This window comes from Pleurodeles waltl, chromosome 11 (genome assembly GCF_031143425.1).
Source record: "Pleurodeles waltl isolate 20211129_DDA chromosome 11, aPleWal1.hap1.20221129, whole genome shotgun sequence".
NCBI lineage: Eukaryota > Metazoa > Chordata > Amphibia > Caudata > Salamandridae > Pleurodeles > Pleurodeles waltl.
The window spans coordinates 139,749,882-139,894,060 of NC_090450.1; the positions used below are offsets into that span (position 1 = coordinate 139,749,882).

Below are 144,179 nucleotides of genomic sequence, written 5' to 3' on the forward strand. Positions count from 1 at the left end.
ATGCTGTATGCACAATTTCTGGTATACTCAAAGCGTCTTGGCTTCAAGGAGTGTATTCTGCACAAGTGGCTGAATTAGTGGCTCTTACTAGAGCATGCCATGTTTCTGCACAGCTCAAAGTTACCATTTATACTGATAGCTAATATGGATTTGGAATAGTCCAATACTTGTGGCCAGCTATGGTCACAGAGAGGTTTCCTGGCCTCTTCTGGTTCTCCAGTTAGGGATGGTGAAAGAATCCATGACTTGTTACAAGCTATACAAATGCCTGAAAAGATTGCTGTGGTGAAATGTAGTGCACATCTGAAATCACAAGATTTTGTGTCAATGGGAAATGGATATGTGGATCAAGTCGCAAGGCTTTGCGCATTGAACTGTATATTGTTCAAAGACAAATGGGAATTGTTACCGGAGGAAGAAAATTGTACCAGTTATGCTTTACATGTAACCGACACTTGGGAAGAACTAAAAGCGCTTCAAGAGAATGTTGACAGGGAAGAAAAGAAAAATTGGTTAAAATTAAAATGTGTTCAACTTGAGGATGTCGTATGGGTGTCCAGAGAGGGACAAGTGGTCTTACCAAACAGTTTGTTGACTCAACTGGCTAAATATTATTATGGTCAAGCACATGTTGGAAGAGATGCCATGATTCGCACGTTCAAGCATTTCTGGTTAAATCCAAAATTTAGACAGGTTGCTGAAGCAGTTTGCCATTGTGGCATCATCTGTCAGTAGATGAATGTGGGTAAAGGGACTGTGGTCAATATGAGCCATATTGGAAGAGTGGGAGGTCCATTTAGCAGAATTCAGATGGATTTTATTGAGATGCCTGTGGAGGATTGAGATATGTGCTGGTGATTGTTTGTATCTTTAGTCATTAGATTGAAGCTTACCCTACACGAATAAATGACAGCCTCACAGTAGCAAAGTTACTACTTAGAGGACTGATACCTAGTTTTGGTTTTCTGGTCTCTTTAGAGTCAGATAGTGGAAGTCACTTCAGCAATGAAGTAATTAAATTGCTATGTTCAGCTTTAAACATTGAGCAGAAGTTGCATTGTAGCTACTGCCCTGGAAGACTCAGGACTTGTTGAGCAGATGAATGGTACCTTGAAGTCAAGGATGGCGAAAATGTGTATGTCCATGAATCTGAAATGGCCAGACACACTGCTGTTAGTTCTGATGAGTATGAGAAACACACCCAACAGGAAAACTGGACTGCCGCCACATGAAATCCTCAGGGGAAGAGCAATGAGATTACCAGTGGTTCCTGCAAATGCTCTTGTGAACATAACAGATGATATGGTATTGGACTAATGCAAAGATCTGGCTGATGTTGATCACTCTTTCTCTCATCAGGTGGAAGCCACCACAATGCAACCATCTCAAGATCAAAGCCACAACCTGAGAGTGGGAGATTGGGTTGTGATAAGAAAACACGTGAGGAAGATTTGCTTGGAGCATCGATGGAAAGGCCCTCACCAAGTAGTACTAGTTACTACTACATCTGTGAAGTGCGCTGGAGTTCCAAATTAGATCCACGCAAGCCATACTCAGAAAGTACCCTATCCTTTGCACAATGAAGAAGAGTTCATTGTTCTTCTTGAACTGTAAATTTACGATTTTCTGACCAATTGCAACATGGGAAGTTCGTTAGGAGATTTTAACTTAGCCCGACTGCACAGAGAAGCGCGCCTTTCCTATTTTGATTTTCCTGTAGAGGTTCGGATTGAGGAGCTGACCAGTTTCAGATGACTTTATTTTCTAACTTTAACTCTATAGCTTAATGGCTAATGGTGAATGCTGCCCCTTGGAGATTGTTCCTAAAGGGCTCAGATTGCTTAGAGTCCCCTGTGTCTGAACACTTCCCCTTTCACTGTCCTTTTGCTGAAGATGACCAGATGGATGTCCAACTGACGAAGAGAGTCACAGCTTGCCGATCCATATTGAGGAGCGGTATAACAAAATGCTATTGTCTTGGTTGGAGATTTTATTCTTTGTTTCTATGTACCAACCACTATTTTGTTAGAGCCATAGTGAGATGTTTTCCAAATTAACTTTTGAATAAAATTGTTTGTAAGTCCAAACATGGTATTCTAATCAGAAGGTTAGTTAGGGAGATACAGAAAATGCTAACAAATTATTGCTCAAAATAGTTGATGTTGTTCATTTGCTGCATCTAGATGTATGCCATTTCTATTGCGCAGTTATTCTTGTAATTGATTTGTACTGTGATTCTTGAATGCCTAATAGTTAATGCTCTTGCTACATTGAGATTCTTTAGAAGATTCAGTCAACCAGTGTGGTTTATGTATGTTTACCATTTGGTTATGATACTAATTTACGTGATATTAGCATGTTAATCTAGGGAAATAAACATTGAAATTTACTGAAAGGTATGGTTATCATGACCCAGTGGGTCATGGTGTATGAAGATTATTGAGTTCCGCGATATATTTGTTGATGTTTATTGATTATGATATTATATTTGCATTGAATAAGGACTTATGGTAGAATCACTCTAAGCGTAGTCAGAAGGTCAACTGAAGTCTCTAATGCATCCCCTTATAAATTAAACAATAAATAATAAAATAAAGACTTATGCGCTAACAGTGGAAATGTTGTGATGTTATCTGGACTCAAAGGGTTTGTGATGTCACTTCTGCTACCTCTGGCATTTTTGTAAATCAACAACAATCTGAGGGAGCCCAGGGTGTCAACATGGATAAAATGACGAAAACTGGTAATTATAAGAAATTGAAGTAATCATGAAAGTGAAATGAAGAGAGAGGATGTTGGTTTGGGGGTGGTTCAGAAGGTCTCCCTTCATAAAATAAAAATTAAGCACAATGAGGTTCAATACACACTACGGACAGAGGTGCAACTGGACAACAGTGTGTGACTGTTGGTTTTCACACTTTGGCCATCAACTGTATGTCATCTAGCACATCTACAGGACAACTAAAGAGCACCCATTTCTGTTATTTACAGGGTAGGTAGCGAATCTTGCACGTTGCACTTCACAGGTGGCTGCAAAGCCACAGGCGAATCATTGGGTTTTATATCACATTTCAAAATTGCATTGTAATTTAAAAAAACATTCTTTTGTCTACATTGAGATTTTGCTTTGAAAATTAATCTGCAGGTTTTAAACGCCATGCTCATTTGTCTCATGCTGGGCTAGGACAAAAGAAGGAATGTTAAAACACTCGAGGAATGAAGTTTAGTAAGTTGAGACAAAGCGTTGCACGTAATGTGCCAAAACCTAGTGCTCATGGCAACAGCAAAACAGGAACAAGCCTTGCCAAGGCCAGAGAGCTAAAAGATGTGACGTGTAAACTAGGGTTCAAGTGCGAGCAGCAGAGCTCTCGGTGAAGCAGCCTGTGCAGCCCCTTCAGCACAGTACCGGCAATGGCAACCGAGGTGATGTGGAAGCTCGGGGACCTCCACGACTCCATCTCGCTCTCCAGGTCTGAGCGGCAGGTGAGGAGAGCCTCTGGGCTGAAGCAGTGGCAGCTGGAGAGGTGCCTGCACCTGCGCTCGGAACTGACCGACGGAATGGAAAAGCAAAAGGAATCCCTTCTGAAGGCTGTGTGGGCTGGCGACGTGGACCAAGTCAACGCCATGTTTAATACCGGCGTCCCCGTCAATTGTCAGTAAGTGTACATCGACCTATGACGTACCGGTTGTCAGACCTTACGTCACCAGGAAGCTTAAGCGTCACAGGTTCATTTATCATTGAAAACATACAAGGGCAGAGGAACTTTATGATTTGCCTACAGCAATGGAATGCCTTCGCTTAAAAAGAGTTGGTTTGCACACAACGATTCAGGGCACAGGGGTCGATCAGAAAGAAACCTGCCACAATATTTACTTTTCTGACACCTGTATGTAAGATATCGCTGAAAGAGATAAGGGCTTGTCACCCTATACCTTTCAATACAATGGCGTCTTTTGTCTTCCTATGAGCACTTCTTATAGACCGCAAGAGACCAGAAAGGCACTTGACACCGCTCCAAGTACCGGTAGCGCTTGTAAACATGGCTTAATCCAAGCAAAGGAATCTTTGAACTGTTAGCAGGTGTGAAGGTATTCTTTTGTGGTAAATTGGCAGCTTGGATTACTAAAAGCCGATGCAAACAGTGCAATACAATGTAGCAAATATTACACACTTCACGGTAAATATCAGGTTCGGAATGCTAACGAGAAAAAATCTAATTTCAAATTCTATGTTCAAAAAGCATGACAGGTCCGTTAAAAACGCCCCGTTTTTTTGGGTTAAGCTACGCGAAGGAACGTGTATATTTTCGCCCATGTTTTCGCAGAAGCTATGGGATAACTTCATTCCACATCCAGTGGCGGCTGGTGAGTGAAAGCAGTGGTGGGGCACAAATGCAAGGCGGAATTGCACCTTGTGAGTGAGCCTCACTACCCACGTATTTCCATTCACCTACTCATCTACTGCCTTTGGTCGCCTACCCATTCACTTATCCACATTGTCATCCACTGCCATTCACACAACTCATATACACAGACACCCACATTTTCTCAGCCACTCAGTCAAGCCCTGCAAACACTTATTCAAACAAACACACATTGCCTCACCCATCCAGTATCCAGCAGTTTCAGTGATAAAAGGTACACGTTTATTTGAGCTGCAGATTACATGTTTAATATGACATAACACGTCATTAGTCTGCAGAAGAAATAAAACAATAACTAGCCATGGTATATTACTGGAACCATTACTGCCTTTGAGAGACAAAATCACCTACAGAGGCAGTGAAAGGAGAGGAGAGCTGAGAGAACAGATTCTTTTCTTATTGTCTGTAAAAAAGATAGAGTTCCAACTTACTTGTGTGCAGGGTTATCTTTGGCATATTTATGACTTGAGGTCTTCATTTCACACTCCTGTCTCCCAGAGAGCCCTGGATGGAGTTATCTATTGTATTTATTCAATTTTTCTGCCACAGACTGCTTGTAATGCAGGAAAAGGGGATTTTCTTTGCAATGCCACATTCTTTTAATAAAATGTGACCTCTGGTAAGTAGACCCTTCTGATCACACCCCACCATTTGAGTAAAAAGGAAAGGGTGGATAATAATATCGGAGTGACATGAAGTTTTCAGAAACCCGGGCTGAAAAAAAAACGCTCCAGGCTGTTTACTATCATGGCTTCTGGTGGAGGAGGAGATAAGTCAGGGACGTCACTGCGTTCTGAGAAAACGTAAGGGCTTTGAGCCCTGTCAGCCCTACTGTGCAGCTTTCAGCCACATACTGACGCAGGCGCAGTGGGTCTTTTCAAAGTGCACAACTTTCACTCGGAAAATGTGCAGAAAATGTTTTACTTCCAACATGTAATTAAATATATGCTTCACTAGAGAGGCCAGAAAAGGCTATGGGTGCAGTCCCTTAGCCCTTGAACACCAGCCGCCCCTCTCCACGTCTGATTTGCAGCTTTTAAAAATGTTTAAATATTTCGTACTTTACCTAAAATGCAGTGGCGTAACGAAATTTTAGGGGGCAGTGCCAGATTACCAAATAGAAAAAGTAGGCACCGGCCTATGGGCCACACTCCTTTTAGGGGCCCAAGACAAAGCATCAAAATAACACTCTATAGAGAAAATACTGTATTAATGTAATGTTCCCATTAACAATTTAAACTACATAAACCATAGACATCAGATTCACCTTACAGTTTGTCTCTTAAAGCTCATCTTCTGTCAGCTATCAGTTTGCAATAAAAAATTGGTGCAAACTACATAGGTGTAATGTTTAGTTTTGTGTAATAAAATTGGTTTATTAAAATTGTTGGGTGGTAAAATTAAAAACGAATTAGGAGATAATTTGCGAGGGGCACCCAACATTTTGACTGCCTAGGGGGCCTCCTCAGGGTTTAATCTGGCATTGCGAGGGGGCCCCACTACAAAGTACATGGCAGAGCCCAACCCCATCTGACTAAGTCAGGAGCTCTCAGTCCAGGATCCTGAGCTGAAGGGGCACCATGGAGCTCACCCGACCGCACCAACCTCGTGGGCTGTGGGGGCCTGTGACACCACTGCTAAAATGGATGTAGCAGATTGTAGTTTGGTGTCTTGTTGCTACGCACTACAATTATTGTTATCTGCTCTCGAGGCGGTGACTGTAGAGAGAGGTTAGTGCTGTGTTGGTGCTGGACGTTATTAGCTTCTCCCTTAGAAGTTGTCCCCGAGGACACTGATTGAAAAGATGGGTTTGCAGTGTGTTTGTGCCGAGCAGTTATACAAGGACAGATGTGTGTTAATGCAGTTTGGTGTAGTTCTGGATTTACGGTGGGATAAAGAAGAGTTTAAAAAAAAATGGAATGGAGGAACTAGTTACTTGGCAAGGCTTTTCATTTATTTTTTGTTTGCCTTTTTGTTTACATATTCCATAGTTTTGTAAATAGATGTTAAAAATGAAACATTGCTCACTTACCAATCTCAGATCTATTGGCTTTGTCATTGCATACTTTGTGTGGTAACAGGTCTGAGATATATTGGTGGTAGCAGAGGTTAAATAGTTTCCAGAACAAACACCATGACCAAACAGTTCCTCACAACATGATTTTCCCTGGATTCAAGGAAGATGAGTTTTCTCCTGGCTAAACTTTGTCCCAGCTGCCACTAAGATGAGCTCTACAATCGATTTTAAGTAAAAACATAAAGTTGTATAGCTTGTCATTGTTAGAAATCTAACAGTGACTAGCTATAGGGACTAACTACGGTCTTTAGTTGGCAGTCAGGTTAACCCTGTCCAAGCAAGGACTCTCTCTCTAGTCAGGGTAAGTAACACACAATCCAAATTATCCTGTGTCCCCCCTCTGGTAGCTTGGCACTGAGCAGTCAGGCTTAACTGAGAAGGCAGTGTGTAAAGTATTTGTGGCATAAATCATACAATAACAGTATAAACACCATAAAAATACAGAATATTTATCTGGTTAAAATAAGGTCAAAACGATCAAGATTTGCAATAGGTACATGTTGAAATAGGAATTTCAAGAGTTGTAAAATAGTCTTTAGATAAGAAATAAACAGCTAATGCTTGGTTTGTCAAAGTACCTGGTGTGCGTAAAGAATTACACGCATGGAGGTCGCAGAGGAGGAGGTTGTGTGGAAAAAGAGAGGGTGTGCATCGGATTTTCCAGTGCCCACAGACGATGCGTCATTTCTTTTTCCACAACACAGGACTTGCGTCATTTATTCAACATGCGGTCCGGGTTCCTCACTGCGGTGCAGGGATCTTCGTTGCACCCAGCGACAATGCATGGAAATCCTGGGCGTGCAGGGTGAAGTCAGAGGCTTGTGTCGTCCCAGTAGCGCGTTGCGTTGGATTTTCAGTTGCACAGCAGGTGTGGCGTCGATTATCCTTCTGAGAGTCGTGCTGCGTCGTTCCAGCTCGGCGGTGCATCGATCCAGTGGGCTGTCCAGCGAATTTCCGGTTGCAAAGCAGGTGCTGCGTCGATCTTCACTCGGGAAGTCGGGCTGCGTTGGTCCAGTTCGGCTGTGCGTAGATTTTCTCATCGCGGTGCAGGCTGTCTGTCAAATTTTCGGCGTATAAGAATTTCTTTGCAGAAGGTGAAGTCTTTTTGGCCCTGAGACTTCAGCAACAGGAGGCAGCTCTATCCAAGCCCTTGGAGAGCACTTCTCAGCTGAGCCAGAGGCCAGCTTGCATGGCAACAGCAAGGCAGCAGTCCTTTACAGCAAAGCAGTCCTTGACTCCTTTGGGCAGCCAGGCAGCTTCTCATGGCAGGTTGCATGTTCTGGTTCAGAGTTTCTTTCCCAGGACGTATCTTGCCAAGAAGTGTCTGAGTTGGTAGGGTCAGAGACCCGGATTAAATACCCAAATGTTTGAAGTGGGAGAGACTTCAAAGAGTGGCTTAGAAGTGCACAAGGTCCCCTTTCAGTTCCATCCTGTCTACCAGGGTCCCAGTAATGGGTTTGGCAGTCCATAGTGTGTTGGGGCTGGCCACTGTCCTTTCAAATGTGTCAGGCCCTCCACCCTGCCAGCCTAGGAAGACCCATTCAGTATGCAGATGTGTGCAAGTGTGACTGAGAATCCTGTGTTTGGGGCTGTCTCAATGAAATGCTCTCAACTAACCTAGATAGATGTGGATTGTAAGGCACAGAAGGATTTAAGTGCAGAGAAATGCTCACTTTCTAAAAGTGGCATTTCTACAATAGTAATATTGAATCCAACTTCGCCAGACAGCAGGATTTTATATTACCATGCTGTCCATACTAAATATGACCCTGTTACCCCTTTTGGATCAGAATCTACCACTCAAACAGTATATGAGGGTAGCCCTAATGTTAGCCTATGAAAGGAGCAGGCCTCACAGCAGTGTACAACGAATATAGGAGTTTTACACTATCAAGACATATAAACTACACATGTATATGTCCTGACTTTTACCCTTCATAGCACCCTGCCCTATGGGTTACAGAGGGCCTACCTCAGGGGTGACTTATATGTAGAAAAAGGGTAGTTTAAGGCTTGGCAAGTACTTTTAAATGCCAAGTTGAAGTGGCAGTGAAACTGCACACACAGGCCTTGCAGTGGCAGGCCTGAGGAATGGTTAAGGGGCTACTTATGTGGGTGGCACAACCAGTCCTGCAGGCCCACTAGTAGCATTTGATCTACAGGCCCTGGGCATATGTAGTGCACTTTATTGGGTACTTACAAGTAAATTAAATAAACCAATTGGGTATGAGCCAATGTCACCATGTTTTAAGGTGAGAGCATATGCACTTTAGCACTGATTTGCAGTGGTAAAGTGTGCAGAGTCCTAAATCCAGCAAAAACAGTGTCAAAACAAGTGGAGGGGGCTTGAAAAAAGTTAGGGATGACCACTCTAAGGCTGTCAGGTCTAACAGTCATGTGGCTACTTGCTGGAAGGTGTATCCATTAATAGAGGCATCTGGTGAAAATAATACATCCTGAAGCCCATGAGTAAAGCCATAGCTTGTTTGTTTCTGTGTTGCAACTGCCCAGAGCATGCTGTTTGTCCAGTATTTGAACAAAATATTGAGATGTAAATATCGGGAGACAAAAATATCAGAAAGAAAATATTATGATACAAAAATATTGTGATGCAAAAATATTGTTGGCAAGAACATCTTTTTTTTTAGGTGAGTAATACATTTTTTAAACATCCTGTTGTTTTTCATATTGTTTTCAATAATATAGTTGTACGAAATATAGTTTTAATTATGTTGTGTTTTAGTTCATATATTAATTTTTATTTTTTTAATTTTATTTATTTATTAATTATTGCAAGTACACAACAAAGAACAACAATAAAGGCCCACCAGTTGCAAATACATGTTGTACTGGAGTGCATCCCTCCCCTGACATGATGTAAACTCCATTCAGCAAAACCCAACTTCAGCCTCGTAAGCAACATGATTCTATACAGTCCACATCAGCAGAGTCCATCAGCCTACTCGGCTTTACAGTCCCGACAAGAAGTCCAGGAGAGAGGCCTTTCAGCGAGGATCATGAGGCCAAAACTAACAACAGGAAGAAAACTACAAAAAGAGTAAGGCAGGCAAAGTACGCACACAGCAGCGCCCAACCGCTAGCAGCTAAGCACTCGATGAGAGAGAAACATCCAGAATGCGAGCCAACATACATCACTTGTCCTCCCATTCGACGTCGCCAGGTAAGCACGCAAAGGAGCCCAAATGTCCTTCGGCCGAGAGCCCTCAGGTGAACGCTCCCAGAAGATCATCAGCTGATCTTGGCAAAAGGCAGCGTCCCGTAACCATTCAGATCCACGAGGAGCGCGTCCCCTGCCCCAGCACATAGCAACTCTGCGCTTAGCCAGCAAAAGAAGCAGACCTATGAGCCTTCTGTGAGCCCTGCCAATCTCATTCACACACCCAAGCAGCGCAACTTTGGGAGAAACAGGTATCTCTGATCCCGTCACCTCAGCTATTATGCGCAGGACTTCCACCCAGAAAGCATGAACCTCAGCACATTCCCAGGCAAGATGCAAGAAACCAGTGTCCGGGGCACGACATCGCTCATAGCGCGCATCCGCTCGCAGACCCATAGAGCAGAGCCCACTAGGCGTATAATGTAAGCGGTGCAAGAACTTGAAGTGCAGTAGCCGCAGCCTATAGTTCGGGGACAACACTCTCATATGCGCACAACAACTCCGCCACGTCTCTTCTGTGATGGGCTCTCCCACATCCGCCTCCCAACGAGCCCTGGAGGACTCTCCAAGTGCACCCCGCTGCTCCTGCATACAGTTATACAATTTGGTAACCAGTTTGCGTGGCGACTGCGCACAACACAACACCTCCAATACACAGCACTCCAGCGGAACCTCCGGAAGACCAGGGAACCGAGCTCGAAGCATGGCACAAACCCGCAACGCATACATCCGCAGCAACGCAGTGACCCGTTCCCCGCTAAGCGCCTCACCAGGAGACAGTAAACGGCCATCCGCAAACCAATCGCCCAGCTCAGTTAAGTTAGCATCCCAAAGGAATTCCCGTATACCCCCATCACGGAACATCTGGGCGTCAGCAACAGCCAAAACAGGCAACGAGGGGGCAAAAGGAGTGCCCGCTCTCGAACTCCGCGTCAATGCCTTCCACGCCCCGGCGGTACATGTCACTGTATCTACGCTCTGAGAGTGAGGTCGAGACGGATGGCCAAGCACGCGCACCAAGCCGTCCGGCCAGACCGCATCACTTTCAGGCGCAAAATGCGGTAAGTACCGAATTGGGCGTAGCCAGTAATATGCAAAGTGCGCTTGCGTGCAGTTATAATAAAGCCCCAAGTCAGGGGCAGCAAGCCCACCCAGCTCAAAAGGCAGTGTCAGCCACTCCAGGAAATACGGGGCTGGCAGCCCGCCCAGACCAAATGGAGTATAACAGAGCAGAGATGCCGCAAAAAGCTCCTCGCGAGCGGAAGCGAGAGGTTTACAAACAGGTACAAAAATTTTGGGAGAACCGTCATCTTCACAATAGCAATGCGTCCAATCAGCGAGAGCGGCAAAGCGCGCCAAGCCTCGACTTTCTCCTCCAGTCATGTAATTGCTGCACCATAATTGGCCAGCCAGACAGTTTTGACGTCACAGCTCAACTGAATTCCCAGATAACGAACCGGGCCCTCCGCCCATGCTATAGGGTACTGGGAGGAGAACTTCGCCACACCTGGAGACAATGGCAACATCACAGACTTGGACCAATTAATCTTGATACCAGAGAAGGTTCCAAAGTGCACAATCTCATCCAACAGTGTATCTAAGTGCCGGCTCGGACCCGAACATAAAGTGCAATGTCATCCGCATACATAGATACCAAAATGGGTCGTTGTCGATACTGCAGATCCTTGTTGTTGTGTTTCTGCCGCAACCCCGCCGCGAGAGGCTCCATGGCCACCCCAAAAAGCAGGGCAACGGGCACCCCTGACGCGTCCCACGGGCAACCGGGAAAGAAGGCAACACACTCCCATTTAAACGCAGCCTAGCTGTGGGCTGAGTATACAATAATCTAATCAGCTTTACAAATTGTGCACTCAGACCCACTCAGCCCAGGAGCGCAAACATATACTCCCAGGCTAAAGAGTCGAAAGCCTTGGTGGCATCTAAAAACACCGCTGTGGCATTAGCATCGGCCTCCATCGAACCCGCAACTGCAAAAAACGTGCGTAAGTTGTGGCACGTAGATCTCCCAGGCACAAAACCCGACTGGTCTGGTAGCACCAACCGAGGAAGCAACGGCTGCAAAACGCGCCGCAATCCTCTTAGCCAGAATTTTATTGTCAACGTTAATCATAGAGAGCGGCGGTACGAATCGCAGCTGGCCGGATCCTTCCCGGGTTTGAGGATCGTGACTATCAAGGCCTCCCGGAGCGAGGCCGGGAGAGTCCCAGTTTTCAGAGATTCTGCATACACCTCCAAAAGGTGGGGGGCAAGAATATCCGCATATTCCTTATAAAACACGACGGTCAAGCCGCCCATGCCAGGAGACTTATCACCTGGCAGGCCGCGAATCGCCGCAGTCACCTCCTCTACAGAGAAGGGAACATCCAACTACGAGCGGTGAGCGTCATCAAACCACACCAGTGCGATGTCAGAAAAATAAGCCTGCGCCGCTGCCACGTCCAGTCCGACCGGATCAGCGTATAGCTGTTCGAAGTATTGAGTAAAGACCTGCATGACACCACTTGTCCCAGTCACAGGCACATCCCCAGCACCCTCAATCTCGGTGACGTAGTTGCTAGCCCATGGCCTGCGCAGCATATTCGTGAGCGTACGCCAAGCCCGCTCCCCCTCACCATAGCGGCGTGCCCGTGCATTTTTGCCCAAGAAACAAACGTCTCCTCATACAAAGACACCACACCCCGCAGCTCTGCGAGAACCTCACCCGACCAGCTCTCCACTAAACACCGTTCCAGCTCCAAAATCCTCCCCTCCAGATCTGCCAGTTCCCGACGTAGGGTCCTCAACATCCCTTGCTGTTTCGAGAGATATACCCCCCGAATAACCACCTTGAATGCCTCCCATAAAGTGCTCGCCGCCCCCACAGAGCCTTTGTTTTCAGCAAAAAAGGAGACAATGGCCTCGCCCATCTCAGCCCAAAAGGCCACATCCCGCAACACCCCACAGGGTAGCCTCCACAAAAACGTGCGCCCCAGCTCGCAGGGCACCTCCAACACCAATCGAACCGGCGAGTGGTCAGACAGTGTATGAGGCAAGTGATCCACAGAGCTCGTCCAACCCTCCACATCTCTAGTACCCAACCAACGGTCAATTCGGGACCAGCTGCTGTGGGTATAGTTAACACACGTACCCTCTCTGGCAGCACCATGCTTCTGCCAGCACCATGCCTCTGCCTCCACAAATCCACCAACGCGCCCCCCCCTGCATCACTGCTGCCAGTGCCTTCGCCGCTGCACCATGCTGCACCCTGGTCGCACTCTCACGGTCCATCCTCGAATACAGGACCACATTAAAGTCACCACCCCATAGAACTGCACCAGTTCCCAACGACTCCACCATACGCCACAGCTCTCGAAAGAACTCCGGGTCATCTACGTTTGGGCCATAAACAGCAACCAGCCAGCAGGCTCTGTCCAACAGTGTGCCACTCATCATAACATACCTGCCACTCGGGTCAACGATCACCCTGCGCGTACGCCACTGTAACCCTTTGCGCAACAAAATCACCACGCCGCGGGCATGACTCGAGTAGACCGAGCAGTGACATTCACCAACCCAGCCAGCCTTCAGCCTGCCCAGCGTTGACGCCACCAGGTGAGTTTCCTGCAGCATACAAATATCTATTTCGTGGCGTTTAACATACGCCACAACAAGTCGCGCCTTCCGCCTATCGTTTAGCCCGCGTACGTTCCAAGTCATACAACGCACTGTTGTCATACTATTCGGTCCCATCCCGCCCACATCAAACATACCGTGCGCCACAGTGTAGCCCAGCTCCACCTGCCAGAAACCTGCAAGAAGACAGAAAGAATAGCATAGAAAACAGCTAATATACAACACAACTGAACCCACCCCTCCCACCTCCCATGCCGACCCCCCAATTGGGCCATAGCAGAGACCCCCCTCCCCAACCCAAAAACCACCCCTTGAAAACACAAATACAGCAATCAGGACTCATCCAATGGGCGATAGCTGGCCTACTGGCTCACCACCCAGTGAACTGGGGGAGAGGGGCACAAGGGCCGAACAATAGATTGAACATCAGAGCGATTCCAAGTACAAAAGCAGACCACCACAGCCTGGCGGCCCCAGCGAGCCACACCAACTCCAGCGGCTCAGTCCCTAGTAATTATCGCTCAGAGCTGCTCTCTCCGATCCAGAGCCGCCGGGCCCGCAGCCGCCAGCCGCCTAGGCAGTCGTATAGCAAACTTGGCGGCCTGTTTAGGGTCAGTGAAGTACAGTACCTTTCCTTCATGGCGCACCCTCAGCCTGGCAGGGTACAACAGAGAAAAATCTTACACCCGCCTGGTTCAACAAGCGCTTGGTCAGTAGAAAGGCACGACGAGCCGCCTGCACGCCCGGGGTATAATCAGGAAAAAAGCTGAGTTCAGAGTTCTTATATATCACCGGCTTCCTCTCCCTCGCCAGGCGTAGAACAGTGTCTCTATCTCGATAGTTCAACAAACGCGCTACAATGGGTCGCGGAGGAGTGCCCGGCGGGGGCCGAGGTCCCAAAGATCTATGGGCCCTCTCAACCACCAGTAAGCAGGAAAGCTCACCTGCAAACAGGTCAGACAGCATACTCTCCACAAAGTCCTCCATGCGCCCCATGTGTGTGGCCTCCGGCAGTCCAATAATGCGAATATTGTTACGTCGCGACTGTGCTTCTAGATCCTCATTTTTATTCCGGATGACCTCCGGAATATGTTCCATTTGTGCTAGCTTGTCTCTATCCCCCTGGCGGGCATCCTCCATCTCCGACGTCCGCGTCTCCAGTGCCTCAAATCGGGAATCATGGTCGTCCACCCGGGCTTTAATTCGGTCTAACTGCTCGATCACATGATCCAGCTTCGCATCAATGCCCGCCAGGCTACTCTTAAGCTCTAGGAACATTGACCTCACAGACGCATCTGAGCTCCCCTCCTCCGCCCCATCACAGCTGGATTCCAAGGCTGGGGCTCCACCTCTCTTCGTCCCTCCGTCAAAGGTAAGCTTAGCCTGGTGTTGCTCTGCGTTACCCATGGTCTCCATGCAATCTGCAACCAACACCCGCACCGTAGAAACGAGGCGTGGCGCAGCCAGATCCAGAAGCCTCCCACCAGCAGGACCTCTGCACTACCTCTCGAACACCAGCCAGCCTATCGTGGAGCACGGCACCTGTCGGACGATGAAACACTCCACAAGACAGTCCTCCCAGACCGCAGCACAGAGTCCCTCACTCCAAGCACCAGGCTCACGCCCAGCCGATGCCAGACCCGCCTCACCTCTTCTGAGGCTGTCCACCTCCTTCCTCAGCCCGGTCTCTCTCCTCCGCGATCGGGCCCGGCGCCCTTAGCCGGCCCGCTCCACATCGGTAGGTCGCCCCAACCAAGCAGGTAAGCCGCCTGCGTCTCGCTCCTAGAGGCGTGAACCAGCACAGGTCACCTCCTCCAGCCAGTCTCCAGCGCAGGGCCAAATACACCCGGCCCACCAGAGTGCGGGCCTAGCCCCCCCATGGAGGCAGCTCACCGTGAGCACGCCAGCCCGCGGGGCACAATGTCGCCGTTATGTGCGCTCAGGGGGCGCAGCAGGGGCAGCGGTCCGACCTGACCGTCGACAGCCCCAGCTGCCGGAGGGAGGAATCCCCCCAGGCAGATCCACGTGCCCCAAGAAGCAGCCGGGAGCACCTCGCGGCAGGGCGCACCAGCGCCAGAAGCACGCACGCCCTCTCAGGCCTTACTGCCCTCGGAAGCGGCCCGCCGAAGGATCTAATGTGGCGCTGGCGGCCCCGGGAGCCCACGCACCAACCCCGCCGCAGTAGAAGGGTCGCCCATCCGGAGAATTAATCGGCGAAACGGCCCCGGCCCGGCAGAGCCTCACACGGTGACGGCCATCTTGCCCGCCGGCCAGGCCACGCCCCGTTCATGTATTAATTTTATGTGGTACTATTGTTTGTACAAAAGTTAGTAATTTATAGTGTCAGATTGTTGTGTTTGTAGGGGATACGGTGGGAAGGTAATTAAGTAATAATTAATGAACAATTAATTGATTATTCAATTGAGTAATTAGGGAAACTGTGTAATACTTATATATTTTGATTATATTTTAGGTTCAGCTTGCTAGGCTTTTAGAGTTTTAGGATGGGGAGTTAATTAAGTAATAAACAACTAGTTATTAATTGATAATTAATTATTTAATTGTTAATAATTACATAAATTGCTTAATTGTTATATATAGTTTTTATGTTAATTAAATTTGTTTAATTGAGTTTATTTTTTGTAAATGAATAGAGTTATTTGTATATGTAATAATGTATTTGAAGTGAAGTACTTTTCCTACTGTTGCTTATACTGGAGAGGGAATAGTAAATTTAACCCCTTGAAAGTCCAACACTTGCCATACTGTTGCGCTGTTTGGAATGGAAATTGTAAATTTAACTTCTCCAATTCCAAATCATTCCCTAAGTTTGTGCTGGCTGGAGTAGGAATAGTAAATATAACCCCTCCAAAGTCCAACACTTTCCCTAATGTTGTGATGTTTGGAGTGGGTATAGTAAGTTTAATCCCGCCAAAGTCCTACACTTTACCTATTGTTGCATAAACCGGAGTGGTACTAGTATATCTAATATTCCAAGTCTCAAATATGTTTCCTAATACTGGTTAATTATAATTTGTTTATTTTTTACATTCTATAATAATTATTTTTTTGTAATTTTATAATAATTTGGTAAATGTGTGTTTTTCCTTTTTAATATTTTATCTATTTGCTAATGTATTTAATATTTTGTTATTGTGATGGTTGAATATATTTACCTAAGAAGTGTGACCTGGAACACTTGCCAATCTGATAAGATGCAAATGTTTCCACATCTCCCACCACCCCCTACTTGCATCCTCTTGTGAGATCTTTTCTTCAGAGTAACAACTAATTCCTAAGGTTACCGGTTCTCAGTGGCCCATCCTCCATCTCTGCTACTTACTGGCTCGTCGCTCAGAGTTGGGTGGTTGGCCCGCCATCCTACCAATTCAGCAGATGCTTTGAGTTCTGTCATCTGCGCCTGCCTGGTGGAGATATCACTGCCTTCAAACCAGCTGTCGGTGCTGAAGTTGCTTTGAAGGCAGAAGAGTTTGGCAAGAGGGTGCCATGTTTTTTGGGCCTCAATCTGCAAAATGTGGGGTTTTTAAACACAAAAAAGCAAAGATCCTGACCTGCAGGGAGTTTTTCCATGATTGCTGATGTCATTGATTAGTATTCCTGCTCGAGACTGCCATGCCTCATATGGTAGTCCCTGGAGGGTAAATATAGTGACAGTCGCCCAGCCCTTAATAGCCTAGAGTGACCATATCTGGTGGTCCTGAGGCAGAAAGGGCACCAGGTCTCTTACAGTGCCAGCTTTGGCTTGCCAGTAGAAATCCTGAGATTCTCCAGCTCTAACTGAGGTAGGAGCTACAAGTTTGGCGGCAAAGTAGAATCATCAGACGATGGTGGTTACACGCTCCGTCAAGCTAGAAATTATCCACTTAGTCTCACTCCCCATTCTACCAGACAAAGAATCTGAACACAGGTGTTGTTTTCTTTGTCAGTGAGTGTACAATGCTGTTATAAGGTTAGCTTTTAGTTCCATGGTTACTATGGTTACCTTAAAGGCACATTCATGGAGCTCTAACTCACTGCCCTCCTGATTTGCTTTCCAGAGCTAGCTAAGGGACACGGTTAATGTGAATTAAAGAATATGAGATGTTGGTGGGAGCAAGCCAGAAAGAAAATTGACCAATCTGTAAATAATAGGTGTTACTGTAACCTGATGTAATACTACTCAATTTACAGACCTTAGAAGGATGGAATGGTAAATCAGCCTTGCCAGATGCAGATTACCTCATATCTCTAAAGTGATCATCACTGAGACATCCACCTGGCACTGAGGTATAATTTAACTTAAGAAGTGTGATGTAACACATTTCCTATATCCTTCTTACTATCAAGGAAGTTTCTGAAAGTTAATTTTCAAAAAACATTTTAACACCATTACTCCTTTAAATTCACAATATGAATGATCGAAACAGCAATGGCGTAGCTTTTGGTTAGATCTTTGGGTTTTTTTCTGAGAATTTGCATACCGACTGGGATTTCAAAGCATATGCAAAGAGGTTTCGTTGATCTGAATAACACAAAAGTATTTCGGAATGAACTAACCCCCTTCCCTGCTTCTCTCTCCCTAGGACCCTCTCTCTCAGTCTCTCGCCCTCACTCTTTCAAGCCCTTCTACAGTTTTATACAGTTCTTTGACAAAAAAACAGGGCGTCCATGGTGGGTTTCCTAAACTCGCTCTCATGCACTTCTAAATCCCTTAATATTCCCAGAACATAGTTTCTGACAATGTTTCATCATCTGTCTTTCCAACTTTAACTCAGCTACTACATTCTTAACTGTCAGATCATTCAAGTGGGAGACGAGAAGCTATTTCTCAAGGTGGCTGCGATTCCAGGTATTACATTACACGATTTATAGAAGTGACATAACTGAAAATAAGATAGTCGGTGTCATTTCTTTAAAGTTTCTGAACTGCATTGCTAAAACTGTAGCGCTATGAACGTATTACGCAGTTAAAAACGTAACTTCTGTCCGAGGAGTTTTCCTGGCGACGAAGGTGTAGCGGTTGGAAAACAACCTGCAGCGACTATTTGAACAATGCAGAACATTGCTAATGAATACCTGCCTCTTTTTCCGTTGACACGTTTTTGTTTTGTTTTCAGGTGTGTTACGTAGCAATATGCACTGTGTGTCATAGGGTGAGTGACACTAGGGGGAAAGGTCTTCTAGCCAATGAGGTTTCTTCCTGCAGGGCCATGCAGCTGCCAAGCACCTGCGTTGCTCTTATTGGCCAGTGACAATGTCCTACCACCCGCCGTTACTTGTTTTTTACTTCCTAAATCCTTCACACTTTGTTCATATATGTCTAACCCCAGTTAGTACTGTGGGTTTGATACTGGCTGCAGCTGCTCTGTGACGACTTCCTTTATTCCTTGTGTGAATTACAGATTGTATGTTAAATATGAGTGAATTTAGCAGTGCAGCCTGTGGTGCTTGGATCGCATTAGGTATCTGAGATTGGTAATGGGAGGTAGGGCGTTGTAGGGGGTTAAGTTGAAGCTGGTGGACTGTCAAATCAGAAGTCTGGTTAAGGATCTTGACTGCAGAAAAAAACATCCATAACAGCACTTGCTTAAAGCACTATCCGGGGCCCCAACTCAGGCCTTTCATGTAGTGGGCTCTGATCAGACCAGAGTGAACCAACCAGCGCTTGGGGCTGTAAATCGCTGCAGGTGGTAAGTGGATCACAGAAACCTCACATTCTAGGTGAAATTCAAAGCACTATGGTCCTATTGGGCTTCTTGTGATAGAATGGTGCCTGGCTACAGGTAAAGGGATAAATCAAGTGTCAGTGGGAGTGAAGACTCCTACAGAAGGCTCCTACAGAATCCATTGGGAAAGGTTTCAGCCTTAGGGTTCAATGAGATTCCTCTTCACTTAAACGATTCCTAAAGGAATAGCTCAGGCCAGCACGCACTACACACAAATGTGGAACCCAGAGTAGCAGGGAGGTAAAAACACTTCTGGACTCATGAGGACCCTGGTCACACCCATATATAGGTGTAGCAAAAATATTGATACCCACTCGGTCTGGGAGAGGCAACATTGAGACACTGCTGTAGCAAATGTGCCATGGACCCTAATGAAAGGAAAGAAAATGGGTGCAGCCACTGCTGTTTTGGTTTCAAAATACAGAAAGCAATATTCAGGGTCAGTGGGTCCCTCGGGCCGCTGCCCCAGGCACCGCTGCAACTGCAGCATCACTGGTAAGGAGACAGGCTGGGGACCATGTAGAGAGGGCTCAGAGCTCCCTGTGGGAACCCAAGTAGTTAGAGACCCTAGCACCCCAGGATCAAAAATAGCTTTCAAGAAATTAAAGCCAAAAGATAAAGCCCCCATTGGCTAACCTAGGGTAACACCAAAACCAAGTAACACAAAGAGCGACCTTAGTCATTAGGCATCAAGGGTAACAGTTGCACTCTACTGTGTCAGAAACGAGTGATCAGCTGCAAGCGTGAGCCTAGGGTGCTCCGCTGATTATGAACCTACAACTTCTACACAAACCTAAATGTATGACTACTTACCAGCCATTGACCACATGTCAACCATATGTTACAAACATGTAAACATCTGCAGAAGGATACCTGTCTCCACTTTGACACTCAAAGCAGGTCCAGCAGAGCAAAATGAAATAAATCTTGAAGTGTATTCTGAAGTTTACATGCCCTTAAATATTGAAAACGAGCTGTCTATATCCCTTGAAAGATAAAGGTAATCTAAACAAAATGTAATGAAACACCCTGTGGAGAAGAAAGAATTTCAGGGTGGACCGGCAAAGATTCAAATTCATAATTTCTTGAGATAGCCCTAGAAAGTTAAGGGAAACGGTATGCCCTAGAGTGTTTGTCAATCCATCTCACATTCCTATTCAGGTAAATAACTTCCGTCTTGTTCTTTATTCCCAATCTTCTCTTGTGCTGAAGGAAGTGCCATTCTCATTTTGTAAATTCGGTGACCACCACTGTGACTTTCCACCAGAGGAAGGCCCAACGAGAAGCAAAATATTGGAAACATACGAGGTGGTATAAATTGTGCCACCTCCTTCATAGTGGCTCACGTAGAAAACCTGACAGGATACTCACTGTATGTGGTCTAGTTGCTAACTTGTTGACATTTGTGCCTGCAGGTCGGTGTGCACTGAGAGCTTCGACACTTGATCAGAAAAATCAGAAGAGACTGGTCACAGTCATTTCTCTGGGTTTTAATACAGAAAATTGAACAATGAATATAGCTAAAATGACCTGTAAAGTGTGGTGCTTATTATTGCCTAAATAACAAGTTCAAACCCACACTTAGCCATCACATCCTGGTTTATGTAATCTGGTTCGATACAAATCCCTGACATCATCATGTACTGTGTAGAGCAGCCGCCTGTACCTGGTGAACTTTGGCCTGCTCTTTGCATCCAAGCTGCCTCAGAACATTTCAATATTGTAGTCACATGTTTTACAGTATGACTGTAACCTAGGGACTGAAAAGGAAAGCTTGGCAGCAGCGAAAGGACACTGAACTCTCCATTGTCAGTGAAGAACATGCTAGTATGAACTTGAAGGTTTGATCAATAGTGCCACCACAGAGCCAAGAAATTGCCAGCAATAGCCCCTTCCATTATTGATACTTTAGGTGTTCAATTATTGGGTGTTTCTCAGATTAGAGTCCATGCATGTTTCAATGCGTACTGGCACAAGTAGCAGGATCTTCCCAAGAGAAAGGTATGTGATGTATTTGATCCATTAAAGTTACAAAACCACATAAAATCGCCAAACTAATTTAGTAAAAGGTATTAAAAAGGACCTAAGCATTGTCAAAACTGGATTAACTGAACCAGACATATGTTTTCACAAATTTGAGTTAAAAGGTACCAAGAAAACACAAAGAGCTAACAGAAGTAATTGGTTGTGGTTGACCCTGACATAGGCTTAATTTCAAGTCAACTGTAGTGGACATGGGTCTAGTATGCCTAGTGGGATGTACCAATCACGTTTTACTATGTGAGTTTGTCTTTTTTCTGGAAATCAATCTCCTCTTGTATGGCAAGGCAGGATGGTTGAAATCAGACATATCAATTATGTGTTCCTGCCAAAACCTCCAGTTTTGGCAATCATATGCTCCAACTGGGAAAATGTTTATTTCTGTAGTTGCAGGGCCAGTTCACCACTGGGGTAAATTTGCTGCCTTGTCCCCCTCTGAAATTTTACCTACAGACATTCACTTTTTTTGGAGCTTGAAATCCTCACCGGGGTAAGACTATGGGGGTGATTCTAACTTCAGCGGGCGGCGGAGGCCGCCCGCCGAAGTTCCCCCACCAAAATACCGCTCCGCGGTCGAAAGACCGCTGAGGGTATTTTGGGATTTGCCCTGGGCTGGCGGGCGGCCGCCAAAAGGCCGCCCGCCAGCCCAGGGCAAATCAACCTTCCCACTAAGATGCCGGCTCAGAATTGAGCCGACGGAGTGGGAAGGTGCGACGGGTGCAGTTGCACCCGTCGCGTATTTCAGTGTCTGCTAGGCAGACACTGAAATACTTTGTGGGGCCCTCTTACGGGGGCCCCTGCCGTGCCCATGCCACTGGCATGGGCACGGCAGGGGCCCCCAGGGGCCCCGCGGCACCCCCTACCGCCATCCTGTTCCTGGCGGGCGAACCGCCAGGAACAGGATGGCGGTAGGGGTTGTCAGAATCCCCCATGGCGGCGCAGCAAGGGGATTCTAAGGGCAGCGGTAAACCGGCGGTCTGTCGGCGGTGCTCCCTGGCCCCGGCGGTCTGAGACCGCCGGGGTTAGAATGAGGGCCTATATGCTGTAGCCAGGCAGGGCTCTACTAGATTCGATATCCTCACTGCAAGATGTAGCTGAATCCCTTTCTTTCCTATGTGGTGAAATGTCTAGAGTATGGTGATCCTGGAAATCTTGCTCACCCAAGTCACACGTTTTCCTGGATGCCTCTGCACACTGTTCATCCCCTCCAGAGGTCTGAGAATGACTATGCCACATGTTTTTTGTAGGTGCTTTAAAGCCTCCCCTTGTTCCTCCTACACCTTTTGGACTTTTAGTGAGGCTCCCTGAGATCAGATTTTACAAAAAGAGAGCTCCAGCAGGATCCGATGCAGCACTCTCACAGGTTTGTGGCTGGCGGTCCTTGCAGAGTGAGCCCTTTTCAGTCTTTTTATTCCCTGAGTCTAGTAGCAGTCCAGCCAACTGACAATTGGAAAATGCTTTAAAGCAGCTGTGTACAAGAAAAGAGCAGGTCACTCCTCTGTCCTCCCTTCAAGCAGACCCAGAAAGACCTTATTTCCTCTAGTTTTTCAGCAGGTCAAGTTATGTTTGATGGGCTGGCGGTGGGAAGCCAGTTTTACAATGCACGCTTACCAATGATTGGTGACAACTTCGAACATAGTGCCAAAATAATTCCCAATGCCCAGCCTGCACACCTTTTCCAAATCTTCTGTTTTCTTTCTCACAAAGTATCCTAGAGTGCCCTGCTTTCCGGCTTTTGAGAGTGCACTATGTCCAAAGCTCCTAACATTAAACAGGGACTACCTTATTAAAATGAGAGAATTCACTACTGCAAACCTCCATTGACTCTTGCCTCAATAGGGGACAGAGACAGAATGACTGGAAACCCAAAAGCATTGCTTAAGCTAGGCTCTATTTGGTGTAAACGTGAAAATGCCAGGCCTCATTTGGTTCTTTGTGATGAACATTATGTTCCTGTTCACTTCCAGCTCCCACATTTCATCAGCAGATTTAGCTATTTTGCCTTGGGCATAGGAGGTAATTCACACTTCACCAAAAGGCTAACACCGTCAGAAGGACAAAACAGCAAAACTGAATTAACTGCTGATAAAGGTTCCAGGCAGCACAAAGTATGCACATATTTGCCACATCTGTGCTGACGGATTACCAAAAGCTGTCCATGGTGTGGGGAAGACTGTGGATGCACCAGGCACTCAGATAGTGTCAAAGTGGGGTGTTGTGTGACCAGTTGGAAGCATAAGTCGAGGCGTGTAGCAGTGGAGTCACAAAATCCTTCAGCAAGCAAAAGAGGTCAAACCTGGTCTTCTTCGTTGCATGTTTAGATGATGCCGTGAGCCTGAGGAAAGAGAGGTGATCAGTTCTATGACTCTTTCCAAGATGGTGGATTGTCTACAAAACTCTACTGGAGGGTCCTAATCCATGACAACATATGTGTCTTTCCTTTAACCTCATTCCTGTTGGGACCATATATTAAGGGGGCAATCAGGAAAAGTAGATGATCGCACATGTCTGTTCCCTATTTTTTATTGTATTCATCACGCACTTGCTCTCTATTTTTGTCCTTGAGCTTTGCTTCTGGCAGCTGTATCCCATGTGGATTTCTCTTACGGATTCTCAGGCCTGGCTCTTCTTTCTTCCTGTTGGTAAGGGGAATTTGGTACCTGGCTTATACACAGCAAAATATGTCTCCATCTTAAATCAAACATTATCCGATTGCCAGGATATTTCCAGACCACGTATAAATACATAAACACACTCAAATACGTTTGTCTTAATGACTATGAAATACACAAGTAGTCCCTACTAATAATCTATTCTAGTGGTCAGTTTCACACAGTTCCAAGCTACTGTTGTGACTTGGCGGCTTGGAGGGGAGGTGAAAACCATTTCTCCTCATATTAACAATCTAGAGCTTAGTAGATGTAGTAGTTAACGGTTTGAAGGACTATAGCCTTATAATGTGGATAATTTATAGCATCACAGTGTGGATAATTTATACCATCAGAGCTCTTGTAAATGAGGGTGTGGACCACAGAAGAAGATTTCTGTTTAGGAGGAATTGAGTATGAGGGAGTTGTGAGTAATCAAGCATCTGATGAATGTGAGATAAACAGGGACTTTTGTTTACAGAGTGAAAGAACAGAAGTAGACCTGTTATTAGCAGCATAAATGTGTGAAGGTAGAGGAGGAGAGAACATTGAGAAAGGAAGTGTACTGAACAAAGAGTAGTGTCTACATTGGTGAAGAAATGGGCAAAATAAAGGCATCATGAGTAAGAGAATAAACAATACTGGAGCTACAACGGGAAATGTTTAAATGAAATATCTATGACTCCTAGGGAGACAAGGGTTTCAAACACATTGAACAAGTGTGTAAAAAGTTGCAGAGAGATTGTCCCCGGTACTCAAGAAGATTCTGATTCTGTGGTATATGATGACCATGCCTGAAGAGATACTTACCGCTCCACCACAATCTCTTCTCCCCACATTTATTATGTCCCTGTTTAGTTTCAGAACCCCTGGTGGACTTGTCCTATTGCTTTCATCATACTTTCTTCTTTCCTAGGCCCTTCTCAGCTGTCGAAGCCTGCACCTTGCACTGCTTCTCATTACTTCACCGTGGCTTGCCTAGCCTGTGACTTGTAACACCAGTTCCTCCAAGCTCACGCTGGCTGTTTTCTTTGCTGAGCTTGGGACAAGGCTGCCAAATCTCAAGCCACACATATTCCATGAATTCGGTATATCTTTGATTTAGTCACTGCTGGTAGAACCAATCTTTCCAATCGATCTCAAACTAATTAATATCTCAGAACCAGTAAACTTACATGAGCCCATCTGTGATCATCAATATGTCCAGACTCTGGAAATGGAGTGCGCTCCTGAGGGGGTATATGTCTACGTGTGGCCCTGTGGTGGGCCTGTGTGTAGTTTATTTTACTGTCATTCTAACCTTTACCTCTTCAGGGATGGCAATATTAAATCCTCTGTTTGTTCTATGGATGCATTCTTTATGTTTTCCTTTTGGTTTGTCCTATATCTCCTGCTCTGTTGGTTTGTTCCATTGGTGTAAATTATGTCAAGTGTTGAATTCCCTTTCAGGGGAGTGCTGTTCTACTTAATCCCAGGTGCTATACCTCAAATTAAGAATAGTCTCTTTAACAGTAATGTACACTCCTCAAAAATAAGCTATTCCCAGAAGAATGAAGTGGTGGATACTTCTGTTTGCCCGTGAATGGCCGGAAACCCGCAACCTCACTAGACCTGATCTTAGTTTGAAGCTAGGAATACATTTTTATTCATTGACAAGATAAAAAGACAAATAACAGTTAGGGGTTGGTGGAATTTTTTATTCTGCCAGCAGAATTGGAGGAATTTAATAATTCCACATTACTGTTGTAACATGGAATTACTAATAAATTCTGCCGCTTCGCCCCACTGGCTGAATTAATCAACAAAAACAGACTGAAAACCCCAATTTTTCCTGTTTTTGCTCTGGATGGAATTCCAACAAATCAGAAAAAAATATGTGACCTGTGTGCTTTGATAAGTGATGCTGTGTTGTTGTGTCGGTGTGGGGGGAGGGCATTACTCTAGTAAAAGCTAGCCACACCTAGTAATATAGATAGAACATGGCAACCTCTCTGAGTGGGGTGTTTACACTCAGGGCACCAGTGTACCACCAGCACTCTGTTTCCTGCAGAGCTAATGTTCACTCCGCCCACCCCAGAAATGCCGAAATACGCTGGTAGATGACCTGGAGGTGCCTTAGGAGGTAAGGAAAACAATGGTGTCAAGAGTGTTTTTTGAGAGGGAAGATGCATCATTAGGTCGAGCACAGCAGCGTGCAGGCACAGCTTTTCCCGTAGTTTTCTATTTGGGCTTTTCACCACGCCCACCTCACACCCATCAAATTCACTCATTCGTGGGCTTGCCCTTCAAAAATCCTTTGCGGTCACTGGCAAATGCTTTACGTTTGTCCCTCCTTGGTGCGGTTTGGTTACGCCTTTGGCAGCGCCCTTGTTACATGGCTAATTGCACGATTGCCGATACGTTTCGCTGCAAGCGAACTTCTTTTTCCTTTTGGGTGACTCCTTCATGCTCATGGCAGCCGGCGGCTCACTTATGTGAAATTGTTTTACTTATTTTGGTTCCCAGACTTATTTATTGTCCCAGTCCTACCCTGGCGCCTAGTCGGCAGGATAGCTTCTTGTTCTTTTAACTATGCTTGGGATGTCGCACCTATTTCAGACAACCTCCCCTGCTGTAGCCAAAGTCCCGTGGCCCCTAGTGGCGTTAAGACGCGATGTGGCAGCCGAGGAATATAAAATAACTGTGTGTTGTCTAGAAAGTTTTTTTCACATAAATGTTGAAGATTGAATTCCTAGATGAAAGGGGAAAGTCTTGCAAGACAATCTAGGTATATACGTTTGACTGTTGTCTCCTGCGCCCTTCTAGGCGCTATGCGTGTCAAGTGTTATCAGACGGCGTTAAACTCTAAAGACCAAAGCAGATGGCGGCGTGTCATGGCAGTCACTTCCAGCTGGGCCTGATTGAAGAGTTTCGTTTAATATATTGTCTGTAGAGCGCCCTTCCTGAGGTAGAGTACTCCCCCGGAGTCACAGCACTAAGGGGTTCTGTGCTTTTTTTCCTAATGAGGTAACTAGTAGAAAGTGCCCCTAGATAGTGAATGCGACAATGTGTGTTTTAATCTATGAACACCCTTGAGTATTAAAGTATGAAACAATGTCGACCTTTGTAGAAAGAGTGAAAATAACAAAAAATATGCTTCGCGCCAAAAGGCACCCTGGGCTCAATCAACCCATCCTTAGTCCTAATGGTCCTGTATATACCTGCATTCCCTGTCTCCTTAATAACGTATACTTTCATCATTCTTTGGTGCTACAGTTTAATTTCAGGACATCAAGGCAGAAGGGCTCAGACAGCATCACAGTATATGTATGTACACAAGTTAAATGCTTGGTTCAACAAATTTTAGTATTTTGCCATTTCATTTAATTGAGCACTTTATTGCAGAAAGATCATCCCATTCCAAGTTGGTCACCACTTTCCTAGCATGTGCCCAGTCTTTGTGTTATTCTTGCTTCATCAGAAGCATATGGATAAGCTGAAACAGGCTCCTCTTCCAGCAACTTATGTGAATGAACAGAACATCCCCTTCCCCAACCTCAACACGTAATTTGGGATCACTGCACCTAGCTTCTTTCAGTCCAAACTGTTAACTATGTGTAAGTAATGGTTTTCTGCTCCTGAAGCATGCCTACATGTTTCGGGACTGTTTTGCTTTCCTTCTCTTATCTTATGACCGAGCTGACAAAACTTCTCTGGAATGCACTTCTTAGTTTAAAGAAGACATTTATTATTATTATTAATTCACCATGAGGTTCCTGAAAGACGAGATTAGTAGGTTGGAAGCACACGTTTAAAAGTAGTTGCAGCAATGAAAGCAAAATATATCAAAGTACTTCTCAGTTGCAATGTACACAGCAAATACATGTGATTATATTATAGCATAACTTCAAAGCAAAGCATAAAAGTCAAAATTGCATCACCGTAGGGCCTATCACTCCGCTTCATCTGCATCTAATGCCTGCAAGTTGATGACTCCGGTTCAAAAGCGAGAAAGAGATTTTCCACCCAAACGGGAGACAGGCAACTGACGTCCGTTCCTGCCTGAAGTCCCGGAAGATCCTCCCATGCTGCTGCCCAGGGCCATCGTTCCAAAAACGTGCCCCCTCCTCTCAGACTGGGGAAAGGAAAACAAGCCTTTGGAGACTGGCCAGATCTCCTAGACCCCTCTTCTTCCCAAGGCTGAGCAGAAAGGAAAACACCAAATGTACGATCTCTTATCAGCTAGGGTTTGGTGTGAATTCAATTTGAAAAAACACAGCTTGGTCTATCATGTGGAAAAACACAGCTTGGAAAAACACAGCTCATCTGCAATTTTTCAACTGCAATGCCTAACTCTACGTTAAAGCCAATAGGCAGCTAACCTAAATACAGAGGGGGTTATTCTAACTTTGGAGGAGGTGTTAATCCGTCCCAAAAGTGACGGAAAAGTGACGGATTTACCACCAGCCGTATTACGAGTCCATTATATCCTATGGAACTCGTAATACGGCTGGTGGTATATCCGTCACTTTACCGTCACTTTTGGGACGGATTAACACTCCTCCAAAGTTAGAATAACCCCCAGAATGTAATGTCTAATGCCATGTTAAAGCCAATAGGCAGCTGACCTACATACCAAATGTAATGTCTAATGCCATGTTAAAGCCAATAGGTAGCTAAACTGAATACAGAATGTAATGGCTAACGCCATGTTAAAGCCAACAGGCAGCTAACCTGAATACCAAATGTAATGTCTAATGCCATGTTAAAGCCAATAGGCAGCTAAACTGAATACAGAATGTAATGGCTAATGCCATGTTAAAGCCAATAGGCAGCTAAACTGAATACCAAATGTAATGTCTAATGCCATGTTAATGCCAATAGGCAGCTAAACTGAATGCAACATGTAATGTGCTACTGGTGAACATTGAGCAACTAATATGCGCAGTGGTGAAACACAAAGTCATTGATCAAACACAATTAATAGCATAACAGGGACGTAGTAGCTGAAATGAGATACCGGCATTTCCTGACACCACGAGTGCTCTGTCGCCATTATGGGCCCTGCAGTATATCTTGATGCTTCATGAGACGGAAGTACAACCGGAATCACTGGGAAACTATTGTCTCAGGGTCTGCCCCTCTTCAGTCTTCTACGCATAAGGAGAGTTCTCAGAGCTTGATGTAGAGATAGAGTTGTCTAAATGGGGATAAAGCTTATTTATAGATATGCATGTATGCAGAGACTCAGTACCAAACATGATTATCATGCTTAGTGCCTAACATTGGAACGGGAATATAGAAGTCTTACTTCCTAGTCACAAATAAAATAAATGCAACTGTAACAGCATGTGATGGCCCCCTCTGGTTTTGGTTTTCCTTTCATCCCAGCCGTGATTCTTTCTAGACATTCACTCAGGGAGTCTATAACTCTCACGGAGGCAGTGGTTAATGGCTCGCTTCTGTCAACAGTTTTACTTTTCATTTTCAATTTATGTGGCACGGAAAGTCCTGTTAGGAATTTACAATGCTAATAGCTCTAACTTGAGCAAACGCAAGACTTGCATTGCAAGGCTCAGGCTCTCATCGGCTTCTCCTGGTCCCGCTGCTATTCTGCTCGCTGGTGCTTGCCTCTACTATTAGGGGACCTGAATCTTACACCCGAGCGGGCGCGCCTCCTTCATACGGAAGAGGAGCGCTGCGCGGGAGCAAAGCAGTTACATTTTTTTTTACAATTATTTTTAAATTCGTTTTTTCCCGTGCCCCCCGCACCCTTGCCCAGCCACGTGAGCTGCTCCTGCACCCGAGAGGCAGTTTAATAAAAAGTGTTCATCATTTGGTTGATCTTTCTAGGCCCAGGGCCGGGTACAGCGTGCTGGACATGCCCAGGACAAAGAGGAAGATGAGCCGGGGAGCAGGAGCCAGAAGTGGCAGCTCAGGATGTAGCGTGTTATACAAAGCACAGAATACAACAACAGAACATGCACATAGCACATGAGCTGACCCGAGCATGACCCATAATGCATTGGCTTGTAAATTGTACTGTGTGTCTGTGTTTGCTGATTATACAGCTTGATATCATGGAAGAAGAATGTATCTTTATTTTGAAAAGATTAACTGCTTTTGGTTTGTTTGCTTCTGGCTGAACTGTTATCAGAAATAGTCACATGGTAGCTGGCAGAAGGTAGGCAGGCACTCCTTGGATCAGTGATTCGCTTTATTGTCCACAGTCTAACCAGCACCTACACATGAGTGATACGATCTAAACTTTCAGGAAAACTTGTAAACGTTTATGGCTGAGCAGTATTTTGAGAAAATAGACATCTTTCATTACATGCTGGATAATAGCTGGCCCTTGGACACAAATATTTTTGCAAACCAGTGATGTACAGATGCTTCTGTAAGAAGCGCCGGTGAGTCTAAAGGCTGACAAACAAGAACTCTTCCCTCCAATACCGCTGCTCATAATCAGCTGGGCTGCAGCATTTTAGAGCAAGATTGAAAAAGTCCTGCTGAATAAGCCCTCGCCATTTTGGAACTCTCGATTGAACAGACATGTAGAGTTTACACTGAACTTTAAAACACTAAGATTAAAATTGAGGCAAATTAGCTACCCTGTGAGAAACATTAACAATAGTTTGGGGGTCATTCTGACCCTGGCGGTAATTACCGCCATGGCGGAGGTCGGCAGTAGCACCGCCAACAGGCTGGCGGTGCACCGCTGGGCATTCTGACCGCGGCGGTTCAGCCGCGGCCAGAAACGGAAAGTCGGCGGTGTACCGCCGACTTTCCGCTGCCCGTCTGAATCCTCTATGGCGGCGGAGCGCGCTCCGCCGCCATGGGGATTCTGTCACCCCCTACCGCCATCCTGTTCATGGCGGCTCTCCCGCCATGAACAGGATGGCGGTAGGGGGTGCCGCGGGGCCCCCGTAAGAGGGCCCCAAAAAGTATTTCAGTGTCTTCCCAGCAGACACTGAAATACGCGACGGGTGCAACTGCACTCGTCGCACCTTCCCACTCCGCCGGCTCAATTCTGAGCCGGCATCCTAGTGGGAAGGTTGATTTGCCCTGGGCTGGCGGGCGGTCTTTTGGCGGCCGCCCGCCAGCACAGGGCAAATGTCAGAATCACCGCCGCGGTCTTTCGACCGCGGTGCGGTGTTCTGACGGCGGTACCTTGGCGGACGGCCTCCGCCGTCCACCAAGGTCAGAATGACCCCCTTTGTCTTTTATGTAGCACTCATACTGTACTTCTGCAGTTTCCAGGCACCAGGGACAGCACTTGTTACTATACTAAGGGCACTAAATGTACCCACATGGAAAGGACAGAAGGCAGCGTTGGCTAAGCTGTATTCCATTAAAACAGGCGTAGCCACAACTCAGCAGACTCTTGCGGAGTTTTTTTTTGTAACTCAGAGGAATTCTATGAAGTAAAACTCTGTGAGTTCTGCCCATCCATATTAACAATGTCACACCTGCTTTAGTACTTAGGCCTAGGTTTACAAAAACTTTACACTAATGCAAGTCACACAAAGTCTTATAAGATTGTTAACTTTCCAGCACAAAAAGTATTTTGTGCTGGAAAGATGTTATTCTCACAGTGGGAATAGCTCTTTGCGCAGCTTTGCAGCACTTTGCCTTAAGGAAGCATTACTTGGGCATTATCTGGGCAAGCGCCTATAGTTTTTGATGTGAATCCTTATCTATGAGGCGCTACAAAGATAGCCAGACCGGGCTTTGCGTTAAAAACTAACACTTCCTTGAAGCATATATACAGAAGGAGAAATGTTTTAATTTCTGTAATCATTCCACACATTGTATGTGGGCACGCATCCAATGTGTGGAATACCTCAGAATTTGTCTAGGCACTGCTTCAAATATAAATCCTATGCTAGACCGCGCAATCACACCTCCACACGACAGTACAAAGGTTATGGGTTGCACTAGGCTGCCTTTACAGTGGCCCAGTGCAGAGACAGTGAGCATTGGTACAGAAATACTTAAGCCGTTGGCTGTGGCTTCTGGAGGTCACGGCCTAAGGTAAGGCCAAAATTGGACATACTAAAAGCAAACATTAAACTTGCAATATAACAGAAAACTATAGAACCGGTTGTAGTAATTATTTTTCATGGATTTGACTCTTTACTACAATGCACTTTACAATTAAAATCTTTGCACTCCATTTATAAGGCCCAGATACAATTAACCCTCAATACCTCAGAAGGATTAAAGGCTGCATCAGTCCTTCCAGCGTTCAAATCTGCGACCTGGAGATCACACACTGTTCAGCAGGTTAGCCTGGCTGGCAAGATGTCAGGGGAACGGGGTGAGTCTTTGTACAACTTCATATGTAATAGACGTTTTGTGTATTAAAGTACAAAGGGTGGCAGTGCTTATCTTAAACCAGAGAACATTTTAGTGGTGTCAGATTGTCCAAATTACATCACCAGATAACTATATTTTCACTAGGCTATTATTTCAAAGTACTATGCGTCCTCTCATTTAATATGATACAAAAAAGTGTAAGCACTGTGGTCATTTTAATTGGACTGTAAATTTAATAACGAATGGAGTCTTTGAAGGACTAGTACATAATGTCACAGAATCAAGCACATTTAGCAACATCTTTGTCATTAATATATGAGTTTGGCAAGATCTTTCTTGCATCGCGTTTTTGGTCATTCCGGCAGGTTTTTTGTTGCCACGTAAATATGCTTTTATTTAGATATATTATTTTTTAGTGAACTGCATTAAGACAAATAGAACGGAAAGTTTAAGGCTGGAGTATTAAACCAAGTTACATTTTGCATTTCCCAGTTGAAAATGAATTGACAAAAAGGTGATGGCATTACCATTAATATTAAAGATTTAGCGATTACGTAGACTAAAATCCCTCCTAATCCCCAGCTCGCCACGCGTAAATCTTCATTTCTTACTATCACTCTTGCATCCACTCATTCCATTTCTGGTGTACAGATCTCTCTGTCAAATTTGCAGTTGTCCTAAGAAACATCTAAAATACCTCACTCCCGCCATTTAAAAATTATCCTCCTTTGTTTGAAACTACACCACAGCAGCTGCTTTGGGCCTACCTGAGGATGCCATCAGGAGGGTTGGTAGGTGGAAATCCAAATGCTATGAACGCAATGTGCGCCCTCATTTAGTTTAGGCTTAATCTCTGACCTCAAGTCTTCTCCTCTCTGTTCTAGTGGTCAGGTGTGGTTCTAATCACGTGTCCTGGTGTGGACACTCCTTTATGGGAAGAGCCACTCAATATTTTACTGACTGTGGTCTGGAGATAGTCCAGAGGAAGGTGGGTTTTTGCCATCATTGGGCGGGTATTGGAGGCCTCTAGCTAGGGGATTTATTTCATCACCTTGCTTAGGCATTGGACGAAGGTGCGGCCCCCCTCCGCCTGACATCATTGTCATTCACGTGGGTGGCAATGACATGGTGTGCCTAGGTAGGCGGTGTGTTAGGGAGGCTCTATTTTCCACCTTGTCTAAAGTAAGAAATCAGCTACCAACAGCAGCCTTGCTGTGGTCCCAAATTATTCTGCGGCTGGACCGGTTGGGGCCTGCCGGTACAATGCGCACTGCTGCCGCAGTGGCCAAGTGACTGTCTACACGAGTGCTGTAACTAAGCGGCTGTCTGCCGTCCTTGTATAAACCTTGAAATGCTTGAGGCTATATTTTCATACCTTAGATGTCTTCGAAGTATTTGCATGACAATTGACAATTCTCCTGTGCCCTGGAGGTGGAGGGCTTTGGGTGGATGGTTCACATGTGATACATGATTTTACAATGCAATATAATGTTTAGGGTGCATTACTGTAATACTGTAATAAAGGGCTACGCGTGGGCTTCCCACATACGTTAAGCAGCCTGGTATCTTTGTTAAAGGTGGGGTTAGTTGCCAGTTGTGCGCGTATTATATCTCACTGCCACCATTTTAAAATAATCCTCCTTTGTTTTGCTTGGCGACTTGAATCTCTGCTTTGACTCGACTCTCCATACAGCATTACTGCAGCTGCTTTTGTTGATACACATAAGTCTATCTTTGTTCATGGATAGTCCCACACACTTAAGAGGTAATTTGTAGGACACCCTCTTCTCTAACTCTATTATATTGGACTCTCCAATACTTACTTATTTGGTCTTACATCGGCTAAGGATATTTCTTCCTCATCATCTTCTGCCCTGTCCACAGCATGGTCTAAGATCAATGCTGAGGGTTTTAAGGTCTCTCTGCTGCCTCCCCCGTTCATTCCTCTGACATTAATTTGGCTTCTCGTTCTGTGCATAAATGGTTTGATGGAGGGCTTGCTTCTGTTGTTATTGTCGTTCTACCTAAAACATTCTCCAAACACAGAGCCCCCCCACCACACAGCCCCACGGTACTTGAAAGATCTCCACATTTCGAAAAGAGATTGCAAAAAGCTAGAATGCACCTGGTGCTCTTCCAATGGTAACTAAAACTACATTTGGGCTCTTAGCCTAAACAGAATGGTGCTGCATTTCCAGGAACGTACAGGGGTTGCCACATCCAGGCACCAACAGGTAGTGGAAAATCAGTCAGAAGGGGCTTGGTGATCTCAAGAAGCAGTAGCCAGGAAGTTGTTAACACAAGGTGTGAACAAAATGAAAGATGAAGAAAGGTGTCATCAAAGTTACTGAAATCACTTCAGCAAAGTTGTGTCTTCGGTTAAGGTCAGCTTGTTGATGCACCAAGGGTAGTAGGAAGAAATAATCCATCAAAGACAGCACTCACAGTTGATGTTGCTCACATTATGTTTCATGACAACCATTGTAGTTGATAACCCTCCCCTTAAAAACAGCAATTTAGATTATCTAGCAGTCCAAGCAAGCGGAATAGGCAACCCGCAGTGAGAAGACAAACAGATGTGTGTTCCTGTATTCCAGAGCTGGGCTTTTGAACTGGTAAGTTATGTACATCTCTGTATTTTAGTTCATTGCATCGTGAAGGCTATTTTTAGAAGAAAAGTACTTTGTTTTGGGTGTTTACACCATCTTTGCATAAGTCAAGATAATTAGGGCATCCCTTCTCCAGGCGGTTCTCACCAAGAAACAAGAGGATTGGGTTTGCAAAATATTTGGAATGAAAAGTCCAGTGAATGTTTTCTAACAAAAATGTAAGTCCACAGGCCCAAAAACATAAAATCATGTCTCCAGTCCCTATAGCTTCCTTGCACAGGTGATGTGATCGAACAGTTAGAGCTGGACTGTCTATGTGGAATGTGGCCAAGACTAACTTCAATATCAATGGTCCTTGGCCGTGTTGTGAATCCCAGAGTATCTAGTGACTGGGATTAACTTCAGCATTCCTCCATTCCTTTTTTCTCATTGCCATATTATAGCACAGCTTCTTTGCTGAATTTTGTTTGGACAGGTAGATTACACATAAGCTGAACTAATGTCACTGGTGAAACATGCACCCGACCATCACTGTTCTAGTTTTTCCATGTCTTTGGGGGAGACACTGGACATGCAGGTTTTTCTGTTGTTGTTCTCAAGAGCCTTCAATTCTTTGTCTTTGTCAGAGTGCAATATCTGGGAGGCAGTCATCTCAGAGTAAGGCTTCTTTCATATTTCTTGAAGTTCAACATAGAACACTATCTTTGGTGAAGGGGTGGATAACCCCACCAAGTCATAGATGTCTTCACTAGCCTTATGAGGTCAGATGTTTTAATGGACATTGCATGAAGCACTTTCACTAAGTCTAAAAAATATGCCAACTTATAAGAGCCTGTGTCTACTATAAAGGTTGGTGGAAGAGAATGCAAAGAAATACGCTGGAAGAATGAGTAACTGACCAGCTGTTTTAAGTTATAGCAACCAACAAGAACTAAAAACACATGTAACAAGAAAAAGGTTACAGAAGGCAAGGCAAATCTCAGGAAGGAGAAAAGTAGATGTAAGAAGCATTGAAAAAACTTTAGACCACACACAATAGAAAGTGTAGCAAAAGATTAGCAATTGGGTAACTGTAACAAGTGGTAGGAAGAGACACAAAAGCATAGAAGCACACGAAGTATCACTGGGACTGGAGAATTCATGGTAACCTCATTAGAATCAGAGGCAGAAAGACTGAATAGACAGCGAAGAAGAGAATAGAAACTAACAAAATGGCTGAAAAGGACAGTCTGGAAAAAGGTACGAGATCGCTAACAAATGGTTAGGAGTCCATCTCCTGTTCCTACATTGAAAGAGTTTGGCAAATACTGTGTTTACAGAATGCTTGACACCCTTCTTCCCAATATATACGGAATTCAAGTCAGCCTAATACTGATGATATAGTATTACTGCTGAAGTGTACAAAATCATCAAGGGGGTAGGAATTCTGCATGAGCATTTTCATTTAAAAATCAAGCCCTTTGTGCCATTTTTAAATTGTTTGAAAACATGTTTACCAATATTTCTCTAGTTCCAAAGCCACCAGGGAAAGTGTGTTAAAAGTTACTTTGTAAGAAATGACACATCTATTTTCAGCGCCAATAGGGACTCTCGTGGAAATATTGCAAGTTTGCAGTGAAAAGCCATGCCAGGGCGAAAACATAAGGCTGAAAACTCTAGAATTACAAAAAGGCCATTAATTGGGATCCATGCAAAATTTCACCTACATAATAAAAAATGTACACATGCCTAAAAAACAGTCACAGATATTGTTAATACCCTGTTTTCCTTCAAACTTGGAGAGTGAAGCCAGTTTTTATGCACTCCACAATTCGTAGAATTGAAATCAATGAACTGCAGGCACTGGGCTTTTGGGATTGCTTTCTGGAAAGTATAACTGTTATAAACAGACTCTAATTCTGACATACTTCCGGTCCGGTGTAGTTCAGGCCAGCAAATGCCAGACACAGGTTTAGGATCAAATTTAGTGACGGCTTCCAAAATCGACATCTAATTTGGTGTCTAGAGCATTACCAATGTCTGCACTCCCTCATTTCTTCATCAGAGGAACCCTGTAGTTCTGGATTCACCAAGGTAGGACAGATCTTCAGAGAAGTCATTTCCTACTACAGCACTGAAAGAAAAGCTGGGTGGGGTTCAAGCTCTACACATTAGTGCCCTAAAACAAAGGGGAGGTGAACATTTTGCTAAAATCATGTCCTGCCTCATTTCCCTAAAAATTTCCAACTTGTGGCCAGTAGTCAATAAATGGAGCTCGATACTCCTAGCAGATGAATTGATGAAAGATATTCCTGTACCATTGAAGCCTGGCTAAGGTGGACCACTGGTTATCCATACTTGGCCAAGTAGCGCTGCTGAAAGCGACTACTCTCCTGAGCCTCTTGTACGTGGTACAAAATTATCCATATTACATGTCATAGTCAACGTTGGCAGAATTCCCCTCAGCTCTTACTTTGTTCGTCTGGAGAAGAGGACCACAGTAAGTGTTGCAAGTCCGCATTTGATGAAAGATTAGCAATGGTGACCTTCTATCCTACTATAGTGCTTCCCACCTATTGGTCCTTAATGACTGGATTTATAGCTCGGGGACGACCTGACCTACCAGTTAGAGAGGTGGTTCATGGGCTGTTACCCCACCCTTCATTTAATACACGGAGGCAAGATACTACCATGTACCCACCCCTCTGACCTGGCAGTGCTGAAAATTTGGAATCCTCTCTTAGAGATCTCTGCTGGTAGGGCAGGCTGATGCAGGAGATGTCCCTGCGGTATGGAACCCTAATGTCCAATGTTTCGTGGCTAGAGGGTTTCCATGGTTGGGACTTCCTCGAGATCACTACATTGTGCTCTGATTGTTTCTGACACGCTGTAATTTACCAAGCTTCGAGGTGAATTTGGGCTGGTGCGCTCTCAACTTTACAGCTATTTGCAGCTGCGCCATGTCTTGAAACTGTACCTGCAAGTGTGTGACAACGTCTCAGAGTTCCGCCCCTTTGAGGCGAAACTGTCCATGGGTTTACGCCCCAACAAAGGCAGAGTATCCTTTCTTTATACGTCCTAAGTGATTAATAACCCAAGAAGGGCGACTTGATTATGATGAGCGGGCATCTGCTCTCATGAGCCCCAGAGAGGCCACTATAACTGCGAGGTTCTGCCTCATACAATTTAAAATATTTACATCACATATAATTGACTTTGCAAGGGCTATGGATAATGAACTCAACAGATGACCCGGCTTGCCTATGATGTGGAGTGGAAATGGGGGATTTTTCTCTATATTGTATGGGGTTGCGGCGTCCTTCGCCCTTATTAGAACTCAATCAAGGTAAAACCTGGAGCAGTCATGGGCCACTCGTTCTGTCTCACGCAGAAAATGGCCCTCCGGAATATTCTTGGTGATGAGGGATTCACGCGCGCCTTCAGACATTACTAAGACTGTGCTTCGTGATACAAAAAAGAGACATAGCCCGCCAGTGGCGACAGGCAACGGCTTCCACTATTGGAGGGTGGTGTTCCGAAATGGACCCATGTTGTATAAGGGAAAAACTGGTATATGACGCCCGGGTTGTCCCCAAAAGCATGAGAGGGTGAGGGGAGGCTGGCAACAGTACCAGGAGAAAACTGTATAACTTGAGTATGCTAAAGATTGTTAAGAACTGGGTAATGGGGGACATGAGGCCTGTGGACATACACGGAGCGGTATTAAGTGAATGTTTCCGATTTCTAGTTAAATGTTTTACAAAATCTCAATGAACAGATTATTTTTAACAAATGTGGCCCACTGATAATGTCAGAGTGCCGGAATGTTCTTGCTCAGTCTGATGCAAGGTTTGGCAAGTGTATGCACATCTCTGGAATTTAACAGATTAACGTGTATGCTAATACATTTCAGCACTGTCATTTTTTTTATCATTTGTTTCCTTTTTTGCACAGTGAACCAGTTATCTGTCTGCTAAACCTTTATATTTAGCTGTATGTTTACTAGTCACTCAGATGGTATAGGCATTATGGATATCACTGGGTTTATTAGAGACGATAGCTGCTGCCCCTCTCTTTCCCATTGGCACCCATGTCAATATGCTTGATGTCCCTGGTCTCGGGCCAGGCAGGCAGTGGAAACAACAGAACAAAATCAGAGCTAACAGAGACATGTTTACCTTCTGTAGACTGCAGATAAAATTGTGATACGACCTGGGGGCAAAGGGTATGTGGTACCTCTTGCACGGTAAGCTTTCTGTGAACAGAGTACTTGTTGCTTCCTTCAACCGAAATATTCCTCTGACAGCCTGATGTAGTAAGGGCCATCAGAGGAAACGCATTCCACTACCGGCCGTATTTATGGAAGTGTGTGTGATATCATTTAGTTCTGTCCATCTCTGCCATAAAATACTTGGCAGTGAGGAGCAGAAACAAAGAGAATAGCCCAATACCCTGGGAGAAAACTATCAGGGTGTTGCAGTCATTAGTTGTTTGTTTTTCAAAAACAAACTCCCAATTTGAGAGTTTATTTTAAAACCAAACAATGTTGCAACCAAAATCGATGGCGGCCATTCACCATACTTTTTGCACCTTGAAGGGAACCTCCGCCATGGTAGTAACTTTCAATATACAGAGATGACAGCTGGGACACCAGGCACCTCTAAATTTGGTGGATGGTATTCTGTCAGGATGGCAGAGGTAAAGTCCACTCAGTCTTTTATTGACACGCAGTAAGAGATACTCACTAAATATTTCAATATTCTATCGTCTGCGAACAAGCATGATGCTTTTCAAGAGTTTTTGGTGGTTTCTCCCAATAAAGGCCAGAATGGCTATTGATGGAATTTTACGTTGAAAAAGTACACTTATGAAATGGCAGTTCCACCTATACGCTCAGAAGTGCTGTATTGGCATATGTAAAGTCAGGAAAAGATTTCTGGGTTGCCGCCCTCCTAATGTAGGCGAATGCTTATACATTTGTTTGTTTGTGGGCATTTATATGCACCTTGCTCATTCAAATGTGCTCCAGTCAAAGGCAGGAGCAACTGTGTTTCCAGGGTTGGAGTAAATAAGGAGCACCTACGTACTTAAAGGGAGGGGTAGGTCAAAGGTTTCTTTGCTAAGATAATATTTGTCCTTTGTAGAAAAAGTGTTATGTATTCTAACGAACATTTGCACGCAATGGAAAATCTCCACGCATAAATGGTCCACCTTTCAGTTCTTGAGTAAATCTGCAATTGGCATAGATTTACTGAAGTAAGCATAGAATCCCTTGTAAATCCTGGAAAGATAAGGAAGTTGTCCTAAATATAGGAGTAATACTATGGGAGCAAATTTCCAACTTCTCACCTCTAGTCTTTGTGAAACGACACCCCACTTTTTTTTCTGCTTTCTCATTATTTTAAGCTGAAAACATTCACACCTTGGCCTACCGTTTGGTTTTATATAGTGTCTTTCCTGTGTATGCAATATTTCTTTGATACCAATACAGAGGTGTTTAGGAAGCCCTCTGCATTCCCAATGGGTTTCATGTTACCTGGTTTCCTATGCTTCATGTTAGTCTTCCTACTTAGTCCCCTGTCTCAATTCCCTTATTTTTTGCAGCTTGGTTGTTCCTTAGTTTTAACCTCTCTGGTTAGTGATTCTTCTAAAAAAAATATTTGGGGAAAAATGGGGAAAATGTTGCAGTTTAAACACAGCTTTTACTTTAAACTGAAATAACCATAACGTGTAAAGAATAGTAAATGATGATCTTACAACGCACTATAATATCCAGTGACATACACGTCAGCGCTCAGTGACCAATAAGCGGTTGGATGATTCGAAGGGTTAAAAAACGAATCATAAGAATTCACCTAATGATAATGTGTCAGAAAATTACATCAAAAAATCATTTTACTCTCATTTTTGGGATCCCAATCAAAGAAAAGGACCACAGGCCTTCTAGTCCAGATGACACCATGAAGAATGAATGTCATGACATTAATGACGGTCTTTTGTGCACTGTGGCCAGCTTTAATGTCACTAACTCAAATCTTGATCAACAAACATACTTGTGCGGTGCGTGATGTAAGTAACGCCAGCAACAGCTGCGAGGTATACATTTCACAACAGTATACTACTTGTTGGAAGTTAATTTTCTACTGAGAGAGGGATTTTAAGAGTAACATATTCAATATCCAGCCTTCTGAAAAGCAGAGGGATGAATCTGAAAAAGCAGTAGACTTTAGTTTGCTGAAAAAGCAGTAGCCTACCAGCGCTTAATTTGTAAAAAAAAAAACTATAATAATAAGTTTCAGGGCCCTCTTCAGGAGGCTACTGTAGCTTGAACTACCCGTTGCCCCAGCCAACACTGCTAATGACAATTCCAACACAACTCCTAACTTTCACACATCTAGAAGTGGGACAGGTAAAATGATTCCAGGGCACCATAGCTATAAGAATGGCTTGGGCAATAGCTATTACTCATTTAATAGATATTGAATTAATAAATAACTGTTTCTGTGCTCATCGCTAAATTAGACAAACACCGCCACCATGTAGCAGACTGTCATACGTGCTGGTGTTGACAATTTACTGGCGATGGCATGACCAGTCCGGCTGGATAGAGGGAGTGTGGCCTGATGATCACCCATTAAGCTGGCCACTGCAAGCATGGGCCCAAATTAAAAAGGCAATGCCTGTGTAGGGGAATAAGAGAGAGCAGCCACCTTGCTTCCCTGCCAAAGCAGCAGGTGATGCAGTGCGTGTAGGCCTTTTCAGTGAGTCTTGAGTTAGTGACATATGGACTCATATTTACCAGGCCTTTCTGCCAGCACTAGTGCAAAGCAAAGTAGTGCATAGAGGCGCAGTGCTCTACTATCCACTGACAAACGTGTTTTCCATTGTATATTTGGCCTTTCCATTCTGCAAAATCATGCATGCCAATAGACCCAATTCAGGTAGGAGACTCGCGATTTTTTAAGCCAAAAAATTGTTTCCTTCCGGCTGTCCCCTGCCTGAAATTGCCTATGATTCAACGGAACCCAATTGGGAAAATACATTATCCCAATTAAAAAAAAATCTCTCCCCTTCTTCTTCTACAATGTTGCCATGTATTCAAAATCCACTTTGTGTCGATTTGTGCCAAGGGATTTGTTTCTGGGCCAGTTCAGTGCAAATACCCATAGACGAATAGTTGATGCAAAGCCCATTCAACTAAGATAGTATGACTGAACGTTTTAGTCACAAATGAACAACTAGTGAATACACGAGCAAACGAAAGGGAGTGTCTTGATTTCACCCAAACACCAGTGCATTGCTTGAGTGCTGCAGTACACAGCACAGATCCAATGTGTCTGACCCTTTTCTGGTTGTGTACACACAATTTGCATTGGATGAGTATGGTTCTAATAGAAATCCTAGGCACATTCTCCACTTCACTGTGCCATGAGGATGTGATCACGCACAGCAGCCTAATTGAACACCACCGCAGACAATGACTCTAGGAGTAGGCCAGTATTTCCGGATATGGTACTGCACAGTTTTCTACTTTGCCCAATGTAGTGCAGCATATTTGGATGCTGCATTGTGTTATGTGAAATCTTTGTAAATTTGGAACCGTCTGTCATCCATCCCCAAGCCATTCATCAATCATGGTAACAATTACTTGCTCAGCAAAGCCAACCAGCCAACGGTGTGCATGCCAGCTGAACCCAAATGGGCACCACCATGAGTATATTGAAGTGGAGAAGTAGATTGACAGAGTGATGATGTTGCCGGTCGGCATGCTGCCGCCCACCACCTGACAATGGAAGCTAACAGTGCTTAATATGTAATACAGTGAATGTCAGTGACCAAAGCTCTGTTTTGAAACCCCCTGCCGGTGCAATTAAATGTCGGCAAGCCAAATGCCAAGGCTGCGTGGTCTTGAATCCACCTCAGGGCGCTATGCGCACTGTGACAGTAGCAGAGCTACTCAGTGGCCTGGTGCAGCCTGTCAATGACTAGACAAGAGACCGCTCAGCCATACTCTCGGTTGCAGGGGGCAGCATCACCTGCTATGGGGCTGCGAGGCAGTGGGTGTGGCACCAGCACAGGGGTTGCCCAGGACAGGAAGGGCAAGTCTGTTAGGAGGGTATGATGGCAGTGTAACAGGTCAGGGTGGGGGTCCTTTTTGGGCTGTTTGTGGGCCTGTTTAAGGTCTTCTGGGTCACTTTTTCCTGTTAGTTTCCTAGAGCTTAAAAAAAACATTCGCTGCAGCAATCTCAAATCCATGAATTCTTCCATACCTTGTAATACAGTTATACTGCATGTTTTTGCACGTTCAAAACTGTTCCAATTTGCAAACATGGACCATTGTTTAACTATATAATTCACTAATATAGGCTACTTTTATTTTGGTGCCTGGGCATATTTTCTTTCCAATCCGACCCTGACTATTAGTACTGCAAGTTGCAGTGCTTACGCTGCTGAATGCATGGTCAGACAGTTACTTATCTGGTAATGTAGCATGCATCTTCAATACTATTATGTGCACCAAAAGCTGGTGTCCACTGCTGCATCAACAGCCTTTATGTGGCCCTGGCCAGTTCAGCATGTGTAGGCCTCACAACCTGCCTCCCATGCATCGGGCCTCCGGGCAGCTTGTCATAGTTGGCCCCAACATTAACACCTGGCTCCAGGTGATCCAAGCAAGGATGTCATTTAGGGGTCACCAGTGGCTCTCTGGCTAGCCCTTGCAACACCTTGTACTGCCTTTCTGACCCCTGGGCTCAGAGGTGGCAAAATCCATGCCAGGATCACAGTGGCAGCTCATCCTTATGAACTTCGGGTTGGGCGCATTCTTTGTATCTCGTTTAATTTTTGTAATTACACTAATAATTAATAATATTTCATTATTCACTATTAATGTAATAAAAAAAATAGAGCACAGCTAGCTGGAATATGACATTCCCTGCCAGCTGAGGTAAGTAAAAAATATTTTGAATGTATATTTTAATGTGTGCTTGTGGTTGTGTGTTTACATGAGAGAGAGTGTGCGTGTGTTTGTGTAAGCATGCATGTGTGAGTAAAACTGAGAGTCAAAGACTTTTGATGTCCCTTCCGCTACCTCTGGCACTTTGGTGAATTGATGTCCATAGATCCAAGCCTTGCACACTCTTATGCAGCATCATGGAGGGCACGTCATAGAAGAAATAAAGGGGTAAAGTCGCAACCACTTCATGATGTCAGATTAACTCCCATTGAGCAAACCTAGCTTTCTTACTTGTTTTCTGTTGGCCAACACTGATGAGATCTAGATTTGACTAGAGCATTTCATTAATGTATGGTAAGTGGTCTCTCATAACCACTCACTGCACACTCTGACTGGCCATGAAAAATATCAAGCTTCATTACTATAAAACATTCTGCAACACATCTCCTCACCTAGGATTTCCACACAGGGTCCAGGCTACTGTCTTCTTGTACTGTCTAAACTTGATTACGCCAATGGCCTCTACCACAGATATCTTTATCAACTATGAAAAGACTACAACACATTAGAACATTGGAATGCTGGGGGCTCCATTGAAAACAATGGAGTGCTGTGGGCTTTTACTGGCCGGTAAAAGCCCGCAGCGCCAACATTCCAATGTTCGCTTTGTTCACAGCAGCAGCTGTGAACAAAGCCTCACGGAGCCCGAGGGGATTTTAATCCCCTCGGGCTCAGTGAACATTTTTTTTTTTTAATAGAACATTCTGCCCCGAGTGGCAGAATGTTCTAATAGCCTTAGAACCCGCCGTAGCGGGCTCTACCGGCTATTAAAGTCCCTCTCCCTTGTTAAATGCCCTCGCCTTCGGCTCGGGCATTTAACGCGGGTAGCGGGCCTTTAATAGCCGGTAGAGCCCGCTACGGCGGGTTCTAAAGCTATATTCAGAACTCTGCTGCCAGACTACTCCTACAAGAAGAGACACAAGCCCACATATTCCCTGCAATGAGAGCCCCACATTGGTTACCAGTTGCCAGAAGATCCTCCTTCAAGATGCTTTGTATCACCCATTAAGCAATGCGTGGAACAAGACAGCTTTTCACCTGGAATAAAGTCGCCAAATACATTCAACAAAGGAACCTTCACTACAGATTAGCACCTAGCCTCAAAATCCCACCACACAAGAAAAAAACATAGGTGGCACATTCTTCTCCGTCCAAGAAGCCAAACTGTGGAACTCATTACCCCAAAACATAAGATCCATGGATAACTATCTTTTCTCCAGAAAACTACTCAAGAATTGGCTCTTTCCTACATAGCCACCATACTCAAACACTAATTTACTGCATGTCCCTGGGTATATAAACATTTATAATTTGATTATATGTATGCATCTAGATATGTGTGTTTCTTTGTACAAAAATGTCTAATCATTATGGTTTTTAAAATAGATAGATACTCTGTAGGACTGCTTAACAAATGTAAATATTACTTCGGGTTAAATAAATAATAAATATATGTATCAAAACAGCATGCGTGATACAGCAGGCTTCCTGAGCACGGGAGCTGCTCGTTGAGATGCTCGCGCCTAAGAGCTAAATATTCACTATATCTAGCGGTCTGTAAACCGGGAACGGCATTCCGGGCAGTGTTCACAAATGTAGTGTGAAGTGGGCTACAGCAGAGCAGGCGTCAGATGTGTTTCTGCTCCCTTGACTTTTGTCACAACGACAACTTTGTCTAAGCACGCCTTTTTTCAACCTCAATCCAATCAACCAACATTGAAACCAGACTGTTGCTGATCTGAAACATAAGCACCATCTTTCAATGGTACAGAATCAACATCAGCAATGTTATTCAATGTGATAACAGTCTCCGATATTAGAACAAAATAGCAGGCCCTAGTGGGTCAGGCAAGGTTGAAATTACGCATACAATATTGCACTGTAACCTGATACCAAGAATACATTTACACAGGTTTATTAAACCAAAACAGTCTTTCTATTTGATAACACTCCAAAGAAGAATAAATGTGGACCCTACACTTATTTGTGTTTTACCTTATTAAGTATGGGTTGTATTGAACTAATATGATATACATTTCAACATGACTGGACTTTTTTAAATACCTTTTAACTTCATTTCAGCTTGTTTTATTTTAGAGCAGAGTTTATAGAGATATTTCGGGTGACAGAGTGACAGGTCAAAGGCACTTTCTAAAATGCATTTCTTTATTCTCTCGATCTCACGTAGAGCACAAAGCGAAAAAGAAACATTATTAAAGTAGTTATGCTGTAAAAGTTAACTTTTATGTGGCAGTACTGTCTAACTGGCCCTTGTTGTAGTTCAATACTTGTGATATATGTATCTGTTTATTGTTGGTCAATTAGAAATGTTGCGTTTCCATATACACTGGGGCCCAGAATTATCATTGGTACGCAAGGGCAACACAATCCTTATGCCAGATTTACCAAGCCATGCTAAACTACCTTGCATGGACTTGCGTGGCTTGGTAAATCTGGAGTAAAACAAGGCTGCCCAAGCTGTGCTCTGCATTATTCTTCGGCAGAAAAGCATTACATGGGTGGAGCCCGGGTGTTCCCACGCATCCACCAATTAATTGTGACATATTTCCAGATCTACCAAGACAAGTAAAACTGTGAATGCTGCAAAACTGTACTCTTTCTTGATAGAGCTATAATGAAGAGAAATATTTTATTTCTCCTTATTGTTTCTTCTTTCTAAGTGTACTGCATTCCGTTTCCTGCACAAAAATGATCTCTAGGCACTCACAATTTGGCACTGCTCAGAAGAGCCTTTACATTAATAAGTAAACACTTTATATTTTATGTTGCTCTGTGCGAGCATTTGCACAAATCTTCAGTAAAGTAGGTCTTGATTGTCAATGTGTCTCACTCTTTAAAATTCGTTTGCTTATTTACATTAGGGATTCCAAAACGATATTTTCAATTGCAAATGGCATTGAATGTATTAAAATAATATTCTGAGCAGGCGCAGCCCGTCCTTTAGGGCGGAGGGGCCACGCCCACGCCCCCCCCCAATCCCCCCCAGCTTTTGCCCCTCATAAAGAGTGCCTGTCAGGCTGAGCAAAGGTCAGACTGACAGACAGTCTTCATGATCAGATCAGGCAGCCAGGAGCTGGACGTGTGCGATTTGTGCAGATTCCTGGCTGCCTGAGCTGAACTTTGCCGGTCTGAAGAGGTCAGAGCTCCTATGGGCATTCCCTCCTCAGCCCAGCAAAGGTGCCTCGAGGCCCTCTCCCTTGATGAGGAGGGGAAGCGTCACTCCTTGAATCCGACCTGGGCACGTAAGGTTTAAGTCCTGAAGCGCCCAGGGTGAGTGTCAATCAGTGACACCTTGTCACAGAGTGGGGTGGGGTCAGAAATCTCACTGACCCCATCCCACTCTGTGACGGAGTTGGGACTGTTGCCTTCCGAGGGAAGGCAGCAGTCTCAACTCTCCTGGGACCTCTGAGCTGAAGGTAAGTGTGTGTGTGTTTTTTTAAATGAATGTTTGGTGTGTGCGTGTGTGTTGGAATGTTGATGAGTGTTGTGAATGGATATGCGTGTGTGTGTGAATGAATGAGTGTGAGTGTGCTTCCCACCCCCACTCCCTCCTAAAATTGCCGGCCGCCACTGATTCTGAACAGCAAAATACTTTCCTTATTTGCCATGCCAGATGTGGAATAAAACCACTCCAGAATAGGGAATGGATTTCTAAAGATAACTGAAAATGTGCTTATTCTGCTAAATCTTCAGGTGAAAGCTTTCCTATATTTTCCTAAAAGCAGAGCTCTATGTTTGAATGATAATATGTAATAAAGCAAATGACGAAATGCTTTGTGAATCAGAAAATTAGTGAGAATTTAAAAATGACTAGGATTCAATGTAATATTTTAGCCTTGCATTCTATTAAACAACGTGGGCGAGCCCGCATTGACTATAGTGTAAACTTGTTCTAAAACGAGGATACGCTTACTTCGTGGTTTTCAGTAACCATTTTGAAGATTTGACTGCGTTTCATTTCAAAACATTTGCCCACTGCACTAAAGTTCTGCAGCACAGGAAGCAAACTGACCTTCTCAAGGATGCTGTTGGCCTATCATCAACCCTCCATACAAGACCGAGATGCATTGCAACCCCACTCCATAGCATAGTGTGTACTCATGTTCCATGAAATGAAGGAACAAGTTTATGCTATTTCGGATAAGCCAATCACATGTCTTTTGGTCAAAGGCAGAAAGACACACAATAGGTGATATCAGATAAATGCGACATTCCGTTTTCATAATAAATTGTATAAGGAAAGTAAGGACATTTTTAATAAAACTATCTAACTCAGTCCGCTTGTGGGTCGTCGTTTGTGCAGTAAAAAATAACTTCTAGGTGGGCCTTTGGTTATCTAAGGACATTTTCTCAGAACATGAAAGAAAGCGCTACTTCTGGAAAGAAAATGTGGAGTAACATAATGCGTACTTCAACATATGCACTGTGGTCGATATCATCATAAGAGACCACTTTTTAAATAGCAGACTTAATGCGATGTGTACTGGTGAAGGTCATAAAAATATGTGTTTTGACTAAAGCTGTTATATAGCATTAAATAAGTTTAAATTTCACTGTATTCCACCTTTTTCAAACATACTATACATTTTCCTTTCCCACAGTGTTATGATTAAATTAATTAGCGTTGTTAGCTTGTCTACACTGTAACAGACACTGACCAAGCGTATGTAAATCAGCCTTGGCCCGCCACACCTCAACATTAAGCTCACACCCTCACAGTTGAGTCATAACTACCCTAACCATCAAAAACTAATGGTTAGATCCCAGAGATACAAGCAAGACTCAGGGAAATATAGAGTATCTTAACAGTGGAACAACAGCAATGCTTAAAAAAACACTCGAAGCTAAAAAGTGGTAGAACCTCCCATGAAAAACCTGACTGAGAGGCAGAAAAGCATTACAAGTCAAAATCTTTGTTTGATAATGCTCCTATTAGTCATTTCTCTGTGTAAATTGTGAGCTGAATCAGAACTCTCTATTTTAGCGTTTGCACAGATTTGACATTTGCAAAAAAAGGGCTTGATGTGGTTTTACCACAACAGTCATTTGGCAAGCAACCAATTAGCTATTTCTAGAATAAAAATGTGACAATTGCACATGCAGAAATCTAAAACACAGTGTGTTAACTAAGTTTTCTAATCACAAAACTCAAAATCCAGAGGTAAATCTTTTCAGTAATATAACATATCTAGACGAGTTTGCCAGGATTTAGCAATAAAATCCAAATGACACCTTATGCCTTTCTGTCTTTCTCCCAGGGTGTGAGGGTCTTTATTGTTTTTCCTGTTCCTCAACACTAGGTCTTAAATAGGACAAATTGTGTAATATCCTTCCTCCAACAACTTCCACTCCTGCAGGCCATGCCAGAAAATATTACATCAACTAAGACAATGAGGCTCCATTGACAGAATTTAAAGTTTGTCCTTCTCTATATGAGGTCGAGTGGACCAAGGGTTTGGTGGGCAGGGTATTCCATTACGTTTGAGATACAATATTGTGTTCACCAAATCCTAAATCTGGTCCTCGATATATTCCCATGTTTCCGGACTCTGCTTCGGTTGGTAATTCCAAGAGTCTCGCAGGGTATTTGGGTCACCTCTTAGGTGGCATAAATGGGAATGTGTCCTGAATATCGAACCTACAATACCTGTTAGACTGAATATCGAGACAAAATTTTTAAAAGAATATTGACGGGTAAGTCTAGATTTTCCACATCTAAGTCCATACATATGTTCCGAGGTGTTACATCTATCTTCAAGGTACATAGATGTGGAGTTAGGAATAGTACAGCTATACTTTCCTATGTGAATTTACCTTTCAATATTTTGTCCCTGAATATTCTGGCTGTGTTATTCTTTGACCACGACATGCTGGTGTTGATAACCAGTAGTACAACCCCAAAAGTGCAAGTGTATCTGGATCACTGATGGAAGTTTCCATAATGCTGGCCAGTGGATCGGAGTCTTTATGTTGCACTAGAAGATGTTCAGTCATATCAGTGTGACGAAAATTCGCAGATTTCTTGCTAAGGGCATGTACGGGCATGTACATGCTAAGGGCATGTACGACATCTTCATAAGATCTGAAGTTGTGCCTGTTGAGGGTGGTCTGTGATATTTGGTTAACCATCATCTGAAATGGTGAGACAAATTTTCCATTGACAGAATCCTGGGGATCCATTTGGACTGTTTTTTCGACTGAGGCATAAATCATGTTAATTTCAGATTGTGCCTGTCTTCCAGAGAGTTTGCAGGGCTCAGGTCAAGTTGCCTACTGCATGGCGGATGATCTTAGTGTTTGGTATATGTTTATAGACATTACATGAATATTTGTAAAGTCCATGTTCACCCCAAGAGGCTCATTGGCCCTGAAAAAATATATGTTTATTGCCACTCAACAAAATGGTACTGAGTTTAGCAACAGGAAAAGGAAGAAAGTCAGAGTAGATATGCGAGAATTTAAACCTGAAATACAAATATCTGCACTAGATGCATTAGTCCACTCAACCACAAGCCCTGGCCAAGTAAGGACTGTTTGGATGAAGATTTCTTTTTTTTCATATATCTCTTTATTGGTTTTGGTACAGTCAAGCATGATGAGACAACCATATACAACAATAGATGAGAAACGAAGGCACAGAGATAAGGAATATTTCGATCAAAAGTAGAACAGTGGAGAGTAAAACATTTAACTATGCCACATATGGAGAGTTAAAATTCCAGTATAAATTACAAATTACAAAGGTGGGGTGCCATCTTTGATGATAGGATCAAGTGTGCTATAGTAAATTAGCGTGTATGTCCTTATCCCCTAGAGGGGCCCAGCTACACCACACGTCGCTACTGGTGGGCGATGCGCTACTCAGCAAATGCAACCGAGGCCAGTGAGGGAGACCAGGTGGCAACATATATGTGGGCACGCAAGCTGCGGTGGTGCACTCCCCGGGGGAGCAGGTGTATTCTCCTCAGCAGCGTGTGGTGGTCCCGGCTGCAGAGGGGCTTTGTGCCTATTCTAAAGGAGGTGGCGGTGGCCTCGGAATATTCAGGGGGGCATGTATCATTTTTAGCTTCAATGTGTTCAATGAAAGCTTCCCAAAGTTCATAGCCTCCATCTGACAACCCCCTGAAATGTAAGAGCAGTAGGGTTTGGGCCTCAGCGTGGGACTACTGAAGCAGGTCATGTAGCCACTTGGCTTAGGTAGGAGCGTGTGGGACCTTCCAATGAGTTGCTATTAAGCTTTTAAACGTTATGAAAGTCAAGTCAATAAATCTTTGGAGTTGTTTGTCTCCCTTGGCGCGACGACGCAGTCTCAGCTGGCAGGACTCTGGGCATGGCGTCAGGGCATGGTCGGTAATTTTCGCAATTGTGTCGGTGATGTGTCGCCATGCCGCCGCCAGAGGAGGACAATCCCAGAACATATGATAAAAGTCCACTAGTGACTTCGCGCATCGAGGGCGTGTGGGGTCCGATGTGGGGAACATGCGTTTTATGCGGGAGGGAGACAAGTAAGAGTGGTGTAAGTAATTAAATTGGGTGTAGCGAAGCCTAGGGTTCAGTGAGAGGCATTTAACGGAGGAAAGTGCAGCTTTCCAAGCTGTCTGCGACAGGGGAGTAGGGAGTACTGCATCCCAGCGAGTTCGTGTAAGTTCCAGTCTCGGGCAGGCCTCCGACAGTAGCATTGTGAATATCTGTGTTATCACTTTTTTGGTGCCCTTAATGGATAGGGTCAGCATGAGAATCTGTGATGTCTGCGGTTCGTTATCTCCCATGTCCCACATTAGTCACAGTAAATGTCGTATTGTACAATATGTCAGAAAGGCGCCTGCATGTATCCCCGTATTTTCTACTAGTTCATTAAACGTTAGTAGTGCAGCTTCTGAATAGAAATCGCCCACTTTCTCAAGATCCGCCTCTCGCAAGGGGGCCATGTTGTGGTGCCCCTGCAGGTCGCGGGCTCTAGGCAAGTGTAGCAGTGGGATCAGAGCTGAGTATGGCATATTAGGACCCTTACCATGTAGGTAACGCAGCCAGCATGTCTTAGCAGTATCTGGTATAATGTTACCCCTGGGTGTGGAGCATGCCCTTTCCGATAACCAGGCCAACAGTGGTGTAGGGGCAAGTGTATCCAGCATCTCTTTCTTCTCTGCTGTGTGATGTTCCCCTGTCCAACTAATAGGCCACTGTAACTGGGCGGCAGCGTAATACAATTCAAAGTTAGGCATATCTAGGCCCCCACTGTCCGCTGTATATTGTGTTGTGGTCAACGCCACGCGACGTCTGTCCTTTCCCCATAATAAATCATTTAGTATACTCTGTAGAGACTTAAAGAATGAGCGAGGGAGAACTACTGGTAGTGCTGCAAAATGGTATAATAATCTAGGGAGGATAAGCATTTTGGCTATAGCTACTCTGCCCATGGGCGCAAAGGGAGAGATCCCCAAAAGGGAAGCGAACTCCGTATAGACCGAATAATTCTGTCTATGTTGTCCTCTTTAATGTCCTCCATCGAGTGATACACATGAATTCCTAAATAATTAAAGGTGGTATGACACCATGGTAAGTGGTACCCTGGTAGGTTTGGTTGAAGAACTAGGGGGACAGGAATTAAGGGGAATATACAGGATTTAGAACAATTTACACGCAGGCCAGAAATTTTGGTAAAGGAATCTAGTGCGTCCATTACCCCCGGCATGGAGACCACGTGGTCTCGCAGGTAAATCAGGGCGTCGTCTGCATATAGAGATATAATGTGGAGTGTGTGTAATTCCAGAATGCCTCATTGGCGTGCATGATTACAAAGCTTGGCGGCCAGGGGCTCTATAGCTACGGCAAACAGAAGTGGAGAGAGCGGACATCCCTGTCTAGTGCTCCTGTATATGGGGAATGGGCCGGAAATGATTTGCCCCGTCATAACCCGAGCCGAAGGATTAGAGTATAAGGTAGTGATGCATGGTAAATACCCCTTGGCAAATCCCATTGCACCCAGCGTTTTGATAAGGAAGCCCCAGATCAGAGTATCAAACGCCTTCTCAATGTCTAACGATATGGCTACTCCACGATGGTAAGTCCCCGAGTTGTGCAATATGCGAAGTAGCCTCCTGATGTTCAGGAAGGTGTTTCTGCCCGGTATAAATCCGGATTGATCTTCATGGATCAGTTGCAGGATAAATGGGAGGAGTCTATTAGCTAGGATTTTCCCCAGTACTTTACAGTCTGTTTTCAGCAGGGAGAGCGGGCGATATGACCTGACATCTAGAGGATCCCGGCCAGTCTTCAGGAGCACTGCTATGAGGGCCTCACATAAAAAGCTCGGTAGCTGCCCACGGTCGGGTGCCTCATTGAACATAGCGAGCATGGGCTGCAAGAGGTGGCTCGCCTGTGTCACATAATACTCTATTGGCAAGCCATCTGTGCCAGGAGCCTTGTTTAGGGCCATTTGGGTAAGTGTAAGACGTAACTCTTCCATGCAAATGGGGCCGTCTAGTGCAGCCACCTGCTCCGGTTGCAAGCGCCTCAGGGGAAGAGAGTCCAGGAAGGCAGATACCCATCCTGATGGAGGGAGGATCGTGTATAGCTTCTGATAGTAGGCGTAGAAAGCTTTATTTATCGCCACTTGGGTGTTCACTATCACGCCCGATTCCACCCTAATTGCCCCTACGGGTGAATGCTGGGGTGCATCTCGGACCAGCCAAACCAACAAGCGGCCTGATCTGTCTCCCTCCGCATATTGTCGTGTCATGTAATGTCTGTAATCATGTGTGCCTAGTCTGGCGACAGCCTCCCTATATCTGGCCCGCAAGGGGTGAAGCTCCTCGAGGGGTACCTCACCCCTGGCCACAGAAATCTCAACTGTCTGCATGGTAGATTCCAATTCAGCCAGCTCCCGGACCAATACCTGTCGGACCCCTGCAGAGGCGGCCATGCAGTGGCCACCACTAGTACTTTATGTGCGTCCCATTCTGTCACTCGGTGCACTTTTGTTTTCTTATTATGTGAAAGCTAAGTAGATAAACATGTGGCGAGCTGTTCGCGAAAGAGGGGTCAGACAACGCATCGACCTGCAAGCGCCACGTAGGTATCCGTATGTTCGGGCGGTTTCATCTTAAAACCACCCTTAACAGACAGTGGTCTGACACAGTGCGTTCAAGGTAATCAGAGCTGTGAACGCTTTGCACCATCGTTGACGGTGCTAGAATCAGATCTATTCTAGTGTGAAGGGCACGGACGGGGGAGTAAAAAGAGTATTTACGCTCTGTTGGGTGTCCCATTCGCCATAAGTCGCATAAGGTATTTTCCCCCCTCCAGTCCTCAAACTCATGAGAAATGTGTCTACTCAGCACAGTCGGTAGTGGGGGGAAGGAGCGGTCAAGGTGGATGTCGGGGGCACAGTTAAGGTCTCCCCTCCATAGGCTCTCCCTGACAGGGTCCTGAAGCAGCCCAGCAGTCATCGTATTCAAGAAGCATCTTTGGTTAGTATTGGGTGCGTATAGTGCCACTAGGGAAAGTGGGGCACCATCAAGGTAGCCCTCAGTTACTACATCTACCGTTGGGGTCCACTTGTGTGTGGTCAACCTCGTAGCGTACTCCGGGGGGCAATCCAGATTGTCACGCCACAGGCAAAGGATGAGGAGGTGGTTTCAAAGGTTTGGCCTTTCCAGCTAGAGCGTAGCCTCCCAAGGGTGGACTCCGACAAGTGTGTTTCCTGCAGCATTGCTGTGTGCACCAGATGGCGCCTCAGGTAAGTGTGAATGCACTGTCTCTGACGCGGTGTGGCCATACCTCTGACGTTCCATGGGATCACATTATAGCGTGTGCTTGTGTCTGTGTAGCTTTGTCCGTGTAATAGTGTGAATCTGTGAGGGATCCCGAGGGGTCCGGCCTGCACCCATCCCAACAAGGCCCATATGTGCCCACTCTGGGGAATGCAATACCACTCCTTTGTCTGTGGTCGCGCCCCCATCTCTTCTCTCTAAGAATGATTAGTGGCAATAACAAAATTAACCAAATAAAATATAAAAGGAAAAACCTAGACGAGTCCAACAGGAAACCAACATCCTGAGTCATTAACAACATATAACCAAAAACAGAAAGCAGTCTGTGAGCAGGTGTGGGGAACAACTGGTCCATACGGAGTGAGGCACAGGGGTGAAAGCCAGGCAGTTAGACCCATGCTCCCGGCCATCCGGATATCAGCTCAGGTCCTGTCCTCCCGTGGCACCGCCAAGGTCTCCGGGGTGGGGGGGGCAGCCCAAGGACCCGACATTGCTCCCCGTGTGCCCAGATTTCCAATCAGAATGTTATCAGGGGGGTCCACCAGAACGTAACTCTCAACAATACAAGGAGCTTAACTCATATATCATCTGCCGAACATGGGGTGAGCAGCGGGCCACAGGGGGAGCCCTCAGAGTCGGATCGGTCTCCCTGGTCAATGTCTGTGTCCATGGGCTCCCGTAGACACAAACTGTGTGGTCTCAAGCAGCAAACGAGAACGCTCCGCCACCGCCTGAGCCGGAGTGGGCTTGGTTCTCATCTGTGTCCGGCGTTTACATTTCCCTTTGGGGGTCGACCACTGCACCCCAGACTCTTCCGGATACGTAGGTTGCCTATCCTTTGGCTTGGAGCCAGGTCCAGGCGTCCTCTGTGGAGGTGAAAATGTGTACTTTGGGGCCATCATGTACCCGTAGTTTCACTGGATACAGGAGGGCGTACTTGATGTTATGCTCCCAAAGGTGTTGCTTCACCTGATAGAAGGAGCTGCATTTCTTTTGGACTTCAGCTGTGAATTCTGGGTAGGTTGAGATGAGTGCATTTTAAAATTTCTGCGGCCCTTCTTTGCGGAAAAGCTGAAGCCACAGATCCCTATCTCGGTAATTGAGCAGGCGGGCTATTAATGGGCAGGGGTGCGCTCCCGGTGGAGGGGGCCTGCCCGGCTTTTTGTGTGCCTGTTCCACCAAGAAGAATTTCTGTATTTTGTCCGGTAGAACCGTATCAGTCAGCCACTACTCCAGGAATAGTTCTGCGTTGGAGCCCTCTACTCGCTCCCGGACTCCAGACGGATATTTCTACGCCGCGACCTCCCCTCTACATCCTCCGTAGACAAGTGAAGCATCTTCTCTTGAAGTTCCTTCATGGCCGGGTGCCACTCAGCCACTTCTTTCTCTGTTTCAGTGACTCTCTCAGTCAGCGTGCGGTGGTCTGCATGTAGTAAATTAACATCAAGTGTCACAGGGTCAATCTTCGCCTCCAGAGTGTTTTTGGTGTCCAATATGGCCTGTACCACCTTTTCAAATTGCGATGTGTGAATGTGTAGCGTGGCAACCATTTGCTGTAGGGCCCACAGGTGAGGCTTCTGGGGTGGCCATGGTCGCCGCCGGTGTCCTAGCAGGCTTCGGCTTGCCCATTCAGACACTGAACGTTGGGGCAGTCCCTGAGGGGTTGCCCTTCTAAGAGTGCACCAGTCGGCGTGGCGCGAACCGCGGCCGTCATGGTGGTGGAGGCGAGCGACCCCCAGAGAATCGACAGAACACAACGAGGGCTCTGGTCACCGCCGAGGAACACCACTATATAGGGCTGGTCGAGGTCCGTGGCTCCCGGGGTGGTGCGCGCCTACGATAGTTTGTGTCTTCCAAACTGCAGTACAGTCGAAATGTAGTGCTTCACAGACGCATTACGATATCTCCATTGGGGAGGCACAGAGACTATTCACTGGGCCCCTCGATCTGGGCCCAACAGAGTTTCACAACTCCCCCCAGACCGCAATGCCAAGTCGTGTCCACTAGCCCCTGGCTGCCGAGTCGAGCCTCGATGGACCCGAGCACTGCCATGCCCTTCGGGTCACCAATCGTGTAGCAGGCACTTCCTCCACTCGAGGCTATGAACGTATAGCACCTCTGCTGCTCGGTGCGGCACAGGCCGCGGCCCAAAGAGTGCCGCCGAGGCTCAATCCCCAGGTCTCGATCCTCCATCCGCGCGGGTGCGGGACTACCACACGCCTCCAGTCACCGCCTGCGTCAGGTCCCTCGCCCCTCAATTGCCTCCGGTCGCTCACCTCAGGTGGGGCGGCATCTGGCCCCAGCAGCGTCCTCCCACGCGCTCCCCTGAGCTGGCGCACGTTGTCACAGCGGGCCACATAGGCTTGGCACACACCGCGCCGTAGCTGCGGCGTAGTTTCCTCTCCTGATCATTCCCTGCCACTGCTCATCACCTTCTGAAGCGGTCCGGGGAGACAGGATTTGCGGCGATCTGCCGGGGGAAGCCGGTGATTGCCTGGGTGCAGGAGATTTCGTTGGCCGGAAACGGAGCTCTAAACTACGCTGCCACTCCGGTTGCCATCTTGGCCATGCCCCGGATGAAGACAGACATGGTTGTTCTAGCACAGTTACTTACCTAAATCATCTAAAAGAAGGGTTTGTGGGACAGAATATAGTATAGTGGGGGGGGCAGTGGGCAGAAGTAAAGGAATAGAATAAAGAAAAATGCTGATTTGAGTAAGTAAGACTTGTACTTTTTCTTAAGGAAAATTTAGATATGAAGCCTAGAATTCATCTAATAATCTTCTAATAAACCGTCTCTAATTATCCAGTTGTTTAGCATTACAAGATGTCTCAATCCATCTATGGAAAAAGATGGGCCTTTTTGCAACTTAATCGAAAAGATTAAGGATATTTACGACTTCGTAATACATAAATTGCAAGAATGTTTTCCTAGATCATAATATGCTGAAAAATAAGTCTAGATAGCAATCCATCCATGTATGTCTAGATCTGTCGTTTTGCTTTTTAAAGTATACTTGAAGTATACTTTGCCAATAGTTTTATTATCATCACCACTCTAATCATATCCACATAAGCTGTATTGTTGATACATCGAGATCCTTATTAATTACATACTTGTCTGTTTCCTTGATGTCTGTTTGGCTGAGTCTACTTTATTATTGTTTTCTGATTATCAAAACCATTGTTTACTTTCCATCTTGTTTTTTATTAATAAATTGATCTGTGTGCCCACCAAACTCTTAGCTAGGCAAACGCTAAAGTTATGTCTATCTAAAGAAATGCCATGCTGTAGAAGTCCCTACTTGTATTGTACCTAATAGATAACTGTGTTTCACTCTGTGATAAATTGCACTCTGTTTGACTACTGTACCCATGTGCCCCCGATGCTCAATGTAATTTATATAAAATATTGTGCATGTGAACTAATAATAGTATATTCCTGTTAGAAAGTGCTCTGATTCCAACACGGCATTGAGTGCTCTTAATAAAACTAAGCACATATAATAAAATAATCAACAATGATTCAAATATCCAGGCTGCAACATGTGCAAAACCTGGCTTCAATGGTTGCACATTACCTGAGAAATTGGGTCACATTACAGCAGATCACTACTTTATCTGACAGTTAACCAGTGCTTCACATGCAAGATAGCATGATTGGTATTTAAATCTATTCAGAGAACTGCTCCCAGAATATACACAGGAAAAGAATGCCAGATATGTGGCAATTATACTCTTGGGTGAAGCAATCTCTGTTTCCAACATATTTCCAGAACTAAATTCTAACAAAAGTTGAATCTTAAGGCTCTCAGACATCAAGGAAACAACAGTGTTGATTTTGAGGAAAATCCTTAAACAGTAGTTTTCAATGCCGATTGTGTACTCTAATGTATAATTTCTTGTTTGTTTTTGCAACACAATATTTAAGATAATTTTGTTATTTCATGTCTCATGCCACAGAACACTCAGTTTGTGTCACGTGGCCTATAAATAAAGTCAATAAATAAAGAAGTAGATGTCTACTTTTTTTGCCATTAAATTGTTGAGTTGCTCATGCTAAAAAGAAAACATGAAATATCCTAAATAATTATCAGTACTCTTACTCTAAATCCAAGCCTTCCTCATAAAAGTACAGCCTCTTTGATGGGCCTTCCGACCATGCATCTAGAACCTTGGTATTAACAGGAGGTGGAATTCAGGTACAATCTTCTTATGCGCCATGATAAGGTAGGCTTAAATTTAAAACAGGGAAATGTGATTTTGTGTGAATCATAATTGAAAAAACACATTTTATGGGGGTTGTAGTAAATCCCTAAGGTGTGGGCACACCTGATAGATGGAGGCCTGTTATTTGAAGGGCACTGAGAGGACAATGTATCGCCAGATTTCCAACAGTAATGTCTCAAATAATTATTCTTAGTTTTTTCTTCTGAATTGTTGACAGAGACAGCAGAGGATGGTCACCACTTCATTGTGCAGCCAGCTGTGGGAATCTACCTTTGGTGAAATTCCTTATCCAAAAAGGGGCATCGGTCAATATGAGAGATGTCTGCAGCTACTGCCCGCTACATAGGGCTGCACTAAACGGGCACACAGAAACCATGGAATATCTCTTACAGAATGGCGCCTCACCAGATATGCTTACATCTTCTGGAGAATCAGCCCTGATTATAGCTGTGGCCAGTGGTCATACATCTGCTGTGAAGGTATTACTTCAATACAAAGTCCCCTTGATTATTAAAGACAATAAGACGTGGACTGCAATGCAGTGGTCTGTCATAAGTGGCCACGAAGATGTACTTGACCTGCTTGTATCGGTTGGGGTTTCATTAGAAGAAGAAACCAGTACTGGGAAGACACTCCTGCACTTGGCAGTCCTGGCAGGCTGTTTCCAAACCACAAAGTACCTATTGAGGAAAAAGTTGGATGTAAACACCACTGATGAGGATGGACAAACTGCAATTCACATAGCAGCAGAAAATGGAAATGAGGAGGTAATGTACAAACCAGAAAAGATGTTTTTGACTCCATGTTCAGCTAATCCACCCAGATTTCTTTTACGATTTTTAGCAACACCTTTCGAAAGATTTACATTGGTGTAGGAGGAAAGAGTTGGTAACATAAGGCGGTGAGTGATTGGTACATTGTCTGGCCTTGGTAGTCATTTCCCTCTATATTATTAAACCCCTGGTCAATGCAGAGCATCTTGTTCTCGGGTATTAATCACACATTACTGCCATGCATGCCATCTCTCAAGTCACCAGAAAAAAAGTTGTTACCTTCTACCGACTCTTCTGTTGAGAATGCTGCTATTCCTAATGTTGTTTTAGGGTATGTTAATGGCCTTTCTTCACTAACCTTTTATAAGCATCTTTTTATTTACATATGTATTTATTTAGGCAAATACAGTGCAGCCCAAGGAGATAGTTACCATTCTGGTGGTCCAGGCACATCTTTGAAGTGAAAGGTTCAATGAAGAGTGCAAACTCCATAGGAGATGGAGAAGTATCTGTACCTTGTGCCAGGGCACACTGAAATTGTTTCTCCTCTGAATCCATTCAATGCGTTCCAACAAACTGGTGACCTGATAGCATATCCCCCCCTACTCACCACCAGTGTTAAAAACCTGAGGGTAAGGTTTGACTCTGACCTATCATTCAGGCTGCATATTCTTAATGTCTCAGCAACTTGTTTTGGGCTGCAAAGAACTTTGAAAAAATGTATTGACTTCCTACCCATAACTGCTCATAAGACAGTGATACATGCCCTGATCACTCTGCAACTGGATTGCGGCAATTCCTTCTTCTATGGTTCACCAAAATACCTTATATAACTCCTCCAGATTATCCAAAACACAGCAGCAAGGACAGTACTAAAGCTTAACAGAATGAGCTTGAGGTTGCAAGCTCTTCGAACTTTGCATTGGCTCCCTATCCATTAAAGGATCCAAGTTAAAGCTTTGACGCTAGCCCACAAAGTCTACAGAGGAACTCGGCTGTTATTCCTGAGAAAGAGGATTATTCCTGACATACCAAAAAAACTTCTCCACTCCTCTAATGCTCATTTACTGGGAGTCCCAAGGTACAGCATGACCAGCGGTGGTGGCAGGATATTTTCCATTCTAGCTCCCTCAGAATTGAACCAGCTCTCTTCTTAAGAATGTAAGGGAACAAATGTGGATTCCATAAGCAAACTAAATCCTGGCTCTTCTTCCGGCAAGATTACTAGTCAGACCCCCTTTACATGCATGTCATTCTGCATATTAGAGGCACTGTATTTACGTAGCTCCAGAACACCCCATTGCATCCTGGTAAATGCAGTACGCTTACTTCAAAGTTGCTGTAGCTTTTCCCCAAAGTTGGTGCAGGTATTGTTGTCATCTCTAGACATGTGTTTTTTGGTTTAGCCCTTCATTAGTAGAGAGCATAGAAAAGTAATCTAGGTTTGCTGGTATGCTTACTTCAAAGTTGCTGTAGTTTTTCACCAAAGTTGGTGTAGGTAGTGCTGTTATCTCTAGACGTGTTTCTGGGATTAGCCCTACATCAGTAGAGAGAAGAAGTAGTAGAGAGCAGAGAAAAGTCATCTAGGGTTGCTGGGTTGCTGCCCATGTCTTCGTAGGTCACAGTACCATTCCACAGGCACACAGGTGCATCCCAGGTGAGCTTGTCAGCTCATTGGCCCAAGGGAGCCTTTTAAATACAAGGGGGGAGGGAGCACACAACCTCTCATCCAACCACAGTTCATCCCATTGCATCCTGGTAAATGCAATATTCTTACTTCAAAGGTGCTGTAGTTTTTCACCAAATTTTGTGCACATAGTGCTGTTATTTCTAGACATGTGTTTCTAGTTTTAGGCCTTCATCAGTAAAGAGCAGAAGCAGTAGAGAACAGAGAAAAGTCCTCTGAGGTTGCTGGTCTGCTTCCTAAATCTTCACAGGTCACAGTACCACTCCAAAGGCACACTGGTGCACCCCTGGTGAGCTTGTCAGCTCATTGGCCCAGGGGAGCCTTTTAAATACAAGGGTGGAGGGAGCACACTGCCTCTCATCCCAGTACAGTTCACCCCATTGCATACTGGTAAATGCAGTACGATTACTATAGTTTTTCACCAAAGTTGGTGCAGGTAGTGCTGTTATCTCTAGACACATGTTTCTTGGCTAACCCTTCATCAGTAGAGAGCATAAGTAGTAGAGAGCAGAGAAAAGTCATCTGGGGTTGCTGTTATGCTGCCCAAATCTTCACAGGTAACAGTACCACTCCACAGGCACACAGGTGCATCCCAGATGAGCTCGTCAGCTCATTGGCCAAAGGGAGCCTTTTAAATACAAGGAAGGAGGGAGCACACTGCCTCTCACCCCAGCACAGTTCACCCATTGCATCCTGGTAAATGCAGTACGTTTACTTCAAAGTTGCTGTAGTTTTCCACCAAAGTTGGTGCAGGTAGTGCTATTATCTCTAAACATGTGCTTCTGGGTTTAGCCCTTCATCAGTAGAGAGGAGAAGTAGTAGAAACTACAGCAAATCTGACGTATGCACACTGCATTTCCCAGAATGCAATGTGGTAAACTGTGCTGGTATGAGAGGCAGTGTGCTTCCTCCCTCCTTGTGTTTAAAAGGCTCCCTTTGGCTAATGATCTGAAGAGCTCACCTGGGATGCACCAGTGTGCCTGTGGAATGGTACAGTGACCTATGAAGACTTGGGTGGCGTACCAGCAACCGCAGATGATTTTGTTATGCTCTCTGCTACTGCTGCTCTCTACTGATGAAGGGCTAAACCCAGAAACATGTGTCTAGAGATAATAGCACTTCCTGCACCAACTGTGGTGAAAACTACAGCAAATTTGAAGTAAGCATACTGCATTTACTGGGATGCAATGGGGTAAACTGTGGTGGGATGAGAGGCAGTGTGCTGACTCCCCCTTGTGTTTAAAAGGCTCCCTTGGGCCAAGGAGCTGATGAGCTCACCTGGGATTCATCTGTGTGCCTACTGGGTGGTACTGTAACCTATGAAGACTTGGGGAGCATACCAGCAACACCAGATGACTTTTAAACACAGAAACATGTCTAGAGATAACAGCACTACCTACACCAACATTGGTTAAAAACAACAGCAAAGTTGAAGTAAGCATACTACATTTAACAGGATACAATGGAGTAAACTGTGCTGGGATGAGAGGCAGTGTGCTCCCTCCCCACTTCTGTTTAAAAGGCTCCCTTGGGCCAATGAACTGATGAGCTCACGTGGGATGCACCGGTGTGCCTGTAGAGTGGTACTGTGACCTATGAAGACTTAGGCAGCATACCAGCAACTCCAGATGAATTTTCTCTTCTCCCTACTACTTCTGCTATCTACTGATGAAGTGCTAAACCCAGAAACACATGTCTAGAGATAACAGCACTACCTACACAAACTGTGGTGAAAAACTACAGCAACTTTGAAGTAAGCATACAGCATTTACCAGGATGCAATGGGTGAACTGTGCTAAGATGAGAAGCAGTGTGCTCCCTCCCCACTTGCATTTAAAAGGCTTCCATGGGCCAATGAGCTGCTGAGCTTACCTGAGATGCACCTGTGTCCCTGTGGAGTATTACTTTGACCTATGAAGACTTGGGCAGCATACCAGCAACCCCAGATGACTTTTCTCTGCTCTCTACTACTTCTGCTCTCTACAGATGAAGGGCTAAACCCAGAAATACATGCCTAATGTTAACAGCACTCCCGGCACCAACTTTGGTGAAAAACTACAGTAGATTTGAAGTAAGCATACTGCATTTACCAGGAAGCAATGGGGTAAAATGTACTAGGATGAGAGGATATGTGTTCCCTCCCCCTTTTTGTTGACCATAAATATCACACTATAATTTAATATTGAGTAGGTCATAGACCCTCTGCATAACCCTGTAATTTGCCTGATGAACCAGAATGGTATTCCCAGCATATTCAATACAAACCATAGATACTTCTAGTTCATCAGGACAGGATTTCCTGACATCGAGAAAAACAGTTATGCCCTTCCTACCTTCATCCTATAGATTGGAAATAGCATCTTTTAGACAGTGGGTTGGGTCTGGTTTTGCTAACTGCCTACCTGGTATAAAACCAGTTGGTTTGGAGCTTGTTACACACTACATAACAGACATCAAGCAGACTGCAGAGTTATACTAACTATCTTACACTTTTTGAGGACTGAGGTAGGTTGATGGGAGCCACACATGACTGGATCCTTAAGTGACTTTGAAAATATGCATACATTCCCTTCTTTAAAATATTCTGGATAAATTCTTGAATTCTATGTAGAATTAACTAATATCTTCCAATGTGGAATTGAAGATTAGGAAATCTGCGTGTGTCCCTTGGTCCCCTATAGAGTTTCATTTAAACATTTTGGAACAGAGCACCTAATGTTTCTTGCCCCATCTTAGGATCTTCTATAATTAAGATTTTTGTAGTAGTCTTCTTGTTCTTTTCCCGCCAAGCCAAAAGCTGTCTTGCTTTACCTCGTTCTTCATGCAGTTTCTGCTTATACAAGGCAGAGTACAGCGGTTGTTGATGATTGAAGATAGTCTGAATTTCACCTGAAACATAGGCCCTCATTAAGACCGCCAGGGTCACGATGGCAGTGGAACCGCTGCTAATGCGGTGGTCTGACCACCCCATTACGACCGCGGCAGCAGCGCAGTGGTTGCACCGCCAGCACCGCCACTTATCCTCCATGGGACGGTGTGGCAGTGCTGGTGGTCCTAATCCGCCAGGACAGCGCTGCAAGCAGTGCTGCCCTGGGGATTATGACTCCCTTCTCTGCCAGCAGTTTCATGGCTGTTCATGCCCTTGTCATAGGCAGTGCAGGGCCCCCTGGGCCAGCCCCTTCACAAAGTTCACTCTCTGCTTTACAGACAGTGAACTTTGTGGCGGGTGCTGGTGCACACTACAACATTGCTGCTGGCTCTATTGTGAGCCGGCAACAATGTTGTAGGCCATTTTCTGCTGGGCCAGTGGCCAGAAACTCTGTTCTCACCCACTGACCCAGTGGGAAACTTGTAATTCGGCCGGCGGGGAGGCGGCTGCACTGTCGGCAACCTATCCATCTGAACTTTGGCGGACAGGCTTTTCTGTCCACCGAAGTCGAAATGAGGGCCATAGTCTGCATACTGTTGTGTAGCCAAAGATGTCTTCTGTATGGCACTTAATCTGTTTCCTTTATTTCTTCCATTCCCTCAATCTCCTTGGTGAAAAATACGCAAGAATAGATTTGCTTTCTATTCTTACTTCTGTTACCGAGGGGAATGATCTGAAATGATGGCTGCTGTGATTTCCCCCCACTTAATTCTAGTCCCTGAGGAGACTAAGAAAAAGTCTAGTCTTGCCTCATTTCCATATCTGGCACTTTTGTGAGTGTTCTAGCATTTCCTAGGGTGTCTTTTCCTCCAAATGGCTTCAGGTTTGAAACCCTGCATTAGCTCCAGTAGCTGATCTGACCACTGTCTTCTATAAAACCCTGCCCGCTCACGAGGATTTGTCAGCGTACTATTGAAATAATTTCTGAAAATAAAGGAAACCCTGTTAGTGTCATTTTATTCTGCAAAAGCCACTTGGGATCATCATATGTAGGTCCATAGTAGTATATTAGTAAAAGAGGTCTTTTTAACCAGGATTTGTACAATGATCTATCTGTCTTTAATATCAGTCTCGTATTTCACAACCTGAAGACCTTGCAGCTGCCTAAATATAATAACAGTCTCATGATGCGAAGATGATGAGCATGCAAATAGGATACCTTTGAGCCAGCTTTATCTTTGCTTTTAGTTGATTTCCCATATCTTTTCTTGCAGATATGTGTATCATGTAGCATGATAATCTACGCCCAAGGCTTAGATTAGCTAGCTCATGAGATCACTATCTTATTCATGACCCAACACCAACATTTTATACGAAGATCATTGAAAATTCTCGTCATATTGTACCCTTGCACTCTATGACTCTTTTCGCCCTCTTGACTTGTGCTCCATTCCTATCCAGCATCTAAATATATTCCATCCTTACCCTCTCCCTCCTCCTTCTGAACATAATAATTAGGAATTTTCATGCATGGTTCTGTCATATCATCCTGGGCACTGGAATCATGTGATCCAGAAGCTGCAGCAATTTCTGCAAAGTTATGGATTTACAGCACTTACGGCCAGATGTACAAAGCATTTTTCAAGTCGCTAATGGTGAATCAGGCCATTTGCGACTTGAAAAATGCTATTTGGAATGTACAAAGCCCAAACTGAGATTCTGTAACTTGCTACTGAATCGCAGTTTGGGTTTTGCAATTCGGTATTAGGAAGGGCCGTGACAAGGGCGTCCCTGCCTAATACCAAATCCAGATGGTATGTATAATTGTTTTGTGACTGCAAATGCGGTCGCAAAACAATCGCAGTTAGCACCAGTTTCAAATTGGTGCTAATCCATTCACAAATGGAAAGGGGTTCCTATGGGACCCCTTCCCCTTTGTGAATGGCAGCGAAAATATTTTTTCAGAGCAGGCAGTGGTCCCAAGGACCACTGCTTGCTCTGAAAAAATGAAAAGAAAACTTTTCATTTTTGATTTTGAAATGCATCTCGTTTTCCTTTAAGGAAAACAAGCTGCTTTAAAAAAAAACAGCTTTATTTAAAAGCAGTCAGAGACATGTTGGTCTGCTGTCTCCAGCAGGCCACCATCCCTTTGAGGGCGGCCATTCCCAATGGGGTCGCAAATAGCGACCTACGTCATGAATATTCATGAGGTAGGTCATTTGCGACCCCATTGGGAATCGCAAACAGTGTCATTGACACTGTTATACATCAGGTTTTGCGAGTCGTAAATTGCGAGTTGCTATGACTCGCAAATTGCGAGTTGCTATGACTCGCAAATTGCGAGTCGCAAAACCTAAATTTCGTATATGTGGCCCTAAATCCCTTACATTCCATGTGCTATGCTGATTTCAATTAATGAAATTGTTCAAGCTCAAATGATTCAAAAGCTGATAAGAAAATGTGCCACATGTTGTGGTTAACTGTTTACCTTTCAGTTGTTAAGTTTTCAGTTGTTAATTGGTTTAATCAAGTGTAAAACTGAAATTAATGTGCTGAAAGGGCAAAATAGTGAAATATTATTTCCCCTGTTCCTTTCTTGCTGGATAATTTAGTCAGCCAGGCGGTTTAATTTAATCTTCTACTTCCACATAATTCCAGTGGTCCTGAAATCAATCTAGCTGTTTTTTAGAGGGGCTACCAGTCCTTAGGATCTAAGGCAATCAAATGATCTTCCTAAAATTGAGGAATAAAGCTTTCACTAAAGTGTCATTTTTGACCTTTTTCATTTATACTTCACATATGTTTTGGCACTTTTTGTATGCCAGTACCAATAGAAACATATTGTCTATGTACCTTGTTAAAATGACAATCATTCATAATGAAGGTGAGGGCCAATAAATTGCAAATATTTTTCAATACAACAGTGTTTTCTGTTGTGAGAGAATCCTCCTTTTACAGGCCCGAAGAACAATGTGGCAGCCGTTTTAAACTGGGTCACTGACACAATATTGTGGTAAAAATATTGCTAACAAAAATATTGTGTCTAAAATATCATTTATCACACTATTGTTTTCCTATACTTATAATGGCAAGTACAATAATATCGGAAAAATATATCATTGACACAAATATCATCCTAAATCATACATAAATATTGGTTTTGTAATACATATACAGTTTAAAGTAGTGACTCTTAAATAATATAGTATGTAAACATATATATGTGTGTGTATATGTCCAAACACAAGCATTGTAACTCCAAAAGAACATGCAGCACGAGCATTATGCAAGGTGATTTATTTTGGCAGCACGACCGTTACCCAATTTGTTTCGGAGACTCCTTTCCTTACTCACAGATCAAGTATAGGTAAACACTTCTTAACCATATTTAAAGTGACAGTGCTATGAACATAAACAAAGGACCGTTTAAATAGTGACATGCTTGAAAGTGAATAAAGCGCCATGTTGGACTACTTTCACTGTCTATTGTACTCAATGTATACTTTCTAAGCAAAACAGTTTTTTTCATGTATTCACTCTTGTTAATTGTGCTAAAAATATGTATACACATAAATTATTGCACAAATGTAAGGTTTTGCTCTGAGTACATTATACTATAAATAAGGTTTAAATGACAGTGATAAAGTGCATATCATAAAAGTCCAAATATTTTACATTTTATGATAAAAAACTCCCTAATTGTGCCCAAGTGGAGATATGTTTTATCACAAAATCAAAATTATTGTTACAATTCACATTGCATTGAACAATTTCATTATCCATACAAGGATAAAAATCATAATTTTTAAAGATGTTTCCAAATATAACTTCAGTTCCTAATATGAGATAGAGTAACGTCTGGCACAAAAACTATATTAAAAACCAGGAAGAAATGCAATCATACTTTCATTTACTCAGTAGTACACCATTGATCAAAAATCATCTGCTCTATAACTATCAAACTTAAACTTAACTTTCAAAGTATGAGCTTGCACTGCACCATTTTCATACACCTGTAAAGAAACACATAAAATTGAGTCAATTAAAATCAGAGTGGAACCACTTCACTACTTACTAGTGTAATATACAAGCTTTGTACATTAAATATTTTGGACAATATGTAAAAAATGGGAGAAAACAATTCTCTCAAAAGAAAAACAAAATGATTCAATCTAAATGTAAGTTTTGTACTGAATTTAGTTATATAGAGTGATTCTAAGCGCATCCATTTGAGAGTTCTATTTTCCCCTCTGATAGTGGGTGATATTCTGTTGAGTACAATCATTTGCAATTGAGTAATGTCACTAGGGTGAAATTCTTTAAAGTACCTTTCACCAGGGTATTGTTTGTCATTATTCACAATTTCTCTGATGTATTCTAACCCTTTTTCCTGCTCTTTGTGGCCAGTAGTACCAATATAGTATTTATTACAACTACACTTTAGACTATACACACAAAAATCGGAGTTACTATTCCTACTCCAAACAGCGCGACAGTAGGGAAAGTGTTGGACTTCAGAGGGATTCAATTTACTATTCTCCCTCTGATCTAAGCAACAGTAGGAAAAGTGTTAAACTTCAAGTACTATTGCTACTCCAGTTAGGGTACAGGAAGGGAAGTTTTGGACTTCGGCGGAGTTAGAGTTACTTTTCCTACTTCAGTCGACTTCAGTCATAGAAACGGTAGGGGAAGTACATCACTTGAAACACATTAAGTATCTGAATAACTCTGTTAATGTCAAAGTAAACTCGTAATATAAATATTAATAATTAACAAATAAAAACATATATATGTATATGTATTAAAAAATAAAAATAAAAAATATATAAATGAAGAAAGGAAAAAATCAAACTGCCTATAAGATAAAATAATTAGTATCAGATTTTATTTCAATTAATACATAAAAAACAATTGAAATAGCATATCATAACACAAACTACTTACCATATAATAAATGTAAAATGTTGTTAAAAAAGATATATATATATATATATATATATATATATATATATATATATATATATATATATATATATACACACACACACACACATATATAACTGAGTGGCGGTCACCACTAGGTGATTATAGTTAGGACCTAGTTTCTATATAAAAAGCGTTTTTTTACTTGCCTATATCTTTGTCGCTCCTTGACGAATATTCACAAAACTTTCCAAAACAATTTGACAGTCATGTCAGCTGCTGTCTGGAACATTTCGGGGAGGTCGATCCATGGGGAAGAACAGGGAAAAAGGATGGGTCCCAAATCACATTTTCCCCATTAATTTTTCCATAGGGATTTTGAACAGTAATAGCGCCAAAACTACTTGACGGAATTACACCAAAATCGGCAGAAAAGTGGGTCCTGGACCAGAAAGTGACCCTGTTTTGTTTTTGTGTAAATCCGTTCAGTAGTTTTTGAGAAATTAAGGTGAATTTTTTTTTATCTATTTGATTCATGACCCCTCCCGATCTTGTGCAGAGATCTGATTGGCTGCCAACACTTCAACCAGGAAGGGTTGGCAGCCATCTTGCGACTCGGTAGCCGAGTCCCAGAAAAAAAATGTAAAACAAAAGGAAAGGGGCTGGGGTACAGACACCCTGACCCCTTAGATCTGGTGGTGGGGTCCCAGAGTGACCCCTCTCATGGCTTAAAGCCTTTTTTTTTTAAACAATTTGGCTAGATACGTGGCAGATTCATGGATCCAACAAAAGTTTTTTTAAAACCAAAGTGCGGGCTTGCTTTATGTTTATTAATCCCCTGGGTGGGCCAAGTCCTGAAAGCATTCTTTTTGTTGAGTGTGGGGTGGCCCCGGGGACACCAACCCCCTGGGGTGAAATGGAAATTATGTGCAGGGGGTGCACACCACCCCCCCTGCGCTCTGGGGATCACCACTTCCCTGGGGTGAAATTATTTTTAGGTGTGGGGAAGGCCCGGCGGCCATCACCCTCAGCCTCGGGGACTGCCACATCTCCGGGGCTTCAATTACTTAAGAAGCAGAGGGGCCATCCAGGACCCCCTGCTGCCCTGGGGATCACCACCTCCCTGGGGCATAGATAAAAAAATAGAAAGCTGCAGCCCCAGGGACCACCACTTCCCCGGGGCTATGCTTATTGGATGGGGGCCCGCCTCGAGGAGCCACTGATGGCCTTGGGCACTATCCCTCCCCAGTGCCAGCTCCTGCTATGTCCCAAGTTGTCCAGCCCCCAGGACATAGCTGTTTGGTGTGGCTTGGCTGCAGCTTTGAAGCTGCAGCAAAGATACAGCAAATACTTCGGTTTTTGACAGTGGGGCCTGTCAAACAGGTCACGCTGTCAAAAACAAAGCTTTCATCTTTGTCCCCTGCACTCATGCAGGGAACAGAGATGAAATGCTTCAGCAAGCAGGGAGCTGATGTTAAAAACAGCTCCTTGCTTGCTGAAGCAATGACACCGCTAAGTAAGCCTTGAGGCGTACCATGCATTTACAGATAGACCGTAAAGGGGACTTTGCAAAATTTTAAAAAATCAAATAAATATTTAGGCCCTTGAGGGCTCTCTTGCAGTCACAGATAGCCCAGAAATGGGCTAAAACAAAACTAAAAAAGACAGCAATAGCTCAGAGTGAAAGACACATATTCACTGAAAAAAACAAGAGTTAGGTGGGCTTTATTATTAGGCTCACATTATAAACGTAAAAAACCATAGAAATTCCCCGGTTACACTTAGGGTTAGTTCAAGTAACTATAACTCATTCCCAAAGGTAACTATAACTTGCGCCCCCGCCAAGCACAGTTTTTTCATAAAACATTTTACTGGAAATATTACATTGATAGTATCAGTGATGTTATCAAAGATGTCATGAGTGCCATAATTTGTGGGGTAATTAGCAGTGCATGGCGAGGGTGCAAGTGCAACAGCTATGTCCCGGGGTGGGCACCCTGGGACATAGCAGGAGACCATCATGGGGGGTGGCGGTCTCCTTGGCCAGTAATGGCTCCTTGAGGGGACTTGTGCAGCCCCCTCCAACAATCTATTTAGTCCTAGGGAGGTGGTGGTCCCTGGGAACTCAGGGGGGCGCACCCCCCCCACACATTATTACTTAAATGCCCCGTAGGGGTGATGGTCCCCAGGGCTGTGGTGGGCGAGCCCCTCACACTGAATTTCTTATTAACCCCGGGGAAGTGGAAGTCCCTGTGGCAGCGGGGGCTGAACAGGACATGGCCCACCTGCAGGCCTCAGAATTATCAAGTGAGGGAGCCCACGCAAATTGCAGTGAAAATTCAAACAAAAAATGCTTTCTAACTCTAGGGAAGTTTCTCTGGGACCCCAGCAGCATAGCTAAGGGGTCAGGATTTCCAGGGTTCCTACCCTGACCCCTTCTCCTTTTTTTTACTTATTTTTTTGTGGAACTCGGCTGAAGCAGAGTCCCAAGATGGTTGCCAACACTTCCCAAGATCCTAATCAGTGTTGGCAACCAACCATAAAATGACGGAAGCACCGCCAACAGGCTGGCGGTGCTTCCTGGCCTATTACGACCGCGGCGGAAGCGCCGCGGTCACACCGCCGGGGCCGGCGGTATTCCGCCACTTTTGCCCCGGCGGTGATAATCCACCTGGGCAGCGCTGCTTGCAGCGCTGCCCAGGGGATTATGAGTCCCCGACCGCCAGCCTTTTTCTGGCGGTATGAACCGCCAGGAAAAGGCTGGCGGTACGGGGAGTCATGAGGCCCCTGGGGGCCCCTGCACTGCCCATGCCACAGGCAGTGCAGGGGACCCCTGACAGGGCCCCGTGCAGCTTTTCACTGTCTGCATAGCAGACAGTGAAAAGCGCGACGGGTGCAACTGCACCCGTCGCACGGCTGCAACACTGCCGGCTCCATTTGGAGCCGGCTTCCATGTTGCGGCCCACATCCCCGCTGGGCCAGCGGGCGGAAACTTGGTTTCCGCCCGCCGGCCCAGCGGGGATGTCCAAATGGGCACCGCGGGAGTGCGGCTGCATTGGCAGCCGCCCGCCAAAGTTGTAATGACCCCCATAATGTAAAAAAATAAACTTTATATTAAATTACATTTAATTTTATGAATTTCCCACCCTATGCCCCTACAAACCCAGGAGCCTACACCCTTAATGAAACTCAAATCAGTTTTAAACAATTTACATAATTAATAATAAATTAAATAATTAATGAACAATTGACAAATTGTTAATTATTTTTTAATTACCGTCCTATCCTATACACCTAAAAACACAGCGGCCTGCACCGAAAATATAACTAGAATAAATCTGTATTAAACAATTTGCATAATTAAAAATAAGTTACATAAATAATTAACAATTCATAATTCATTCTTAATTAATTATTGCTTATTTAACTTCCCACTATACCCACTTACAAACCAAAAAACCCTTTGGTACATTATAAATTACTAATAACATTTCATTAACAAATTCTAAATCAATTAATATAATATTGCAAAATGTATTTTAGCAAATTAATAATACATATACAAACAATAGTAACACATTAAATTAACATAATAACTAAAACACATTAAAATAATTAATAATGATAATTTTTACAACTATAAAACTTTAAATGATATTAAAAACAACTATATTCTTCAAAGTGATATTATTTCCCAAATAACTGATATGCTTGACAATTATAATTTTGCCTCAAAATATTTTTGAATCACGGTGTAAGTTTTTTCTAAGATATTTCTGTCTACCAATATTTTGAACTTGATATTTTGTCTGTATACCACATTAACAGTTCTGATGGAATTATTGTAGTCCTACATGTTTTACTAATTAAAAAAAATAAACACTGTAAATGTTAATGGAAGGTCCACTTTACTGATCTAACGTGAAACTGGCTTCTGAAACATTGAGCCTTTTATTTAGTAGGGATCTTCATTATCCTGAGGACTAATGCTTCCGATCCCAGACCAGCACTGCTCCTCTTCTTGACAAGTTCCAAAACCTCCAATATAGAGAAACTTTTTTAAAAGCAGGCCACCATGGATGTCTTAAAGTAATGATTGAAAAGGATCATTAATAAGTGACTTGGTTAATGAATAAAAAGAAAAGCTTGGGACATGATCTGTCGAGCTGGAGCCACGTAATTTGGTAAAGCCTAGTACGAGGCACATTTAGCCTCAAGGTAATTATGGCCATCAGTAAATAATAGTTTAATTACCCCTTAGTCCATGCTCTTCATCCCAGTCTTTACCGAATGAGGACATAACAAGCCCTAATAAAAAGGAATAAACAGTGCCTAAAATGCTGCACACATGTATCAATTTATTGATAAACGAAAATACCTTACAGTTAATTCTTTGCAGCTTTCAAAACACCTGAAGCAAAATATACAGAATCAGAGCCACTCAGATCTAGCCTGTAAAGCGAACACACTTGTTTAGATTGGACCAGGTGGTTCCTCTGCATATTTCTTGAAGTCATGCACCAGCTGCTTCCATCCACGATTTTGAAACTGATCTAGATGAATACCCCTGCACTTGTTTTGGAACTTCATGCTGTTGATAAATATGCTTGAACTATAGCCTGCTTGACCCACCTCCTCAAGGTTGCCGTAGTCACTGTTTTGTCTTTGTCAGCTGTGCCACAGAATACCAAAAGCAAATTTAATGTACGGATATCCTTTGCCCTATTCAGATAGATCATGAATGATTACAGACATCTAAACCTGGAGGTACTGAACTTTCATTTTCTTCCTCAGAAACTGGCAAGAAGATTTTCTGGGCAAAATTAATTGCTTCTTTATCTCTGGTATGAATTGAGGATCTGAACTCATAACCATCCTGAACAGTAAGACTTGAAACATGGATAGTTAATCACTAAGTATCCCAATTCACCTGATCTCTTAGCAGACATTATTGCTACGAGACAAGAAACTTTCAGAAAGAAACACAAGAAGTATCCGCTTAGACCATAGGTTTAAAAGCAGCTATAAACCATTCAAAACAGCCAGCAAATCCCAAGGTAAGGTATTAGCGTCAATATTTTCAGGAGCATATAGGCTACAGAACTATCTTTGTCATGCTTACATTAGTCTCCCTGAATGCTTTAATTGCTGCTCACTGAGAGGAAATTGTGGAAGGTACTGAACTCATAACCATCCTGAACAGTAAGGACTTCAAACATGGATGGTTAATCCAATAAGAAATCACCATTTACGAAACAAGGATTTTAAAAGGATCCCATGATTTTGCAGCCAAACCTTTATCAACACACCATTTTGCAAAATGCAACCTGTGTTCAGAGAATCAGAAAGGGTTGACTGTTTCCTTGACGTTTGAATATTTAATGCTACCTCTTTGGAATATCCTGTGGTTGGGAGGCAACTTGGCAGTTTCCAAGCTGTCAGGTGTAGATTTAGCAACTACTTCCTTGACAAGATTGCGAAGTGAAGAGGTGATGCGCTAACAGGAAGTTTAAAAGAAGGTAGAATCTCCAATTGCTCCAACACTAGAAACCATGAGCGACAAGGTCAGTATGGGCTATACCAATCACTTCCACTTTCTCCCAATGAATCTTCTGAAGTACCTTGGGGAGGAAGGGAGTTGGAGGAATGGTATACAAAATGCTGAGAGGGCAAGGTATAGGCAGACCACCCACTGTTCAAGCTTCCTGGCACCATGTGTCTGAGAAGAACTGTGGAAGCGGAGCATTGGTTAGTGATACAATCAAGTCTAATCATGGTCCCCAAAGCAACTTCACTATTGATATATATATATTCCGCTTTATTTTGGAACCAGACATAGCCTTGAATAAACCCCAGACTCTCTGTGACTGAGGGACTGAGGGACTGTAACTATTGTTCCTTTTGTGCCATAACCTGCAACATGCTGTGATTTGGGAAGCATTTTGGAAGAAAATGTTGTTCTAGTCAAATTCTATGAAATAACTGATATGGATTATATGTAACACTCTAGGATGCTTTATCTGAGGCTAATGACAATGATGAAGCTATATCGGCTAGAAATAAGTTAATTTTGGGAATTTACAGAAACTCTTCATCAATACATTCCAGTGGAGACCATTTTGACAAAACACAGGGGGACACTGCTTTGCAATATCTTTCTGTTGGACCTGGCCCTTGTGGCAGGTTCATCCTCTGACATTTTTGCCTAATTCTTCCTATTTTTCCTGACCTCTCGCTGTTGGCTCTAGGACTCTAAGCACTTTATCACTGCTGATCAGTGCTAAAGTGCAGGTGCTCTCCCTTCTAAAGTTGGTATGATTGGCTGATACATAATTGACATATTTAATTTATCTATAAGTCCCTTGTACAGTAGCCCAGGGCCTGTAAATTAAATGCTACTAGTAGGCCTGCATCGCTGCTTGCGCCACCTACTGAAGTAGCCTTTCAAACCTATCTCAGGCCTCCTAGCGCAGGGCCTGTGTGCGCAGTTTTCTGCCACAGCGACCTGGCATCTAAATTTACTTGCCAGGCCCAGAGCTCCCCTTTTACTATATGTAAGTCACCCCTAAGGTAGGCCGTAGCTAGCCCTATGGGCAGGGTGCTATGTATGTAGAAGGCAGGACATGTGCTAGTAGCGTGGCCTGTCCTGGTAGTGACAAACAGCCTATTTGGTTTCTTAATACTGTGAGTGCTGCCTTCTCATAGGATTGCATTGGAAATGCCCTGCCTTATGTATAGGGGGTATTGTCTGATTTATGAGGGGTAGCGTAGGCATGTTTAGTATGGTTGTAATGGTGGTGAGAAATGCTGCTTACTGGTGTACGTGGATTTTTTTATTACTATTACAGAAATGCCACTTCTAGAAAGTGAGTATTTCTCTGTGCTTATGGCTCTGGTGTTTTGCAGCTTGACTCCAGTCCACGTCTGGGCAGAGTGACAGTTGGGCTTTGTGCATACTTTTCAGACAGCCTGTACACAGGGAGGGTGGAGGTGTCACAGAGGTGCATCTGCATCCTGAATAGTCTTCCTGGGCTGAGAGAAGGGAGAGGCGGGGAACACCTGCATTTGTAAAGGCTGTGCCCTGGCCTCACACAAAAGGGTCATTTACCACCAACTGATGTTTGGAGCCTGTGCTGGAGGAAAGAGGGGACACTCCCAGAACCAGTTGTAACTGGTTGGAACCTCCTCTCCCCTTTCTTTGTAAACACACTGTAAAACTGAGTATAAGTACTGGAGAGTTTTCCCCACAATTGGGAGACACTGGGGAACTTAAATGAAACGGGACACAGAATGCTGGAGGGACTCACCAGGAACCACCATGGACTGCTCCTGCTGTGCTAACCTGTAACCTGCAGCGTCACTAGGAGAGACTCCCATCTGCCTGCATCCCCCTTGGGTTGGCCTGCTGCTGGGTCCTACCACCTGTGCTCCTTTTCCTTTTCATCTGACTGTTGTCCCCCAGGGGCAGGGTGCCGTGGCCCCTGACCCAAGCAACGGCCTGAAGCACATGAGGTGTGCTTCTTTTTAAACACATAGTGCCAGGAGAGCACTTGAACTTCTGGTCACGAGGCACCCTGAGGGCACTTTGTGTTTTAAAACCGTTGTGCTTCGAGGAGCATTTTCTATCTAGATTATTTGCGCTTGAAAGTGCGTTGCCGCCGTGAGAGAATCACCGCTGTGACCCGGGCTTATGGGATGCCCCCCTGCGCTTTGAAAAGCACATTGTGGCTGTGAAGGATTCACCGCGCAAACCGGGCGTGTTGAAGGCCGAGTGCGTCAAAAGCACGCTTCGTGATGTCCCCTGGGGCACAAATAGAGTGAAGTCGGATCAAGCGCGCTCCAACTGGTGCCTCCGGAGTGTAGCATGCTCTAAGGAGCATCCCCAGAGCACCCAAAGGTCCTCCCTTAGCACCAGAGACAGCATCGTGGCCTGGGAGGGCAGACGGAGGCTTGTGCACCACGTCGGGTGCAGCAGCCTGTTTAACAGTGAGGTGGAGACCTCTTCAGAGGCCCCCCGCTCCACCAGGCCCTTATTTGTTGCAGAGGCGATTCAGACAGGGCGGGAGCCTCATCGGTGGCCCGCCGTGCCCCTTAGTCTCCTGCTCAGTTGCTCTGCCTCCCCCCTCTTCTTGGAGGGCCAGTCGTGGCCCGAGGGGGGTTACAGAGATCGTGGGCCCCAATACAAATATCTTGGCGGCAGGAGGGGTGGAAGCCTCATCCAGAGTCTCCCCACGCCGCCGGGCCCCCCTTTGTTGTTTTCGGTCATTGTTGTGGGCCCCCCTCGTTGGAGGGCCAGTGAAGGCCCAGGGGGCCCCCCAGAGATTGCGAGCCCCAGGAGGGGCCCGTTATAAACCCAGAGGGGGTCTGTGCCTCCCCCATATGCCCCCAATTACCAGAGGGCCCCTGTTTTTGCGCAGTGGAGCACCGGGCCCCTGTTTGTTTTCTTCTGGGCACTAGGAGTGCCTTTTCATCAGGACAAACAGGTACTTTAAAAGGCATTCCTATTCCTTATGTTCTTTATATGGACTTTATGGATTTATACGCTAACCTGTTTGTTTTATGATGTGCTACATATATGTTTTGCTAATGTTCCTTTTATGGACATGCTCTACTAATATGTTTTCCTGACTTGCCATATGTTTTGTAATGTTCCTGATATGGGCGTTTATGATATTTCTATGACGAGTGCCTTTGTATAGTAATGTGATTCCTGACTACTGCTTATGTTGCAGAATAATAAGTAACCTGTGTGTTATATGTGACTCCTGCTGGTTCTGCAGAGTATCTAATGTGTAACGTTCTGACAACTGCTAAGGAAGCAGGTTATTACTGACATGTTGTGTTTGATCCAATATTTGCGTTGTGTACAATACAGTATATTTTCAAATAACCTGGTGTTGTGTTTCCTTTGTGGTGGGGATAGTGCGTCACGTGTGTTGTGTGTGTTGTGCAAACACTTAACACATTGCCTCTGGGATAGGCCTGACGGCTCGTGCCAAGCTACCAAGGGGGTGAGCAGGGGTTATCTTGGACGTGTAACTCCCTTGCCCTGAATAGAGTGGGTAGGTTCTGCCTGGCTTAGGTGCATACCCTAGCCAACCAGAAACCTGATTTCTAACACTTTCCATTCTTTCAAAGTTATATTTTTTACAACATCATGGAAGGGTAGGTCATGTGATGCTGAGTTATTGTATTGTGAGAACTTTTCCTCCTTGTTTCATTGGGGTTTTTCCTTCATTATGTGTATTAACTGTTCCTGCATATTATGCCGCTGGGCATATTTTCTTTTATGGCCTTCTTATTAGCCCTCATCTGCAACGACTACGGGTGCGCAACACCCATTGGGCTGAGAGGGCTTTGGCCCGCCCGTCAGTCTCCTTGAGCTAGGCTTAGCCTGGAAACCTGATGCCATGTTTCATGGCGCTACTCTGATCTGCTCATTTTTAGCAAATCAAGCCTTTGTTGGCTCCCTGTTCCCCCTGGTGCTGCTGTACTTTTTGCCTAATTGTGAAATCTGCATTAAAGAGAAAATCAAAGTAAGGTATTAAGTACACCCATTTCAACAGCCAGAGGTGCTGGCTATGGATCTGGAGAACAGGATCCAGTCTCCACGTGACATCCTGTGATTCTGGGCAGATCACTTAGGCCCTCATTACAACCCTGGCGGTCGGTGATAAAGCGGCTGTAACACTGCTAACAGGCCTTCGGTAAAAAAAATTGAATCATGAACATGGCGCCAACACAAACAGCCACTTTAACACTCCGACTGCCACGGCGGTAGCAACAAACACTGCAGCGGTAACCGCCAACAGCCAGACGGAAGACAATGTACCGCCAACTGCATTACCATCCGCCAGCTTTTCCAGGGTGGTATCAATACCATCAAAAGCACGGCGGAAACAGAACACAGAAGGGAAACCACTCACCTCTCGACACTCAAGGAAGAACCAGGATGCCATGGAGCCCGAGCTGCAGGTGTTACCCATGCTGGTGTATCTTCTCATATAACAGGAACATGAACGCCAGCGACGACGACCACGGTGAGTACTGCACCTAGCACACAAGGGGGGGGGCAAAAGAAAGTGATACACACATGCAACACGCAACACCCCCACCCCCACCCCCACCCCCAACACCATACACACAAACACATGCAACAACATTACATATACACCCTGTAACCCTCCAGAATAACGCAAGGACAAAAGGAATGGAGTAAAATCAGTGTAATATTAGTAATACGTAGAAATAGGCTCATAAAGATAAAACAGTATGTACAATATATACAATATATACAAAACGCGGGACACTGCCCACTCAAAAATTGTCCGTGGCCCACTGGGCCAAACCACATAGTCCAAGGCCACAATGCCTCAATACGGAGAGAACACTGCAGGGGCATCAGGTTGAAATCACACAGGCACCACAGGGGGACGGGGAATAGGGGGGCACCTCAGCCGGAAGATGGGACAACGCCACTGCTCCTGGAGGGGGCTCCATGTGCACTGCTTGGTCCTGGGGAGTGCAAAGCCACAGTCTCTCAAGTGGGTGGTTTGCCCACTGCTTGGTCCTGGGGAGTGCAAAGCCACAGTCTCTCAAGTGGGTGGTTTGCCCACTGGTTGCTCCTGGGGAGTGCAAAGCCACAGTCTCTCAAGTGGGTGGTTTGCCCACTGCTTGGTCCTGGGGAGTGCAAGGCCACAGTCTCTCAAGTGGATGGCTTCTCCACTGGTTCTGGAGGGGGCATTGTGCCCAGTGTGCTTCATCCTGGTAAGGAGGGGCTGAGTGGATGCACTCTTCCACTGGGTCTGGAGGGAGCATTGTGCCCTGAGATGCAGATGTTTTGGAGTGCAAGGTCCCAGTCTCTCACCTGGGTGTCACTACGACAGGGGCCAGGATGCACTGCAGCCCATGTAGTCACCACTACACACTGCTCTCCGGCGGTGATGACTGCTCAGTGTATTCCAGCTGGGCTGCAGGTGGCGGTGCTGGCATTTGTGGTGGTAGCCTCCAGGCCTTCACCTGCAGCCTCGGATGGCTGCCCACTGGGGCTGCTGCTGCTGGCAGTGGCGGTGCTGGGCGCGGTGCTGGGCGCGGTGCAGGTGGCGGTGCTGGCTGCGGTGCAGATGGCGGTGCTGGCAGTTGTGGTGGTGTGTGGTTGCGTTTGTGTACTTTGGGAGGAGGGGTCACAGACACAGTGGGAGAGGACACAGGGGATGTGCATGGATGTGGAGGTGGTGACTGCCAGTGAGGGGCGTGTAGTGATAGGCGTGCTGGTGATGGAGGTAGTGGATGAGGATGTAGTGCATGCAGGTGTGAGTGGAGATGCTACTGGGAGGGAGGTGGACGATGAGGAGGAGAGGGACACAGTGGAGGAAAGGGATGTTGGTGTGTCTGCATGGGGATGGTGCTTGTGTGAATGCCTGTGAGATGAAGTGTGGTGCTTGTGTTAGCCTGAACCACTTCTGTGTGTTGATTTGGGTGATTGCTGGTCTGAAGGTGTGCTTGGGATAGGCTGGGGTTTAGGGGATTGGGACTGGGTAGAGGAAGTTGGAGGGGGGTGGCTGGAGACAGGGACAATGGCTGCCATCAGTGCGGAGGCTAGAGCCTGGAATGCTCTCTGTTGGGCTGCCACGCCAGAGTGAATGCCCTCTAGGTATGCATTTGTTTGTTGCAAATGCCCTGCTACACCCTGGATGGCGTTCGGTATGGTTGACTGCCCAACAGTGAGGGATCTCAGGAGGTCAATAGCCTCCTCACTGAGGGCAGCAGGGCTAACTGGGGCAGGTCCTGAGGTGCCTGGGGCGAAGGAGATGCCCACACTCCTGGGTGAGCAGGCACGGGAAACAAGCTGAGGGGCTGCTGGGAGGGCGGTGCTGGTACGGGGGTGGTGGCTGTAACTGCTGTTGGGTTAGGCACAGAGGTGTCCACCACCGCCAGGGAGCTTCCATTGGAGGAGTCGCTGTCAGTAGTGTCCTCTCCTGTCTCCGTCGTGGTGCTCCCCTCGCCCTCCGTCCCACTGGTGCCCTCACAGTTGGTGGATTCGGCCTCCAGGCCGATGTGGGATGCAGCTCCCTCCAGGGCCGGTGCCTCTGCTCCTCCGCCAGATGATGCTAATGCACACAAGGACACGGTGACAAAACAAAAAGAGGGAAGAGAGACAGAGGATACATTGGTCAATGCCAGCAACAACACTACCGTTGGCGTACATAACACACAGCGAACAGCCCTATGCACTAGGCCATGCACTACCAGTTACAATTCCTAGTCACCAGCCCATGGGGTACAATGCCTAATGCCATTAGCTGCACACCTGAAACTCACAGGACCCTGCCCACTAGTTGATGCCCACTAACACTGTTGGTGTTGGAGTGCTTCAGAGCCTGCCCAACATGGGACCTACCCTGTCATGTTTGCCTTGGCCTAGGGGAACCAACATCCCCCACCCAGGTAAAACCTTAATGCGCACAAAGTCATGATTCAGAATCTGTACTCACCCCCTTGTGGCTGCTGTAATGCCTTCAAGCGCCCATCCAACTCCGGATAGGCCACCGCCAGGATGCGGAACATCAGGGGTGGTGAGGGTACAATGGGCACGCCTTTCTCTTTGGGAGGCCAGCCCCAGCTGGGCCTCTGCCATCTTCCTTGCCCAGCGGCACAGGTCGTCCCACCGTTTGCGGCAGTGGGTGATCTGCCTGTCAAAGACCCCCATGATCCGCATCTCCTTGGGGATGGCACGCAAAATACCCTTTTTCTGATGGGCGCTGACCTGCAGGAAAATATGCATAGAAAAAGGTATGAGTCATACCGTTCGGCCTGTTACACTCATGGCCCACCATATACCTCCAATCCCCTTACGCACATACATTGACCACCAGACATGCAGCACTCTGCCCAGGACCCCTCAGCCACCGCCCCCTACATGAGGCTTACACACACAGCAATCCCTACATTCATGGCCCACGCATCATGCTCACAGCATACTCACCTGTTTGTCTGGAGGACCATAGAGTAAAGTGTACTGGGGTAGGACCCCATCCACCAGTCTCTCCAACTCCTCCGAAGTGAAGGCGGGGGCACTTTCCCCAGACACTCGAACCATTGTCGCTTCCAGACACAGGTCACAGCAGCACTTGCAGTGTAGGTCCTCTCCTGCTGAAGGTTAGGTAGCAAGTGAGTGAACAGATAGAAAATGTCAGTCACGTCCGCGGTGGTGCGTACCGTCACCGCCAGCATACATCGCCATTGCCTCCTGGAACCCATAGGGCCCAATGATAACCAGTGCGAAGTTGCGCAGAGATCGTCGACCGCCGACCGCAAAAGCGCACAACACCAGCGGAATTACCTCATTTCCACTTGTCTCTCCTCACAGGTCAGGCAGCCTCCATTTCAGGGGGGCCTAGGACATGGCACCTAACTGCATCCCACAGACATTGGCACATCAACTGACTCTCGAGTTCACATACTGTTTCTGTAAAGGAAGAAATGCATATATATTTTGAAATATGTGTGAATATGACCCTCTGCTCACATTTTTCACCCTAGTGTTCAACCGCTGAGGATGAATAGGAGATGGAGACATCCCCCCGTGTACAGACCCCTGGTGGACCTGTCGACAGTGAGGACAAGCACATTATCCTAACCTACAGACTTGATAGGGCCACAATCCAGGAGCTGTGTGTTCAATTGGAGCCAGACCTGATTTCAGCTATCCGCCAGCCCACAGGTATCCCCCCTCTAGTACAGGTCCTGTCAGTGTTCCGTTTCCTGACAAGTGGTTCCTTCCAAGCGACAGTGGCCATGGCATCCGGGATGTCTCAGCCAATGTTCTCACCCAGGTGGAGGATTTGGCCACAGTGAAGGCTGACTTTTATGCCCTGGGACATATCCCCAACATCATTGGTGCCACTGATGGTACACATATTGCATTTGTTCCCCCCCCCCCGGAGAAATGAACAAGTGTTCGGGAATAGAAAAAGCTTTCACTCTCTGAATGTGCAGATGGTGTGTTTGGTGGACCAGTACATCTCCCATGTCAATGCCAAGTATCCCGGCTCTGTGCATGATGCCTTTATCTTGAGGAATAGCACCATTCCATATGTGATATCTCAACTCCAGAGGCACCGGGTGCGGCTAATAGGTGAGCCCATGGTCCCCACCCAGTTGATGTAGGTATATGGGTGTGGGTTTGGCCCTAAGGGTGAGTGTGTGGCTAACAGGTATCCCTCGATATTTACAGGTGACTGGTTTCCCCAACCTCTCATGGCTACTGACCCCAGTGAGGAATGCCAGGACAAGGGCAGAGGAACGTTACAATGATGCACATGGGCGAACAAGAAGGATCAGTGAGAGAACGTTTGGCCTCCTGAAAGCCAGATTCCGGTGCCTCCATCTGACAGGTGGATCCCTGTACTACTCACCCAAGAAGGTGTGCCATATCATCGTTGCATGTTGCACAACCTGGCCTTGAGACGCCAGGTGCCTTTTCTGCAGGAGGATGAGCCTGGAGATGGTCATGTGGCAGAGGTGGAGCCTGTGGACAGTGACAAAGAGGAGGCAGAGGAAGAAGATGTGGACAACAGAAGTACACTCATTCAACAGTACTTCCAGTGGCACACAGGTAAGACACTGTAACTTCACCTTCCATTGCAGTATTGTGTTTGACATTGAACATGGCAGCCTGATTTCCCTATTTCTATGGCCACTTACTGTACCCTTTGGCATCTCTATTTTCAGATCTCTGTGCCCCACTCTGGCTCCTGGTGTGTTTACTGCTGCCCACTACAGGTCGTACCTATGTTAATATTACAGTTGATTAAATTGCAATGTTTACAGTTTGAGAAACTAATATATTTGTCAGATAATCCACAGGCTCCATACTTGAATTTGTTCAAAGGGTGCTTATTTAGGTGCTAAAAAGTGTAGGGGGTATTGCAATGGGCTGGGTTGCTGATGGAGGAAAGTCCAGGTTAGAGTCCAGTCTATTTGTATCACAGGTGCATTGTCCAAGGGGGCATAGGAAGGGGAGCAATGGCAGTTTTAGGTGGACCGGGTAACAGAGTGGGACACAAGGTTGATATTCAGGAGAGTCTTATTTCCTGGTGTGGTTCTTGGCAATGTTCTCTGGCTTCTGACTGGATGGCAGGGACCGTTTGCGGGGTGGTTCTCCTTCTGCAGGGGGTGGGGTGCTGGTGGCCTGTTGGTCCTCTGGCGGTGCCTCCTGTCCACTAGTGCCGGCGGAGGGCTGTCCATCAGTGTGGCTAGTGTCAGGGGCCCGTTGGTGTGCCACTGCCTCCCTCATGGTGTTGTCCATGTCTGCCAGCACCCCTGCAATGGTGACCAGGGTGGTGTGGATGTGTTTGAGGTCCTCCCTGATCCCCAGGTACTGTCCCTCCTGCATCCGCTGGGTCTCCTGCAACTTGTACAGTATCTGGCCCAAGGTCTCCTGGGAATTGTGGTATTCTCCCAGGATCCCTCCAAGTACCTCGTGGAGAGTGGGTTCCCTGGGCTTGTCCTCCCCCTGTCGCACAGCAGTCCTACCAGCTTCCCTGTTGTCCTGTGCCTCTGTCCCCTGAACCGTGTGTCCACTGCCACTGATCCCAGGCCTCTGATTGTCTTGGGTTTGTGGGGTTGCCTGGGGTCCCTGTAGTGGTGGACACACTGCTGATTGACTTGTCCTGGGGAGAGAGGGATGGGCCCGCTGGGTGGGTGCTGTGCTGGTGTTTCCTGATGGGGGAGGCTCTGTGGTGGTATTGGACTGTAGCAGGGTAACCGTATTGGATTGTGGCAGATGTCCCTGATGGGCCATCGTGATCCAGGCGTGCAGAGCTGCTGCTATCACTGTGGGCCACTTCTGTGGGGGGACTGGAAGTTGGTGGTACCTCCTCTCCGGTGACGTTGAGTGGGGATCCTGTGGGGATGTAAATGCAGTGTTATTGAATCTGCATGTGCCATCTTGTGCATGGATATGTTTCCCTCTATTGTTGTTATTAGCAAAGCCTGTTTGGGTTGTGTGAGATGTTATTGGTTTGGCTAAGTGATTGTCACTAGAGTGCATGCTTTGGTGATGGGTGTACATGCAGGTCTGTGATGGGTGTCCATGCATTGGTGTTGCATGCAGGGCTTGGTATTGGGATGGGTGGGTTGTGATAGTGGGGTATATGTGAGGTGGTGGAGTGATGGGGGTGAGGGTAGGAGTTTGTGATGGCATGCAGGTAGGGTGGGGGATATAGTAGTAAAGATTTGACTTATCAGAGTCCAGTCCTCCTGCTACTCCTGGGAGGCCCTCAGGATGCATGATCGCCAAGAACTTGCTCCTCCCATGTTGTTAGTTGTGGGGGAGGAGGTGGGGGTCCACCGCCAGTCCTCTGTACGGCTACCTGGTGTCTTGCAACCACAGAATGCGCCTTCCCCCGAGGGTCGTTCCACCTCTTCCTGATGTCATCCCTTATTCTGGGGTGCTGTCCTACGGCATTGACTCTGTCCGCGACTCTACGCCATGGACGTCTGCTGCACCTGTGATCCGAATAGCTGTTGCTCTAACCGGATGATTTCCTCCACCATGACCCTTAGTTCCTCCTCTTAGAACCTGGGGTGTCTTTGTGGTGCCATGGGTGTAGTGTGGGTGGTATGTGTAAGGGTGTGTGGGGTGATGTGTTGGGGTGTGTGCTATGAGGTGCGTGGATGGTGTATGGGTGGTGGTGTTATGTGGCTCTGATTCAGTGGGTGCTCCTGGCTTATCTCTCTCTCAGTTGGCAATATTTGTTTTCGTTGTAAGGGGTTGTGGGTATATTGGATTGGGTGTATGGGTGTGGTGTGTGTATGTGTGTCTGGTGTGTGTATTTTGAATTGTCCAATGTGGTGTAGTTTTGTTAGTGTGTATTTTGAGCGCGGCGGTGTGTACCGCCAATGGTGTACTGCGGTTGAATGTCCACTGCGGTGATTCGTGGGTCATAATGCTGTGAGCGTATTTCTGTTGCCGTAATGGTCTGGGTTTTGGTACCGCCAGTTTATCACTGACCTTTGGGCTGGCGGACTTGTGAGGGTGTCTGTATAGTGGCGGATTTCTCTGTGTGGGTCATAATACCCATAACGGTATACCACCGCGGTCATGGTATGTTGGCGGCCGTCAGCACGGCGTTCAGCGGCATTTACCGCCAGGGTTGTAATTAGGGCCTCTGTATGTTACAAACCTCGAACAAGAGGTATTCTTCCCCTTGACTGTAAAAAAGTTGATTCATGTACTAAGGTCTTGATTTAAAGTTTGGCAGCAGGGTAGTCTGTCACAAACATGATAGAGTATCCTTCCCACCAAACCTTTGGTCTGTCTGCCTTATTTAGAGATAGATGGACCTTGAATATTCTGTTGACAGAGCCCCCGTTGGCTCAGTTGATGGAATACATCCTCTGATGTCTCAATGGAGTAGGACCCAAAATTTTGCAGCTTACCAGAGCTAATTGCTGAATATGTCACACAACCCTCAGACTACTGTAAATATTATTAAGTTGTCTTATGATGAGACCAACAATACTTCCCAGTGAACTTAAAATTGCATTATCAAATATATATCGTTGAGAATAATGGCCCCAGGCATTATGGTATTGTACCAGAAGAGTGAAGGGATCCCCACAAGTAATTTTAATGTACCTCCGAAGATGGCTCCCACCCACCCCCACTTTTCTAAGTGTTATTCCCCCCAAAAGTTTGAGTTTAGTTGCGCCCCTGATTGACTATGTACCTTTTTGAAGGTTCGTGCATTTCAGTACTTACTGCTTCTTTAACTAATTATTCTAGGTCACTTCTAGAAATAGAAATGACCTCCTCGCTTTTTCCTCTAGCTCTGTATTATTTCACTTTCCCAAGTGTTTTCTGTGTTTTGTGCTGAACAATCAACGCAAAAGCTGCAAACCTTGACTTCTTGTTTACATAGGTCTCTTAGCAACACCTTCTAATCTCACAAGATGATGATTCTTGCTAAAAGCCCCTTTCATGCCAGTGTGACTCAAACGTGCGCCCCATTGTGCTAGTGTGTTCTCAATATGGAGCTTTCACCTACGAGCCAGGATCCACAAGGTAAAAAGGCAACTGGTGAGCCACCTCCCTACTCCAGCCCAGCACATGAACAGAAACACTTATGCACCCAAGACATTTTAAAGGCACTCCACGCTAAAAGCACTGCTGCATAAGTAACAAGCATTTTCAATGCAACGGGTCTTGCATTTGTTCGAGTTAGAGCTATTAGCGTTGTAAAGCAAAAAAAAAACGCAGCGCGATCGTGCTGCGTGGAAAATAAACAGATAAAGTAGTCCGGACTCCAGGCTGAAAACATCGAGCCTCGTATGTTTTTGGTACTTTACCGGTGCTGCGTAGGTGGGCTAAACACCGGAAAAGGCATGACGTATACATGGCTTTCACAAATGAAAGCAAGCGGATTTTAAAAGGCAAGCCCACGAACCAATGTAAGTAACTGACGTGGCATGGGTGTGGTGTCAAGCCCAAAGAGAGATTACAGAATGGCCGGAGCACTTTGTGCTCGCCCATAAAAAGGAATCAATTATAATAAACTTTGCATCTTAACTTGAGACACTCTATTGGTCTGGAGACAGATAAACCAGCAGGCCACCATATAATTGATGAAAGGGAAGAGGGACTATCGCAAGCCACTTTGGTGACAAAAGAATCTTAAGGCATGATCTGTCTGGGGGCAGAACCACCTCATTCAGCAGAGCTGGTTTTAGGTATAGGGCACCTAATTTCTGATGGGCATGCTGATTTTGCATAGTAATCTGCTTTGAACCATTAACTTATTTTGAGATTGCAGGCACCTGCCAATTCTCTTGAGGCACTGCATAAACTATCTTGTTCCCCTCCCTTAGTTTCCGTCCCTCCCACATTCCCCTGCCCCCCCACACACTTCTCCCAGACATCTTCTTCCAGGGCCTCTAAATTCCAATTTGGAATCTAAATAGGTAATTCAGGAGCAGGTAGAATGAGGAGGGGACCTGACCAGTTAACACAAATCTCTCTCCCTGCGCCCCCACTAACATTATCAGCAACAGCACGGAGGAGGTGACAGATAAAGTCAGTGGCGGATCATCTACCATTGAGAGTCACCACTCACTATCCTGAGGGTGACCAGATGTGCAAACAAGGACATTTCATTTATATAGCACTTACCGCCCTGAAAAGGCATTGAAGTGCTGCCACAGTGCAAAGCTTCCCTTCTTCCTCAACATGTTGGCAAATCGGAGAACCCTGCCTGCCTTAAATGCCACATGGACTGGCTTCCACTGAATTTTTCTGCCTATTTACAAGTCAGACGGATCATTGTGGGTGGCAAGCAACGAAGAAGTAGAAGGTCAGTGGGAGAAAATTGCCATTCATACTACTGAACAAAATAATGCAAATAAACAGTGACACAAAACGCACTGCCTCACCCACGCTCCCTGCCATTGGTTTCATGAAGTCTTTAAAAACAAAAGTGTGCGATGTACCCAACCTCCACTCTGAACATCATGATTCATGTGCAAAGTATTACACTTCTTATCCTGAGCCATCACTTACATCCCCCAAGCCCTATGTTTGTATTTCTTCAGTGTTGCCTGCGTTTGGAATCTGCCCTCCGTCCACTTGAAGCAGAAAATATAATTCCTTTGACAAAGGCACTGAAATGTTGAGGGCTGTTGTTCTATAGGCCCCAAAATAAACAAATTACAGCAAAGAGTCTGCATTATAAATTGTTATTTTTGTCTGAGACACAAAGACAGGGAGGAGGAGATCTCCAACTGTTTGGTAAACATGTTATCCCCCAGAAAGATGAAGGATGAGTTGACCATGCTAATGATTGATGCTGTGGTGCTCCTCCTTGTGAGCTATCTTACATACTATTCTTAAGTCCACTGGAATTATGCAATTCTGCAGCTGCAGCATTCTCTGCACGAGTAAAGATTTTCCATATTTGCCACATAATCAACCATTTGCTGGATAATCTGCAGGTTTTTGCAAATGAATTGTTTCCAGCTCAAACAGATAAAACGTTACTAAAAATGTAACAACATGTTTGCAATGGAAGACCATTTACAAAGGTTGACGGGTCACCTCTTAGTTGCTGATTGATGTATTTGGTTGTTGACCTAGTACTAATGAGGAGAAACATTTGTCCAGGCGGTATTAACAAGTGTTAAAATGACAAAGTAGTGAAGGAATACTATAACAAAATATGTTGCATTACGCTGCGTAATTTGCCTTTGCTTGTAGCATAATTTAGTGAACCTTGCCACATAATCTAATCCCACAATCTCATGCCACATAATTCCCATGGCACTGCTTTTAACACATGATTATACAATTTGATGCCCCCTTTTCACACAGACTAACCACAAGTGTTTTGTTTAATGCAAGACTTTTGAAATATAATGTTTGGAAGATCTGAAAATTTTGTGAAACATGGAGGGCTCGCTGACTAATAGACTACCAGAAACTGATCAAAAGGGGCACCCATAGGTTTGGAAAATAACTGATAAGGGCTCTTGTCTACAGCAAGAGACTAGGAGATGCCCACCTTTCCACTGAAAAGTACATTCTCAGAATCTATTTCAAGGGGTAGATTGAAAAAATGAAGTGCAGAAAGATTCTCTATACAATTATAGGCCACCAGAATTATGTGATTCTGGCCTTTGCAGAGTCTCTATGTGCAGTTTACATTGCCATGTCGAACTGGCAAATTAAGGGGGTAGTGGTTCATGTATTTAAAAGGCAATACATGTACTTTTAAGTTTTACATGTCCTGGTAGCGAAAGACTCCCAAGGTTGTTTTTCACTAGAGCAAGGCCTATCTCTCCCATAGGATAACATTGGGAATACCCCATTACAACCTATAAGCGTAATTCACAATCTGGAAGAGATACATATTTCAAGTTTGGTGTCTCTGGAATCACAATTTAAAATCACAATGTATGGTGAAGTCAGATTTTAAATTGTTTTAATTTGTAATTCTGAAAATGCCACTTTTAGAAAGTTGCATTTTTTTACTTTTGCCATTTGGGGCCTGCTGCCTTCCCTGATCACCTGTTGGGGGGGAGGGGGTGACAGCTCGGCTTTGTTGTTCGGCTTTGTTTACAGCTTAGGGCCATCCACAACCTGATGGGCCATCCGAGGCAGGATGGGAGGGTGGAGCTAGGCACAGCCTCGCACTTACACCTGAAAATAGGCTGTGTCCTTTCCCCACACAAAGGGCTACATAACCCCCTGTAGTGAGTCTGGAGCCAGAGCAGGACCTCTGTGCACATCAAAGGCCTGTCTTTGAAGTCTCCCCCACTTCAAAGGCCAAACTGGGTATAAGTACTGGACCTCTGACACCACCAAGACAGTACATTTCTGGACCTGTGGATGCCCTGCCAGGAAGAAGGACTGTTTTGCTGCTACAAGGACCGCCACTCTTCTGGACTGCTGATCTGTTGGACTCCTGCTTTGCTGTGCTGACCAGCTGCCCTCTTGCCTGGAAGTGAAAGGGACCAGACATCCATTTCTAAAACCGGAAACCCTGAGTGTTTCCAATGGGTAGCTGACTGGTCTCCTGATTGAAGTCTCAGGGTCATAAAAGACTATCAGCCACCTACATCAACATCTTAACTCTGCATCTGTGAGTCTACCCTGCCAATTGGGGCCACCTACGTCCTTAAACCTTTAAAGTGGGCTTAAGGTGTTTGCTGCAGCTGAAATGATGATTTGCCACTGCAGCGCCGATCAGAACCGGCATATCACCCCTGTTGCGAGGATCGGAACCAGCACATTGGACCCCTTGTGTGGATCAGAGTTGATGCATGACCTCTCCAGCGCAGCTCGACCTTGGCGCATCACCTTTCGAACCACGGCATATCGGACCCGATGCATTGCCGCTGTTGCATGGAGAAAATTGGTGCATCTTTGCGACTGCGTGGTGAGGATCAACGCATCATCGCTAGGATGAAGGTACTTTTGTTCAGCAGACCCAATGGGATCCCCATTGCCACCCCACGCTTCATAGTAGTCGGCCTGATTTTTTTTACTTTGTCCCGGTCCAGTGCAACCAGATATCCCTGGTTGGTGCTTCTTGTTTCTAAACGCTATCTTACAGTTTATTATTTAAAAATTCATAACTCAACTTCTACCTATTAGATTTTTATCATGTTGGTTTTGTTTTATTTATTAAATTAAACTCTATTTTTCTATCCAGGTGCAGTATCGTTTTGTGTGATGTTTTCACTGTTCTACTGTTTGAACTGTTGCACAAATACTTTACACCTTGCCTCTTAAGTTAAGCCTGACTGCTCTGTGCCAAGCACAGGTTATTTTAGGGTGTGTTTGTGCCTTACCCTGACTATGATTGTGGTTCCTGCTTGATCAGGGTGCATACCTCTGTCAACCAAAAACCCAATTTCTAACATGCAATATTTGCTTTTTCTTGCCTCATAATTTAGTCAACTCTGTCGCATAATCTGATACTCCGAGGCATAATTCCAGTGGCCCTCCCAATAACCCTAGGGAGTGTAAGGTTGTCTGTAGAACACCACAAACTTATTGGAATGTTTCCTTAGTGCCTCTTCAGAACTTCTGATTTTCTTTACATTTATCTAACAATTGCGCAGTAAAATTCACCATTCTGTGCCTTTTTTTCTGTGAGTGAAACCCCATCCAAGTCTATTTAATAGTTTGACCAGCTGTTATTGCATCAAAAGAGGCCTAGTGTTAGTAGTGAAGACAGTGAGCAGTGCAATGGTGGCCAAATGGTGCAAATGGACCTCATCAATGGTAAAAGGTGGTCATGACCTCTTTAAAAAAAGTTTGTGTATTTGCACTTTTTACATATTTATTTATTTATTTTTACAAATTAAACACTGAAGATGATAGTAACTCTATAGTAGTGCTATATAAATAGCACTTAGAAAAGGTTCAAGGGAAAACCTTGGGGAGAGAGAGAGAGAAGAAGGGATAAGGAGTAGCTAGGGTGCCAAATTTGATTTTGACAGGGATGCTATCTTAGCAAAACACTGCCATTTGGTGAAGACTGGTACAAGGAGCATGGATGCAGGAGCATAGCTTCCGGGAAGATGTTTGGGGGGTTGACAGCCCACTAATACATTTATTTTTGGCTTTATAGTTGGGTCTGGGGGCCCTGGCTCATGCCTGCTAGCTCTGTGTCGATTGTTCTCAGTGTGAGGCAAGAATGAAAGACAAAATAGTGACCTTTGATGTTAACAAGAGTGCAAGAGAGAAAAAATATATCTATCCAGTGGCTGCATTTTAAAATGTGAACCTAGATAACCTGGAATCAATACTGTCTTCCCTGCTTTTCCAAATGTTGAGATTCTAGTGAAACATTTTATTTTACAGAGGTTATGAGAGTCTATTTAAATATGTGAGTGCAGGATGTGAGCTGTACAAGCACGGTCATGTTTGAATTAATAGACAACAATGTTGCTCCATCTGTGATAAGAATCTAGGACACATTTAGGGTTTAAGGGTTTACATGACTACTGACTTATCCCTTAGCTCACAAATGGAATTAAGATTGTTGGGCAATTCATGAATATTTCTAAAAATTATTACTTTTAGAATGTTTGTTGGTGCAGTGATATAATCTGATGTACTAAGGTAAAATACTTCCGCAGTTTGAACAAATACAATTCTTTGAATTTTGAAGAGATTGTATCTTATTTTTACAATATGTTTGTTCCACAATAAACATGCCAAACGCAACCATTTTCCTGGCTTGGCTCGTCCAAGGACTCTTAGAGCCAAACCACCTCTGCGCTCTCTCCTATTTGTGACTTGGGTTTAGTACATGGTGCTGTCAGTCACTTGATTAAATGATTTGTAAAATATGAGGACTAGAAACATAAAGCCCTGCTCAAGTGTATTGATTTGACAACTTTCCTATCAAGGATTCTTGTAGCAGAGGCGAAGAAGAATTTGTGAAGTGGCGATATATTTAAAATAAGCAATCCCATTGCAGGGACTCCAGGCCGTTGTGTTGTACGTGACAGAGTCATGAGTTTCCAGGGAGAACTACCATGCCCAGTTGGGATGGGCAGGGTGTAGCTTCAGTGGGTGTGTTTGGGGTGTAACACCCCTCAAATGCATTCTAAATTAGATAGGAAGTAAAGGGTCCCTAAGTCTGGTCTGCTATGTCTGTGTTGGTTTTTCTTGTCAGTCTCATTTCACTTTGAATGGGTGCAAATTTACTACTTTTTGCAAATCACAAACATTGGCAGCAGTGGGTGTCCAAGCGTACTACTGGCAATCAAATACCCAATGATGGGATAAAAATGTGGAAACAGTCGAACCAGCTGTAATTAGTTGGAATAGCATTCTAAGCCATCTTTTGCCACCCACTGCGCCACTTGTCGTGTCCTGCAGGGCAAGTCATACAGCAGCCTCTTCCGAGGGGGAGTCTTAACATCCACCCCACACCCATCCAACACAGATGTCACCAGTCAGGTGACCCTACCAGTAAAAGAGGCCTTGTGCACATGCCCAGGGCAGGTTATCAGCCCTCACACTAGCACCAATGTCGTACTCTATTCTAATATGTGAGCCTAAGGACCACCATGTTACATTGGCTACAAGGATGGTTGATCCCACCATGCCTCAACACTGGTCCTCCATCCTGGCTTCGTACCTACAACCTAGGATTACTGTGAGGGCTCCCATCACAACATCTTGACAAGGAGACGCGTCCTCCAGAGATGCCCTCAGGTGGGAGGAACGGGCTAGCCCTGCAGCCCATGGTTAGGAAGGGCACTGGATCTGCCTGAGAGGAAAAGAGAGGTCATGCTGCAACCATACGTAGGGGCTCGCCAAGAGAGAGCAGCCTCTGCGGGAGTGATCAAGCCAAGTGGAAGACTCCAGGCCTTAACCAGTTCACAAAGTGGCTGCAGAACAAAGCTGCACTGTTCTCCCCACCCAAACCAAGTACCTGCAATGCTGGATACCACTTCCTGCATAACTAAGAGGCTGTGACGGGTGAAGACAGCATTGCATGCCTTCTAGTGGCCACCTGCAAGCACCACAGGTGAAAGAAAAGCCTTTGCCACACATGACTGCCCTCCTTTGCCATATCCTTTGCCCAGAAACATAAGTAGAAAAGGGTATCCTCGCAGTAGAGTCCCAACTGCCAAGCCTCCTTGCCTATGGTGATGCTCCAGAAAGGAGCCAGTTTGCACACAGTCAGCACACGCGGAACAGTAGGCAGCACTGTGTGAAGCCCTGGGGGAACACATGCAGCACATTCGTGCCAACATGAGAGAAGTGTAAAGTGGGTGTTTTAAAAAAAAAAATCAGGAGAATGTATTTTCCCCGCTGACTTGTATTGAAACAGAAGCAATTTCAGGCAGGAGACAGAGAAAATAAGCTATTTTTGGCATAAAAACATCAGGAGTCTCCCAACTGAATCAGGTCTATTGGCATGCGTGGCAGCGTCAACAACCCAGGTAGGGAGGAGACTAACAGCACAAGTTGGCCCGCCACACATAGAGGAACAGTCCCAGGCTGATCGAAGTAGTTTTGAAAAACTGAAGCACAATGGCAGAAGATGCCTGTTAGAGAGTGCTTTGAGTAAAAAAAAAAATAGATAGATAGATACCAGCAAACAGCTTATACATGGGACCATGGTTGCAGGCCCAACAGGGAGCAGCCCCCACCATAATTTACCAGGGCACATTAAGAAAAATTAAAGTCTTTGTGGGCACCAGCTTATTTGGACACCTGTAGCATACTCAAAAGAAGGACTGTGAGTGCTAACTCACTGGGGCACATAGAGGTAAAGTAACAGACTCCCCAGGCCACAAAGAAAGGAGGGCACTACAGTCCCTGAACTACAGGTGGTTATGGAAGCAAAGATTAGGCCGCTCTTCTCCCAAGCCCACATACATAGACGAGTGGGCAGCATCAGTACACTACCTATTGTAGGAGTTGCTGCAAACAGGAGCCTGAAGGGTTAACAGAGCTGCTGCAGCAAGGCATGGGATGGTCCCATCGGTGGGACTGAGGTTCCGGAAGTCTACAGCTCACCACAAAAGGGTGCCACAGGCAGAATGAAGCTAGATTAAAGCACCTGAAACGTGAGCAGCACCACCACTGCCTGTAGGAGCACTGACTCACCAAGGCATACAATGCTAGAGAAAAGAGAGACCATGATCATGAACTCAGGTGGAAGAGGGGCATCCCGTGATCATAAAGCAAAGACTTTGAGCACCTGTCCCACATGGGTGTATGAGAAACACCCATAGTTTCTGCCTGGCAACACCCAAACCCCTCTCTCAGCATGCCCTATTTGCCATTCACAGGCACAGAAGAGATCTGCTGGCCACGAGGTGCTCTAGAGCCCACACCAAAGAGACAGCATCACTTAAACCTGTCATGCCACCACTGTAGCCTGAAGAGCACGCAGGAGTGGCACCCACAGACTGAAACTCCTTCAGGTCATGCCCAGAGGAAGTAAGACTGCCAACAGGAGCCATGGAAGGAAAGGTTCTGAGGCCCAGCACCTCCTACAGTGCTAAGAGGCAACGTAAGGATCACTCTCCAGCAAGTGGCAACCCATTGGCCCTTGGAACACAATCAGGTACTGCATCAAGCCACTGTCTGCCAACATTGCCATAGCGGAGACACTGTCAAGGGGAGAGGACAGTCACATGTTGGTGATGCCCACCTAGGGCAGACAGGTGGAGAAAAAAAAAAGTGATGCCTACAACGCTCCCCAGCGAGGGCGGGAAGGCAGCCGCCACTCCCAGAAACCTCCAGGTACAGTCTGCACCCTTAAAGAAGCCCGCAGGGCACTGCACCAACAACACTTTCAGAGAATGCACTGTGCCAACAAGCACACCATGGATCCTGTGTCTTCATGGCACCACAGAACCAAGCTGCACACATTGGCACTAGCACAAAATGTTTCAAACTCAATCAAACCCCAACCAGCGAAGAGAGGCTTGAGAGAACCAGGGACAATGGGGGGGGGGGGAACACTCCAATGTCACACATGCCCGAAGAAAGGAGCACCCACATCACGATGGGCAACTCATAGGCCCCCATCCACAGAAGACCTATACCTCCCCTCACACAGGAAACACCAAGGAAGCGAGGATGGACTATAAGGAGAAAGAAAGCACATGGCACCAGAGACCTTGGTCCACACACACCAGGAAACCCATTGACTCACACCCCAAAGTCACACAATGTCACACCACACTAGCCCTGCCAGGTGGCAGAAACGTGTCAAGATGCCACCCAGATATTGAGGCAGAACCACAGCTCCCTACTGCCATGGAAGAAGGTCCTGGAAGAGGGAACACCATGGAGTAGGAACTCCAAGAAGGTCCCTGAAGAGAGAATATGCGGCATGTGGTTGGACGCCAAACCACACTCAAGAGGAAGAGAAAGGGATTAGCGACTGCCCTAGTCATCATCAAGCCGTGGCCCAACACCTGAGACTGATGGCTGTACTACAGAGACAGTCGGCTACTGAGAGGCCTTGTTGGCCGGCAACTGAAGAAGGTGCACGCCGCTGCACCCAGAAAGAGAAGAAATTCAAGTGACTAGATGTCTCACCTACATAGCCCAGAAGATGGTGCATGCCGCTACTCCCTGAAGAAAAGACTTGCAATGAGCAGTCTCAAATGCATCATTGGACGGAGCACCTCCCGATAAACAAGCAGCAAGCAACCAATGTGAAATGAGGATGACCTGGCAACAGCACAGCGGAAGAACCGAGAGTAAGCCGCAAGTACACGCGAATCGAGTCTCTGCCCCAGGCTTCTCAGTGTATCTCTCCAAACACAGTCACAGACGGCTCAGCAACTCAAAACATCCATGCAAAAACATGTAGATGCCTCCACAAGGAATGAATGTAAGCACCTGGCCATCATCAATCCAAACAATCAATCCAAACAACTTGACGACTCAAGAAAGATTGCCTTCATCCATCAAAGCAAGCCATCGCCCCAGATCATACAGGTTCACCACATAACTGCCAACCCCAGCATGCCAGCGCTGTCTCAATGTATAATCCCTACTGTCCATGGAGCATCGAACATCCTGAGTGGAGCGCAACACCGCTATAAGAACTACAGATACAAAGCACCAGTGACACTTGGAAGAGTCAGTCAACTAGAGTCTACCTGCTCACCCTGATCCCAGAGGCGAGAATGTGTCTTGACCAAGGCCCATTTACCCCATGGTTACACAACTGAATAGGCAATGGCTCCTCAGCAGTCTTGCAGCGGCCGAGGTGCGACACATATGCAGCCCCAGCGCAGACCACACACAGTCCAGTGGTAACCCATTCAAGGGGCCCCCACAAGCACCAAAAATGAACTTGACACTGCCCCATACAAGGATATGGCAAAGCCTTGCAGCGGGGACCTCAACAGGTTGCAGCACGAAAAGACAGTCTGCAGCAGGCTAAGGAACAACACCAAAGTATTCTTCGTGATCGATGCTTTGTGATGGCCTCCGACAGTGCACCTGATGCACCCTGTTTTGAATTGTTGACACCAACCATTCTGAGCATCAGAAGCATTGTCCAACTCCACACAATGGACATGACTCCAGCCAGCATGCATCCAAAAGGTTTTGGCATTCTCTGAGTGAGTGTTCATGTCCTGAAAACCTCAGGTTAAATTATAACTGCAAGTGGAAATGTCCTATTGCAGCCAACTTCATCAGTCCTGCTGTTGTCCTGCTGTTGTCAACTGTTGTCCTGCTGATTGACTGTAGAGACTGGTGAACCATGTGGTATCCAGTTTATTTGTGTCTGTTTCCACAGTTTTGTTTTCTGTTTTATTTTTATTTTGGATTTTGGGAGGAATGTAGTGTTCTACAGGACACGTCAAACAGCAGCCCTTCCCAAGTGGCAGTCCTAACACCCACCCCAGAACCATCCAACATAGGTGTCACCAGTCAGGTGGCCCTATCAATAAAAGGGGGTGGGTGCACGTACTCTGTGTCAGTTATCGCCCATCACACTAGAACCAGTCGTCCTTTATTCTAGTATGTGGCCTAGGGCCCACCACGTTACATCGCTCTAGTCAGAGACCCACCTAATGTAAATCAATGTAGACCCTGTCCCTCATGGAAACGGTCCATCTTTAACCTTGGTCATCTAATTTCTCCACCCTGGAGCCCACTGCTTTTTTAGTTGGGAAATTTGAGTTTCACACCCCTCACCCCCGAACCTCATTCACTAAGCTATGCACTTGCATAGACGAAGGTGTTGTCCAGTAGAGCCCCTAAAAATAAATTATTGATGAGGAATGAGTCCAGCAGGCTAATTCAAAGTCGAGCCTTTGAGAGCTCATAAAGAAGCGAAGAAACTTTCCAAAATAAAGGTTTATCCCTTCTAATATCGGGCGCGGTAACTGCAATTATTAACAATGGGCTATTTGTTAATCTGTGATTTCCAGACAGGAAGTAATCAGCAGGAAACCATGCTAAGGTTATCGCGACATTCGACCCTGTTAAAAGTGTATTGTGTGCAATGTAACAAAACGACAAACTCTGGGCAGCTCTAGAGTCCTGTGAATTATTCTATGTCCTTCTTGCCCAAGTACCGTTTGTTCTTGATTTCAGAAGTGTACCTTTTGTCCCTTTCTTTAATAATCTCCCCGCCTTAATGGCTGCAATTATTTCATTAATGAACAATTGCAATTCTTAAAGCCTAATATGAGTGGTAAATAAACGATAATTCTAAGCAACCAAACCAATGTTTACCACTAGGTGGCACCTAATACTCGTAAACCGCAATGTGAAATGTTTTTAAAATCTCCATCACTAACAGCTCAAATATTTTAGCAATTTTTCAGTGCTGTCTCGTTTCAATCTGAGCATAGGCTACATGGATCTACACGTGCAAACCATTTACCGGCCTGATCGGGATTACAAGATTCGCTGAAACACCGCGGATCCAGAGTATTTCATCCGTATCCTTCGGCAACTAAAACAGGCGCATGTGAACTGTCGGGGTTACAGGGCGAGAATAGTGAAAAAGATTCGAGAATCGGCGCGAAACTTGATGGAAATATCAGTATTTTCCCTGCCCACTAATAAAGGGTCCCTTAGGCTGTAGGTATCATGTCTCCATTAAACTGCATTGCCTTTGGTGTATATGCGTGTGCATAATACTCCTAGCAAGTCATGGAAACACTTCTGAATGGATCAGTGTGCAACTTCTCCATTCGTTGTTTATAATTCGACCTCTGGGAAAGAGTTTTAGGGTTATAGAAATACGAAGTGGTTTATTGGTAGCAAACTCTGTGATTTAGGGCCAGATGTAGCAAAAAGCGATTTTGTGAATTGGAAATTGCGAGTGGGTGCGACTCGCAATTTCCGATTCGCAAAATCGTATGCAGAATGGTGTCTCAGACACCTTCTGCGAATCTCAAGGGGGTCGCAAAGACATACCTCATTGATATTAATGAGGTGGGTCGCAATTTGCGACCCCCTTGAGATTCCCTGCACTCACAGGGATGGTGGCCTGCTGGAGACAGCAGACCTCCATGTCTGTGACTGCTTTTTCAATAAAGCAGTTTTTTTTTTTTTGTATTGCAGCCCATTTTCCTTAAAGGAAAACGAGTTGCAATACAAAATAAAAACGAAACCATTTGGTTTCGTTTTTTCAGAGTAGGCAGTGGTCCATTGGACCACTGCCTGCTCTGAAAGAACATTTATAGCGACATTCACAAAGGGGAAGGGGTCCCATGGGGACCCCTTCCCTTTTGTGAATGAGTTAGCACCCACTTCAAGTGGATGCTAACTGCGAATTGCTTTGCAACCGCTTTCCCGGTCACAAAGCAATTCTGCATCGCGGTGCGAGTCGCAAATATGAAGGGAACACACCTTCCTATTTGCGAGACGCATTCCCATTTTGGGAGTCAGTACCGACTCGCAAAATGGGAATGTGCATCGCGATGGCTGTTTTGCAAAACAGTTACTACATCTGGCCTCAAAATACATGCTTTGAGGCCGCTAAATCATTTATCCATCTGCACAAACACTTTTTGTGATGCCTATAAAGAATTCTGCCATGCTTACCGAATCACAGTTTGGCAGGGGAGCACAATAGGTATCGCTTCCCAAAAGCAAGTCGGAATGGTATGTATCACTGGTTTGGAACATAATTCCACTCGCAAACTATTGACCTCTTTTTTGACTCCTAAATTCAGGTGGTAACAGATTCACAAACAGACATGATTTGTTCCCAGGCAAAGAAATGGTTGTGATCTATGTGCAATCATCTGAAAAATAAACATATAAGATTGTATTTTGCATAGTAGCATTAAAAACTAAATTTCATCCTAACCACTTTTCTTTGAATAACATCACAATCACAGAAGGCCTGCATTGCAACAAAACTTTAAAACACTACTGTTGTGCTATCTCTCTATCGAATTTGTAGTCTTACCTATTTTCTTATTGAAGTACTGTAATCCTAGCCAGAGAGTCAGATGCATACCTCTCTACATTTTTTAATTAAAGACTGGAAGTTTATAAATGCTTTATAAATCTAGTGCACTTTACTCTTTGTCCAAAAAAACGTACCGAATTTTCTAAGGCATAAGATATGTATTTTCAGATATTACGATTTGGCCATTTATTAACCCTCAGTATTGAGTGATCTAACATATTTTAGCTTTTACAGAACTTAACAATCATTTTCTTGTTAAAGAAGCTCCGGTCCTCAGTAACATTATTACTGTTACTTTTATTACTAATGTCATTATTATTGTTATTGTTGACTGACAGCTGTAACACACATAATATTCCAATAGTGGAGCATCACAGAGCCTTTTGGTAGTCCAGAATCTGACTTTTGTAAAGGTGTGATCAGTAGTGCTCTGTGCCTACTTTGTAAAAGAATGAGTGCCAGTGCTGAAAGTTCTGCTCAGAAGCCTGCGGCTAGCGCTATTAAATGTTGGTGCCCCAAATACCAGAACTGCGTAGTCTTGAATCTACTTCATGCCTCTTTCTTCTACTACGAGGCACTCCTTTTCCCTTTATCTTTCTCTTGGAGCTTTCTGCTTTCTCCCTTTGTGATGGTTTGTCAGTCTTTCTCATCCTCCTTCTGTGCCCTTTCTGTGTTATTTCCCCTCTTGCTCTCAGTAAATGTCAGATGAGAAAAATAAGTTGCCCAAAAATGAGTGCTGGTGGGCCCCACTGGCAACACCGGTTCAAATTAGGCACTGGTAGAGTTAGCAAGTTAGTTTTAATGAGTTGTGAGTTTTTTGGTGAATTGATATGACCTCATCTTTCCCCGTTTCATAGATTCTGCAGCTACTGTTAAAAGGAGGGGCTTCAGTAGACGCTTTAGATAAGTACCATCGGACACCTCTGCACCGAGCAGCTAGCAGCGGATCTGATGTTACAGTGAAATTGCTGTTGCAACATGGCGCGTCTGTGGACAGCAGAGATCTGCTAAGCATGACTCCACTGCATCATGCTGCCTACAAGGGCCACGAGGAAGCAGCCTCTGATCTCCTTCTACATGGCGCAGATATAAATGCCAAAGAGTGGCTTGGGAAAACGCCTCTCCTGTTGGCCGCTGAGAAAGGACACACTCAAATTCTGCGTTGTCTGAAGGAATCAGGAGCAGACTTATTTGTTAAGACAAAGTGGAACGAAACAGCTACTGATCTTGCCCTGCAGGGGAAACATGAAGAGGTGCTCAATATTATAAGCGTGCATGGTATGAATCTCTGCTAGGTATACTTTCTGGCATATGTGTACCAAAGTGTCAAAAGTGCACCAAATTACTTAGTAGAGATAGAAAATGTGTTTCATCAAACTAACCCAAGTGGCACAGATTAACTCCTTAGCTGAGACTCACAATTTGTTACACTAAAGTATTACAAGCGAAAAAGATTAGTTCTGTGGTTGGGATATAAAATATGGGGCATGACTTGTGTGAAAGAATAATTCTTTGGATGGGCTACAGAATTTGTGAAACTGCATCTTTACTTAACCTATAGACTGCATCATCTAGAAGCTTGTTGCTATCTGATACTTCGAATGTCAGCTACTTAGTTTGTATCCTTTTCGTATATTTTCTTCAGCAATCTTTAGAAATGAAATATTTCAATCACACCTGTTCATTCTGTACATTGTAACACAATTTTAAATGCTACAGATATTAGCACTGAAAATTGTCCCATGCATTCAAAACAGTTTTCAGATCAGTGTAAGACCTGGATGATATGCTACCTTCATTTTACATATTTTAAGACAGATATTTAAAGGTTAATCTTATGTTCCGTGGTATTACAAAAATACAAAATGTTCATGAATAATTAAACTGTTTCATTTACACAAGATGTTGGAGTTTATTTTGGATCTGAAGGATGGCTCTAGTCTTTCTGTTATGGGAAAGTTCTTGACACAGACACAACGCACTTGAAACTCCCACAGTGAACCACCTGACGAAGATCTATTCTCCTTCCATCTGCCCTCATTGTACATTTTTGGCAACTGTTGTCTGTAAAAAGGCAGATTTTACGCCACCAGAACATACACCATCCTCAGGCGGGACTATAAGAAGAAGGGGAGGAACATGTACCAATACACATTTGGGACAAACTGTGGTAGACGATGTGGGACGAAAGATTAGTACATTTTTTACCTTTTCCACAAGACTCAGAGAAATGGAACAGTTGAGGCAGCCACTATCAAACAGAGACAGAACAGATTCCATATTACTGAGTTCATTTTGGGTCTCCCATGTCAGGCATGGATGCTGGCCAGGGAGGGCGCTAAGTACTGAGATTGAACATATGGTTTACCATACATGGCATGTTATATTTCCCATCAGGAAGACAAGAGAAGTCTGTTCATAAAAGGAGGTGGGCTGCAGCCAAGAAGAGACACTCCTTAGAAACTCTAGGAGAGAAAAGGCGAGACTGGAGGAGAAGGGCTATACGATCGGACCCCTATGCTTCCCAAGGAACCAGAAAGGAGTGGGACAACCACTCCTATGAGGTTTGATCAGGGTGGAAGAGTGGTTAGTCAGTGGAATGAAATGGGAGTGAGAGAATCTCAGTGGATACCTGCCTTTTCTTCTAACAAACAGGCATCTGAAGGATACCAAGGTGGAGGTTAGAAGGAACTGTCAACATTTGGAGAAAGGTGGAGGGGCTGAGATGGGAGTGAGAGAATATTCATTAAGAAGCAAGAGGACTTTTCAGAGTGCTGAGAGAAAAATAATTTGTGACATTATTGACTAAACCCTGAAAGAATGGAAAGGGTCTGTATCTATGTGTCAATCTGGACCTTCTCATTCCATCCAGATGGAGAGAGAGAATGAATTTAGATTATAAATGTTTGTGTCCTACTTAGTATGGAAACATATCCATGAATTGTGGAGGATTATAAAATCTGGAAAGCATAATAATTTGTTATGTTGGATAATAGAGCTCTGTGTAATTAGCATTCCTGACTACAGTCCCCCTGCATTTAAACTACACCATTCTCCTTTAAGTAGAAGAGCCTATGGATTAGTCAATCTACATCATACTCCAGCCTCAATGCTTTGCTGGCCTTCATGCTAATTAAGAAACTTGCTTGACTGATAGCACTAACTTAAATTCTGATTTGATGATTATATGAAGCAGTGTATTGTAGCTAGGTGAAATCGAAACAGACAAACCCTGGGAATCCAAGATCAGATGAAGAAGGATTTTAGGACTCAGGACATGAGGTGCACTGTGACCTGAACCACTCTAGGATTCATATAAGAACATAGGAGGAAGAGAAGTGATTAAAAAAAGGGGACCATACCCAGCTTCCCTTTAGTAATACCATTCTTTACACAAGAGAGGGGAGCCTTGCAGCTAGCAAACTCTAAATGCTCTAAGAGTTTCCAAATCAGAGACCAGTAATCTGGAACTCTTATAACATTTAGAGTTTGCTAGCTGCGAGGCCATGCTAGGATTCATCAAGCATTTTTGTTGATAAAGGAATTGATACACAGATATCAAAGTACCTTGCTCAGGGTCACATATAATTTGGTCAAAAAAATAAACCAAGATGGGAAATCTTGCTTCCTGTATGTACAGTCTACAACCTAGTAGTATTAGACCAACAAACTGCCTTCTTTACAAGTGCGTGCAAGTAATTAATTTTGTTAGGAGAATTCACTCTATAATCCATAAAATAGGAGGACATATTTTTATGTACTACAAACAAATGTTGGCAGTCCTGGATGTACCTGCAAGTCCTGTGCCAGAACTCCTTCAACGGAGCTACAATGAGGAGGAAAAAAATGTGCACGGAGACGGAGGTGCGGCGCTCTTCTCTTCACTCCATTTCGCTTCTCCAGCGTTCCTCACCTCTTTCCACTTCTGCTGCCTCCCAATTTCCTTCCGGTTGGCTTCCACCCAGATTTGGAAGCCAGGAGCTAGGAGTCAGGAGCTAGGCATCGTGGTGGTGGTGGTCGCAAGGTTGACCAGCACCTGAGTTGAGGGCTGGAGTGGCAGTGTTGATTCCTCCAGTGAGCTGGTGAGTCTTGGTGTATTGGGATCCTGGAGTTGGGATGGGGGTTGAGTGGATACTTTGGCTGGTGCTGGTTCTGGTTCAAGCACTGCAGGCGCAGCTTGTCCTTTGGAGCCTTGTACTGTTGATCTTTGAACTTTGGGTGTTGATCCCTCGTGCCACGCACCTCTTATCATACCACCCCCCAAAAAAAATAAAACCTCACCTGACCCACACAATTGCCTCTCATTGCCTCATCGCTTTACAAGTTTCACAGCCTCGTAGCCCCACAGACTAATAATAATATTCAACGGCATCAGTGCAATACTGCTTGGTTCTACAGTAGAGTATTTCTGAGCGTGCTCAGGGTGAGGCGGCGCTCAATACTTTGCTGAGGCTGAGGCAGTGGTACCTGCCTGTCAGTTGTACTCTTTACAGGCCTTCCTATCTCTAAGCCTAAGCCGATTTATCCACTTGACTTTCCCGATTCTCTCCTTCAGTAACTACGGAGCATACTCAGGGCTCTCAGAAGGCCCTAATCCTGTCTGGAAAGCAGCCTCCTCCACCCACCCCCCTCCCTCCGCCTATCGTTTGCTAATTCTCCACCTCTGGAGCAGCTCTTGTTTGCACCTCAGGAACCCGGAGCTCAATTAAAGACCACAGATTTGTCGGCTACTGACCTACACAACTTTACCCTGTCTTATTTGGATGTAAATTTTGGTAGCAGATAAGGGCATAAGGTAAATGACCACTCTTCACCTTCTGGGTGACCTTTGACAGCGCCCCTTTCCACAGGACCACAGCTGTTTAATAGCCCTACCTCTTTACAAGACTCTGTGTATTCTCATCTATTAACGAACTTAGTCGATGATCCAAGTACTATAATACCGAGTCAACCTCCAGATCGGGAGGTGAGGCTCTCTACCTCCTTGACTAGCTTGGAAAATCTGCTCTATTCTATCCTTAACTTGTTGGAGAAATTTGTAGGTGGATCAGACTGTGTCCTCGAATCAGTGACAGTTATCCTGAAAGAACTGACTAAAGATAACAAAAACCGGCATCTGCCCATGGATCTTTGTGAGGTACGGCCCGTGGGTTCATTATCTTCATCGTCCATAAAGGAACACATCCCGCCCAGTAGGGGCTCCAGAGCGGAGGCAAGTACACAAACCTCTAAACCTCATAGAAATAGATCATGTGACAAAAGGTCTTTGCAGGATAGCTCGGTGGACTTTATCAGACTCATTTTTTATTCTCCCGAAGCTATCACCAAGCAAGAGGAAAATCTTAACTTTGCTGAGCAGGAGGTATTTGCAATCTTCAAAATTCCATCTATTCGTAAGAAGGGTTCCACGGACACGCAGTCTCCTTCAAAAAGAGTAGAAGGAAACTATAAGAAATATAAGAGAAACAACCTTAAAACTGTGATAATGCCAAAAAAGCCGACCAGAAGGTTTAATAAAAAAGCAGAAAAAAGTACATTTTCCTGAGTTAAGTGATTCCCAACTAGTCTGTCTGAAGTCTTTAAATTCAATTGCTCAACCCTCTTTGGAGCCCTGCCCCTCTCCAGGGCTAACTTTACCAACCTTCCCACCCTCAAAGGAGCTTGGATGGGACCCCAGGAGGGTGCTCCCCCCTTCCTTTTGGGTGGTCTCCTGCCTTGAACCCAACAGCTCCAGCATTCTTGCCTCTCAGGCCTTCAGGAGAACTCAAGGATGCCCCATGGACAAAGGTTCCCACTGCAAGGGGCCACTAAGGGGCTCCCCTCACTTTAGATTTTTCCCCTCTCTTCGATGTTGATCTAATTTTGAACAGATCCAGTATGTTAAACTGCTTTTCAGACTCTGACTCACTGAAGTCAATTCAAAGTGATGACATTGCCCTGGTTTCGTTAGTGGACGCTCATGAAGGCTGTAAATCAAGGATTACATTTCATTGTTAGCGTGTGATGAACTTGGTCCTCAAAAATGCTGACTTTCTGCAATTCCGGGGTATTGATGTAGTTCTTTTTCTAAGCTCTAGCCTTACCGGGGGGAGCGATAAGAGGGCTGGGGGAAAAAAACTTAGATAAACCCACAGACCCCTATCCAGTATCTGAGTCCTACAATCAGCCTGGCCTCCTTGAGTTCTGGCCTAGGATGGACATGCAGGCACTTAAAGTCTCTTTAGTTGGAAAAGATAGACAGGTGTTCGCGCCGGAGATACAGGCTATCCCTGACCAAAGTGTCTCTGACTTGGATGGGTGGAGTTGGCTTCTGGGCGTCTTGACCCAGGTGAGGGGGTCCAGACCACTAACCAGCTATTTTAACTAGCGCAGGCCTAAATATTATCTCCTGGAATATAGCAGGGATAAAATATGCGAAGGAAAAGTTATTGTCCCTTAGTTCCCTAAAACCTGATTTGAATTGCCTTCAGGAGACATGGGCCGATGGAGATATACTGTGGGATGATTATTATGTTATCGACTGCAAGGCCGCCCCGTCTAGGAGGGGGCATTCTAAGGGGGGGGTGGCCTGTCTGCTGTCAACTAGACATCAGTGGAATTTTGAATGTTCTAAAGACCCCAGTAACTTTTTATGGACTTATCTCTCCAGTTGCAAAATAAAACAGGTTTTACCTCTCTATTATTGATAAATGCCTGTATTCCCCCTGATTCGGACTATGTTTTGATACAAAAGGTGTTTTCCTACATAAAAAATGCTATGGCTTGTGAGTCCACTCTGTTTATAGTTTTGGTGGGTGACCTAAACTGTAAGATATCTAACCATGCCATAACGCAAGTCCGCAAGAGTGAGAGAGAGACAGCCCAGCGTATCCCAGCTTACCTCTTCCCTTCCTTGATTAGAACAAATAAAATAGGGAAACTCTTGCTTAATCTCCTCATGGAAACCGACTGCATTATCGCAAATGGCAGAACTCCATCTGACTCCCCTGCCTCCTTTACCCACTTTGCCCCAGGGGGAAAGGCAATCTTAGACTATGTGATATTGGGGAATTTCACTTTCTCCTTGTTAGTTGATTTAAAAGTCATGAACATACTGCTTAGGGATCATAACCCTATCTTATATTCACCAGACTTGAATCTGTTAATGACTGGGGCTCAGGAGTTGAATGGGGCAAGTCCGGTATTTGACAAAAAGACAGGAAGGGCCCAGTGGGATCCCAGAAGGTTGATGGGCGTCAGGGAATCGTTGGATTCTGTGGTTACAGTCCTCAATACCTGGGAGGGGAATGAACTGATTAATTTTACAAAATGTTTGTCTCAGTTGCTAAATAATTCTCCCCTGAGCATTCCCAAAACCACCCAGAGGATTTTCTCGCATCCTCTTCTTGCCTTAAATAGGGAAATATACAGCTTGGTTCGGGCACAGTATCTAGACTACTCATCCATAAGAAACGCCAGGGTGGTGGTATGAAAAAGGAGAAGGAAGCGTATAAAGTTACGCACCTCAAGAAATGCTTGTAACATGCTCTGGATTCTCCTTAGGGAAGCAGCAGTAAAGGGTCAGGCTAGATGTTTTTGGGCCCTGGTCAGGGAGGGGTGTGGAACTAGAATTCGATCCTCTCCAGTCACCATATCGACTGCCCGGTGTTCTGAATTCATCGCCTTCTTGTATGCCTCAAATGGGGTGGTATTTTCTCGGCCCCTTGAAAGTAAGGAGCAGTACTCCACCTCCTACCCATCAGTGGAAGAGATAGAACAAGCTATTCATTCCATGCGTTTCTCTGCTGCAATGGGCCCTGACAGTGTGCCCATTTCAGTAGTAAAATAGGATATCGGTCCCTGGAGCAAGATCTTATTTGTGGTCTTTCGTAGGTGTTTTATCTCTCGACATATCCCCCCTCATGGACTGGCAGTATTATTATACCTTTATTTAAGAAGGGCAACCGTAATTGCCCTGCTAACTATCAACAGATCGCCCTCCTAGACGCAGTAGGAAAAATCTTTGCAAACTGTGGGCTCTCAAGACTCACTGATTGGGCAGAGGAGTATAATATTATCCCCTAGGAGCAAGCGGGGTTCAGGCGCAGCCATGATAAAAAAGACAATATTGCAATGTTACAAGTCATCTCAGAAAAGTATGTGAAATTAAGAGGCGCAGCGGTTTATGCCGCTTTTATTGATTTCTCAACAGCGTTTGATAAAGTAGATAGAGCACTCTTACGGGGAAAACTGGCCACTCTGGGTATTCCTCCCACCCTCCTTCAGCTACTGATTGCTCTTCACTCTTCCACATGGTGCAGAATCCTCTTGGGGGGGAAAGAGGTTTATCACCCGAGATACCTACTCCGAATGGATTGAAGCAGGGATGCGTACTGGCCCCTTACTCTTTTCCTTATACATCTCGGACTTGCCCTCCTTTTTATCTCAAAGTCAGGGTCCCCCCCACCCCAAATAGGAGGATGCCCAGTTTGTTGTTTACTATATGCGGATGATCTTATTATTTTTGATTTAACCCCTAAAGGCCTACAGACCCGTCTTCCATCTCTGTCACAGTTTTCTGAGTCCCACTTTTTAAAGATTAATGTTTCGAAGAGCAAGATTTTGTGCCTCCATGGTAACAAAAAAGTGAAATTTTCTAATTTCCATTGGGTATTAGGTAACCAAAAACTGTAAATCGTGAATTCTTATACTTTTTTAGGGAAGATCGTATGCGGGAATCTTAGTGGCCCACATTACCTCTAACAAATCTCAAGCTGATGCTCAAGCAAGAGGTTTGGGGGCGTTATATATGGCTATGGGAGGAAGGCATTTTGTCCATCTCTTAGCGGTTTACTGAGCTAAGATCGCCGCTTCTCTTCTGTATGGTTTGGAATGTATAGATTCATAAAAAAGGAGGTTCCTGAATCTTTAGGAGGGTAAGATCCTCAGAAAGATTTTATCGGTAAATACAGCTGTGTCAGTGGCTACCTTAAGGCTGGAATTGGGCTTAAGAAGTGTGTTTGCCCAGGGACTAGCCAGGGTAGTCCGTTGGGCTGTTTCCCTCATGAAGGCTGAGGATAATACCCTAAGGGCTTTACTGCAAAAATAAATCTTTGCGGAAAATAATGCCTTCAGGCATAGCTTCTCCAAGAACCTTACACACGCCCTACATATGCTTGAGGTAGACTTCAATCAGGTCTTGGCTATCCCTTCCCCACAATTAAAAAGTGGTTTAACACAGGCAACATGGTATTTAAGTTACCGATTGGACTTAAAGAGCTGTGCAAAAAGAGGAACGTTTTCGTTTTTGTCAAAATCATTAGTAGTAAAAAAAAAAAAACACACACCTTATGTAATCTGGAACTTACTGCATGGGGTGAGGCGTTTTTGGTTACTGCTGTGAATGGAGCTGTTACCTTTAAATGTATTGTTGGCAAAACTGTATGGTTCAACTAAAGGGTGCATCTTCTGCTCCGCCAAAACTCAAGACGACAATCATGTCCTATTTGTTTGTCCCTCCCTCACCCCCCCCATAGGTGTAAATGGCTAAGACCCATCTGTCTTCAGCTCTCTTTATTGTTGGCACCGGAGTTTCTCCAAACCTTGTACATCTCTCCAAATGAATTGTTTTGTCATAGAGTTTTTAACTTTTTAAAATGTTTTTTACATGTTTTAAGATGCATAATGGTTCTGTTCAGGTGGTTAAAGAAAGATATGGCAACAAAGTGGTGGGATGAATGGTCCAAGGTAGCCTCAATTGTGTGTGATTAATTGAACAAACTTTTATTATTATTACTAATTTTATTATGCTATTATTATATTTGTATACTTCGTCCATTTCTTCATTGATATATGAATATTTTGATATCTTATGTTTTTATTCATGTATGTATGTTTTATTTTCTTATTATGTGGATCTCGTTCAGAGTTCCAAAACAAAAAATAATAAATTGATTGATTGATTGAGGTTAGATGTTTTATTGCTTCAGTGGAACTAGTGTAAGGGCCTTGCATGTAAACCACCTCAAACATCATTTTGAGAGGACTGAAGTAACCATACTCTTGGTAACAGATGATGGTGTGGAGGAGAAAACTGAGCCTCTCCCCAACCTTCTGTCTGCTAAAGTGCAAGATTGGTCAGTGGGAGGAGTTGTCCTCTCCCCGACCCCAGGGCAAAAGAGGGACTGTTGCCACTTATTAGGGCAGTGCACCTTGCTTTTCTCACTCATCCCCAGTCTCACCACTTGGTGTACCTATAATTTTGACTCTGGGGACAGCATGCCTGTCAAAAAAAAAAATACAGGCTCTCTGACAAACTGAGATCCAGCATCATGGAGAAGGTTCCAAAATGCTGGAGTCAGGGGTGATTGAGCACTCCAACAGCAATTGGTCCAGTCCGGTGGGACTAGCACCCAAGGTTGCCTGACCAAGACCACGCCGGAACTCTGGTTTTAGGTGGATTAGAGAGGGTTCAACTGAGTCACTGATGCTCGCCCCATCCCAGAGCTTATCAGCTCATAGACCAGTTGGGAGCTGTCACATTCCTGAGTACAGTTGTTGTGACATCAGGGTACTGGTAGATTGCCTTAACCAAAGAGGCTAAGGAGAGGCCTGCATTCCCCCCTCCCCCTCCCCCGCCACAGGGCCACTTCCAGTTTTGAGTGATGACCTTTGGGTTGAAGAATGCCCCTGCCACCTTCCAGAGGATAGTCAACCGGGTCCTAGCTGGACTTGAGAACTTCAGTGCTGCCTACCTGGACGACACTGCATCTTCGATTCTAGTTGTGAAGGCCACCCACATGACCTCTGGGCAGAGCTTCAGGCCCTGCCAAGGGCAGGCTTGACAATTAAGGCCCGTGAGGGCCAGATAGGGCAGGGTATTGTTGTATGCAAGTCGGTCAGGGTAATGCTGGGCCAAATTACAGACCTGCCTTGGGAACCCCCCAATACTTAGGCAGAGGTGAAAGACGTCTTAGGCATCATCAGTTACTATAGGAGATTTGTCAAGGGATAGGGCATCATAGTGGTCCTCTAGACAGAGCTGAATTCAAAGAATCACAAGAAGGTGATCTGGATAAGTCGTGCCAGAATGCTTTTGACACCTTAAAGAAGGCCATGTTAAAGCACTAGAATTCAAGGCACCTGACTTCTCTAATGAGTTAATTGTACAAACAGATACCTCTGAACATGGCATTGGGACTATGCTTTCACAGCGAAACAAAGGCTTGCAACAACCGGTGGCCTTCATCAGCAGGCGGTTACTTCCCTATATAAATTTTGAGCAAAGTCATTGTATAAATATGCGTATGGGTCATAGAGGAATTGGTTCAAGACTCAGGAGGCCATAAGTCCCCTCAGGCAAAGGAGGAGGTAGGGCTACAACCCTCTATATAGATGGCATCTCTACTCTGCAACAAGGAATGCTTGATGGTCATCGCAGGTTTTGATGCAGGACTCGCTATATCATAAGCCCTGTAAGCCACAGAGGAAGGAGGGGTCACAATGCTCTACATAAAGGGTATCTCTACCCTGCAGTGTGGGAAGCACTAGGGACAAGCCCAAGAGTGGGCCCAGGCAAAGACCGGGCTAAGAGATGCCTGTCTGCACCCCTCAGAGCCCAGAGGCATCTCTTGGTTTTTGTCTTTTTCCCATCTTCATCTCCATCATGGTGAAAAGGAAAGTGTCTGTCACCCCTGAGGGTAAGCCTTGTTCTGCATTTTCTTCTATTGTAAACCTTTTTACAAGGGCCATGGGGGTCCTGAACAATGATATACAAACGGTGGATTAAAGTTTGGGCACAACAAGACTTTCTTTCTCACAGAGCCCTAACCTGGCCCTTCACCTTTCGCCGACAAAAGGGGTGATAAAATTGTTAAGGCCCAGGTGAATAGATGTGTTTTTGATGGTAACCTGCATATTGACTCCACACCTGATTTTTTGGTCTCTCCACCCACTATGAAGAAAAAGGATGCTCCAAACAAAAAAATGAAGTATGTCTACCTCTTGAAGACTGCTCCTAGGGATCAAGGGGCTAAGGGCTTTGCCTATGGTCATCTCCTCAATGCACCTTTAGATCGATGATCTGACCTAGTGACCACAGGTTGAGAGAATTGGAGCTCCTAGTCAAGAACTTGTTTGACACTGTGTTTGCTAAGCTAAAGAGTACTGACATGTCATTAGCCATGTTAAAAGAATTTATGGAGGAAAGAAAGGACTCTTACGAGGGGGTACTCAGTGACAATGCCATGGAGAGTTATGACGTGTGGTCAGATTCAAAATAGCATTGTTAACTAAAAGTCTGCCCTCCTTAAAGGAATGACTTGTCCAGAAATAGCCCAAGGGCAGACACAAGAGGTTCAAAGACCCAAGTAGGGATTAATCCACCTTCCCCTGGTTGCCCTTTTCCACCTCCTGATTCGCCTGGAGTTAGGCACTCATTATAACTGCCGAGAAGTGACTTCTTTTGTTATATTTTTAAATGATGTCCCTGTTATGAAACCTAAGCGGAGGGAGCTTTGGTTGACTTAAAAAATAAAGTATTTCACTGGGTGGGAGGCATGCAAGGCCAGGATTCTACAGGTTTAGTGATATCATTGTGGTGAGAAGAGTGCCAAGGGTGGGTGTTGGTCATAAAGAGGCTTTGGGGGATTGTGTTGTGATTAATATTCAATCAATAAATCAGGATTTGTGAAGTGCGACTAATCATCTGGCAGGGTATCCAGGTGCTTGCAGGTCCCTGAGAAAACAGTGAAAATGAGGGAAAAGCAAGAGGGCACAAAAATAACAGAGGAAAAGCAAGGAGAAATTAGTGAAAACGAGGGAAAAGCAAAAAGAAGCCACACAAAAAACAGGGGATAAGGCAAGGAGATAGCAGTGAGGATGAGGGACAAGCAAGGAGAAGGTGCAAAAAAACATGGAAAAGGGATAAAGCCCTGGTGGTGAACTTTTATAACGGCTACTTTAATCGTAAGAATTGTGACATTATTAAAGCACAGGGACAGGATTTGGCTAAGATAGCCAAAAGCTTCAAGAATGAATGGTCTTTAATTTGGATAAATGATTTTGATGCCCATTTTGCAAGCTGATGTCAAGCCACATATGTGGAATTGTAAGTACATATGAGACTGAGCAAACCCACTTCCATCACGGCATAGTAGGAGAATCTCTGAAAGGTATTTTACTGAGGTATTGTCTTTTTTTGCTTTATACTAACCTAAACTATCTGGTACAGAAGAACCAACTTTTACTGGTAGAGGTGCCTCCACCACTATTGATTTCAATTGACTTATTTTAATTTCGGAGGATTTAAATTCCTACGTTTTAGATTTTATAGTTGATTCCTCACTGTGCCAGTAATCACAACCCTATTTTTTTTTTTTTTTAACTAAAGCGGGTTTATTTTAGCTACCTCGCACCCGAAATTGCCTCTTCTTCAAAAGAAGTAAATGGGAAAATACATTCCCCCAATATTTTTTCAAAATCTGCCACTTTCACATTCTAAGATGTTGGCATGTATTATGATAAAACTACTCACAACTTGACATGGCAGAAAAGCTAAACTTTATATTACAATACAACAGGTCTCATGCCACAACAGACGAGAAGTAAAAACTGTCCAGCTCCATTAAATGTCAATTGAACGCCCCTAAACTAATTCCCATTTTTCCCTTTTGAAATGTGCTTTTTCAATGATATTCAGGATGCTAAAAAAACATGATACTCAGCAGATTTAAATGGCGTCTCTCCTTTTCCAAATGTTCATCGCCCCGCGTTCCATCAATAAAAACGAGAACGTCTTTACAAGGTTCCATCAAATGAAAACAATGTTCTAAAACATAATTTTATACATTACAATCATTATTTGATAGATGAGAGGAGGACATCCAATTATGTCAACATCTTCTGAAATACTTCCATTCGTTTTAAATTACTTTACTCTTTTGCGAGACTTCTCGCACCGAAAACAAGAAACTCTGCTTTTGTTCAACTGGGCGAGGAGCGCAAATCTATCCACTGCAAAACGGTCGCAATCTTAAATATAAATAAAAACTCGTTTTAAAGTAATATCCTTCCTTGTAATCCATGCAGGGCGCTCGTTTTCCACTCGGAGGTTTTAGTTGCTGTTCCTTGAGCAACGTTTCAGACTTTCGCAACCGGAAACTGAGAATGTAGATCCGGCTTCCGGAAGGTTTGATGGCGGAGGGATATTTAATGTAATATATTACCCAGGAAAGAAAACACACCAAAAGTGGGACCTTCCGAGAAATTACGTCAGTGGTTTCGATTATTGCCTGGTCTGGGCTTATACTTCTCATTTAGTGTAATTCACTGGCGTCATATTCTGTCACCTACTGTGATCGGGTTACCCTTTTGCTTGCCCCAGAATTGTTAATCTCCTCCCGTGGCGCTGACGGTGTGCAAGACCCATGTGGCTTTCTGCGAGACAGAAACGCTGTACAACTCTGAACTTTCCTGAGCAACGAGTTGAGTTTGTGGGCACGTTGTTGTCTGTGATATAAGAGCTTTGAGTTGGAAGGGGAGCATGAGACTGCGTGTATTTTGAGTCTGGTGATGCCAAATGAAGTGATTTCAAATGTACTTCCTCTTAAAGTCGTATGCGCTGTGTTCTGGCCTGCTTAGGTCTTAGTCCCTCCTAGTTCAGCACCGGGCATTATAGAGGGGATTGCTTTTATGGGGTTTAATTCCAAACCCTCTCCCCTAAATCATGCCAATTTAAAAGATAAAACTCTGCGTTAGACTGAATTTATCAAATGTGATTACCATTAATACTGTATCTGAGTTTCACTCCCTTTACCACCTGCTGGAGTAAAGCACTGACAGCTAATGATTTCAGATTTCTAGAGACAAGTTTACCAAATGGCCATCTCGCGTATCCACATTGTGCAGTCAAGGTTAGAATTATGGACCATCGCATTGGTATTCGTTGCAAAAAAATCACTACCCGAATGAGTACTCACTTCCTTGACACAAAGCATACGTCTGACGACTTAGGCTGGATAGTCTTGGAGGCACACTCCCAGATGAATAAGAACACCCTATTTTGCAGGGAACAGAAATTAATTTTCCGTTGGCCACACATAAAACAGGACTTAACAATGACATCCTTTGGGGTGAGGTAGCAACCTGATAAACAACTGGACCCCTCCATAGACTTCTCTACCTTTAGGAGGTATACCAAATCCTCAATAGTGGGAGTGGAGAAAAGCCCTTATGTTTGTCCGCACATAGGTTACTGCTAGACAGGGCTCCTTATGCATACCTCGCCAGTTACAGTGATGGTATTTGTGCACTCTACGGACAGGTGCCCAGGGTTTGTTTATAGGACTTTCCTGTCCTTTGAGACAGTCCTAAACAGTCTACGTTGACTTATACTGGTAGGCTACTTTGATGATACTTCTGATCCATTTTTCACTTTGGTTCCCACAGTGCCGAGCTGATATGAAGTTCATTAGGAGAACTTTAGGCAACTTGCCATTCAAGTGTATGCCACGGATCTTTTTCCAAATGGCGCCATAGAGGAACATATATTTAATTAAGCACCCAGGCTTCATATTTGTATGAAGCCAGGACACATAGTTATTCTTTTTGTGTGCTTCTGTTTTACCTTGACATTATAACCAACAACTTCACAACTTGTGTTGGAAACTGGTGTCCATTTTATTTATTTTTATTCTTTATTATTCTTTATTTTCCCTATGTCCTACGACACACACTATTTCCAACATGACACTTATTTGTGCCCCTAGACGAACATAGATTTAATTAAGCACCCAGGCTCATATTTTGCATGGGGCCAGGACACAAAGTTATTCTTTTTGTGTGCTTGTGTTTTACTTTGACATTATAACCAACAACATCACAAACTGTGTTGGAAACTGGAGATCGTTTTATTTATTTTTATTATTCTTTATTTTCTCTGTGCCCTACAACACCGGCTACTTCCAACATGGCGCTTACTTATGGACCTATGCAGCCACGATGTCCCGTTCCTCTTGGCATTCTCAAACCAGTTCTGAATTCAGACCAGCACACTCACAACAAAATACCCCCTGCTCTACTTTCCAGTTACCTACGTGGTGGCAGAGACAGGGTAGGTCGTGTGGGAATTGTGCTCCTGATTATCATAAGTACCGGCTTCAGGTTACCTGCTGTACCTTCTTTTGATGTTGTGAGAGTTTCTCTCAGGCCTCAAGTCATCACTGCTGATTGTGTTCCTTCCCAAATTGTTAGAACGCCAGTGAGCGTGTTCCCTGCCACTCATATTGTGCAAAGGACTTCCCCCTTAGTAGGGTAAGCCTCGCTGTTTTTGACCCAGGCATCCCGTGTTGCATTGCATTTCCAGAACTGTGCTTCGGGTTCACCTATTTGTCACATAGTTGTTTCCTGCATGTGTAAATACATTTTACTTGGAGGTCCTGATTTTGGGTCAGATTCCTAACCGCACTACTGGGGTGGATCTAACTCCAGTATGCACCTTAGTATAATGTACAGGATGCTATTAGTTGTTTAAAATGTTGAATTCATATGCTGTTATTTTTCTTCTTTTAGGTCAGTTTTTACTGTTGAATGTCGAATTCTCTGAAACAAAGGAGTGACACAAATCTGTTAGCAATTGAGTATATTTATAAGCAATATTGCCGGGAATACAGTCCAGTTCTGTAACTGAAACCACACTCGACTCAGCTCTTACAAACAGCATCTTTTATAGTCTCAGTCAGCTATTGAAGTTCCATTTCCTTTGTAGTACTTAAAATTAACAAAGGCAGTAATTCTTTAATAAACATCTGACTGCTTGTGACAAAAAATGCAGCTGTAGCATATATAATATATGTATACATCCTCCAAAGTGCACAGTGTCCTTCAGCCTTACCCTCTGAACTCTATCACTATGTCTTCCCTACACGTCTACCAGGCTTTTAAGTTTTACGGTCTGTCTCCCACTCGCTGCCAGCCTTGAAACACAAACATCTTGTGTTTCCCTTTTAGGCCGTCACGATTTACCCCTTCTCCTAACCCTGGTATCAGAAAGTGGTTCAGACTCTCATGTGTGCGTGTGTGTCCTTCTAAATGATCTGAGGTATGCGAAGTCCGACTTTAACTGCTTTGCCCTGCACTTGGCCTCTTCCTTCATTCCCCCTCAGTAGGAAAGTACCGTCTTTCTTGGCATGTTATCCCCAATTTCTGTCTGTTTGTCAGTGTGTATTGCCTGTCTCACTGGGATCCTGCTGGTCAGGACCCCAGTGCTCATAGTATGTGGCCTATGTGTGTGTTGTCAGTATGCTTAACTGTGTCTCTGAAGTTCTGCTAACCAGAACTCCAGTGCTTATGCTCTCTCTACTTACCAAATTTGTCACTATACTCTAGTGACTCCATATTCCAATTCTGATTGGATTGGCACACTGGACCCCTCTTATAAGCCCCTAGTATATGGTACCTAGCTACCCAGGGCATTGGGGTTCCAGGAGATCCTTATGGGCTGCAGCATTTCTTTTGCCACCCATAAGGAGCTCATACAAACCTTTCATCAGGACTGCCACTGCAGCCTGAGTGGAATAGTGCGCACACTGTATCACAGCCATTTTCACTGCACTAAAGTAACTTATAAGTCACCTATATGTCTAACCTTTATTTACTGAGGGCTAGGTGCAAAGTTACTGTGTGTGAGGGCACCCTTGCAAAAGAAAATGTGCCCCGCGTTGTGCAGGGCCAATTCCCCAGACTTCATGAGTGCGGGGATGCCATAATACTCGTGCACTACTAAATGTAGCTTCACAATGGTAACTTGGAATATGGCCATGTGAGGTGTCTAAGATCATGGAATTGTCCCCCTTCCAAATCTGGTATGGGGGGGGCAATCCCATGCACCCTGGGGGCTCCACCATGGACCCCCAGTACTGCCAAACCATCTCTCTGAGGTTTCCACTGCAGCCCCAGCTGCTGCCACCTCACAGACAGGTTTCTGCCCTCCTGGGGACTGAGCAGCTCAATCCCAGGAAGGCAGAACAATGCATTTCATTTGGGAGGAGGGTTTTAAACCCTTTCCCTTTGGAAATAGGCATTACAGGCTTGGGAGGGTTAGCCTCCCAGAGCCTCTGGAAATGCTTTGAAGGGCATAGATAGTGCCCTCCTTGCATAAACCAGTCTACACCTGTTCAAGGACCCCCAGTGCCTGCTCTGGCATGAAACTGGACAAAGGAAACGGGAGTGACCACTCCCCTGTCCATCATCACCCCAGGGGTGGTGCCCAGAGCTCCTCCAGAGTCTCCCTTGTGTTAGCCATCTTGGATTCCAAGGTGTGGGGACCCTCTGGAGACCTCTGAGTAGCCAGTGCCAGCAGGTGACGTCAGAGACCCCTCCTGATATGTGCATAGCTGGGTAGGTAGCCAATCCCTCTCTCAGGGCTATTTAGGGTCTCTTCTCTTGGTGTTTCCTCAGATTCGGTTTGCAAGATTCCTCCAGGACTCCTCTGCATCCTCTGCTTCAGCTTCTGACCGTTGGATCAACCGAGGACTGCTCCAGGAACAGCTGTAACTGCAACAAAGTATCCAGGAAAACTCCTGTGAGATGCAACTTCAGCTCCAGCCAGCATTTGCAACAGTTTCCAAGGTGTGCACGCTCTGAGTACTGCCTGTCTTCACCCTGCACCAGAAGAACCAAAGAAATCTCCTGTGGAGTGTTGGAGTCACTTCCCTGCTTCTGCAGGCACCCTTCTGTGAGGACGAATGGTACTCTGGGACTCCTCTCCTGATGACGAGTGTGCTCCCTGGAACACAGGTGGTGGACCGAAGTGACCCAGACTCTCCAAAGGTCCAGCTGTCCAAATGTGGTGGAGGTAAGAGCTTGCTTCCCCGTGCTGCCACAGTACCCCTGTGCACCACGTCTTCTGCAACTCCTTAGGCTTCTGTGCACTTCTTCCAAGAATCCTCCATGCACAGCGTAGCCCAGGTCCCCAGCACTCCATGCTGTGATGCACAGCTCCCTGAGTTGTTCTCCCGCGGTGTGGGACCCTCCAGTGTAGTGCTGCGACGACCACACTTTGCATCTTTTTGTCCCTGTATTCTGGGATTCCCGTGGGTGCTGCCTGGTTTTCTGAGGGCTCTCTATAGTGCTTAGAGCCCCCTCTGTCTCCTCAGTCTGAGTTGAGACCTCCAGGTCTCTCCTGGGTCTAGGCACCTCCTTTTTGACGCAAACCACGTACTTGCTTGAACCAAGGCTTGATGGCGGAATCCAGCGATTGAAACAGCCTGCATCCAACAACTCAATGTGGGACATCACCTGCACCAAGCAGGAACCCGGAGCCATGTTCTTTGGTGCTCTTCTGTACTGTTCTTCAGACCGGAGAATCCACTTTTGCACCATCTTCTAGGTTGCAGGGGCTCCTGTCCTTCCTGGACTCTTCTTCAACTTCTGGACTTGGTCTCCTCTCTCCGCAGGCCTTCAAGTCCAGGAATCCATTGTTTGTTGCTTGCAGTCTTGCTTGGTTTTTGCAAAATCTCTTATCACGACTTGTAGCGTGTCCTTAGGAAACTTGCAGTACTTTACTCCTGTTTTCCTGGGCGCTGTGGTGGGGTACTTTACTTACCTTTGATGTTTCCTACACTCCCAGCACCCCTCTACACACTACACTTGCCTACGGGGGAATTTGTGATTCGCATTCCACTATTTTAGTATATGGTTTGTGTTGCCCCTAGGCCCATTGCAATCTATTGTATTTTCTACTGTTTGCACTTTTCTATGACTGTTTACTTACCTGATTTGTGTAAAATACTTACCCCCAGAAGGAGTATTGTCTCTAAGATATTTTTGGGCTTGTGTCACTAAAATAAAGTACCTCTATTTTTGGTAACACTGAGTATTGTCTTTTATTGTGTATAAGTACTTTGTAACTATAGTGGTATTGCAGGAGCTTTGCATGTCTCCTAGTTCAGCTGCTTTAAGCTGCTCTGCTACAGCTACCTCTAGACAGCCTAAGCTGATAGAACACTGCTTGCATTTCACTAATAAGGGATAACTGGACCTGGTATAAGGTGTAAGTACCTTAGGTACCCACTACAAACCAGGCCAGCCTCCTACACCCTCTTTTCCTTGTACTCCAGTCTAACATCGTACCCAGATTGATGCCTGTATTTCTCTTGTACAATATACACTTCTTTACGTTTCCCTTCTAAGTCGTGTGTTGACCAGAGGAGGCCTTCTTTCATTTTCTTGAGGTCTATTACATTCCCCCCTCTAGTTGAATTTTCAACTAATTGCTCACATTTCCACTCCAATGCACCCATCTCAGTGTATGTGTTCTGCTTCTCCTTCCACATTTTACTAACTAATCTACTGGTGAACATCCCTCCCAATGCCTGGCTATTAGATTTACAACAGTCTACAATATTCTGAACAAGGCAATATATCAAAAGGATCACCACAAGGATTAGAAGAGGTCCTTTAAGCAATTCTGGTAAGCAGGACGGCATACACGAAAACAATGCTGTAAACCACTTGTCAGGGCCACCCCCCCTCTTCTACCATTCTCTTCTGTAGATGATGCAAAGTCTGTATGGCCTCTGTTATTGTTCCATTGTCTGCATCATTAGCTGGCACATATGTACAGCAAGGCGTACTGATCTTGGCGCAAACCCCTCCCACCATTGCCGTCATCAAGTCTAACACATACCTATGTTGCATTAGCATTACTCGCACTGCCTGCAACTATTCTTGAATGGCATTGAAATCATCTTCCGTGGCATTGATGGCCTTCATCAGTTCCCATTGTGTTATTTGCAGCCAATGAGTAGTGGCTTTCACTTGGATGAATGGGAGAATGCTACCAAAAAACAACTGAGCATCATTGAACAACCGATACTCCTGTGGAATTTCTGCCCAAGTTGCAGTGCCAAAATACTCAGCGGCTCTTCTCTTCCGATTATGACGTAACAAGGTCATTGGACGGCTCATGGGATGGTCGTATAACTTCGAAAGGTCCAGTCTTGGAATCACCAAGGAGGAGGTATGCATAGTAACTAAGGAACAGGGACCACTCCATCCTGCGGGAAGTAGCGTATACAGCCTTTCTCCACACTGCCAATAGTAGTCCATCAGACTGGAGGTGCCCCATTGCATATCAGCATTATACCTTGTGGTGATGCAATTGACGATCTTCCCTACCAAGACTGTTCCATTTCCCCTAAAACATAAAGAAAAGATAATGGGTGTTCGGCCCACTTGAAGAGTTGAAGGTGTTTCAATCAATGTTAAGCTTTGTATGTTCTCATCCCATATAGCCTGACAGTTCTGTTGTGTGTTAGTGTTGTTTTTACTCCCTCTCCATAAGGAGAGAGTTCTGCATGCAAATGTTGCGCCATGGTGCCATTGACCATGGGCGTATACTGAGCCATTTACCTTGAGATATGGCCTCTCCTGACAATCATTGGGCCTAGGCGTGGCTGCATAGTCCTTGCAAAAAAGAATAGGTCGTGATACCCCTAAGAACCCCAGCTCTAATATTCTAGCTTTCCACCTATCCCCCTCGTACCTTAGAACCCCGTTCCCAGCCATTGCCTCTGTCTTCACTTCTAATTCTTTACGGTCGGTCAAAACATTAATTATGTCAGCTATCTCTTCCTCATACTGTGTAATATTCACTAAATATGTTCCCTGTTGTACTTGTGAAGGTTGCATCTGTGCCCTCATTCTACACAGGAAAAGATGTAAAAGACACTGTGCGACATTAGGAGATACTTCTTTAGATGAATGTAATCTATCTGAATCACTGGCATGTGGAATTAAAGAGCATATTAGGCAAGATTCCATAGTGCTTTGTATACCTACTTCTGTCATATGCTGGTACCACATATTATCTAATAAGCTAGCATGAATATTATGAGATACATTCTTATATTCATATGCTTCTCTTTGCAAGTGCACAATATTTGAGCATGATATTATACATAAATAAGAATACCATTGTAATACCAATGTAAATATGATAAAACATAAACTAGAAAACAAAACAGTAATCCATAAATGTCTGTTGGCAGAGCCCATAAGGTACTAAGCAGTGTTATTTCGTCTTCTGTTCGCTTACCTCTAAATGTTTCTGAACCAATGGCGAAGTTTGACACAGAGCAGGAGCCAGTCGAATGTCCAACAAATGTATTAACGGTTTCCTGCCCTCCAATTTCACTGCAGTGGGGGTGCTCTGAATGACCGGATAAGGCCCCTCGAACTTGCTGTCTTTCCATCGCCTCACAAAATTGTGAATGTACACTTGTTGACCCACAGGAATTGGACTGATCTGCTGGGCTGCGGTAGTGCACTTCTGCTGTCACGTCACCTGTTTAGAGAAGAACTTAGCAGACTTCAGCAATTGAGGCAAATAACATACCATCTCATTCCCCAAAACCTCAGTTATCTTATGAGCATCTGTCTTCTGCCTTGCTATTGTTAAGGGAGTTGGCATATAGCGCCCTGTCACTATTTGATGCGGGGTCAGATGATGATCACTTCCTGGCTGATTTCTGAGAGCATACAAGACTAATGGAAGGCAGTGGAGCCAGTTGTTATGCAATGTAGCACACAGTTTGCTTGTTTTATTATTCAACAGGTGATTAAGGCGTTCCACTATACTATTACTTTGGGGGTGATAGACAAATGATAATTTAAGTCTTATCCCTAGAGAGGTGCAAATATGTTGAAAAATAGTGTTGACAAAGTGGGTCCCATTATCTGAACGGATCTCTTCTGCGATTCCCCATCTAGGCATTACTTCTCGTATCGAAAATATATCTGCTGCTTTGGCATCATTATGTGCACAGGGTCCTGCCTCGATCCACCTTGAGAAATGACAGACTACAACTATTAGATATCTATAGTTGTTAAATTTATCAATCAAGTCAACAAAATCTAAATGTAGATGTTTAAATGGACCTGTTGGGTGTGGAACTGTTGATGTGATAACTTTTAGGGTTTTGCTCTATATTGTTGGCATACTGCATATTCAGGAATATACATAGTAATCATTTCAGATAGTTGTGGGATAAACCAATCTGTCTGTAATGTAGCAAGAAGATATTCTTTGGCCGTGTGTGCAGGGAGATGCAATTGCTCTAGTGCTGTATATAACAGAGCTTGTGGCATTACAGGTTTTCCAGTACTTTCCTTCCTATAAATGAAATCTGTTGGTCATCCTTGCTCTTCCCACAGTTCCCTCTTATGTGGTTGTGCCTGCTCTTGCAACTCACGTAGATGTAACTGTACTGTCTCAGTGTACGGGGCGGTAATTCAATATCAATCTTTTGCCTGTTCACCATCATTTCTAATGTGTGTTCTTCTACTTCTGTATAACTTGGAGATGTTTTGGCTGCCTCTTTAGCTGCCTAGTCTGCCAGAGCATTACCTCTGGAGACATAGGGGGTCATTAAAACATTGGCGGTAAAAGCCGCTTACCGCCGTGCAGAAGACCGCCAACACACCGCCGTGGCCACGGAAATCCGCCACAGCTATTATGACCCACATCCCGAAATCCGACAAAATTCAGACACCCACACAAGTCCGCCACACTAAAGGTCAGTGAAAAAATTGGCGAAAACAAAACCTCCACCGTCACGCCAACAGAAATACGCCCATGCTATCACGACCCACGAATCCACGCGGCGGTCTTTCAACCGCAGTATTCCATTGGCGGTACACACCGCCGCGCTCAAAATACACACACATCTCCAAAACACAGCCACATTGGACAATTCGAAAAACACACACCTGAGACACATACACACACCACTCCCACACACTCAATACTATATAAAACACACACCCACATCACCCACAAACCCCTACGACAACAATTGAGAACGAAGCACAGAGAGAGACACCACCATCCACAAACTAGCAGCCATAGACAATCAACACCATCACCCACACAACTTCCACGCACAAAACAACACACACCACTACATATCACCACACTTATCACCACATACACCACCCCACACATCACCTACACCACCCCATGGCACGGCAAAGACCCCCCAGGTTCTCTGAGGAGGAGCTCAGGGTCATGGTGGAGGAAATCGTACGGGTAGAGCCACAGCTATTTGGCTCACAGGTGCAGCACACCTCCACAGCTAGGAAGATGGAGCTATGGCGAAGAATAGCGTACAGGGGAAGGTGCGTTCCGTGGTCTCCAGACACAACATTGCGGTACAGCGGACTGGCGGCGGACCCCCACCTCCTCCCCCACAACTAACAACATGGGAGGAGCAGGTCTTGACTATTCTGCATCCTGAGGGCCTCGCAGGAGTCGGTGGAGGAAAGGACTCTGGTAAGTCAAATCTTAACTATCATATCCCCCACCCTACCTGCATGCTATCACATACCCCCACCCTCGCCCCCACCCGTATCACTCCAACTCCTCACAAATGTACCAATATCACAAACCACCCATCCCAACACCAAGCCCTGCATGCAAAAACAAAGCATGGACACCCATCACTAAAGCATGCCCACTGCACATACCCATAACACCCCCCTCAACCATCATCACACAAGCCCACACACAGGAATGCTAGCACTGGGGTACACGGTCACCCACCCATTGCACACCATGAAACACACAGATGCAATAATCATGCCTTTCCACCCCTGCAGGACCACTACCCAACGTCACCAGACAGGAGGGTCCAGACATCTCCACCCCACCCACAGAAGATGCCCACAGTGATGACAGCAGCTCTGTCCACCTGGATCTAGATGACCAGCCCGGACCATCGTGGGCCTCGGGACAGTCGGTTCCCCTCACACAGGCACAGCCCACCACAGACCTTCCACCCTCTGGTAACACCAGCACAGCACCCACCCAGCGGGCCCATACCTCCGTCCCCAGGACACGTCAATCAGCTGTGTGTCCACCACTACAGGGAACCCAGGATAAGCCACCACCCCAACAACAACAGGGACCTGGGGGCAGTGGTAGTGGGCACACGGTCCAGGGGACGGAGGCACAGGAACACAGGGGAACTGGGAGGGCTGCTGTGCGACAGGGGGCGGACAAGCCTAGGGAACCCACTCTCCACAAGGCCCTCTCCTCCATCATGGGAGCATACCACCACGCCCAGGAGACGATGGCAATGGTACTGGCCAAGTTTCAGGAGACCCAGCGCCTGCAGGAGGAACAGTATTTGGGCTTCAGGGAGGAACTCAGAACCATCAGCACCGCCCTGGGCACCATCGTAGGGGTGCTGAAGGAGATACTGAACACCAGGAGGGACACTGTGGCACTCTAAGGGGCCCCTGACACTAGCCTGGACGATGAACTGCCCACCACCTCCGCCGGCGTTAGTGGACAGGAGGCACCGCCACAGGACCACCACACCAGCACCCCACCCCCTGCAGACGGAGAACCACCCCGCAAGCGGTCCCTGAGAACCAGGAACAAGACAGAGCACGATGCCAAGACCCCCGCCAAGGAATAAGACCACCCTGATTGTCATCCTACTGTCCCACTTTGTAACCCTGTCCATATTGGAACTGCCCCAGCTCCACTTCCTATGCCCATATGGGCAATGCACATGTGAGACTAATAGACTGGACTCTGCCATGGACATTCCTCCACCATCACCCCTGACCATTTTACAACCCCCCTCCAATGTTTAGCACTGCAATAAACACCCTTGAAGCACAAAACAATCTGGAGTCAGTCTGTGATTTTGAAAATGTATATTAGCAATGACAGTGACAAAATGCGTTCTCAAATGTAATGTCAACATACCTATGTCACACATCTCAAGTCCATGAGGAATCTAAGCAGATGACACACGTTGGAAACCACACCTGTGAAACCGTAATGGAAATGTACAACTCAGTTACCATATACTGGTTGAAATCGACAGACAGGATAGAGGTAGAAGTGTGAAAGTACGTGTAGTAGGCAGGAATGTATTCTCACCTGTGTGTCACTGGAAATATTGCTGGATAACTGAGTCCCTGTTGTCAATGTCTTCTTCCTCTGCTTCCTCCTCATCACTGTCCACAGGCTCCACAGCTGCCACAACACCGTAATCTGGACCATCCTCTTGCAGAAAAGGCACCTGTCGTCGCAAAGCGAAATTGTGAAGCATACAGCTGGCCACGATGATCTGGCACACCTTCCTTGGTGAGTAGAATAGGGAACCACCTGTCATATGGAGGCACCTGAACCTGGCCTTCAGGAGGCCGAAGGTGCGCTCGATCACCCTCCTAGTCCGCCCATGGGCCTCATTGTAGCGTTTCTCTGCCCTGGTCCTGGGATTCCTCACTGGGGTCAGTAGCCATGACAGGTTGGGGTAACCAGAGTCCCCTAATAGCCACACCCGGTGCCTCTGGAGTTGACCCATCACATAAGGGATGCTGCTATTCCGCAGGATGTAGGTGTCATGCACAGAGCCAGGGAACATAGCATTTACCTGGGAGATGTACTGGTCTGCCAAACATACCATCTGTACATTCATCGAATGATAACTCTTCCGGTTCCTGTACACCTGTTCACTCCTGTGGGGGGGGGACCAGAGCTACATGGGTCCCATCAATGGCACCTATGATGTTGGGGATATGTCCAAGGGCATAGAAGTCACCTTTCACTGTAGGCAAATCCTCCACCTGAGGGAAAACGATGTAGCTCCGCATGTGTTTCAGCAGGGCAGACAACACTCTGGACAACACATTTGAAAACATAGGCTGGGACATCCCTGATGCCATGGCCACTGTTGTTTGAAATGACCCACTTGCAAGGAAATGGAGCACTGATAGCACCTGCACTTAAGGGGGATTCCTGTGGGATGGCGGATTGCTGACATCAGGTCAGGCTCCAACTGGGCACACAGTTCCTGGATTGTGGCACGGTCAAACCTGTAGGTGATGATTAAATGTCGCTCCTCCATTGTCAACAGGTCCACCAGCGGTCGGTACACCGGAGGATTCCGCCATCTCCTCACATGTCCCAGCGGATGGTGCCTAGGAAGGACAACAGCGACCACAGAGTCAAACAACTCAGAGGTATGTACCCACAGTCTACACAGAACACGAATCATAATCCAAAAAGTTGCCTGTATGTGTGTTGAGTCTAGGCCTACGTATGTGTGACGCACTTAAAAATGAACCCATGTGGGCCCCTGAAATGGCAGCTGCCTGACCTCTAAACTGGGACAATGGGATGTGAGGTAACTGCGCTTGCGTTGTACACCGTCGCGGTAGGTGGTCGAAGACCGCGGCGCAATGCTGCATTTGTTAACATTGGACCCTATGGGTCCCAGGAGCCAATGACGAAGTGCGCCGGCGGTGATGGTTCGCACCGCCGCAGACGTGACCGCCATTTTCTATCTGTTCAATCACTCGATACCTGATCTTCGACAGGAGAGGACCTACACTGCAAGTGCTGCTGTGACTTCGGTCTGGAAGAGACAATGGCTCGTGCGTCTGGGGAAAGGGCCCCTGCCTTCACTGCAGAGGAGTTGGAGAAGCTCGTGGACGGGGTCCTCCCCCAGTACACGCTACTCTACGGTCCTCCAGACCAACAGGTAAGTACACAGGGAGCACGTTGTATGGGCTATGCCTGAGTGGAGAGGGCTGGTTGTAAGAATGAAGGGGGCACAGTTCTGCATGCATGAAGGACTATGAATGCATGTGCCACATGGCAAGGGTAGGGATGTGGGCCACTCACTTTGACGGTGCAGTTGCTAATGACTTCTCTTCTTCCCCTGTACATTTCATTTAGGTCAGCGCCCACCAGAAGAAGGATATTTGGCGTGCCATCGCCAAGGACGTCCGGACCCTGGGGGTCTACCACAGACGGAGCACCCACTGCCGTAAAAGATGGGAGGACTTTCGTCGCTGGAGCAAGAAGACGGCGGAGGCTCAGCTGGGGATGGCCTCCCAACGTGGGAGGAGTGCCCGTCGCACCATGACCCCCCTGATGTTCCGGATCCTGGCAGTGGCCTACCCTGAGTTGGATGGGCGCTTGAGGGCATCACAGCAGACACAAGAGGGTGAGTACAACATCATTCTGTGGACTTTGCGCGCAGTGAAGGTGTCTGGGTGGGGGAGGATGGCTGTGGGTTTCCCTAGGCCAGGGCGAGTTCCGTAGGCTAGGCCCCTCCGTAATGCAGGCCATGTGGCACTCCACCCCACCTCTGTAGAGTGCCAAGTACAGGTATACATGCCCCTGTTTCATCTATGTGTGCAGATGTCGACCATAGCCATGTAGGCCATATCCCAGGAACTGCATCTGTTGAGCCCAACAGCGCGGCGTAGTGCAGGGGGCTGCTGTGTCTGTATTGTCCGCCAACGGTAGCAGTAAGCCATGCACTCAACCTGTCTTTCTTCTGTCGCCCCCCCCCCTTTTTGTGGTCTCCCTGTTCTTGTGTGCATCAGCATCATCAGGCGGAGGTACAGTGGCACCGGAGCACGAGGGAGCTGCATCCCACATGGCCATGGAGGGCCACACAACGGACTCTGAATACACCAGTGGGACGGAGGGCGAGGGGAGCTTCACGGCAGTCACAGGATCTGCAACCAGCGACACGGACTCGTCCTCCGATGGGAGCTCCCTTGTGGTGGCGGCAAAATCTGTGCCCCCCACTTCTACAGGTACAGCCGCCACCCCCCCTACCAGCACCGTTCTCCCAGCAGCCCCTCAGCCTTCGCCCCGTGCCCGCTCACCCAGGAGGGTGGGCATCACCTTCGCCCCAGGCACCTCAGCCCCTGCCCCTGTCACCTCTGCTGCCCTCAGTGAGGAGGCCATTGACCTCCTCAGGTCCCTCACTGTTGGGCAGTCTACCATTTTGAATGCCATCCAGGGTGTAGAAAGGGAATTGCAACACACAAATGCATTCCTGGAGGGCATTCATTCTGGTCAGGCTGCCCTTCATCGAACCCTGCAAACTCTGGCCTCAGCACTGATGGCAGCCATTGTCCCTGTCTCTAGCCTCCCCCCTCCAACTTCCTCCACCCAGACCCAATCCCCTGTACCCCAGCCTAATCCAAGCACACCATCAGACCAGCATGCACACACCTCATCACACAAGGGAAGCTCAGGCAAACATAAGCACCACACATCCCACAGGCACTCACGCAAGCATCACACACATACAGACACAGCAACACCCACTGCCTCCACTGTGTCCCCCTCCTCGTCGTCTCCCTCCTCCCTCCCAGTCTCGTCTACACTCTCACCTGCATGCACTACCACTACAGCCACTAGGTCCCGCACCAGCACACCCACCAGCACACCCCGCTCACGTGCACTCACCACCCCCACTACCATTTACACGTCCCCTGTGCCCTCTCCCAGTGTGTCTGTGACGCCCCCTCCCAAAGTACACAAACGCAGGCACACACCCACCCAACATACATCCACCTCACGACAGCCTCCAGCGCATGCACCTGCACCCAAAGCCACAAAAGTTACACCTCCTACAACCACATCCTCTTCCTCCACTCCCAAACCCCCTCCAGCTACCCGTCCCAGTGTTCCTAAGAAACTTTTCCTGACCAAGCTTGACCTCTTTCGCACCCCCCCCCCCCCCTCCAATTCATAGGTCCCGTATTAGCACCTCAGCCAAAAAATCTCCGGGACCAGTGGTGCCTGTTGTTACAGGTATGTGGAGTGCACCGGGCACCAGGGCAGCCAGTGTGACACGGAGCCACAGCACAGCCAGTCCCCCCCCCTGTGAAGCACCAGAAGTTGGACAGTGCCCGGCGGGAGAGGGGGAGGATTCCAGCCAGCAAAGCCGCTCACAAGGGTCCCGGGGGGAAGTGTCGACTCAGCTGTGACTCCTCCCAAGGTGGGGAAGGGGCAGAAGAAATCGCCAAAGTCTGGGAGGACGAGCACGGCGGAGAAGACCGCCATCATCCCCGCTGCCCAGGAGGCCACCGCCAGCCCAATCGTCAATGGCCAGGAGGCCACCGCCAGAGTCAGTGCCCAGGAGGGCAGCCCGATCGTCACTGGCCAGGGGGCCACCGCCAGAGTCAGTGCCCAGGAGGGCAGCCCGACCGTCAGTGGCCAGGAGGCCACCGCCAGAGTCAGTGCCCAGGAGGGCAGCCCGGTCGTCACTGGCTAGGAGGCCACCGCCAGAGTCAGTGCCCAGGAGGCCACCGCCAGCCACAGCCCAGCTGCCCAGGAGTGCCCCGGCAGCCACAGCCCAGCTGGGCAATGAAGGACCGCCAGCCCCAGCCCAGCTGGGCAATGAAGGACCGCCATGGCAAGCACCGCTGAACAGGTCAGAAACTGCCAACTCAAGCACTGCTGAACAGGGCAAGCACTGTCAAGTCAAGCACCGCTGAACAGGGCAAGCACCACTGAACAGGGCAAGCACTTTCGAACAGGGCAAGGACCGCCAAGTCAAGCACCGCTGAACAGGGCAAGCACCGCTGAACAGGTCAGAAACTGCAAACTCAAGCACCGCTGAACAGGGCAAAGACCGCCATAGCAAGCTCCGCTGAACAGGGCAAGCACCGCCAAGTCAAGCACCGCTGAACAGGGCAAGCACTTTCAAACAGGGCAAGGACCGCCAAGTCAAGCACCGCTGAACAGGGCAAGCACCGATGAACAGGTCAGAAACTGCAAACTCAAGCACCGCTGAACAGGGCAAAGACCGCCATGGCAAGCTCCGCTGAACAGGGCAAGCACCGCTGAACAGGGCAAGCACTTTCAAACAGGGCAAGGACCGCCAAGTCAAGCACCGCTGAACAGGGCAAGCACCGCCGAACAGGGCAAGCACCGCCGAACAGGGCAAGGACCGCCAACTCAAGCACCGCTAGCCCATGAGCGGCAGGGGCAGTGACGCAACTGGGACCGTCACGGGGTGAGTGATGCACTCTGGGCACCAGTCCCCCTCCAGAACCAGTGGAGACATGCATCCACTACCTCTGTCCTGCACAGGATGAAGCATTCTGGGCACCAGTCCCCCTCCAGAACCAGTGGAGACATGCATCCACTCCGTCTGTCCTGCACAGGATGAAGCACTCTGGGCACCAGTCCCCCTCCAGAACCAGTGGAGACATGCATCCACTACCTCTGTCCTGCACAGGATGAAGCACTCTGGGCACCAGTCCCCCTCCAGAACCAGTGGAGACATGCATCCACTCCGTCTGTCCTGCACAGGATGAAGCACTCTGGGCACCAGTCCCCCTCCAGAACCAGTGGAGAACAACATCCACTACCTCTGTCCTTGGCAGGATGAAGCACTCTGGGCACCAGTCCCCCTCCAGAACCAGTGGAGACATGCATCCACTACCTCTGTCCTTGGCAGGATGAAGCACTCTGGGCACCAGTCCCCCTCCAGAACCAGTGGAGAACAGCATCCACTCCGTCTGTCCTGCACAGGATGAAGCACTCTGGGCACCAGTCCCCCTCCAGAACCAGTGGAGACATGCATCCACTCTGTCTGTCCTGCACAGGATGAAGCACTCTGGGCACCAGTCCCCCTCCAGAACCAGTGGAGACTGTTATGCACTTGAGAGACTGTGACTTTGCACTCCCCAGGATGGTACAGTGGGCAAACCACCCACTGGAGAGACTTGAGAGACTGTGGCTTTGCACTCCCCAGGATGGTATAGTGGGCAAACCACCCACTGTAGAGACTTGAGAGACTGTGACTTGGCACTCCCCAGGATGGTACAGTGGGCAACCCACACACTGTAGAGACTTGAGAGACTGTGCACTCCCCATCAATGGGCATGGAGCCCCCTCGTGGATCTGGCGTCGTGCAGTCATACGGCTGAGGTGCCCCCCGTTCCCTTCCCCCTGAGGTACCTGTTGTATTTGTATCTGATGCCCCAGCAGTGTTCTCTCCGTTTTGTATCTAATGTAGGTCTCGCCCATGCATTTTGGGCCCAGTGGTCCACGGACAATGGCTTGTGCATTACCTGCACTACTAATCGTGATGTATATTTTGTTTAATGTGTGTATATATATATATATACATGTAGATATTTGGTTACTGTATTTTGATATATTACAATGGTTCCACTCATTTCCTTTGGTCTTTGCATTCTTCCGGGGGGGTTGGGGGTTGTAACTGTAATGTTTGGATATGCATTTGTGTGTGTGTTGTAGTGGGTGAGGGTCGGGTGGGGGTGGGGGTGTTGCGTGTGTGTTTCCCTGTCTTTTTCCTCCCCCTCCTCTATGTCGTAGGTGCAGTACTCACCGCTGTCTTTGCCGCCGGCGTTGATGATCGTCGTATAGGAGCAGGAAGACTAGTGCAGGAAGAATATGGAGTTCAGGCTCCATGGTGCCCTCCTTCCTCGTGGAGTGTGTAGAGGTGAGTGTTTTCCCTTTGAAATGGCTGTTTCCACCGTGTTTTGATCTGCGGTGAATCCGCCCTGGAAAAGGTGGCGGATTGGTAGGTTGTGATACTGTGGGTGGTACTTTGTCTCCCGCCTGTCTGTTGGCGGTGACCGCCGCGCTGTTTGTCTGTACCGCCGTGTCGGTCGGAGTGTTAAAGTGTCTGTCTTTGTTGGCGGTTTCCGCCACGGTCATAATTCCAAATTTTTTACCGCCGGCCTGTTGGCGGTCTTACCGACGCTTTAACACCGTCCGCCAGGGTTGTAATGACCACCATGGTCTTGCTTGTTTGTATGTGCCGCACATTTGATTACTGCTACCTTAGATGGTAGAGTTAAAGCATGAATCAGCTTTGCAAGTAAATCTCTATGCATCACAAGGGATCCGTCAGGTTTAAGAAATCCTTTCCTTTCCCATTTGTGTATGCTTGAATGTACAGTGGTTGCAACATATGCTGAATCTGAATAGATAGTAACTTCTAGCCCCTCAGCATATTGCAATGCTTCAATAATAACCACTAATTCTGCAGCTTGTGCTGAAAAATGAGAAGGTAATAGTATATTACTCACTATCTGCAAGGTATCAGACAATCCCTGTGGTTCGGCTTTTACAACTGCTGCTCCTGAATGTCTAATCACTGTCGCCTGGTCTGTGAAAGAAGATCCATCCACAAAGAGCAATATGCTCCCTGGGATGGGGTCCTCTCCCACCTTGCTTTCTTCTTCTGGCACATAATTGTTATAATCATGTACTTGCTCGTCATCAGTAACTGGGTGTGCAAAGAATGTCGCTGGATTAACTGTGTGACATCTGACCCCCTGCAAGGATGGTAATGAAAGTATTACTTCTTACCCAGATACTCTCTCAGTCATGAGAGTGCTCTTACTTCTTTGCAAGATAGCAAATACCTCATGCTGTACAGACAGTGTTAAAGGTGATCCCATCACCTGAACTGCAAATACTGCTATAGACAGGGCTTGCTCACATGGATAATGACCTGTGATGACAGGATCTAGCAGCCCACTGTAGTAGGCAATTGGCTTATGTCCCATAGATGTCTTTTGAGTCAATACTGCAGTCATCGTCATTCCATTGCAATGACAAAAGAGGTAGAATTGTTTACTATATTCAGGTGTACCTCACACTGGAGTATTCGTGATCGCTTTCTTTAGCTACAGGAATGCTGTCTCTCCTTCATCTGTCCAATGTATTTTATTTGCAGTTGCGTGGGACCCCTTTAATGCATTGAAAAGTGGTGCCGTCAACGTAGCAAAATCAAATACCCACTGCCTCACGTAATTACAGAGTCCTAAGAATTGCTGCATCTGTTTGGTAGTACTGGGCTTAGGCATGTTTCTAATATTTTCTACTCTGTCAGGTGTCACCTTTCTCCCTTCTTTAGATATTATTTGTACCAAATAATGGACCTCTGTCTGCACATATTGTAATTTATTTTTTATCAACTATGTATCCTTTGTCTGCAAGTGTGCAGAGGAGTCCAGCGGTATCTTATCTCCATATGTCTTCAATAGTGCTACAAACCGAAATGTCATCTACATATTGTAAAAGCGTACTCTTACATTGAATGTTCGCGAAGTGCTTTTTTAACTGTCCAATTAAAAATGCTTGGAGACTCCTAAAAACCTTGTGGGAGCCACCTGTAGCAATATTGTGTATCTTTAAATACTAATTCGGTCAAATATTGGCTGTCTGAATGTAATGGAATGCTATAGAATGCATTTTTCAAATCAATTACAGAGAAGAAAGAAGCATCGTTGGGAATATTTGTCAATATAACTGATGGATCAGGTACCACTGGGAACTCTGGAATGACTATATCGTTCAGAGAGCGCAAATCTTGAATCATTCTCCAACTTCCTCCCTTAGCCTTTTTTATTGGGAAAATCGTCGTATTGCATAGTGTCGATCTCTCATATATCACTCCTTGCTCAAGTAACGCCTGAATTGTAGGTAAAATACCTTCTTACGCTTCTTTAGACATGGGGCACTGACGTATCCTGGGGAATATGGCTCCAGGTTTCAATGGAATTCTCACAGGCTCAGCTCCTTTAATCAGTCCCACGTCGTGTGGCCCTTTCGTCCACAGTACTTCTGGTACTTTTTCCAAATCTCTCTCTCACTGTAGTGCCTTGTGCATGTTTTGGCACTGTCCTATATTGCAACTGCATTCTAATGGAAATATCCATCTCAAACACAACAGTTTCAATGAAAGGGTGTTCACTAAACAATTCCTCATCTGAAATATCCCTTAATTTGACCTTGGGGGTCTGTGAACACTATTGATGTCCACAGTTCCTGTATCTTGTCAAATGCGGTGAGCATCGCTTATGTTGGTCTTATTTTGAGAACTGATATATCCAGTATCATCTCTCATTCTGTCATTGAAACCATAGGTTCACAAGGTCTAAACAATAATTATTTTGGTAACTGCACTGCTTTCCCCTTCAGCGCTGGTGTGTGCGCTGTCAGAACGTATATGCCCCGGAAAAAAGCCTCTGTGATTACTGGTACTGCTCTGACCTGTTGCCTTGATTCTTCATGAGCTATGAGGGACAATATCCTGCCTGGCGTGACACCGGGTGTGTAACATACTATTGATCCATCCTCCAGGAACGAGATAGTCATATTCAATTTACTCATAAGGTCTCTCCCAAGAAGGTTGACAGGTGACTCTAGGTAATATAACAATGGCCCGTCAATTTGTGCATCACCCACAGTCATGTTTACTGAATTAGTGTAAGGAACTCCTCTGACAGCCTCAGAAAACCCTTGTAAGTCCATTGAGTTGCACAAAAGTGGTAGTGTTACTTCATTTATGGAAGATTTGGGGTCCCCAATGTCGATAAAAAACTGATAGGGACGGCTTTTCATGGCTACCATCACAATGGGTTCCTCTTCTGATCTGTGGGTTACCAATAGTATTGGACACATAGTTGCTACCTGGTGGCTTTGTCATTGGGCATAGTTAGGTGTCAGTGCCCCACTGGATACTTGGGGCGGTGCATAAATGGGTTGCCTCCTTGCACCAATATGCCTCCTACTTGAACCTGTGCTTGTCCTCCCATGGTGTTGCTACCACTTTGGGGCCCATTTTGCAGCAGTGGTCCCTGTGCTGCCACCCGCTGAGCTTGACGAATTTGGGAGTACTCTTGTCTTACATATTGTTGTGGTCCCCATTGCAATTGCGGTGGCCTCGCTGCCTGTCTTTGCAAGGTGGGCCACCCCTGCATACGTTTATCATTTCTCTTAGCTCTGCATTCCCTTACAAAATGACCCATCCTGCTGCAATAATCACATTGCTGACCCCCTCGATTTCCTCCTTGTCTTCTCCCCTGCATTACTCCTTGTTCTCCTGATGGACCTCCTTGTCTCCTCCCCATATCACTTGCAATCTGTCCTCCTGATACCTGTCCTTGTACTGGCCTTGCAACAGTTGCTGGTGGTGCTGTCACAAGTGCTCCTTCCGTGCCCGCTTTCTTAAGCTTCTGTTGCACCAATTTAGCTGTAGCTCTCTCTACCTGCTCTGTTCTCTCTTTATCCTTTTCTTGTTTTCGTTTAAAATAATGTATTATGTGAGCCTGTATTTCTGGCCATGGTTTGGCCTCAATTCCCACTACCCCATCTAAATTTGACTGTATTTCGGTGGGAAGACTTCTCTTTAAAACATTGTAAAATAAAAGAGCATTTTCGCCCTTATTTTCCCAATTACATCCTACCTCCTGTTTCCATTGTTCTTTCATTCTCGTAATCTCTGCAGTGTCCTCAGTCGGCTTAATACTTTCTGCCTTAAGAGCTCCAATATCTTGTCTGTCTGGGTATGTCCGCCAAAGCGCATCCCAAACATGCTGGCGGACATTATTAAAGGAGGACCCGTCAAACTGCGTATTGTCAATGGGACTTGAGGAAGTCCTGCTCTCCCAAATAAGGTGTTTACCTCATCTCCCGCTAGAGAACTCAGCAAACTCTTAATGTCACCCAGAGCAAGGTCAACTCCAACTGTGAGTTTTTGAAAACACTCTATCCATTTTCCTGCAACTTCAAACAGTGGGGGCAGTGCTCTCTTTAAGTTCTCTTTGTCCATCTGTGACCAGGGCACATATGTTGGTGCTTGCCCTCCCTTAAAAATAAGGGGCAGTTGAGTGATGGGCGGGGGACCTGTTAACCTGCGACCTAAACCTCGGGTGTCACTTCAGTCGGTTTATCTTTGGCGTACATCTCCCAGACTGCAAGGCACTCCTGCATATATGGATAATCCCAACCCGGGGCACCCTGTCCCTGCCGTATACAGTCTTCTGCCGTAGCTAGATCATAGGGTTGGAAAGACCCTTGTCGGGCCATGGTTTACTCCTGTCTTTTTCAGTCCATGCTGCCAATTGATCTGATAAGGGTTGACAATAGTACCTACCCTCTTCGTTTTTTTTTTATTTAATTTTTTTAATTTTTATTAATAATAGCACACAGCAGGGTACAAATCACATCTTAAATCTTCATCAGCTGCATCACTACCATTGAACAGACACAAATTAATTACGCAATATAAGTAACAAATTACCATCAGACCCTTGGAAGCCATGATGACAGTGGGGCCCATATTTTCAATACTCTATTTCTAGCAGCCTTTCCCTTTACCGTACATAGGCAAGTTTCTAAATAGTATACAGATAAGAGCTGCGTTAGCCATTGATTCCAAGAAGGGGGGGGGGATTGGGTTTCAACCAATCTGATGCAATCCAGCCCCGCATTACTGACATGGCTAAAAAAAGAAAGCATTGCGATTGATTTCTGCAAACTGTCTCATTGACCCCTAACAATACCAGTTGTGATGTAAGAGCTATATCCAGTCCCAGGAGATTTTCCAAAAAGTTTGTGATATCACTTAAAAAGCCTAATAATTTCTCACATCCAAAGAACATATGGCACAGGTCAGCCATCATGCTGCTACACCGTGGACAAGTAATACCCTCTGTTCTACCCCAGCTAGCTAACTTAGCAGGTGTATAATATAAATTAAATAACCATTTATAATGCTGAGCTTGCGGTCCAGCCGACAATAAAACACGCTGAGCCATGTCTAAAGAATCTAGGACTGTAGTTTCACTAGCCCCTACCCGCCGTTCACAGTTCATAACAAGGTTTCCCAGATCATCTTGCATAACATGCAATAATAGGGGATAGAGATTGTTAGTGGTACAACATGTTGCATTCCCCAATACATCCATTAACCTGATCTTTTTGCCACAAGGATTGTCCTTGGATATGGTTAACAAAAAATTCCTAATCTGCATAAACTTTAAAAAATCCCTGTTATCCAAGGAAAACTCCTCTTTGAGGTCCTCAAATGTCTTTAATTGCCCACCTTTTTGAAATAAATCATCCAGTTTCCGGACCCCATGATTGATCCATCTTAAACAATAATTAGCCTTGAAAATCCCAGCGAACATAGGAGTGTTCCACCAAGGCGTATAATAACAGACCTGCCCAATGCCCATCCACCGTTTAGTCTGAACCCAGACTTGAAAAGCAGCCCTTATCGTCTTGAATTTAACTTTCTTAAAATAGCTACATTCCACTATTCTTAGAAAGACAGCATCAGCCAAGTCACCCCAAATTAATGTATATTAAGAAGTAAGAATGGCTCCTGGGACTCTAGCAAAATTTCGAGATGAGCATAGCATCTGAGCACATTGTAAGACAGCCGCCAAATAATAGAGCCTAAAGCTGGGGAGTGCCCAACCCCCTCTCTCTCTTGGTAATACTAGATACCAAAGAGCCCTTTGCATTTTAGAGAAGGACCATATGAAACTACTTGTCAAATCCTCCAATTGTTTAAACCAATCCTGCCCTATTTCTAGCGGTATGGACCTAAAAAAATACAACACCCTGGGTAAAAGGGTCATTTTGATCACATTACATCGCCCTACGAGTGAGAGCTGTAAGTTATTAATGCGGCGCAGTTCTCTTTTGCCACTAGCTAATACCGGAGCCAAGTTGATGCCCACTACTTCTTCCAGATTAGTTGAAAGCCTGACCCTCAAATACTTAACCTGTGTCGCCTTACGCTCATCCTCTATATTTATCCAAGCATTGGTCAAGATCTGACATTTAGCCTTGTTTAGAAGATACCCGAGACTCTCCCAAATCATACCATCTCTTGTTCTATTTCTGCTATTGCAGCCACTGGGTCGGGAATTACAACTGCTATATCGTCAGCATAGGCCAATATTTTGGTGCTTCCACCTACCAATTCTGGTGGCTTGAATGCTCTGTTATCTAGCAGTTTCCTGATAAGTGGGTCAATATATAAGGCGAACAGCAGCGGTGAGCACGGACACCCCTGCCTTGTACCCCGCAAAATAAAGACAGGTTCTGAGTCCGATCCTCCCAATTGCATTTTGGCTGTTGGGCTTCAATATAAATTCTTAATAGCCCTAAAGATCCCTGACCCTAAGTTATTTTTACGCAGAACTGCCCACAAGAATGCCAGTGCACCCGATCAAAGGCTTTCTCTGCGTCCAGCAAGATCACCATCATGGGCCACATTGCCACATCCATGGCATCCAGTAATGCAATCACTCGTCAAACATGGCCAGCTGTACCCTTCCCTGGGATAAACCCATGTTGCCATGGGGAGACTAAATTAATGATCACCAAGCCTGGCAGCCAAAACCTTAGCATGTAATTTTGCATCGCTATTTACTAAAGAGATAGGGCAGTATGAACCAGGTAGCCGTGGATGCTTTCCTTTTTTCTGAAAAACTACCATGTTCGTCTCCAGCCACGATGAAGGTGGTTGAGACCCTGCTTGCACATCCAAAAATAGAGTGAGTAGCTCTTCCCTCAATTCTCCAAAAAAGACTTTAAAAAACCCAAGTGGGATCTTATCTGGGCCGGCAGCCTTGCCGCTTGAAAGGGTGTTGACAGCCTCTCTAATCTCCTTGTCCATCAGAGGGGACTCTATTTGCTTTTTTCCCCTTCATGCAGCTGTCCCACTGAGATATTAGCAAGATACTGATTTATCTCATTTTCTTGCGGATAAATTAATTGTGAATATAATTTCTGATAAAACTCTCTGAATACCCTTAAAACTTCTAGGTTAACACTGACCGTTTGGCCGCCTTCATCTTTGATCGCAATAATACATCCATAAGTTGTTTTTTGCCTTACTTTCAAAGCCAAGAGCTTACCAACATTTTCACTGTACTCATAACATTCCTGCCAATGTACCAGAAACTTAGCCACCGCCGTTTCCATATAAGTTTTCTTGATTTCAACTTTTACCACTGTAATCTTATTTAGTATATATCCAACATGGCAGAATAATTTCTTGCTGCCTCCCCTATCCACCGTTCCAGTGAAGCAAGCTCTGCTTGCGCTGCCTCCAACCGGTTGGAGCGCGCCCTCTTCTTCCTTACCCCATATCTGAGAGTTTCTCCTCTGATAGCTGCTTTGAGCATATCCCATACTGTATGGCTAGGGGCTGTATCCCGATTTATCTCCAAAAGTTCTGGAATCCACACCCTCATATGTTGAACTTATGCTTGGTCACCTAGCAACCCTCTTTTAAATTACCAAGTCCTGACCTAGGGCCCATCATTCCCCAATCGAATTTCCAAAACCAATGGGTTATGATCTGACATTATTCTTGGATACCTCTCATTCCATAAACCCTCCCGCAATGTGGCTGACACAAAAAAACAGTCTAGCCTCACTGACTTCTTATGCATGAAGGAAAAAAATGTATATCCTAGGTCTACAGGTCTGCAATTCTGGCAAGCATCAATCATTCCATGATTCAATACTAATGTCTGTAAATCCACAAAAACTTTGGGCTTCCTCCCCTTGCGGATTCTCAGAGACAAGATGGTGGTCGAGTGAGCGGCCTATACGGACCTACGCTCCCACTCAGTCCGCTGCCTTGGGTAGAGGAGTGCTGCCGTCTTCTGTTACGCCCCTTCCGGGGATGAGGGAAGGCGCCGCCTTAGCTGCGGTGTGGCGATTTTTCGTTTACCAGCACCGTGGAACTTGGAGCTGGGGAGCAGCCAGGAAAACCAGTACGAGCCGGCGTATTGGTTAACGGCATGTGTTTACAGAGCAGCTCGGTGGAACGAGCGGCCATATGGGACTAAAAGCAGTATTTAGTTGGATCATTATGGCCCCCAAAATGGCGAAAACGACAAAAGCCCCTTAAGCGCCACGGGGGAAGACTGATATGGTTATCGGCGTGGAGGTAGGGGATCAGAAGCAACCCTTCTCCCAAATGACCTGAATCAGTGAGCATTAGATGAGGGGGCAGAGCTGCTTGCTTTTGGAAAAAGCTGCTACAGACACAGGGATCTCTGCAGGACGTTGGCAGTAAGGACGAGGCAGTGGAGGATGTGGGACCACAGGTACCTGAAATGTTCAAACATCCTACGTGGACAAGGTGCTTGACTCCCCAATTGCCCGGATATGAGAGAGCACTAGATACCTGAATTTCAGCGCACGACAGGAGCACACAGGACAGGATAATGATCCAACCGGGACTTCGCAAAATCAGGAAGGAACAGTTACGACTTGGTTACTTGACGATTTAGTAGATCTTAGGATCAGTGACCCTGAGCCCCACCGGGTTTGCTGACCAGCTGTTATTTCACAGGATGTGGTGGCTGAGGGAGTCTCTTTGGGGGGGGAGCTGGGTCAACTCATGTAATTCAACAGGATATGCTGCATGAGGCCATAAACGGGGGCAGAACGGCACCTCTGGCTGTAAAAAACAAAACACCACTAGTCAGGAGGGTAATGTTAGTAATCCACCGGGTGCTCTAGGAGACCCAAGGATGTTATTTCTGGGAGGAAAACCGATAAGAGGTGGGGAGATGGGGCAGATGGAGATAGTAGAGAACCCTTTCTCTCTATCTGACCAATTGAAAGATTCAGATGACTACACCTCATCGCTAGAAATTGACTCGGCAGAGAGCTCCGCTGCCAGCACATGGGGCTCGAGCAAGTTAACCTGCAGGAAGAAATTGAGACATCCACAGCTTAGGGATGCAAGCACACAAAGGGGAGGCAAAAGGGAGATGAAACTGGACAAAAGGACAGGAGAAATGCAATGGGATTATACAGCAACCCAACAGACATATCCGAGCATGGACAATATTGATGATCTCCCCATAAGCACTATGGCTGGCTCCCCAGAGCATTTAGAATCCCCCTCACTCAAGGTCATTTACCGCACAATGGTACAGCATCACGAACAAGGTCAAAGAGATAGCAGGAAAGCCAAGTTTGCAAATAAACAACTACAGACAGCAATTAAGAAAGTTGCAAAATCCTGTCTCGAAATAGGTGCACATATAACTACAACGGAGACACAGATTTACTGGAAGCAGAAGTCACGGCCGCAGTCAAACAGTCAGTTATGCAGGAACCACAGATTTCAGACATTCAATGGAAGTTGCAAGATGCAGAAAACCGCAATGTTGCAACAATCTCTGGATTTTGGGCATTAAGAAAGGGACGGAAGGGCAACACACAAGGGCATATATAGTTTCATTATTCAAAAGAGACTTTCCAGACCTAGCGAGTTGGAACTGGGATGTGGAGATACAAAGAGCGCATTGGTTCCCACTTTTTAGGAAGAAACGGGAGGAAGGAACTCTTGCCAGCCCGAGACATCCCAGGGTCATTATTATTTATTTTGGCAATTATTTGCTCTGGCAAGCAGTGTTTGAAAAGGCCCGTCCTGATTCAACGATAAAAGTGGATGGGGTTTCCTTTTTTCCAGTACAGATTTAGAACATGCCACAGTGGAGAGACGATGGCGGCTGGGGCAACTGATTGAGCCATTTCAGGGGAAAAGGGTCAAGGCATATCTCCTGAGCCCTGCTCGCTTGAAGGTTATATTTAAGGGTGCAGTGCGTATCTTTACCTCAGAAATTAAGGCCAGGGAATATTTGGCACAATTGAATGGCAGGAGCGCTGGGGGAGGGCCAAATTGAATAGAATATTGGAAGTACGGAATCAGGGGAAAAGATTTTATTAGTTTTGGGACGGTTGAGGTTTATAATTGATATATAATTGATTGGCATCAGTGGAACCACAGAGGGGTCTATTATCTTAAGGGTAGGCAAGCAGTGAGCTGGGTGGGAGGTAGGGACGACTTCCATCTTACGGACTTAGAGGTTTGGTGGTCTCATTTAATAGGATGGGGGGGGTGTTAGGGTGGGAGTGAGTGGTGGGGCAATGGCTTTTGGCCAAGCCATTGTAGGGTGGGTTTTTTTTGTAGGGAGGCACACAGTTGGGTAGTGGTTCAAAATAGTGGATTTCAGGCAGATGTAGAGTGTGGAAAGGGCATTTTGGGGACACAGTTAAGGGGAAGACCACAGTTCAGGATATGGGTCAGAAGAACAACTTGCGTATTGCAACGGTGAATATTTGTGGGCTCAATTATGGCAAAAAAACAGCAGTTGGTAAGGGTAGGGTTAAAATCGTTCAAGGCCGACATGCAGGAGACACACATCACAGTTTCTCAGAAACATCTGTTGGAATTTCCTGGTTGGCGGTTGCTGGCTTATACCAGTCAGGGTACAATTACCAAAGGGGTAGCTATAATTACACATATCAAGCCTTTGAAGGTGTTAAAAAGCTTGTGGATAAATTTGGCCGATAGGTGTTGTTGGAGTGCTTAAATGCAGGGTCGAAATTTACAATTTGCTCAGTTTATAGATCTAGTGTAGATGATTCGGAGGTGTTGGACCTTGTTAATGTGGAGCTTGCGTCTTGGCCGGCCCCGGTAGTTGTATGTGGCGACTTAAATATACATCTAGATAATGGCTTCCCTATTCAAGATCAAACAAAGTACCTTTTTCCCGTTCTATCGTCTCTATGGGGTGTCAGACTCAACTTGTTTGTTTTTAGAATTGACTTTTTTTTTGCCTCTCCTGGGTCTCGTGCTATCAATTGTAGCCTTCGTATAGGGCGCGGTCGAAAGTTAAACAGGCTATGGTAATTTCCTGCTGTGCCCTCATTTGTATCAGACCCTTTGTCCCAATCCTGATCTGCCGCTTCAGCCCCTGCCCCCCTTCCTGTCTTTTCTAGGTATCTACTCCTCTGCTGCCTCTCTCAGTGTTTTCGTAGATGTCTCTTCCAACTTAAGACCAACCTGCCCAGTGGTCCATTGCCCTCAAAGAGAGTCAAGGATCTCAAATCTTTCTGTCCATTCTCTAGTATACTGCAACTTAGGTATTGCCCCTTCTCTTCTTCTCTGTTCATGCCCTGCATGAGGAGCTGTTGAGACGAGACCAGGCGTTCTCCCTGCCTCCTTCACATCTGTTCCGCCCTCTTCAGGTTCAACCCGTACTGGATCCTGATATCCTGATGCTGTCAGGATAGGGTACAGACCATGTGGTGGGGGCTCCTCTGGAGCCTTCGCTGGGGGTATCTCTTGTGCTTGTGTCACTGTCTTTTCTGACACTGTCGATTTTACATTTGTCTTCGTATCAGAGAAGACCAGCCATAATGACAGAATAG

General features: G+C 45.6%; 1 protein-coding gene across 1 annotated transcript; it reads left to right on the plus strand.

Annotated features, from left to right (window-relative positions):
* Positions 1-3,325: 3,325 nt before the first annotated feature.
* On the plus strand, positions 3,326-102,243 carry LOC138265505 (ankyrin repeat domain-containing protein 65-like). The gene is made up of 3 exons (XM_069213287.1): positions 3,326-3,656; positions 58,872-59,421; positions 101,200-102,243. The coding sequence occupies exons 1-3, from the start codon at positions 3,412-3,414 to the stop codon at positions 101,635-101,637; spliced, it is 1,233 nt and encodes a 410-aa protein (XP_069069388.1). The 5' UTR covers positions 3,326-3,411; the 3' UTR covers positions 101,638-102,243.
* The last annotated feature ends 41,936 nt before the right edge of the window (positions 102,244-144,179 follow it).

Bases quoted from the DNA above. Each gene is read 5' to 3' on its own strand.
- LOC138265505 (XM_069213287.1), top strand. From the start codon at position 3,412: ATGGCAACCGAGGTGATGTGGAAGCTCGGGGACCTCCACGACTCCATC. The intron at 3,657-58,871 runs GTAAGTGTACAT...AATTGTTGACAG, and splicing joins GGCGTCCCCGTCAATTGTCA to AGACAGCAGAGGATGGTCAC. The intron at 59,422-101,199 runs GTAATGTACAAA...CCCGTTTCATAG, and splicing joins CAGAAAATGGAAATGAGGAG to ATTCTGCAGCTACTGTTAAA.